The 144,179-nt window shown below is 37.4% G+C and overlaps 2 protein-coding genes across 2 annotated transcripts; one reads left to right on the plus strand and one right to left on the minus strand.

The window, feature by feature from the left end:
- Positions 1-1,647: 1,647 nt before the first annotated feature.
- Positions 1,648-118,090, minus strand: CEP85L (centrosomal protein 85L). Its single transcript, XM_083355503.1, has 13 exons — positions 117,801-118,090; positions 90,113-90,274; positions 66,808-67,577; positions 37,970-38,091; positions 25,931-26,048; positions 24,844-25,017; positions 22,456-22,608; positions 20,391-20,545; positions 17,197-17,314; positions 16,253-16,303; positions 9,985-10,092; positions 8,444-8,657; positions 1,648-6,784 (listed from the first exon to the last, which is right to left on the minus strand). Exons 1-13 carry the CDS (start codon positions 117,850-117,852, stop codon positions 6,624-6,626), a joined length of 2,358 nt encoding a protein of 785 aa, XP_083211629.1. The 5' UTR covers positions 117,853-118,090; the 3' UTR covers positions 1,648-6,623.
- PLN (phospholamban) lies at positions 52,341-57,328 on the plus strand. The gene is made up of 2 exons (XM_083355746.1): positions 52,341-52,427; positions 56,561-57,328. Exon 2 carries the CDS (start codon positions 56,664-56,666, stop codon positions 56,820-56,822), a length of 159 nt encoding a protein of 52 aa, XP_083211872.1. The 5' UTR covers positions 52,341-52,427; positions 56,561-56,663; the 3' UTR covers positions 56,823-57,328.
- Positions 118,091-144,179: the final 26,089 nt, after the last annotated feature.

The following is a 144,179-nucleotide window of genomic DNA, read 5'->3' on the forward strand; positions in this document are numbered from 1 at the left end:
TTTTTGTTTTGTTACCATTAGTCATTCAGAAGTATAATTTTTTGAGCAATTTTAATAAAGAAGCAAATGATATTTTTAAGATATGCAGAGGCTACAGCCAAAACTACTAAGCTGTTTAAATTATTTAAATTCGGCCAATGAGACAGAGGGAATGCATGCAAAAAAACCCTATCTTGGAAGTGTCAAAAGTAGAAGCATTTTAGAGTTCTGAGTAATAGATCTAATTTAACTATCAGTTTTTTTCTTTCACTGTTTCATTGTGGAGATTCTTGCTCTATTTGCCAATGATACCTTTGATTTATTTTTCATAGAAATTCAGCTCCATGAGAGATACTCTAAAAATCTAGTCCAAAGTAGCTAAAGGAAGTTACTAAAGTAAATCGGTATTGGACAGATATGCATACTATACTACTCTCTCCAGAAGCATTTTTCTCAGCCTCTAGAAACAGTGAAACTGAACTATGTATAAAACTCTTGTTGTAGGGCTATTTACACTTTTATATTTGTTTTTAAATGTAATCTTAATTGCTGTGAGCTGTCAAGAGTATATTTGAAATGAGCAGTGTAGCACTGATGACACATGAGCATAACAACATTATGCCGTTACTGCCTATGCTGCTGCATTTTGGAACAGTTGTAGCTTTCTGATGGTCTCCAAGGGCAGCCCCACCTAGAGTTCACTGAATAGTCTAGTCAGAAGTTGACTATGGCACAATTAACCATCTGAAGGGCCTCCTGGTTGAGGAATGGTGCAACTGATGGGCTTGTCGTAGAGAAGCAGCTGCAAGTCCAGGAGGGCCCACAGGTGCCAATTTAAAGGGGAAGTGCAATCCTATTCAAAACATTGAAAATGTCTCTAACTTGGGGGGAAGAAAGTAAAAGCCATAGCCAATGCGGATTGAGCCAAAGCCTGTTCCTTCTCATCCAGATCCAAGCAGCTTCTGGCCCAACACCAAGTGGAGACTACCACTGAGGAAGGGTACAAATGACTACAATAGCCCTCACTTCACAGTCCATGAAGATACTATGGTCAACAGCATGAACAGCTGCTGAGAGATCAAGGAGTACTAGGATAGGATGCAGCATCCCCATAGTGGTTCCATTAAAGATTGTAGTTAAGCGTGACCCCAGCACTGTCTCCATACTATGCTTCAAAGCTGAGTGAGTGCAAGGGAACTTATGTTCTTAGCTTGTTATATCACAGCATTCTCTAATGAGGCAACCGCAACATGAATTCACAGAGGACCCAGTATTTCTTGCTGGATAACTTCTAGTGAGCAGCTCTATTAAATAATAATAATAATAATAATTGCAAAAGACCTGCCTGGATCTGCACATATACTATGCTGATACATTATGACATCCTAGGTACTTGAGAAAAACTCAATGAATATGAAGGGCAACACAGGTTAAAGAACTGGCAACTGTGACTTCACAGTTGTGAACAGATAAAAATAATTAAAATTTGTATGCCACCTGACCGTATTTCATTTTAGATTTCATGTCCATTCATTGACAATATTCTTTTGTGCTATCAACAAGCAAAGATGATATATAACATTTATCCCAGTGATACCATGTTATTTAAAATTAGAAACAACAAAGAAAATGTCCAGCTTTTGTTAACAAAATTTATTTTTGTTCTGCAGATACAAATTCAAACATCCAACAAACATATTGAGTGGAAAAATACTAGTATAATCAACAATGAAAATTTTATCATTTAATAAATAGAACTTTGGCATTCAAAATTCTAGCTGTAAATGCTACTTTAAAAAAAGTTACAAAAAGAGGGTAGGCAACAATGACAGGCCTAACAAGATGAGCCAGCCAGTGGCTCTTTAAAAATTAAAATTAAAAACAGCAACAATACTGAATGCATTTCGATTTAAGTCATGACAACTCTATATGTACACATGAGGTATTCTGAGTGGCTCAAAAACTGAACCAACGTTGAAGAGCTACCAGCATTAGAAAACTGATCCAGTTTAAGTCTGCTGTGCTTTGAAGGAGAGCCCTCTTTTCCCTTGCCTAGCCACTGATTAACAATGCTATACCTAATATATACAAAAGGACACTCTGACTGAATTTCCTGCATATTCTCTACCATATGCAGAATAGCTGGTAAAAACAGACCAGATTAAGTTTCAAAGGTGACCTACAACTTTTAAAAAATATTTCTATTTACGAAAAGTTTCTCACACATTTACAAGCTAAAAAAACTCAAAACTCAGAGGAAACAAAGTGCAAATTTTGATAACTTTCATAGCTATTAAAATGTTACTTTTAAGCCATGAACAAAAATAAAAGGCACAGAGTTACAAAGAGATGGAAATAATACTCCAAAGACTATTGGTTTATTGACTGATTCACCAAAATTTTAATATCTTTGTCTTTCTACATTTCTACATTGTCTTTCTACAGAATAGTAATTTTGCCTTCAATTTTGTTTGAAATCCAAATCTAGAATATGTCAAATCTCTTTTACGTTTAGAGTTATTTTTAAATATACACAGATTTACAGAAGCATTACTAAACAATAAATTTGGGGGCTAGGTGAATTTAACCCCAGTTTAAGTTTTAGGCAGAGTAAAACTGATACACACCGCATCTTGCATTTATCTTTTAGCTTTTTATTCTCATTCTGGAATCTAACAAATAATTTTTCACAATTTTTCTAAAAGAGGGTAGGGTGGGAATAAATAACTAAAAAACTAATTCAAATAGTAAGAAAAAAGTTAAAAATAATTTTGGTTCATTTATATTACTTTTTTAAAAAAATATCTATATCCAGGATGACAGATTATGGCAAACCTACTAAAAATGATCTGTGCTCATAACTTACATTCCAAAGACCTAAATATTTATTTAACAACTAAGTCTACCCTTATATAATGAGGAAGTATTACTGATTTGGGCATTACTATCAGAGCTAAGTCAATTTTCCAAATAGGATCACTGCCATGCTTTACAAAAAATAATATCAAATTAAGTTTATACTACGGTACTAAATTTGAATACTGTACATACAAAGGGCATATAAATAACTGCATTAGCCATGTATGAAAGTAATTTTCTAAATTCCTTTTTGGGATACATTCTTAAATTATAGTAGTTACTATAGAATGCCATCTACACTTCTGTAAAATTGCAACCTCAACATACGAAATGTGTAATTTTTGCCTTCATCTTTGCTGACAAACCTATCTACATTTTATTTATTAGTAATATTTTTTCAGCTCTTTGGATGATCTCCTGTATCTGCGGGGAAAGGTTGTCATGACTAAATCAACTTAGTAATACCATTATGAACCATTTTTTAAAAAAAGCTATTGTTAGTTAACCACTTTTTACAACATGTGTTGAATGAGGCCACACACATATTCAATGAAAAAAACTCATGCATTTCTTATGCAAAATTTAAACTACTAAATAGTCATTGTAAACTGGTAGTTCTTCAGATTCCAAGACTGCTAAGTTATTATTAATAAAATAATACTGTGCATTTATGGCTCATTTAATTTTGTCCTTCTGCTTTTCTGTCTCTGGTTACCACCTTTGACTGTTTTCATTTCACTAAGACACATTAAACTAATTACCAGGACATAGAGCCTTCATTTGAGAAATAAATCTCTTTCTGCATTCTACCTAACCTACATACAAAGCAGTTGCAGATGCCTTCTCCCTGTTTATCTAGCATCTGAGGATAAATCTAGGTTCCTCCTTGTTTAACACAGGAACCACCACTTAGCAGTCTCTGTGAAATTGCTTGAATAGATTTGTGATCCACAGCATACTATTTTTTTACTGGCCAGTTTGATAGGCCAAAATGTCCAAAATCACAACCTCTTTTTAGTTGTTCAATGAATGTGTAAGAAGAAAAGAGGGGTCGTACTAATAGCCCTAATTCCCAACACTCTGTGTTTGCTGGTAGTATAAAGAAGGCCAGACAGATGTACAGTCTCAGGGCTTCTCTAAAAGACTGGATATCCTTATCCACACACACCCATTAGGAATCTCCTCTATTCAATCAATGAATTGCAGTCACTGAGGGATGTTGACAACAGAAATGCAGCTGGAATGCATGCTACACCTTCATATTTTCACTGAATATGAGTGGAAGGATGGGGTGAACACTAAAGCACGTCCCCCAAAGCGCTATGGAACACTGGCTTTATTTTCTAACAAATGGCCTAGTGAAGTTTTGTCTATGTATTCACAAGGATACATATATGCATGTTAAACTGAAATAATTATATTACTATTGTTAAACAAATTACCCATTTATTTTCATTGATGTCTTAATTACAAGTGTTTTTGAAACCTGGCAACTCGGTATGTGGACAGCATGCTGGCTGGACAATTCTAGGAGTTGAAGTCCTGATTAAAGTTGCCAGGTTTGAAAAATACTGCTCTACAGCATATTAGGAGGCATTTCTTGTGACACAATTCTTATTTCTAGAACAAAAATATCTTTTAAAAATAAGATTTGTAAAACAATTTGTCAAACCTTTTTTTTAAAAAAAAAGGTTCATAAACATGCATAGTGTGTGAATATGTTTGAAACAGTTAAACTACAGAAGCTAAATAACTGGGCAAGGATCAAAGTTATCAGGTATCTGGGATAATCTCTTGAAAATTAGCTCTTCCATGAGTGCTATATGATTGTCTATTCAAAGTAAAAGTGGTGATATGACTTCATGATGCCATAATGTAGACAAATATGTTGGTTGTTAAAGGTAAAAAGCTAAATAATCCAGCTAACTAGTTACGGTAATTAAAATCAGTTATTTGCAGCCCATGCAAAAATGAAATTTCTTGACAATTTGGTGTCAAAAATCTACTTCCACAAACTGCTTCAATCTTTACTGTGGAAGATTCTTAAAAATAACATAATGCTGCAGTTCCAAATTATTTGTAAGATACAGAGTCCAGTAGAATATAAAATGCAAACATTTAGAATAAAAAATGACATTTGTGCTTCTTAATAGCACAGTATAGTAAGAAAGTCAGGCTTGCACTCATTGTTCATTGGTGAGAAAGTGAATCAGCTAATTAGTTCTTATCATTCACTCCTTCATCTGCATAGATATGAATTTAAAGTTACAATTATAAGTACTGCCCAATTTTATTTCTAGTAACACTTTTGGGATTATGACCATAATATTTTAAATTCAGGCCTCAATCAGCAGGATTAAGCATCTTTTATTCCCTTACTAGCTGCTTCTATTTAATATTTACAAATGTGCATTTAAAATGACTAAGCGTCAGTTAAGTTCAATATTAAAATAAATTTCCACAGAGAATATAGCCATCACAGAGTAGAAATAAACTCCTATTAAAACAAGTAGAATTTTAAAAAGGCCAATTTTTTAAACTGCATCATATACAAATAAAATATAAATTTGGATCATACAAATGTGAAAATATCAATCTAAAATCAATGTCCAAAAATTGCTTAGGGAAAAATATTAATGTAAGAAATTGAAAATGGTAATCCATTTCTTGCTCTTTAAGTATCAACTTTTGACAAGACTGAAATTATTTAGCCTCATGGCATCTATGAGCATCATGCATTGTATTTAGCCTTCTTCTTTTTTCCCAAAGGTGCTTTTTGTAACTTGTAGAATAGATTGTCAGAATAAAGTGGTATCAGCCTTGTCATGACAAACACAGACTAACACAGCAAAATACATAAACCTGGATTATACCTGTAATTCAGGCATTTTAACACTGCATCTATGAAGGTTGGCACTGCTCGGTTCATTCTAGTCCTCTTTTGGCAAGAAGAGAAACTGAAGCATATTTGTATGAATAGTCAAAAACCCTTGTTTTCACATAAGGTTTTTATGCCAGTTGTGATATAATTTTGGAGCAAATATATTAATTATTCATCAAGATCTCCTGTTTCAGATTGCCAGAAGAAATTGGGTTTCTTCAAGGCTTTTTATTTTTCTGTGTGCTGGAATTACAACATTCAGACGACACTACTTTGCCAAATTTCAAACAAAGTGCAAATCCCTTCCTGAAATGTGAATGTTTTTCCATCTTTTTCTCCCCTTGCATTACACAAGAATTGCAGAATAAAACTGGGGATGCAACCCTTAAAGAGCATATAATTTTAACCTAATGCGGCCCAAACCATCAGTAGTCTCTTCATCCAAAAAAAAAATAATCTTTGTTAGGACTCTATATCTTCATCCACAGTTCTAATACCTGATGTTCAAATAACCAAGCACATCCAACTGCTTGTGGATCTTCTATCCTAAAAGCTTGCTGAACCACCGTTATAGCGCCCTCTTCTGGTAATTCCATCTTTACTCCAGAAAACATTGTATTCTCTTTTATCAGCAAAAGGAAAGAAATAAAAACCATTTTCAAAAGAACAACATTATTCACAGCTTTGACCTATATTCAGTAGTTTTAAAGAAATCAGGTTTTTCCCCGCAGCACAAAATCTCTTTGATAGAGGATCGTATTACTGCATGAGCTGTGCACAAACGTATGAAACCTTTTCAGCTGGCACAGCATTTGCTTTCAGTATTGTTTGTAACAGAAATGTGAGCAACTAAAACCAGAGCAGCATTTAATAACTTAGTTGCTAGTATGAGGCCAAGGTGTCATCACTGTGTAATGCAATTTTCTCCCATGTCCTGAGCATAGCAGTCTGAAATTATAGTCCTCAGTTCATCAATATCTTTTCGCAACTGACAAACCTCCGAGAGCTTCTTCGAGAGACTTTCTGTGCTATGGTGCTTCTCATCTTCAGAGGAACAGTTCATTGCTGTGAAAGAAGAACCAGGGCTAGAAGTTAAACAAGTCACTAGTTCAAAACATACAATTGTAAATGACCTAATGACCTAATTCTGCTGTGCTCTAGGGAAAAAAATGTGAACGTTTCACTTTCTTTTTCTTTTGCCTTTTTTTGTTTATTTGTGTAACAAGCAAACATTTAAGTCAATAGCGGTGAAGAGGAGATAAAATTGTCCCATTACATGTAAGAAAATAGCCACAAAGAAAGAAGAAATTCTTATATATAACAAGTAATAAAGTTCAATTAACAACTCTTTTTGACATCCAATTGTACCATTGACTCCAAGATAGATAATATTCTGTGTCCCCTCTTCCCCTTAACATCATAGTGAGCCAATCTGATTCCGCACTGTTCATTATTTTCTGAATTATTATTTGGTCGGGTGGGCTAACATCCCTCTTCCAATACTGGGCCCACACCAATCTTGCAGCAGTGGTTATACGTAACAACAGGTACCATGCAGTTCTATTTATATTTTGTGGTCTTATCCCCAATAAAAATACCTCAGGACACAATTGTATATGGTATCCCAACATCTCATTTAGCCATTTCTGAATTTTCTTCCAGAATTTCATAGCCTCTCGACAGGTCCACCATTGGTGGAAATATGTGCCTTCTTTGACCCCACATTTCCAACAAGTTGGGGGTGTTCCTGGAAACATTTTGGCGAGCCTGGCTGGCGGTAAATGCCAACGATATACCATTATATATATATATATTTTCTTTATATGCTATTGACCGTGTTAACTTAATATTTTTAGTCCAAATTGAATGTTTCACTTTCTTGACAAAATGCGTGTTGTTATGATCACTTTAAAATTACCCATGATACAGAGAAGAAAGTCAGCATCTTGGTCTTATATTTTATGCCAACTAAAAATAGAATGTGGATAGAAGAGAGGAGTTCTTAGGGAAGCAATTTTGGTCAAAGAATATTCTCTAGTAGAGGTTGTTTTTATTTTCTGCCAGAATTAGAAGTTAACTTGAGAAAAACTGACAATACCACCCAGTTCAGGCAGTCACCAGAACATATGAAATCCAAACCAGCATAAAGAAATGGGGTCCTAATGAAGTTTATTTTGGGGGAATTGGAGTGTTCTACTTATTCAACTGAAATTACTAGAACGTCTTGCTCCTCGGGCTTTTAAAGGAACTAAAATGACAGCATGATACTCTTGAGGTAAAAAATCTAGCAGCAGTGCCACGGGCTGCCTGTTTCAAAGAACCAATTTTCAGCATGACTTCATGCTGAAATGTATTTTTTTTTAAAAAACAACACAGATGCAGATGGAACTTACTACATGGCTGCTTGGAGACCACAAACATCATACAACTATGCTATAGAAAAGCTGCAGGGAGCCCAACATTGTAAGAAGACTAAATTTAATTCTCAAAATAACTGTACATTTCTGAATTACAGTTGTGAAAAATAAGGCTTTCACATATACTATATGCCTGTTTTTCCTATTGCAGGTTCATTAGTAGTTTATGTATTTATTGGTAGTTTACCTAAGTCAGAAATGTACATCAATCTGGAGCCTCCCATTCCTCTCTTAATAACATCCCTTAGATTTTCCTTTCCCAGCTTTCCCAGTGCCAAAAGGAGGCATTTCTGTCCACATTACTTACACTGGATTCCGAGCAGCAAGGACAGGTTAGGCTCTTTGCCCTGAGCTCTGTGAGTAAGAATACTGCAAAGTGCTTTCAAGTCGAACAGACAGTGAGACATCTCTATGAATAACTGATCTGCCACGGGTAACTTTTTGGCCACTGGTTGTCTGGACTGCTCCATCAGATGAATCTGTTCTCTTAAACTTTCGTTTTCTTCCATAAATCTTTGGTTCTTCATTAAAACAAGATGAAAAACGAGAGAACAGAAATTACTTTATTCGCTTGGTTTATTTTCAGAAAAATTCTAACGGAAGAGAAGGCATCTGAAAAAGAGTTTGCTTATATTTTATTTCAAAGAAACTCTGCATTCGGGGGCATGAACCAGATGTTTGGCATCTGATAAGAAAACTGTGGGGAAATGGAAGGCCAGAGTGGTGGACATCACATGTTAACATGTTATGATAGAACAAATACCCACATTGTTATACATTAGGCATAATGTCGGAAAGTAAACTGTAGTCGGTTGATGATCTAAGTAACATGTTTTTATTATCTCAGATAATCAATCAAACTACAGATAGTCCTTTTCTAATGACAACTTGCTCAGAGATTGTTCAAAGTGACGACATGTTGAACAAGGAGATTTTTTGACCGGTCCTTGCAGTTGTGGCCATTGAAGTATTCCCATGGTCATGTCATCATAATCCAAGCACCTGACAACAGGCTTGTAATTACAACAGCTGCACCATCCTGCAGACCCACGATCACCATTTGTAACCTTCACTGCTGGCTTCCAATGAGCAATCGGGAAACTGACAGGAGGTTGCAAATGCCAATCATGTGACCTCACATCTAACATTTCACAGTTTCCCCTTAAGAATGGTATCTGGAACTAATGCAACTGAGGCTGTATATCAGTGCAGTCATGTGGCATCATGCTTTACAACTGTTTGCTTAGTGATGAAGTTGGCAATCCCAATTACCATTGTTTATATGAACACTACCTGTACATCCTTCTATTTCTGCACCAACTGGAGAAGAGAGGCTAAAAAAAACCTGGGCTACATTTTAGGATCCTGAAAACAAAAGCCTCTTTGAGTATGTAAGCTTAGCAGGGTAGTACCTTTAGATCCTAGCCTATAAATGAAAAAAAAGTTCTGCTTGAAAAAGTAAGTTTCAATACTTGGCATTTATTATAAGCAAGAGGAGCTCCTACACTGTCAAATGATAATTGAACGATAACTGAAGCAAAGAATTATTAATAAAACTGTCCAAATCTCTCTTCTGACTGAAAATGTGAGGACTGAAACCATGCAGTTTTTTGTTTGTTTATTTGAGATAGCAAATCAATCTGTCACCACTAGCTACTGGTCCATCAGAGACTTTCCCAATTATAGTAAGAGGTTCATTAATGTAGTTGGTTCCTGTCTAGTTCTGAGGTTTTCAAAAAAAGCACTTGAACTTAATTGCAAGTTGGGAAATTATTTCACAGTCCACTCACAATACATGAAAAGGGTAGACGGGTAAATCTGATTCAGAGGATAATCTCCGAAACTTACTTCAAGAAGTACCTTCTTTAACTCTTGTACACTCTTTTCCTTTTCTTCAAGTTCATTTTTCTGTTTCTGAATTGTCAGATTTCCTTCTAAAAGCTTTTCTTGCATAGACTGGGGGAAAATGGAAAAATTACCGTTACTTATGTTGTTTAAATAAATCAACAATTCAAAATTTTCAGTATTGTATATTCCTTGTTGATTAGTATTTGATGATGAAAATACTCAAAACTCCAGTGAAAAAGCTGCTTATGACTCTCTTCCCTGCAACAACCCTACTGCAGGAATGGTGGCTACTTAGGTTCAGCCTCTGCTCAGCAATGAACTTTACCGTCAACAAGGAGGATAATCTCTCTCCTTAGATTCTCCTCCTTGAAGGAAAAATAAACAGAACTCAGCAACCACACCACCATGCATTCCAGAGTTTGTCTGCTAACTAAATATGTCATTTCTTTTGGGTCTACTGATGTTTTCTTTTGCCCATCAAAATCTAACAAAAACATTCAGAGAAAAAAACAGAGAAAGTAATATAAAAAGTCACTATTTGAATTTGCTATTGCCAAGTAATTATGAGTCAATCCAATGAAATGGTTGACCTGATGGGGAAGCCTTACAGTACTGGCCAAACTAGAAAATTGGCATCTCAGTGATGCCAATCTTTTGTCTAGCTTTCAATGCAAAAAAAAAAAGCAAAAATAAAAATATCCAATATTCCAATATGCGAGTGAACTGCAGGCTGTATGTTTTGCTAAAGTTCTTCTAAAGAGCAACTTTTTCAGAATCTTTTAAAGGCAAACTTGGGGCCGACTTCTCTTAATCTCAAGGCAGCCGATATTAAAACGATGGACTGAACTACGCCCATAGCATCTGACATGCTGACCAGGGGAAAATAAATACTTTTTTTTTTAGAATTTGAGGAAACAAGAATCAGTGTATCTGCAGCCATCTCAAGATTACCAGATCTCCTAATATGGGCATTTTAATCTATTACTTTCAGGTTATAAAGGACTGGAGGGAGAAGAGAGACATTCCTTGAACAACAGTTGGATGATTATACTATAAGAATAGATTCGGAAAGTATTTCTCCACTGGATCAGTGTATACTATCTGCTTGTCAGAGTTCCAGTGAATTAAAAAGCCCCTTCTTAGTCTGATCTTGACAGTAAGAGATTTAGAGGAATTTTGCATTAAGTTTGCCAAAGCATCCATCTCCCTTTATAGGGAAAGACAAAAAATGTTTAGAGAAGATATCTATCCTCTGGGGCTTCAAAGGCTGTTAGCTAACAAAACTGTCAATTCCAGTGAATTCATGTTCAGTCATCATTTGTCATTTGTCTGCTCTCTAGTTTTTGAGGGGGGAAACTACTGCTGCCTGACCACTGATTGCTTAGGATAGGAGAATATATCTGCAATAGAGCAAAAGGAGCACTTTCTTGTGCTGAACTGTTTCACATATCAAAAAAAAGTGCTGAATTCAAAGGAATGCAATGATATGTAACAGTTGATTTTCTTTAGATCACATCCTTATTTTGACGTGGAGGTAGACCTCATTCAAAGTACAGCTTTGTAATCCCCATCTGCACTTCAACTATATATAGGTTACACTTCAACATTCCAACATATAACCATCAACAAAGCTATAGGTAACAAGACATGGAGCCTACAAGAATAAGCATATAGCTTCTATAGCCCCTGTAATATGATGCCAAATAAAAGAAATTACAGAATTAAAGGTAACATATCTTCTATTCCTCCAGTCTTTATTTTGAATAAAGAACAATAAGTCAAAATATTATTTAAAAAATATTTTATTCAAAATAAATAAAGAGTAAAAAAAATAGCAGTGGATTTCCTTCGCTTTAATGTTGGAGTTAACAGAACTACAACTCCCTTTGGCCTCTGGCAAAATATCAAAATAATAAAAAAGAACACTGGAAGATTCATCAATTACCTCCTCTTAAAAGCTATGGGAACATGTTGGTGTTGCTGTCTCATAACTCTTTCTTGTGATGGGAATAGTTACCTTTGCAATGCTGGTGTTTCTTTGGTTAGCAGCTTGACTGTTCAACTTGCTAACTTTACCTTCATGCTCAACAGCAATATTTTGTGTGAACAATTACTACTTCTCTCAGCAGAACCCTCATTTTCGAGGTGGAGAAGGTAACGATGCAAGAAGGTGACCATATGAGGTCAGAACCCTGCAGGTCACTGGCAAATTAATTTGGGGGCAGGGGAGAGAGCTCAATGCTTACTTCTGCATTGTACAAAACAGCAAACGGATCAGAGCCATGCACCAACATTTATAGATATACAAAGTTGTTCACCACAAATAATAAATTCTGGAGTGAGTAACTGATTTTATTTATTTACCTATATAAGTTTGCCCAACTCAACACAGGTTCTGGGAAGTGTACAGATTAAAAATTATAGATAATGCTTGAAAACAGGTGCTGACTTTCAAGATTCTGTTACCCCTTAGAACAATAAAGTTGCATAGCTAGAATCTTTTGGAATCTGGTACCTGTTTCAAACCTGGCTTACCTGAATCTTGTAAGCTTTTCCAGCCTTTTATTTATCATACCTTATCCTAAAGAAGCTCAAGGCAAGGTTAAGTTTCTCCCTCACCCTTACTTCAATCTCCAGATTGTATAACTGCTTGTCCATGCCCATCTTTAGGAGCTCTTGAATAGCTTCATTTCTAAGTTCTCTTATAGAAACTGAAATATATTGCTCAAAAAAATAAAGGGAACACTTAAACAACACAATGTACTGTATTTAATAGTAGGATGTCTTATCTTGTGTTCCCTTTATTTTTTGAGCAGTATAGTTGAAACTGAAACAGACACTGCATCTCAGATGGCCAGACCTATTATCCCAGAGCTTCAGGACAAAAATCAGGTTTTCAGAGATTGTTTAAAGCAGTGGTCTTCAAACTTGGCCCTTTTGTGACTTGTGGACTTCAACTCCCAGAATTCCTCAGCCAGGCACGCTGGTTGAGGAATTTTGGGAGTTGAAGTCCACAAGTTACAAAAGGGCAAAGTTTGAAGACCCTTGGTTTAAAGGCTTGCAGGTTAAGGGCAGTCCAATCATCTGGTAGGGTGCTATTCTAGGCACCGTAACAGAGAAGGTATACTTCCTATGTCCAATCAAATGACATTGGTTAATATATGGGACTCAAAGTGTGCCAACTGGATAGAATAGATTGGGCAGTCGTTACAAGAGCCAGAATATCTCTCAGATAGATATCCCCTAAATCCATGAAGGCCTTTGTAAGTGATAACCAGCACCCTCAAGTTGCATATGAAAACTCACTAGAAGCCATTTCGGCGCATGTAACAGAGTTGTTACATAGTCATACTCATAACAGCTCCTGTCGTTATAGTCTGACCCAGTTTTAGCTTCTGAGTGGGTTTCAAAGGCAGTCCTGAATGAAGAGCATTGAATAATCAACATGAGTGACCTTGAGAAAGGACTCCCAGTCCTGGAAAGAGTGCAACTGGTGCAACAGATAGACCTATATAAAGGATGTTCTGAACACAGATGCCACCCACTTTTCCAGCAGGAATGCTGGGTAAAGGAGGATTCCCAAATTGTACTCCAGTTTTGTTAAGAGTAGCTTAACTTCATTCAAAGCCAAATATGAAGAATCATCAGCAGTGGAAGAATCTGTACCCATATCTAGTCAGTCTTGTCAGTTTAAGCCTGATCCTATGCATCCATACCTGAAACCCTTCCAATCATTGGGATAAGACTTTAACCGCATCACTTGATTGATCAAAGGTCAAAATGTACACTGTGTGTCATCAACATACTGATGATACCTGATGCCATGTTGACGGATGACCTCAGCTAGCAATTCCATGTAGATGTTAAAACTGGAGAGGCGAGAACATAAAGGAGCTTTGGACTCTCCCCCCACCTGTCAGCAGTTAGAACTGGCCATGGAGAAACAAGATTTATCCATTTCATTTATCAACTGCAGATACACAGAAATGTAGATAAGAAGGTCCAGCTGTACTGTGAATGAAAGAGGGCTAAATTCCTTTCCACCTAGTATGTTGCCTTAATACAACTCTGCAACAGTCTTGTCAGAACAGAGCCGACCCCTTTCCCTGTATATTTAGTGCGTTATTGATCATCTCTGAAAAATATGATTACTGGATTTGAGGGACAGATCCTCATCCGTTCAGACTGTACTTCTGACCAAAGGATAAAATTAGTTGCAAAATATAATGACTAAGAACTTACAACAGAATTCTACTGCCCTGCAACTAAAATTACTGATCAACAAACTCTGTTCCAAACATTCTATTTTTAATAATAACCAGTATGAATTTTATATAAATATAATCTAATCTAGTAGTCTAATAGCTACACCTATAGCTATTTCATGTCAAAGATTTTTTCTGGCTTTGAAATCATCAAATTTGGCATCCATCCTTGTATATGAATTGCTTATCATTCCCGCACAGCTGAACAACAAATAGCCTGGACTGCACAAGGATTGTCAAGTACAGCCAACATTTTCTCCCATCCCTGCATAGTGCCCAGCAACAAGGCAGAGTTTGAACTGGGGGAAATCTCAAGAGTCCAGCTTTCAACGCTCCTCAAAAAGAGAAAGGAAAATGAAATATCTGCCTCCTATAAAACATTACTTCCTTTCTTCTTCTTTTTTGATAGTTGTTTTTAACAAGGTCCATCCTTCTTTGCTCTTGGTATATCTGCAGTTGGATATAAAATCTACTTCCTAATTTCTTCTAGTTCCTAATTTCTTTATTTATCCAAGTTATATGGCCACCCATCTCAAAAGAAGTGATTCTGGGAGGAGTACAAAAAAATAATAACCAGTATGAAAAATGCTCTAAACTCATTTATATTCAGCTGACCCTATTCTTCATAAATATTTATCCTCCTGTGAAGGATAGGTACTAGATTCATATGATTTTGCTATGAGAGAATTTCAGCACTATGTTGTGGATTCTTTAACTGCAGTTTCCAGTTAACTAAAGCTTATATCCTTGTTATCAAATTGAAATCCAGTCACAATTCTGTTAAAACATAATGTGGAACAAAAATTGAAAGAAATGGCAATAGAAGTATACAAGAAGTTAGATAAACTAAGAGCTATTAGCTCACGTAAGGCTAATTTTCTGCTTAATATTATGACATAGAGAACTAGAAATCATATTCAAACTGTATAAAATCTTAGTAAAATAATTTAAAATCTCAAAGTCCAGATATCACTATTATCATCATGTCAATCAATATTCAAGTTTTAATGCAGGAAAGCAATAACCCATGTCTTCAATTTGCATAAGTGTCATCAATTTCAACCACTTCAATACCATATTCATAAAGTCATGATGCTCCTACATGACAATTCTATGCACGTAACAGTTGATCAAAAAATTTCACTGGTACTAGATAAGTTGTGGTGGTTTTTCATTTTATATAATATATGACCACTGTTAATAAGCTAAGTAATCCAATTTTTTGACAGCAAGTAAACAATTTCTCACATTCAAAAATGATAAATTCTCACAAACCCCTTTTGCCAGAAAAAAACAACACTTTATGATCAGAGTATTTTTCCTGCCTGTGAATATACCCAAAGTTTAAAGTAATTTTTTAAAAAAAAAACTACTTTAGTTTTCTTTTCTTGTTTCTTTTTAAAGAACAAACTAACACATATTTTTGTAGAGAGCAAGCTAAAGGCATGAAAATGCAGAGAAAATTGTAGGGAAACTAATATGGAAATACCAGCAAAAATATACTGTTAAGGCATCAGTTATAAGTGTATTTGTTTTACTGTTGTGTGGGAGGTTTTTATTACTGAAAATGAACAGAGTAAAACTGGCAACTATCATCCTGCTCTCTTCCAGCAAAAACTCTACCCCCAGTATCATAAAGCATTCTAGGCAAGTCAGCTAGTCATAAATCAGCAGTCAGGTACACACCGTTAGTCAATAAATTTCCGCCTCACTTCACTGACACAACAGAAGTCCTGCTGAAGGGGGGAATAACTGGTCTGTAAGGATAAGGTTACCCTTTTCTAATGAAGCTGGCCAAGTTATAGCATTTATTCCTTTGTATGATTTATTTTTAGACTTGCAGTTCAGAAAGTTAAATGACTGAAGCAAAATAAATGATTACTTAAATATCACTAACATAATGCTAGTTTATGAAGTGCATTCACAGCTTCCTTTTATGATGAGAATGCTTTCTTTTGATGCAGAAGGTAAACATGAAACCTGTGAAAATCACATTGCATTACCTGTATCTCTAAAGATATTTCAGCGATCCGATTTTGTTGATTGTCTATGACCTGTTGAGGAAAAGAAGGTAATAATATTCTTATTTGTGTTTCTGGTTTCCTGTATCTTTTTGAAGGACATATACTTCCAAAAGATATTGCAACATCACGTTTGGAATTAACAACGCAGAGAGATTGATGGAGCGCTTAGAAGTGTTAATGTTCTGAAGGGCATTTACAGGAGGCTGGAATGAAAGCAATACTAGTCTTTAAAAAGGGACACAGGGGAGTTCCAGTCAGTTTAATATATGCACCTGGAAAATTGGTAGAAATGATAACCAGAAAAGAACTAAAGAATGTTGCTGAATAAAATCGGCATGGATTTCACAAGGTATCCAACCGTCTGGAGCTTTTGAGAATACTAATAATCAGGTTGGTTACTTTGCTGACATTCCTGGCTTTGAAGATGTCTTTGACAAAATTCATCAACAGCTTTTCAGTAAACTTTTCCAGAGGTCATGAGAAAGAAGGACCCATCCATTATGAATTGCTAACCAGTTAAAGCCAGAAAGCAAAGAGTAGGAATCCCATGGACAACTGTAAGCATGGAGGGAAAGCTGGATGAAGATGGTGCCTGGCTCAATCCCAATGAGTTATTCTTAGGTTCTTAGGAAAATATATCTATAAATGTTAAGATAGCAATGGTTGGAATAAAATATCTTCCATTCAATATTATATAAATACATAAATGCTAACAGCAGCAAGTTGGTAGCAACAGGCTTGCGTTGATTTGCCTCCACTCTCAATCTCTGTCTCCCTATCTGAGCACACAGTAATCCTGAGTAAAAGCATTTGCTGGTACTTCTCTTCTTGTGAACGGTAACAGAGAGGAAAAACTAATATGGGAGCAATATAGATCGAAACTGAATCCGCTTGATACCATATGACCATTTTAATGTACTGACCTTGTAAGCCTTCTCATTTTTCTCTTTGAGGCTTTCATTTTCATTCTGAAGTTGTTTTGCGTCCAACATAGGAAGGCGGACACCATCTTCCAGACATTTTTCTACTTTCTGTTGCAAGCTGTCGTTTACATTTCGGTCAGCAAAACAAACAAGCGGACAAGTCAGGGCAAAAGTTTCCATTCAAAGACAAGAAAAATGACATGGATCATTCACACAGCTTCTTCCCATATTGGTTAAATATTATGCCCTCCCCAAAAACAGACCTGTCCACGTAATAGCCCTAAGGCATACAAATGTTCCAGAGCAGGTAAGCAACTTACTTTTACTTACCATCATTTTTCATGGATGAAAATATTATCACAATGAAAATCGTGGTTTAAAATAGAAACAAGACTCTGCTTCAAATATGTATAAACTTTCAGGAGAACACAAAACCACCACGGTGGATTATACTCTCACAAACACAAGAGGTACCAAATGTAAGATGGAAACAATGCACTCAGAGATTTGGCTAACTATCCTTAAATATTTAACCTTTCATCATCTGAACAAGCTGTTTGTTTGTTGTTGCTTCTACCTTTTAGGGTCATGAACTCAAGTGGCCCATACTTTAGGATATTCAAAATGACATACTAAGATAAATTTTTGTTACTATTCGTACTGGAGAATTACCAATTTTTCTTTTAATTACTGTAACAGTTTTTCTCTCTCAAAAAAACCTTATAAAACAAGGATTCCAATTGCCTTATTTTAAGTTCCATTTGCAATTGTTTCCAAATGACATCTAAATGATACCACATGAAACCTGGTAGTTTCAGCCTTTAAAGATGCCACATATTGTTAATTTTGTTGCCGGAAGTTAAAATAGCTAATCTTTTGGATTCTGATAGTTTCTTTCAGGAAACTAAACTAATAAACATACACCAAGAGCCTTGGTGGAGCAGTGGGCTAATGCCTCCTTAAGTAACACCAGCTGCCTGCAATTAGTGCAGGTTCGCATCCCACCAGGCTCAAGGTTGACTCAGCCTTCCATCCTTCCGAGGTAGGTAAAATGAGGACCCAGATTGTTGGGGGCAATTAAGCTGACTTTGTAATAATGCCGCTTGGGGTGTGTGTGAAAGCCCTAATAAGCAGGCATAAACATAGAATGAAGGCTACTGCTAAGCTTGTAAGCCGCCCTGAGTCTTCGGAGAAGGGCGGGATATAAATGGAATTAAAATAAAATAAAAACTTTCCAAACTGACTTTTATCATCTGTAGAGATTAGGTACAGAAGGGAAATTAGAAGAAATTCTTGATGGTTTCATGGCATTTTTCAGACTCTTTCTAATATTTTTTGCTAATTTTTAAGATGTTAGGCAGAGATAAATACTTTCATGCTGCCATGAGCCAAACTGTCCCTCCAATATCATCAGCACACTAGGTAAAAGAAGTGGGTGGAACGTCATAGAGGAGAAACATGTCCCATGACTTGCCCCAAACCGCTTCATTTTATAACAATTTTTTTCTAGGAAGCTTACCACTCTTAATTTCTCTGTAGAGAAAATGATCCCATTTCACTGCAGTGGGAGGAAACAATTTTTTTCTTGTCCAGAGGGAAGCATGTTTTGTTTTTTTTTTGCAGACAGTGAAGTTGAATTTTTATGTCTAAATAAAGAACTGCTTTGCTTTATTCAAAACAGGGAATAATCTTCCAGTCACGTGTACAGAGAAAAGCAGCCCTATTCCCTACAGAAGAAGCCTGGGAAGAGTTCTTCCTGGGTTTGATGCCTTTCATCTCTGGGTGAAAATTTACCAATTTCTACAGGATAGATCTTTTCGATTGTTACGCCACTGTGTGTGAACGCTAAAGTTTTGCAAACTATACTAAGCTGGAAAATTAGCATCAGATAGCCACATATCCTGTCATTGATGGAAGACATATTATAAAATATTAAAAGGACAACAGGTTGGAGAAGCAGTTTTAAACCGGAAGCCAATCATAAATAATCATTTAACTAATGAATTAAATAATTCATTTAATAGAGCTTTTCCACACCTTCCTCCCTAAAAGTGCAATACATAAGCAATCAGAATAGAGCTGGAACGGACCTTGGAGGTCTTCTAATCCGGCCCCCTGCTCAAGGAGACCCTATATCATTTCAGACAAGTAACTGTCCAATCTTTTCTTAGAAACCTCGAGTGATGAAGCACCCACAGCGTCTGAAGGCAAGCTGTTCCACTGGTTAATTGTCCTCACTGTTAGGAAGTTTCTCCTTAACTCCAGGTTGCTTCTCTCCTTTATTAGTTTCTATCCGTTGCTTCTTGTCTTGCCTTCTGGTGCTTTGGAAAATAAATTGACTCCCTCCTCATTGTGACAGCGTCTCATATACTAGAATAGTGCTATCATGTCACCCCTAGTCCTTCTTTTCTCTAGACTGGCCATATCCAATTCCTGCAGCCATTTTTCATAGGCTTTTGTCTCCAGGCCCTTAATCATCTTAGTTGCTCTTCTTTGCACTTTTTAACGAAGTCTTAACATCTTTTTTGTAATGTGGTGACCAAAACTGGATGCAGTATTCCAGATGTGGCCTTACTAAAGCTTTGTAAAGCAGTACTAATAATTCACGTGATTTTGATTCTCTGCCTGTGTTTATACAACCAAGGATTGTATTAGCTTTTTTGTCTGCTGCTGCACACTGCTGACATGTTTAAGTGATCGTCCACTAGGACTCCAAGGTCCCTCTCACAGTTATTGTTTTTGAGCCAGGTCTCGCCTAATCTGTGCTTATATTTTTTATTTTTCCTGCCCAGGTGTAAAACCTTGTTTTTCTCCACATTAAATATCATTTTGTTGGATAGGGACTATTGTTCAAGTCTGTCAAGAACGTTTTGGATTCTGAGCTTGTTTTCTGGGATGTTGGCTATTCCTGCCAGCTTAGTGTCATCTGCAAATTTGATGAGATCCCTTTCTATTCCCTCATCTAAGTCATTTATGAAGATACTGAATAGTACTGGGCCTAAGGCAGAACCTTGTGGTACCCCACTGCTTACTCAATGCATAAAGCACTAATATGTGGCTGCCCTGCCTTCTGTGTGATACAGAAAAGTTTATTTCTACCAACTCCACTAAAGAATTGAATCAGCAGACCACTAGATGCAAATACCTTTTATGCAGCAACACACCCAGAAGGTGACCAATTACGTTACCCGTACCTTTGCACTGCAATTATCAACTCTTTTTCTTTCTTCTTCTGGCACACAAGCTGCAATTCTTTTTCTTTACATTGTGTCTTAGATTCTTCCAATTCCTTTTCTAGGTTAACCATAGTAGCTTTCAGTTGCTTATTTTTTTCTTCAAGGCCCTGTAGCTGTAAAATAGGAAGTTTAAGGGCATCAGACAAAAATCAAAGAAGCTGTGAATTCTAGTCCGTCTTGGGTCATTTGGAGACCATAGCACTCTCTCAGGCCTAGAAAGAAGCCAAGAAGCCAAACCACTTCCCAAAAAAGATTGCCAAAAAATTCAGCAAGGACTTGGAAGGGGAGGGAGGGAGGGAGGGAGGGAGGGAGGGAGGGAGGGAGGGAGGAAGGAAGGAAGGAAGGAAGGAAGGAAGGAAGGAAGGAAGGAAGGAAGGAAGGAAGGTTGGTTTTCCCATAGACTTGCAAGAATGAAATCTGTTCTCTTGGCACAATTCAAAAAGACAAATGCAAAGTAAAAGAAAATAATTTGCAGAGGCTATCAAAGTAAAGGAGCATGGCCACTGACTTTTAATATTGTCTAGAAATCATCATTTTTACAAATAATAAAGATCTCAAAGGATAATACAGAACTGGTGAAGCTTCATGGGTGAGAAATGAAATGTCTTAAAAGAAAAATCAAAAAGTCCAGTTTCCTTTTTTAAAAAAGCACTTTTAGGACAAGGAATAAGGCACACAACTTCCAGTATTGCTGATTCTTTCTGAAGTTTCTAAAATGCAACATACCGTAATTCTTTTTAATTTCTTCTTTTCTGAGCCATTTATAAATCCAAAAGATGCAACTAAAATTTTGTCTGGCAAAAGTAAAATGTTTCAGGTCTGCTGTTTTTTCTAATATAATAATCCTTAAGGCATTTTATCATATCTAATTGAAAAATGTTTCATTTTAAGGATAGGGGGAAATCTCATTTTCAACAATGTTTATAATGTAAATTTGTAATGTAAAAAACTAATTATTTTGTATTATCCTGACAGATTATCTTGGGCTTTTCTTGAAAATTAATTCTGTAATTATGAAAACCCCACACCTATTAATTTTCTTAAATCCAGGAGTACAAGATGTTAAAGATAATATATGTACTGCAACAACTAGATTATTATAAAATTGAAGATTAATATTGTTTTTCATAATTAGTTTTTCCTTAAACACAATCATGTGCGTGCACACATACTCATTCCCCCCACACACACAAAGTGATGTATCTGTCAATTTAAAATCTTACAGGCTAAACAAAAATTTTAGACAAGCATTTTTTATTTGTGCATTACGATTTTCTCTTTCTTCCTTCTGGAGAAACTCTTACATAACTTCTGGAAAGCAGAACCGGGAGGCTGCAGGAGAGACTAGGAACTGATGCCCCAACAGTGGGCTATTGCACTGGTATAGGAATTGTCAGAATCCATTTATATCATATTCATAAATGGAATGTTTCAAACATTATTCCATGGATTCTGCCATCTCCCGAAGAGAAGAGAATAGATGTGTATTGAACCGGTATTAGGCATTTCAAAGGAAAGGAGAAGCCTTTTGAACTGGGGAAACAAAAGGGGGGGCTAGCATCTGGCTTTTGTCACGGAAGAGAGCAATAAACATGAAGGGTCCTAAATTCCTTTTTCCCACGAGATGGATGATACGAGAGAAAGGATGGGGGACTGACCAAATGGGGTTAAGCGGGGTTAAACCGGGAACTCTTTATAAGGGTTTACTTCGTGGGATAATATTAAGTCCTGTCTCGTTCCCTACAACCAAGCATGTCATAGTAAAGATTCTTTTTGGAATAGATTTGACTCCAAGAATTTTGTCTTCCTAAGACGTGGTTTGGGGTGGGTCCTGACAGGAACACTGTTGGATTTATGCCTGTATAGTCAATAATTCTGAACACAATTGATTGTTAAAGGGATATCTGTTAAAAGTGTGGAAACTGTATAGAGTACATTGTGGGCAGGTAGGAAGCACTAAAATGTATCATTCAGCAAAACCTTCGAAGGAGCTGCTTTTAAAGCAAAACAACACATCAATTACCTCTTTACTTTGCCTCTCAATATCATCCAGTGTTGGCAAATCAGCTAGGTATTTTTCAAGTGTTTCAATTCGTCTCTGTTTCTCTTTATTTTGTTCCAATTCTTTCTGGCATTTCTTTTTTAGGCTATTTATGTACCTGTCTCGGGTTTTGAGCTAGAAAAAAGTTAAGGTTAGATGTAAAAGGCAAAGTAAGAAACCAAGAAAAAAAGAATAGGTTGATTTATCCTTCAAGCTCAATCACCATTATTTTCAGTGTTATCTATTTATATATTACTAAAATGTAACCTTGAATTAGTAAGTGCATCATAGGACAATAATTTTTGAACCAAGATACTTCAAATGGGCTAACTTACAGAATGTGTCCAAAAACTGGGGGTTAGGACTCCCATGGAATTGAAATTTGGCAAATCTATATACTGTAAAGCATTTTATGATATAAAAATAATCATAAAACAGTTTTAAGATATGATACTTCAGGTCACAAAATATTTCATGGGCTCATGTTTGACTGTGCTATACAGTTCAACGTGGGCTATTTTCAAGGCAGATACATTTCTGAATCTATCCTAACTTTTCCTATTAAGGCAGTGTATTATAAGTTCTGTCATTGTAGAAGGCATTGAGGAATCTGATAAGGAAATATCACTGAAACGATAAACCCAATAGGGCAAGGGTTGCTTAGTATTTTAATAAAAATAATGTCTGTGAAAAGATAAACAGGATGTAATATAACGCTGATTTTTTTCCAAAGACTGCACACTTTTGCTTAGTGTAATATTTCCATAATTAAACATTTTTACAGGATTTACCTACATGTCTATACAAGCTATGTCTTGTTTTATTAATGCCAGCACTCTAGAGACCAATTAAATTCTGCTTCCTGAGATTAGCTGCCTCAACAGGAAAAAAAAACCTCTTCAAAGTAGCATAATTTTTATTACTGCTGGTACAGTATGCCTAAAATATTAAAAAAAAACTGCATAAATAGCTTTGCTTAGTGGTTTTCTGAATGATGTATTCACTTCAAATAAATACAAAACATTTTTACAAACACAAAAGCTACTTATATTTAGTATATATTACCACCTATTACATACCTTATTATTTAAGTTCACTAATCACATTAAAAATTACATACCACTTGTATTAGTTTTGATTATCATAAAACCTAGTAGAGATTACTAGTTAAAAATGCATTAAAAGAACAAAGATAAACTAGAAACAGAATAACTGAATGTCATGCTAACAGGAGTGATCAGCAAGCTAGTGGAAAAAATATTATGGGTTTTATCAAAAGCTATTTTAAAATTTTATTTATTTATTCAATTTGTGTAACTGCTGACATCACTAATATGACTGTGACTCACAACAGCATCAAAAGTGAAAGAAAACTTTTTACTTGATATCCTTTAGTTGATTTATTTTTATCTATATTGAAAAACATCATATATATTGAAGTTTTGTGTTTTAACATTTTTATTGATAGCTTTGTATGTTTCAATGTTTATACTGATTTGTTTCAGGATATATTGATACAAAGCTATCAATAAAACATTAAAATACAAAACCGTTCAATGCTAAAGGCCATAGCCTGCACAATTTGATTCGTAAGATTGGACAATACTATTTTGCATATTTTTATCCATTTTCATAACTAGCAGAAGCTTAGCAAATATTTTCTTCATTGTCACATTGTGCAGAGCTGTAGAGAGTTTTGCTGAAATATATGATTTTATGGTGAATTTTATAATTTCTCTTTAAGTCTTTCTTTCTCTGGTGGCTATAATCTGAAACAAAACAAAATCTGACGGTAACATTAATAAAGGACAGAAAAAACAATGGTGAAACTGATTTAACTATGCAAATTAGGGGAGGGGTCCCAAACCCCCAAGGCTGCAAACCAGCACCAGTCTGCGGCGTGCCGGATATCGGACAGAACAAATGAGCAAAGCCCTCTCCGGTCCAAAGAAAAGTGTCTCTCCATGGAACAGGTTCCTGGTGGCGAAAAGGTTGGGGGCCTCTGCACTAGGGTAATAACATGAAGTATATATACAGTTTATCCTACAAGGGAATGAGTTGGATGTAGAGTAGTCATTTCAACTTAACTCTCACTTAAATCAATGAGACTTGTTGTCACAAGCAATTTGCCCAGCTGATTTCAACAAAACTAATATTCCATTATCTTTATCTGGAAATATAGGGCACTATAAAGCAATCTAGAAGAAACATTTTTCTCCATTATACAAAATGGGAAAATTACCCTAACGAATGATCTAAAGATCTAGTAAATAAATCTGCCGGCTACAATGCAGCACACATGACTAAGCAATGTATGTATGCTTGTATTATAGAGATCAAATGATTCAATAACATCAGTATGAGACTCACCTTCTCTTCCATTTTCTTTTTATCTTCATTGGATCTGTTTACTATTTCCTTCAAAAACTCACTGAGCTGTAGCTCCTTATTTTGTACTGATACAAGCTTAACTTGCTCCCTTTCACACTGGGTCAAAGATCTCTCTGCAATTTGAGATGGCATTGATGCTTTCTCATACTGAGGCTGGTTTAGGAAAAGAAGAAGAAGAAAAAGATTAGAAAAAGGATTCCTTGAAGAAACTGTTACTAACCACCGCACGCACAGTTGAAGGAAAGCTCTTCAAAAAGGTTCTCCTACTGGAATTTTTGACTCAAGTTAACTGCTGGCAAGATAGGGATGGTTGTGAGGTGCCAGCAGTTGACAGATGAGCCTTCTTTCTTCCTGAATGAGACCTTGGGGATACGCTGGGGTGGGGAGCAGGGATACTGTTTTCCTTGCAGCCCACAGCTTCCATTGTGCTTCTTTACCCAGCAAAGTGGCACAGAGTTCCGCGGGTCAGCCAAGGAGGAATGAAGGAATGATTTCTAACCCTCCCTGCCAGTTTTCCACAAGCAAAATCAATGAGAAAGCCAGCAGGAATTTGGAAGTTATTCCCGATTTTTCCCTGTCTGTCGTCTGTTTCTTTGTTTAGGTAAGGAAATATCTATCAAAGGATGACTCCACAAGTCATAGGTTTTCTAGTATGCAAAAGCATATCAATGAGAAAAGTAAAGGAAAAGCACCTATATGATCAAAAGTCTGTATTCTAAAGTCATACTGTTACTCAAACCTCTAATGATACAATAATAGATAATATTAGTGATATGTATATAATGAAACTTTAGATGTTTAAATGTCAAAGCATTTAAATGTAATATGTGTCAATTTGAATCCCGTGTAAGGAAATAATAACGCATATACTGAACTGATTTCAAATGATATTCAAGTGCGTCAGTGCTCCTTTACACTACGCATCAAATTTCTTTCATACTTCAAACTGTGGAAAGTGGGATGTTTTATTATAATGTTAATATAAATTTGTCCTTAAGGATGTTGAATTATTCAGGATTTTCGCTAAACTAATAATAACAAATACAGATCAAAAACCTCATCTTACCTGGAAACTATTCATGTATGATTCTTCACAATTTACAATGTGCCCTAATCTTGCTTGTTGAGCTCGTAGTTCATTCTCTCTTATTTTCTGATACAGAAGGTTAATTTGCTGATTTTGCCTGGAAGTTATAAGAAAGGAAAAAGTCAAGTTACTGGCAGGATTTCCTGCTGGCTGTGGGCAAAAGCAGCTGAATGTCTTACTAGGGTTGACTTGTTACACTAAAAAAACCCAAGGATCAATGCTAATATTTTCATTAATTTTTAAGCAATTAGCTAGAACAACTTTAATTTTCATAATCTGAACCTTAAAAAGAGAATGTAAAAGATGGTGGCTATTCAAAAAGCATATCAAAACAAACTCTACAGGAATATCTTCAGTTCTGCACATAATCCTCTAAGTCTCTGGAGTTATCTGACAATAAAAGTCTCATGACTTGTGCATTTCATTGTTGATAATGTGGCTATAATCCTTTGGTACCTCGACAGCTGTTACTAGTAATCTACTATGTAACTCCATGTTGATAAGGCTTTACTAAAAAAAAAATGCAGCATGCACTTCACACTATGATCCCAGAAATCTACCCAACATGTGACAACTGAAATAATATGACAACAGTGGTAGTCTAGAAATAATACTAGCATCTTTCAGATTCTTAAATTTAACTTGTTAAAGGTCCTCAAGTTTCTGCTATAAAGAAATTCAAATTCACATACCAAAATGAAATGATTTGCTCTCAAAGTCAATCATGGTGTGTTTTTTTTTTAAAAAAAACACGTATACTTCAGTTAAGGTGTTTAAAATCCTTAAAAAAAATAACTTGGATCCATTATTTCTTTCCAAGGTGCTTTTAATTTCTCCCTTGCTGAAAGCCCCTATTCATTTGAGCACATTTTGCAAAGTAAGTTGCAGTTATCACACAGTAAAATATCGATCATTTTGATATTTGATAAGTTGCACTTATCAGAGTAAAATATCAATCACAATCATTTGTTCTCAATGATAAAATAAGCTGCACCTACATGACAGACTCCTGTACATATTGAGTGCTGCTTAATTGTGATTCATTAATTAATTAGGCAGCTTACCTGTCTTCTTTCTTTAGTGGATAGAAACAGAAGCAATAACTCTCTGTAACTACCAAAGAGAAGCAGAGTGATCCAAACAATTAATATCTTTTCCACTAAACCTAATTAAGAAGAAATTAGCCTGGACAGCCGCAGAGGTGGTGATTGCACGATGTTCCAGGAGGATATGTCTGGGGAAATGGTATCCTAGAAACTGAAGATCCTTCCTTACAAGATATCCAGAATCATATAATCATAAGAGTTGGAATCAGGCATTTAAGCCATTGAGCCCACCTCCCATCTTGGGGCAAGAATTCAAATTAAAGCATCCATGACAGATGGTTATCCAGCTTCTGCTTTAACATATTTAGTGACCAAAGAGCCCGTAGTTAGACTGCCAAATAGCTCTGAGTATCAGGAAGCCTTTTCTAAGAATCAATAAGAACCTACTTTCCTGCAACTTCAATCTATTATTTCATGTCCTTGCTATGGAGCAATGGAGAACATGTCTTGCTCTTCAGTCTGACATATTTCAAATATTTAAAGAATTCTATTGTATTCCCAGTCTCTTCTCATGATTAAGCATTCTCCATTCCTTTAAACTCTCTTCTTTTTAGTCCTTGGTTATTCTAACTCCTCTTTCTCTGAATGTTCCAGGTTATTTGAATCCTCTTAATATGAAATACCAGTGCTGGACACAATACTGGAGATGAGGTCTACCAATCCACAGTTACAGTGAACCTATTACTTTCTGTGACTTCCTATCAAAATGATGTATACGATCCACCTTCTTTTAACCTCTCAGAGAAGAGATAGACAGATAATATGTCATACCCCCATGGACAGGTTTTACATGACTTCAATGTGGATTTTATTTATTTAAGAAAATTTATATGGCTGCCCAATTTACTCTCAGCTTACAAAGATAAAAAACCAATATAAAAAATAATAAAAAAGCAATAACGCTCCCCACCCCTCTGGCGACAACTATCAAATAAGCCACTTCATGGTATATAAATGGCGGTATATAAATCTAAATAAATAAATAAATTAAATAAACTTCATGTGTTCCATTCCACTGTGGGGTCCCCAGGCCTGTTGGCAAAGGCAGATTTTCAGGGTCTTGCAAAAAAGTGTCAAGGTGGGAGCCAATCTTAACTCCACAAATATGATTTTCAGGGAAGGAGCCACCAGGAAGAAGGTTCTTCTTCTAGGTCCCACTAGATGGGCCTCCTTAGGAGGGGATCTGTAGAATTCCATGCCTCCACACTCTGGTGGGTTGGGTAGAGTGACATGATCTGGATAGTTCCAAAAGCCATTGCACTATATATAGTCATCTAAAACGTGAAAATCTGTTAGTTCAACGGTAGAGGGTTTGAACCATATAAAAGAACATCTAGGTATCCATTTTCTTAAAAGTCCCATTAAGGATGAAACTAGTCATGGGGTACCTCGTTAGTCAATATTCCTATGATATGAAAAGTATTCCTCAGTTTATGAATTCTAAAACTACCTTGGCAACCCCGTCATATTACTGATTCATATTCAATTTGCAATGAAATAATATTGACAGGTTTTTTTCCCCTCATCCTAGAATGCCCCATCCAGAGTAATCCACTGTATTCTCCAACCAACGCATCTCATAACAGCTCTACTACCTTCCTAAAGGAGAGAAGATTGTTTCTTAATTCATGGATTTTATTATTATGCAAATCTATTTATCGCATTTCTATCCTGCCAATCAGGATACAAATTCTGGGCAATTTTGTTATGCAAAGAATAGAGTTTATCCATTAAAGATGTAGTTTTGTATGTTACAGATATATGTCTCCTAATATATATGCCATATGCCAACACACTGTTTTATTATCAAGGCAGCCGCAACTGAAAGGAAATTTATTAGGCCTGTATAAACAACTGTCAATTTGTCAGTGTTGATCTCTTACAAAATACTGAGCATATTTCTCGACTGAACTTTTCTGAGCTGGTCACTCTTTTCACATCTTTTGTTCAAATTTCCCTTTCTGAATAAAGCCAAACATCAATTTTTTAAGATTAGTGAACACCTTCTAATATTGATAGCAACCTTAAATAAAAATCAGTAACATGCTGTTTCCACGTTACACAATTGAACTGATATAACACTGATGATATGCAAAGTTCTGTTTACAGCAACAGGCATTCCATAACAGGATTGTGCTTCATGAGGATGATTAGCCGTCCAAGTGCACACATATAGACAATATACTGACGGCTCTACAGCTGATATTGCATTCTATGATTCATTATAGGTTATTCTTCTTTATCACTTCCATTTTTTCCCTTTCACACAAAACTGTATCTTTTGTTTTGAAAATATTTTATTAATTTCAAGTTTTACAATCATAAGTAGTTAATAAACAACTTGGTGTCTGGGTTCCTTTATCATTCAGTGGTATATATTAACTTTCATTCAAAAAAATCCAATTCTACACCATCCAATATTTCCCTGGTCCTCTCTTCTTCTAATAATAATCATTTTTCCACACTATGCAAGTATAATTCTTAGTGCTACTAATACCTATACAATTAAACATGCAATATAAACATCTTCATCATGTTTCTAATACTATACAGTGTCAATAATATCAGTTTATAATGTCTTCTCTAGCCAAAACATATCTCAAATGTATTTACAATCAGAGTTCCCTTATTCAATCCGTATCCTGTTTTTTCTTTTTTTTTCAATTTTAATTTCCCATCAATATTCAAAATAACTTTATCAATTATCATTTTTCTCATAATTACATTTGGGTAACTAAAAGCTTTCCTTATACCGACCTTCTTAGTATTTTTATATTTCCCATCTTATAAAAAATTGTTATCCTAGCTACAAATCACATCCTTCTAATTTATAATGGTCCTTTTATTTCTAACTATTGTCTATTCTTTTAATCATATTCAAACTCCATTAGATGGTATAATATCTCATCTAATTAGTCAGAATCTCTTATTTCTTCAGTCTTACTCTAGCTTTCTTCCTTTGCCAAATAACTTTACAAGTCAATGCATTTAGGTCCCCAAGCATTTCTTCCTCTGTTTCTGTATATATTATTTGGAATATAAAGACAATTTAATTAAAGTGTTTTTGTAAAAATGCTTAATCCATTTATAGTCGTTAAACAGCCTCCATTTTCTTTCTCCTTCAGTTTCTCGTTTAGTTTCTTGTTCCCCAGTTTTCAATTATGCTTCCTAGTCCTCAAATATGTTGTTCTCAAATATGTTCTGATGTCTTAAAAAGCGAAATGTCTTTCCCATTTCCGGTGTTATATCTGGTCTTCCAAATTTTTATTTATCTGTGCCTGTCTGTTGGTTTTTTCTTTTGAATCCTCTATCTTTATGTCAGTTTCCTCTATTTTTTCTTCTGGTTTCTGAGTTGCTAGTTCATTCTTTGGTCATTTTCTGAATGTTTTTTGCTTGTAAGTTTAAGTTGGAGAGTTGCTCACTTATGTTATTTAAATTATTTTTAGTCTCCTCATAATTTAAAACAATTGTCTCTTGAATTGATTTCAACATGGAAACAATTTCTTTCCGAAGCCCATTTACATTTTCTTGTTGATTATCCATGTTTCTTCCAAAGAGAAATAGTCCAGAAGCAACTTTCCCACTGTTTCTTAATATTTCTTGATAATTCTTGAAACTAAGTCAGTCAATATTTGTAATCCAGGCTGGCCAATTTAGAATGGTTTCTTGTCTCCTTCATACAGATAAAACAGCCCAAAGATTTTTTTCCCCTTTTCCCAGCTGCAATCTGCAAAAGTGAAAGTTTCCACAAATAACAAAGAGCCTTATCTAAGTCCAGGCTTCGAGCCAAATTTTCTTTAAGTATAATAAATTGTAATGCCAAGGTTTACCACTAGATGTCGTAAACAACCATCTTCCAGCTTTTAAGTCCAAAGCTATTTCACTAACTTTCCAAATATCTTCAAAAAGAAATTCTTAAAAATACTTTTAGCTCCCAAATTTGTCAAAGCTATGTCTCTATATTAAATCCAAATTAATCTTGTAGTTTTCTCTAATTTCCCCCCAAAGAAAAGTTATTCAACGCTTCTCTTTTCCTGAGAGAATGGGGCAGAAATTCCCCTTCTCTCTATCATCTGGTGGATTCTTTGATTTGGGAATTCTTTTTTCCAGGAAGAGGTTTTAAAATGATAAAGAGAGGGTTGTTCTCACCCAGTTCCATCCGTGTTGTTCAGAGGTTGCTAGTTAGTGCTTATTTTGGGGTTGTCACTGGCTTCTGGCTGGCCTCATAAATGTGGCCAGTCTTTCTTCTCCCAGTTTGAAGGGCTTCCTCAGATCAAACGGAAGGGCCACTGCCCCTCCGCAATCGACAAGGTCCCCTTCTTCTTTGTTGCCTCTCCGGGATGACTTTAGACCGTTTTCAGGGTCCCCAGCAGAGCGAAATCGGACGTGAAAAATATCCCACACAAAACTGTGTCTTATTGGAGAGGTATAAATCTTCCCTTGAGAAGACTGGAAAATATGCTGATGTTTATTTTCTTTGTACAAGTCCTCCACTGTTTTATTGGAACACTGAGGCCACTTTGTTCTCCGCCCTTTCTTCCTGTTAATATAAATGCTGATTAAATTTTTACCTAATTTCTTCCTATTGAGTTTAATAAAACCTGAAATTGGCTATTTCAAAATCCAGTTCTAAGATTCTTCTTTCTTTTCTCCTCTACATATATTTTAAACATACTGCATATAATTGGCAGGCGGTGGCACATAAACAGGTGCTAAGAGGCAATAGGTATTCAGTTATACACTTAATCTTCACATGTATAATATTTATTTATAAATGCTGACTGAAACTGTGTGGCTTCTATCACTCGTCCAATGAATATAACTTAAATATGGACAAACCTGAAATATTGGAGGGGGGTGTTTCTTCTTGTTTTATGTACAGCTTTCAAATTCAGAATAATATGTGTTCAATAAGATAAAACATGGTATTTTATATATGTATGGGTTTATTTTAAAATTTACAATAAGTCTGAAAATAACTTTTTAGACTAACAGAGAAACCATTCCAATTCCACCGCCTTTGCTTTTTGAGGGAGGAGGGAATCTGATTTTGATATAAACTAAGGACTAAACAGTTAATTCAGGTGAAATAATATCTTCAGCTACTATATTTGATTCCAGGCCTGCATTATCTTTTTCTTTAAAAGTTCAGTAACCAAGTCAATTATTCTGAAGTCAATTTTATATACAGTTTATTCAGAAATATTTTATACAATTTTGTTTGAAAAACTCTTGGCATAACACAGGTACATAAATACCAGCTATATGTTTAAGTGAGAAAAGTTTCTTGGCAAGATTTCAGAAGTGATTTGCCATTGTCTGCTTCCTAGAGATGAGACAGAATGACTGGACCAATATCACCCAGTTGGCTTTGTGCCTCACAATCTCCTGGTTTCTATCCTGGTGCCTTAATTACTACATCAAACTGGACCTCTTATTGCCTTTGCTTTAGTGAAATTCTTGTCATATTCTTGTCCAAGCATAAGATAAGAATAGGAAAAAATTATTTTAATTTATTCTGGATATTAATTCTTGTTTTTTTCAAATGAAAAACAGCATGTATATATTTCATTGATATAAATCTATGGTGAAGCCAGATTTAGAGCAGTGGAAGAAGTCCAACTATGTGTGAGTGGATATCTACTCATGCAATGGAACTTTCCTTTGCTCTCTTTCAATCCGATGCCAATTCTCTGGTACATAACTGAGAAGTCATGGGCTTTTCAAGAAGGTGAGAGGATCTGTTATGCTATCAGATGCTCTTCCATTATTGCACGCCTTTGCTACCAATGATGCCTAGTTTTATTACTCTGCTCTGAAAAGCATATTCCAAAACTCAAAACAAGAAAACAGCCATCCCACAAATTTCTTCAGAATTATTTTTATTCTGTTCAAAAAGGATTACTTTTAAGTAAGCGTGCCTACGTTTTCAGCTATAAAAGAACAAAAGGGTTGAAGCATTGTTTCTACAAACCAGGCTTATAAAATGAATAGCTCTATAGCACTCATAGAGAGCATTCCCTCTCCATTATAGCATTAGAACTTGGCATTAGAACTGAAGCTGATTAACAGTAACATTCCTTCCAAAAGGGCATAGCTTAGTGGAATCCTAAGAAATTACATTAGCTACTTGTTAGATGGTTTTTAGAAAGAACAAGTGGGACCCTGTAACCCATGTTGGAATGCATTCCCAATATATATTAGGCAGTGTAAAAAAAAAGAGCAATCACAGAAAAAGAGCAAGAACAGCTCAACTGTGCAAAATTGAGCTTGTTTCTGAATATTTAAAAGTACATCCAAACAGCACGCAATTCAATAGAGTATGAGGCAACTGAATTCACATGAACAGTGGACTTGCTAGGAGGAATTCTAAGGTAGAATTTAATCATATTAAATTTAAGACCAATTCTTTGATATAACTCAATTATGCATCAAGAAATATCAATATGGCTTTGTTCTGCCACTGATAAAGTCAAAGCAAATACAACAGTACATGGAACAAAAAACATGTATTTAATCAACAGACTCACAATGTTAACCATATTTCTATTAATGATAATCAGTGATCATCACATTTCTATTATGATGATCAGCTTCAGAATTTCAAGTATTATTGTATTACTCCTCCAAATCTTAACCTTTGAGTTTATCTTTCCCAAAAAAAAGCCTTTTAAACACCACAGTGCTTGTTTAACAGAGAACACACCTATTATTTCCAGGGACTTATGTCATGTGCCTAGCATCTAGAATTTATTCACACTACCATTCTAGGTAATCCTTGCCAATAAACAGTGCCAGTATTAGCACGAACACTTCAGTAATAGTCTGCCATGGGCCAATCAAGGTCAAAACAATTTAAAATATTGTAAAGCAGTAGTTGCATAGTGTAGGTTATTTTCAAGAGAGCCACGTCAAGGCACAAATGTAATACTATGCAAAATCATAAGAAAATACTACTCCCTCTAGTGTTAAAATGTAGTGTTTAATAATTGCAAAATAATGAACATAATGAGGCAATATAAAAAATAAAGCAAAACTAAATCATATGGCAGTCAGGAAGAAGGGAATAGGAAAATTCTCATGCCTTCACACCTTTATTATATTCATCTAATGTGATGCACTATAAACTACAATTTCAATTAAACTGTTACTGGAATGAAACTCTCAAAATTTCTTAATGAATTATCTTCAAAGAGTCATGAACTCTTTTTATCTTTCAGTCAATCCATGTGATCAGAAGTAATGCTGAGAATGAGAACATGTATTTCCTTATGGACCAAGTGGTTATCTTTTTGTATCAAGGAAATGTCAATCATAGCCCAAAACATATATAAGAGTATACCTTTACCATAACGATTTCAGTATGGATGTCACTTTTTTAATAAAATCATATCCTTTTGTTTTTATTATATGCTTTTCTTCATACAAGTATGATGGGCTGAAAAGCAAAGAACCCTAGGCACACCGAAAGGAAGACTACTGGTCCCATAAAAATGTAAAAAGAGAAGACTAGACAGGGCCCCATAACTGATGAAATATGGATGTAGGCAACCATATGCATCAAATGCTGTACATCAGGGCTTTTCAACCAGTGGTACGGGTACCACCTGTGGTACATTGGCACCTGGCAGGTGGTACGCGACCATCCTAGAAAAGTGGTAGCAGGGGAGGGGAATGAGCTGAACTAGTGGCAGCACCGCACAAGCCTGAGCGAGAGATGGCTGGAGCTGCAGGGCTGTCTGGGCTCAGCGGAAGTGCCAGGATCAGCGCCAGGCTCCAGCTGGAGCTCAGTGCTGAGCCCAGAAGAAGCGCCGATCAGCTGGAATGTTGCAGCATCCCCAGGGTCTTGTGATTTACAAATGCTTCGCAACTGATTCATATTTATGATGGTCACAGTGTCCTAGGGTCATGTGAAGTGACCAAAACCTGCTGCAACCACCCAGCAGATGGGGGAAATAAAAACCAACCCCCCACTGCCAATCCTCAACAGAAATGCTCACAACAATGAAAACCTCAGACAGGAGGAAGAGCACCGCCGGGCGGGCAGGCAGGCAGGTGTCTTGCTCGGCTCTGGCTTGGGGGGGGCACTTTTTTCAGTGCCATTGTAACTTCAAACAGTCACTAAGTGAACTGTTGTAAGTTGATGACTACCTGTACTTCATCACTTTTTTCCTTTTTTTGTCATCAAGTTTTTGGCACCTTGCTAGGCGACTGGTGGTACTTGGATGTTGCCATATCCTAAAAGTGGTACAACAGGTGAAAAGGTTGAAAAGCCCTGCTGTACATAAATCTTCAGGAACAACACTTTGCAAAATGTTTACTGGTTTAAAGTGAAATGGAGCAATTCCATAGTATTGTTCAACTTTAATTGCATCTTGTTTAATGACATTACATTTTATATATCAGTGTAGTTTAATACAGAACCTTGTCACCAGAGATCAAATATTCAGCATTATCCTATAATAGTATATTTTATTTATTTATTTTATTAAATTTTTATGCTGTCCATCTCTCCTATAAGGCAATTCTGGGGGCTTACAAGTATAAAGACAAATAGAAAAATTATTAAGAAAAATTATTAAAATACATTAAAGCATTACAACTATACAAATTAAAATTTTTAAAGTATACAAAATTGTGCATACATTATATTCACAAGATAATATGCAAGAACCACTATATTTAGATTTAGATTTTATTAGATATATATACCGCCCTTTTCCCGTAGGACTCAGAGTGGTTTACAAGGTGTTTAAAACATCAATACAAAAATTAAAAAACAATTAAAAATGATTAAATTCAGTCCCTGAAGTAGAAATATAAAAACCCCAATTAAAACTCTCCGCCTGGGATGGAAAGCTCAAAGAGCCAGGTCTTCAGGTCCCGGCGAAATGAGCGAAGGTTGGGGGCAGTCCTAAGCTCCACGGGCAGCTGGTTCCAAAGGGCAGGCGCACCCACAGAGAAGGCCCTCCCCCTGGGTGTTATTCGCCAGCAGTCTTTTACCGGTGGCACCCTGAGAAGGCCATCCCTGTGGGAGCACACAGGACGAAGGGAACTTGATGCTGGCAGCAGGTGTTCCATCAAATATCCCGGACCCAAGCCATTTAGGGCTTTATAGGTAGGTCATCACCAGCACCTTGAATCTCACCCAGAGGGCAACCGGAAGCCAATGCAGCTCACGGAGTAGAGGTGTTACATGGGAGTATCGGGAAACCCCCATCACAACTCGCACAGCTGCATTCTGCACCAGCTGAAGCCTCCGAATGGTCCTCAAGGGCAGCCCCATGTAGAGAGCGTTGCAGTAGTCTAACCGGGAGGTCACGAGCGCATGAGTGACTGTGCATAGGGCATCTCGGTCCAGGTAGGGTCGCAACTGGCGCACCAGGCGAACCTGGGCAAAAGCCCCCCTGGTCACGGCTATGTGATTTTCAAAACTGAGCCGCGAATCCAGGAGGACGCCCAAGTTGTGAGCCCTATCAACGGGGGGGGAACACCCCCCCATTTTTAATGATGGAATAGATTAGTTAACCCGAGATGCCGGTATGCACAGCCACTCAGTCTTGGCAGGATTGAGACAAAGACTGTTTCTCCCCATCCAGACCCGGGCCGCCTCCAGGCAATGGGACATCACGGCAAGGGCATCACTGGTTTGGTTCGGGGTGGAGAAAAAAAGTTGGGTATCATCAGCATACTGATGGTACCCCATCTCGAAACCACGAATGATCTTGCCCAGCGGCTTCATATAGATGTTGAACAGGAGAGGAGAGAGAACCGACCCCTGAGGAACTCCACAAACAAGAGGCCTCGGGGCGGATCTCTGTCCTCCCGTCAACACTGACTGCGAGTGGCCCAGGAGATAGGAGAACCACTGTAAAACAGTGCCTCCCACTCCCAACCCCCTGAGCCGCCGCAGTAGGATACCATGGTCGATGGTATCAAAAGCCCCTGAGAGATCTAATAGGACTAGGACAGAGGAACAACCCCTGTCCCGAGCCTGCCAGAGATCATTCTCCAGTGCGACCAATGCCGTCTCCATGCTGTACCCGGGCCTGAAACCCGACTGGTACGGGTCAAGATAATCAGTTTCCTCCAGGAACAAAGGAAGCTGATGTGCCACCACACTCTCAACAACCTTCGCCAAAAAGCGAAGGTTGGAGACCGGACGATAGTTGTTCAAAATCGCTGGGTCCAGGGCAGGCTTCTTGAGAAGGGGCCTCACCACCGCCTCCTTCAAGGCGGCGGGGAAAACACCCTCCCTCAAGGAGGCAGTTATTATTGCCTGGAACCGGCTTCGTGTCTCCTCCCGAGCCGCATAAATCAGCCAGGAGGGACACAGGTCCAATAAACAGGTGGTGGAGCTCAGCCTCCCCATAATCCTGTCCACATCATCAGGGGAAACAGGATCGAACTCCGTCCAGATAACATGCTCAAGACCGTCTGATTCCTCCACGTCAGACTCTGCCCAGTCAGAGTCCAAACCAGCCCGGATTTGAGCGATTTTGTCCGTCAGATGGTGACTAAACTCCTCGGCCCAACCCTGTAAGGGGTCCTCCCTCACCTCCTGGTTAAGAAGGGAGTGCGTCATCCCAAACAGGGCGGCCGGGCCATTATCTGCGGACGCGATGAGGGCAGCGAAGTAATTAGCCTTCGCCGTCCTCATCACCGCGAGATAAGACCTTATAAAGGTTCTTAACTGCAATCGGTCAGATTCGGATCGGCTGGACCTCCAACCGCTCTCTAGACCCCGTCTCCGTCTACATAGAGGTACACAGTTACACACCATAAACTCTAAATATGTTTCTATTACCTAAAACAACCCCAGTGCTCACTACTCAAAGAGGACAAAATAAGAGACTGCCTTGCTTTGCAAGGCAAGTGAGAAGCAAATTGAGGCCACAATAGATTTACTTACCGATCAATCACAATTTCTTTTTGCCTTAACAGCCCTTCTTTAATTTTCATCAGGGACTCCCAATTATTATAGTCCTGAAAGTTTGTAGCTGGATAACTCTGATGATATGATCCACCCAGAACCTGCACAAAAATATGCATAAAAACACCATTAATAAATCAGAAAATGAGAAAACTCTATCTTCCCCTTATATTTACACATTTATAACATGTATCAAGGTGCTTAGCCATTGATAAACAGCCAATAGCCAATATACTTCATGAATGTATTTTGGAAACTATAAATATCCATGTTTCTTCTTTCTTTAAGGTATCAGTTTCACATTTTATAGAAGCTTTAATCTGCAGTATTTCTATCTATGTTTTCTTTTAAGGAAGTGAAATCTATCTGAAGAATTAAGACAGATTTTATTTTCTGCATTGACATCATCCTGGGATCCATTGGTTATATTTTGGAGGCAATAAATATCTCATATTGAGAAGCTGGGCCACTGACAGTTTCTGCAACATTTCAATGAAGATTGTAGATAATAAAACTATATAAACAAAAAATGTATTCTTTATTTTTTCTTTACAATGACTTATGAAATTCAGCTGTATGTAGGGCTCAGGAGTGGTTTCATAAATTAGCCAGATATTTAAAAAAAAAGCTAAGCACAGTTGGATTGTTTATGCATACAAGACAGACTGCCAATAAATCCCAGAATTGTAGGCTGCACTGGAAGTTGAAAAATTTCCGAAGGAAGGCAATGGTTAAACCAACTTTGTGCTGTTGCCAAAAACTTACACAAATATGTCTGTGTAACCACTAGTTAAGCTTGACCAGAGGACATTTTTTCCTATCGAGCAGGGGGACTGGATCTGATGATTAAATGCCACTTCCTACTCTACAATTGTCTTCTGAATATCAGTATGATATTTTAAAAGAAACATATTCAGCTCAGTAGGCATGTATGAGAGCCTGTCTGGTGTAGTGGTTAAAGCCATTAGGCTAGAAACCAGGAGACAGTGTGTCTACTCCTAGCTGAATGACTTTGCGCCACTCATTTTCTTCCTCAGCCCTAGAAGACGACAATGGCAAACCAATTCCAAAAACATTGCTTAAAAAGCTGCAAGGAAAAAAACAACAACAACATACATGCCTAAGAAAATATAGGTAGTCCTCGACATACAAAGTGTCACTTAGTGACCATTCAAAATTACAATAGACCCTGATAAAGGGAGCTATGACCCAGTTTTGAAGTTCTGACCAGCACACACACACATACAAGGTCACATGACAATATTCTGGGCCCTTGGCAAAGTTGCATATGACTGCAACTTATGACAGTTTTGCCGGGGCTCAATAATGGTTGTAATCCAAGGACTAGCTGTACTGTTCTACAACCAGAAGAATGTTTTCTAGATCATCTGTACTACTGTAGTACTGGTTCCTTTCTCAAAGCTCCCTATGAGTTTGTTTTATTGCAGCATGTAAGGGCATATGCCAGATACACACTGTGTATCCTTTTTCTTAAAATGTATAGATACCAGACTTGAAAAATTTAAGACACTGTATTTGCATTAACTTATCAGTATAAGCTAATTTATTTAATTGTCATTTATCTCAACTATTTTTCCTACTTAAATCAACTTTTAAATAATTTCGTAAAAGAAATGCTGATTCAATCAGATCAATCTGGGTAGTTTACAGTACACTATTTTACCAGTACCAGTAACATAACTTATTTGACTAACAGGTATTCAGAACAGATGAACTTTTGATTCTATAGAGTACATAGTACTGAATTCTCACAGCAAGTTCTGAATCAGAAAAAAAAATCCTGCATGACTAAAAGACCGATTATGTGACATTTCTAAATATTAAAAGGTAGTGTCCTAAAAGAGTCAGTAAGTCAATTTAATTAATCAGTAATTAACTAACTTGGAAGAATCAAAAAGATTAAGAATAAACTATTTTATAACTATAGCTGAATTGCTTCTGAAGCCCAATACAACAGTTTTGTAATAAGACATGTTTTACTTTCAGTATATACCAGAAATACTCTATAGACCAATGAAGGTTACATAAAAGTAAGCTTGGATTTGGCTTCTATATTTTAGTATTGTAAACATTAGGATGAATAAATTGTAAAGAAAAAAATACAATATTTAGAACATGCAATGTGAATATACTGGTTAAAATAAAGAACTTTGCGTGCTTAGAATTTCCTAAAATCTTAGCCTTTGGACTTTGTATTTGGGAAAGATTCTTTTATTACAAAACATAAAAAAAATTTATGTATGTTTATAGCTTTTTCCTCCAAAAATTATACTAATGGACTCTGCATATATGTATATTCTTACTACTGTATAATGTGACAGAAGATTTGATCAACACAAGCAACCACCTAAGAAATGCAGAAACCTTATATTCTGAATTCAGTGGGTCAAATCACATATGATCACCTATACTATTCTCAGCTTCTGAGTAACAATTTAGTGCAGATTCATTTAGCAATTTTACATCTAGGCAGGAAATATTTCATGGAGCTTAAATGAGCTATTTTACCTACTCTTTTTCTCTGGTTACTATATTAATATTTGATGTGAGGAAAAATATTTCTCTGTCTAATATGTAATGTTCTAATTCATCTCTATCTTTTGTAACACTTTTACAATCAACACATTTCATTGAGAGAAATACTTGCAAAGAGTTTACATACTCATGGATCAGTTACAAAAATTTAATACAGAAAATATCTAATACATTAACAAATTCTGCGAAAATCTACACTAAAGTTAGTCACACATTTTCAGAAATTTTCAACTTATATTCTGGCCAATGTTATGGAGAACACTTTTAGGTGCACTTCAGATGACATTCAGAGCAAGCGTGTCTGGAATTTTCCAGAGATAACAGTAGGTCTCTCCTAAGTATAGAAACACTTGTTTTAATAAGTGTTTATATTATCTTCTCATTACAGTGAAATTTACTAAAGATCATTACACTCCTTCACCTTCTTTGAAGCTCTTAGAGCCCTATTAATTTTTAAAGGCCTATCAATTTTTAAATTATGGAATAAAAAGTATAACATTATTCCAATTTATTACTATATGATTGAATGAAACCATACATTTAAGAAGTAAAAAAAATGCCAAATATTTGGGCTAAATAACTGATTGATATAACTGTGGCTAATATTCATTGGCACCTTAATCGCTCACCAAACTGGCTCTATGAAACTAACTATGAAATGAAGTACTCTAAGCTACCAAAAAATTAAATATTTTTTCCAAAGTTTGTATGAAAAGATTCAGCAGATGGGTTTCCTAAGATGAAGACTGCTTCCACTGCATGAAAGAAGACTCTTCCAATTTCAATTAACAATCAATCTGGAATAGCCAGGAAAACTTAGCTGAATACTAAAACCAAGTGAAATATGAAGACCCATTTGTTTGAATTGGCCGGTCTGGCCTGATGGGGGAGTTGGGTTTTAAATTGTCTTTTTAGATTGTATTATTGTTTTTAATTGGGCACTGATTTAATCTTTGTTTTAACTTTTGTATAGTATTGTATTTTTATTTATATGCCCTGTGAACCGCCCTGAGTCCCCAGGGAGAAGGGCGGTATATAAATTAAATAAAACATAAACATAAAACAAACATTCTATCTTATGAAGAGGTATAGTCCAGTGACAGGTAGAAAAACAAGCCTTTCACAAGGGAAAAAAGCTATGTTGTCATATTTATCCTCTAGAAAAGTAGCTAACTTCTGACAGGATTTATACTTGCTGAAAGTGCAATTAGTCCATTAAGAAAAATGAAAATATATAGTGAGAAAAAGGTAAAAAGCTTAACCTTTTGTTTCATTCCAGAAAGTTGACCTCTGCCACTCGACACTATAAGGATCTTTCAAAAATTAGCAGCTTGATGAAAAGCATCTGAGGAAAACATGTATCTATTGTCTTTATAAAAATTCTAAATGATAATCGCTGGAATTTGACTTCATGGATAACATGGAAAGATCATTGTGAATATAAGAAAATACAGTATATGTTTACTGCCAAGAACCCTTAAAAGCAGATAAGGACATGCTATCCATACATCTTGTAAAGCTAATTGACTGTATTGCTATTCTCCCATGTGCTTTTATTTCTAAACATGAATATGTTTAGTTAATGTGTGAATGTTTTCCTATAAAGAGGCAATGTATATTTTAGAGCAAAAAAAGAGAAGAATGTTAGTGAACAAAGGTAAAGTGAATAAAAGTATAGAATAAAATAATACAGGATATTAATTAACATTCATTCCTCAATATGCTGTCATGTTGCCAAAATGTACATTCATAATAAAAAGAGAAAAATACAATATTGATTTTACAGAGTATTTTCAATACAAGTCATTCTCATGGGATTGTTGTGATGGGGGAAAAAATGGAGCACAGAGCGCTACTATAGCTCCTTGAATTGTTTGAGCAAAGACAGGAAATACATTGAACAAATTTTCAAAAATGTATTCCTACGCGTTACTAAATTAATGCACAAAATCACTTGTGAATAAACCAGAATTCAGCTGCGCAAAATGCCATGTATTAAGTAAATCATTTTTTCAAGGGAAAAGACTTAAGATCTCCCACAAAAATCACTGAAACCAACTGAATGCCTTGAGCATACAATAAGTTCATCTCCACGGGACTGCTATTAATTAATGAAAAAAATGTGTATCACTGTGCTGCAGTTAGGAGGGATGATGATGATGATGGTGATGATTTAAATTTATTATGGTCATCCATTCCCAAACTCTTAATTCTGGGTGGCTTACAACATATGTAACTGAAACAATAACAAACATAATAACAAAACATTGTAGCCCAAACAAATTAACAGCCATTACAGTCAAAAACATGTCAGGGTCTCCTCAAACAGATTAACCCCAAGTCTGGGAACTGAGCCAGGTCTTAAAGGACTTTCCAGAACCCTAAGAGACCGCCACCATCCATACATCTACGGGAATGCTATTTCAGAGGAAAGAGATGCAACACAATTCCTTGGTCACATGAGAAGACATCTGAATGAAGGGACCTTGAGTGTGTCCAATCTGCTCAACCATAGCAAGTGGGTAGAAAGTATTGCAGACAGGCAGTCCCAAAAATAACCAGGGTGTATGTCATGAAGGTTTTATAGGTGATCATCATTTATAGGTGGTAAAGTCCTTAGAGATGCTGTATCCTATCCTTCGACACAAGCCACATTATTAAATGTTCCTTGCCATCAGTCGGTACAGTATAACAACATTTCTCTACGTTAGCTCTTCTCCCTCTCAGCATTTCTTTGGCATATGCAGTACCCCTAATTCTGCCAGGACTTATGTTTTAAATTTTCTATGGATACAAGTTAAGAAAAGCTAATGGTAAACTCTAGACGGCGTATACTAATAATTAATCAGAAAGTATGATGCTGAGAATTTATTTTATTATTTATTTTATTTATTTTATTAAATTTATATACCGCCTTTTCCCGAAGGACTCAGGGCGGTTTACAGGGTATTTAAAACAACCAGTACAAAAGTTAAAAACAAATTAAAAAAAGATTAAATCATCCCTAAAATTAAAAACCCCAGTTAAAAATTCTCAGCCTGGGCCGGAGAGCTCAAAGAGCCAGGTCTTCAGGTCCCGGCGAAATGTGCGAAGGTCGGGGGCAGTCCTAAGCTCCATGGGCAGCTGGTTCCAGAGGGCAGGCACACCCACAGAGAAGGCCCTTCCCCTGGGTGTTATCCGTCGACAGTCTTTTATAGGCGGCACCCTGAGAAGACCCTCCCTGTGGGAGCGCACTGGACGAAGGGAGCTTGATGCCGGCAGCAGGTGTTCCCTCAGATATCCCGGACCCAAGCCATTCAGGGTTTTATAGGTTATCACCAGCACCTTAAATCTCACCCGGAGGGCATGAATGAATGAATGAACATCTAAAATTTGAAAGTGATTGTTCTTAATTCTTTCAGTAATTTCTAATACGTTATTCAAAGCTGGAATGTTCCTTTGTATAAAACACAGTTGAAAAACCACAACAAATACAATCTCTGGCCTCTAGTTAATAATTGCTGCTAAAATGGAAATAATCCAGCTCCAAAATTATTTGTAACTGAACAGTACCTCAATTGGCATTACAGCCTTTTATCTCTCCTTCATTTGTCTTTGCCTCTGTGTTCATCCAGCACTCAAAACATGTCAAAGAACACAACTAATCACGCTGTTTCCTGGAACAGTTTATCAGGAAAACACTCAACACAGTTCCAAAGGTACAAGTCTCTTAGCACATTTTTTTTTGCCAGACATGTAACATTTTCTGATGCAAAATGGTATGCAAGATGAAGGAGGAATTCACACTGTAAAAATCTTATTTGCTTACTTGAGCTTTCATTCAAGAAGCCTTCCAAACGGACTACAGGGCAAAGTAGTAGTTTTACTGCTAAAATGCTATGAATTCTTGTGCAAGCTGGATCTACATTTATAATTATCAAATACATGATGAATTTAGTCTGGTTAATGTTAGGGTTTTATAACTCTGAGAACAAACACAAGTTAATTTATGTTTTCTGCATATGGGTGTCCTGCATCGTCGGTAATCTAAACTATGAACTGCACACTGAGATGCTGACTGCTAGAAACAAGTATAGCAAGTTTAATAAGAGAAAAATGGAAGGAGAGCCAGTTTGTTCTAATGGGTTTAAGCTAGAAACCAGAACCCTCTGAGCTGTAGTCCCAATTAGGCTTGTAAACTAGCTGGATGATTTTAGGCCAGTCATTCTCTCTCAGACCATTGGTCGATTCTTGTTACAACTAATGGATCAACACTTGGTTGGTCTGAAAAAAGCAGACCCCGCACTTGTGGGAGAGCACTAGGAAGAAGGGGAAAAAAAGAAATACATTGTGATAAATCATGACTGCAGAGCAGGAAAAGAAAGCATACCAAGTTCTCATGATGTTCTTCAGTAACACATACTTTCAAAAACTCTCAAAATAATTTGGGAACTTATAAACAAAGAACATTAATGAAAAGTTAATGTAAAAAACCTACACGAAAGAATATAAAGTAATAGAAATAATTGTACATACTGTAATAACAACAGATAGCCATATAAACTAAATACAATCTTTAAGCTTATCATGAAATTTAGTTTTTATAGAAACTTATTTGCATCATATTTTCATTTTTACAATGTAGAGGCTTCTCAAAATAGTTTTCACACACATATATATATGCTGGAACTATTCCTTAACACAGAGAATAAGTCACTTTACAATCATTTTGGGAAATTGCTTATTAACTACTCTTAAGCTATTAAAGAACCTTGAATAAAGAAGTTTGAAAACACTGGGGGAGTTTACCTTCAATCATAAGCTTAAAAATTTAAAGAATTTGAAATAAACAGCAAAAAGCTAAATAAGATTTTGATCTTGGAAAGTTATGAATGGATTTGTTGTTGTTAGTTGCGTTGTGTCCGACCCATCGCGACCCTATGGACAACGTTCCTCCAGGTCTTCCTGTCCTCTACCATCTTCTGGAGTCCATTTAGGCTCACGCCTACTGCTTCAGTGACTCCATCCAGCTACCTCATTCTCTGTCATCCCTTTCTTCTTTTGCCCTCAACCTTTCCCAGAATTAGGCTCTTCTCCAGTGAGTCCTTCCTTCTCATTAGGTGGCCAAAGTATTTCAGTTTCAACTTCAGGATCTGGCCTTCTATAGAGCAGTCATGGTTGATCTCTAGGACTGACCGGTTTGATCGCCTTGCAGTCCAAGGGACTCACAGGAGTCTTTCTCCAGCACCACAGTTCAAAGGCTTCAGTTCTTTGGCGCTCAGCCTTTCTTATGGTCCAACTCTCACAGCCATATGAATGGATTAAGGGTATTCATTTGAAAGATATAAACTTTTACAATAGTATTTTGGAATTAATTATAAAGAACAAGCAACTTCCTGTAGGAAATAGATGTGTTTTGGCTTTTTTAAAATAAAACAAACATAAGTAATTCTATGATTTTAAAACTGGACATTAGAAGGGAGTAAAGATTTTAGTCAGAGGAGAAAAAACACAAGCTCATATTTTGGGTTAATTAACTGGAACCTAAAATGAAAATATTACAACACTAAAAATATTAAGAATGGAGCCAGAAATCATTAGCCAAAATATCAAGTGTCAGGCATGATGCTTGCCTCTATAGATTATGTCCAAAAGAAGTTATGGTGGAAATAATAAATGTGGAACAATTTTTTATCTGACAAGATAGAGATGGTACTGAAAGTGCATTTTTGAAAAACAGGCCAACATTAACTTGGAAAAAGATGTGTCGCCAGATATACCAAAAACAAAAAAACCCCGCCAATGGATAATATTTTAAAAATCAAAAATCAAAAGAAATGGTAAATTTAAAAAATAATATGGATATCTTTTTCTTATTGGATTCACAAAATAGACTTATTAAAGACCCAAAGAACTTTGTGTGGTAGGATAAAGAAAAAATGAAGAGAAATCAAATCCTACAAAATATTTGAGCTATAAATTAAAACTGTTAGAAGTAAAAAGACAGAATATACTGTTGGCTTATATAAATAATAATAATAATAATAAAAACAACAATAGAGGTCTTCTAGTCCAACCGCCTGCTCAGGCAGGAAACCCTATACCATTTCATACAAATGGTTATCCAGTCTCTTCTTAAAAACTTCCAGTTTTGGAGCATTCACAACTTCTGGAGGCAAGGTCAAAACAGATACAATACCGGTATGTTGTTACTTGGATGAACTTTCTGCTGATACCAGGACTGAAAAGACAATGTTTTATGGATTAAGCATCTTTTGACAGGCCCAATAAATACAAAACAATATTATCTGATGAATTAACTTCATTTTTTAATTCATAAGAAATATATTTTTCAATTCATAGCCTACTGATCCTCCAAAATTAGACGCCCCAATTCTTCATTCCATTCCATAGTTCAAATACTCCAATACTACCTTTCATTCTACTTTTCTTTATAAAATTTAATTATTGGTTTCCATTGAAGCAATGCATCACTTAAGGATCCTAGAACTGCAGATAACTGGGAGTCTGCTAGCATAACTGGTTCGTACTATTTAAGCAATATATGATTTCTCATATTCACATATCTTAATGTTTTTAAAACTGCCTTTATAATTAATTGGTTTAAAGCGATGACCCCTTATTTAATCTAAACATCCTAGTAAAATACCTTCTCCACTATTTTCAAATTAAGGTTGTTCCACTATATAAGTTTCTAATGTGAGTTGGGATCAAAATAAAATCATTTATTATTATGAAAGCATATGAAATATGCTTAGCAGCTTTCAAAGACTTCTATTTATTACAGGTGGAATCTAAAACTTTCCAAGATTTCAAAGGTTTACACATTTATTTTCTAAAGAAGATTGAAATATCATTAAAAAAAACCTGACCCCACCCTCTTAAAATATACATTACTCTCATGGTAACATTAATGTTAACATTAAATTTGCCCCAAAGACTTAAATAAATTTTTCCACCATCGTTATATCTACCAAAACTGAATTTATACATTGTTAAATTGAATTCAGCAGATTGTGATATATTTCAAGATATAAAATCCAATATTTAATTGAGTCTTTACAGACTATAAATCCCAATCACTTAAAATAATCTATAGACAAAATATATTCCAAAGGCAACAAATTAAATTTGTTCCACTATCCTCAAAGGATAAACAATTTAATAAGACTGTGTCAAACCGGTCAGTCCTAGAGGAGATCAACCATGACTGCTCTTTAGAAGGCCAGATCCTGAAGCTAAAACTCAAATACTTTGGCCACCTAGTGAGAAGGAAGGACTCACTGGAGAAGAGCCTAATGCTGGGAAAGATTGAGGGCAATAGAAGAAGGGGACGACAGAGAATGAGGTGGCTGGATGGAGTCACTGAAGCAGTAGGCGTGAGCTTAAATGGACCCCAGAAGATGGTAGAGGACAGGAAGGCCTGGAGGAACGTTGTCCATAGGGTCGCGATGGGTCGGACACGACTTCGCAACTAACAACAACAAGACTGTGTGATGACAATGCATAATTACCAAAGATAGCTATTATATCATCAGCATGTGAATAATTGATATTCAGTGTTGGTTGCTACTGTACCTTAAATATATTGCAATTAACTAATGGAAGAACCAATAGTTCTTCCTACTAAACTGCATACCAAGGAAAAGTCTTTCCTTTCAGGTGCCACAATATAATTTGATAGGTTGAGGCACAATCCTATCTGTAATGCTTTTAGTCACTTGATGAAGATATCAAATTGTAACCTAATAAATAAAAGAATGTGCACATTCAAATAAGACATTCATACACAGTATTTTGTATTCTTTCAAACCTGGTCAAGAGCACAGAAGAAGAGAAGGAACATTTTAAGGAGAATTAATAGCATTTTCATGTTCTGTGTTAACATTCTAAATTTGGTCTTCTTTGCTATTATTCAGACAAGCTTTTTGGTTATGTTCCCAGTGAATACTTTCCTTTTTTATAAAAAAAATGGTTTTTTTTAAAAAAAGAAAAACCAATTTTAACACATGGGTGTCATCAAGAGGTCAAAGAAAAAAAATGGCATAGCATTAAAAAAACCCATCTACCTAAAAGTCCAGTTGGAAGTAAAGCTTTAAAATTACCACTGTCATTGAAAAATGATTATACCCAGAAATTCAACTTTAGGACAATTTTCAGTGTCCATATATTAGCTCTTTCTGCATCATTAATGTCAAAAACATCTTTCCTACCATATTGTATGTGACTATCATCATAGCAAATCAAAACATACAAAACTGCATTATACTGTTTCATCATATTAGTGTTCACTTGTCTTACCAATGGGCTGTGATAATATTTCTGTTGTCTCAGAAATAATGCTAGTTCTCAACTTATGACCATTCATCTAATAATGGTTTAAAGTTATTACAGCCTCAGAAAATATTTTTAAGACCCATCCTCACACTTATGACCATTGGACCACCTCTGCAATCATGTGATTGCAATTTACAACTGATTACTGCATCCTGCAGTCACGTTATTGTGTTTTGCGACCTTCCCAAGCTGGTATCTGACAAGCAGTGTCAATTGAGGAACATGGTAAAAATTGTTGTAAAATCAGCTTCAGTCACCTGGAGACTCGCTTAATGACTGCATCCCATAGTGACCTAAAGTCTAGTCCCAATTTTGGTCATAAGTTGAGGACTACCTGTATTAGTAATCTTGTAAAATTAAGATGCCAATGATTAAATCTGCAGGAAGATTTAATTATGTCTTTTACAAACATAATTTGGTATTAACAGTAATACTTGAAGTATAATTTAGCATTTTTGCTGTTCTACTATGTATGGCAGTTTCTAGATGTATAACTATGTACAAGAAACAACATTTTGAATCAATAAATAATACCAGTGTGCACTATCAAGATCATGAGGCTTTAAGTTTCTACCTTCTAAGCATATATTTGGAGATGTTTGAAATATGTATCAACCTGCACAGTGTACTTCAACATACAGTGAATATAAAATGCCAATATGTGTATCAAATGCATAGATAACGATGCTGTTTGTAAAATTCTACTAGAAAATAATATAGAAGTCTTCCTCCCTAAATGTAATTCCAGGATCTAGAGAATCTAATCAAAAGAGAGAGAAGGAAGGAAAGAAGAGAAGAGAAGAGAAGGGAAGGGAAGGGAAGGGAAGGGAAGGGAAGGGAAGGGAAGAGAAGAGAAGAGAAGAGAAGAGAAGAGAAGAGAAGAGAAGAGAAGAGAAGAGAAGAGAAGAGAAGAGAAGAGAAGAGAAGAGAAGAGAAGAGAAGAGGAAAAAAGAAGCTCTACTGGTAGATTCTTAATCCCTCTGAAGAAAGCCCAGATTATTTCCATTTAAGGTCATGTAAGCAGCAGCTGCATATTTTTGTCCCTTGAAGCAAATTAGAAAACAAAACACCAAGCATGCTGTTTTTAAGTGTGCTAATATTCCAAATCATTCAACATTCTCATATTTTCTAATATTTCTCAGGAATTTTCTGTATTTGACTGGTTTAATTTCAAAGAGCATTTCAAAGTATTTTCTCTTCCTCTACAAATATCCTGCACACCCAAGTACAAGGTTGCCTAAACTTTGCAAATATTAAATTCAAGAAAGAATGGGTCAGATTTACTTTACCCTGTTTAAAAAATTCTGTTTGGAGAAAGTATAACACTAAGTATGATTTTTTGATACACGTCCTAGAGAATGACTGACCAAGTGGTTTTACAGATTATTACAAAAATTCCAAATCTGTGAGGAACAAAGCAACATGTTTTATAAGGTCTACTGTAAAGAGGAACAGAAACTTGTACAAGGATGAGATTAAAATGTTCCATAAAACCCAATAACTGGTGAAATGGAATTGGTCTAAATGGGATTTAAGACATATGAAAAGATACATTACAAGTCATCCGTGTGTAGGGGTCCTAAGCAAAGGGACCTCAAGATCATAGAAGAATGATTTGCTTTACTACTACAGGCAGGAATAGAGTTAGAAACACAGATTTTGGGATGTTAAAGGTTTTGAAAAGAGAGATCTAAATCTATAGTATTGTTTCCTATTGGAATTAAAAGAATTCAAGGATCTCTGCTCAGAAGATTAACCAACAATGACATGCACAGTAAATTACATTAGGTCTAACTCAAGATTTCTAATGTACTGATGCCAAGGGGTGAGAAGGTGAAATGTGCAGCATAACAGCATATATCCAACTCATTTGTATAACAGAAGCCAACATACCCAATGCAACTAGATTCCAACCTTCCCATAGCTGAGGTCCTCCAGATGAGTTGGGATTGTAACTTTCAAAATTCTTAAGCAGCATCTTCAGAATTAGGAAGATTGACTTAATCTAGAGTAGACTGTCAAATATCCATAAATACATAGTTGATTTCCAAAGGAGCTGCCAGGTTAAGTTGTATTTTGCAGTAAACACAACTAAAAACTCATGGGAACTTAAGACTAACAAATGTCTTATCACTTAAATGTTTTGTGGATCACAGTATGCTTAATATATTATTCCTTTCCTAATATATTGCCCCAATTAACATTTACTGGTAGCTGTCAACTTTAAATAAACAATGCAAACAAAACTAAATTAGGGAGCTATTTATGTAAGTCCACACCATTTTTTTCACTTAAATATATGCATATAGAATACTAGCCATGCACATTTTAAACCAATATGTATAAACCAAATATACTAGATGAAACACAATACATCTTTTCCAATAGTTTGGCTAACGTTGGTGAAATATGTTTGTTAAACAAAAGAAAACGCTATCTTAAGAAGATTCTTTTTGAAAGGGCAAATACCATTCTCTTAAAAGTCTATGTAGTTTCAACAATGACAAGGAACAATAACTGTTACTTAAAAGGCTGCCGCTTATATCACCCTCAAAAGCTTATCTTAGCTAAAAGACAGGCCAAAATCACCTGTCACCTAAAGCTATATATCTTATATTGCTGCCAATGTTGCAAATTCATCTGACAATATGACTCTCTTGAACTGCTTAAGTAAGAAGTATACATAGTAACAAGACTGCATGTTGATTCAATGTCCAAATTATCTGGACTATAAATCCAAATGCTAATTTAAGCACACAATAACAGACTGCCATGTCCTTCCCCCACCAATGAATAACAAATGTCCTTTCAGTAGACTTGAGGGTCTCCTGATTACAAAGCAGCACTGAAATATTTTAAAGAATTTAAAAATGAACATTATAAAACTCTTCTTCAACCCCAAAATTTAAGAACATGTGGAAGTTTCAAGTATCTGTGGTATACAGATTTGTTAACTGAACAATGGTTTGAATATTATGGTGTTGGGCTATCGCAATTCAGTTCAAAAAATCTGGATGACCACTAAAAGTTGGAGTCTGGAGTATATCTTTGCTGCTATCTAGAGATCATCCACATTTTTGCAGTCCACGTATATGTAAATTGTATATCCAATATCATGGGTTGTGTTTTTTTAACATCTAGTAGTTTTATGTGTGTATAAAGGTAAGTGCTATCATTCAAGCTGAATGGAAGGAAATGAACAAGCACTATCTAAATATTAACAGAACTATCATTTGTTTGTTTGGATTTCTTGAATTATGGACATGCTATCTCATTTTCTATCTCTTCTTTTTTCCCTGTGAAAAGAAATACTAGACATCCTAAACAAGGCTAGCTCTTCCATCTCCCTGTTCTTGCAATCTGTTGTGTAACCAATCACCGGAGTTAAATTCCAGAATGACATCATGAACCCAGCCTATGAAACTTTTGTTATTTTTTTTCCCTTCAGTGAACTTCAGTTGCTCCCATAAATCTGATGACAGAGAACGTCTTTTAGTTTCCCACAGCACATCTTCATATAATTCAGTAACCATCAGTAATTAAGGTAAGGGACTCTACTTTTATTATAATAGTACTTTTTATTTTCCAATTAACCACCCTAATTCCCGTAACAAAAAACAGTCTATACTTTTGTTGAACATTAGAAGGATATAGAAATCAAGCGTAAGCTACCTTCTGTGTTTATTTTTTGTTTTATAACAGGAGCAAACAGGTCAAGGATTCTGTATGCAGGTTAGAGCCAAAGAGAGGGAGAGAGAAGTGAGAGAAAGAAAAAGAGAAAATAAGTGGGGAAGTGAAGTAGAAAGGAACATCAAATCTAGTATGTCAGCTCTTTCTGCAAAAAAAAGGATCTAGAATTGATATATTGATACTACAAATGATTGTTTTAAAGGAAAATTGTTCATGCGTCTAACAAAAGTTAAACTAGAGAGGAGAGGAATGCTAATTTTCCTTTAAAACAATCATTTGTAGTATCAATATATCAATTCTGGTGTCAACAATGTGTATTTTGTGTATGTGTATATTTACTGCTGCCCAGCAAATGAATCATATATATTTAAGAAAATATTGGATCCAAAAAGCAAAATCAGAGAAGTCTCAAAAGAGTAATATATATATAGGCAAGACCTTAATGTTTAGCAGAAGTCCCTTTTTGGACAAACTGGCTTTAAATGCCTTCAATTTTAATACTATTATTTTTGGACTAGAATGAGAGATCTGATGGTCAAGAAATACATGCACAAAAAATTGTTGGGCAAGCAGATCCAGTATTTCTCTGGATCCTAGTCAACAGTTCTGATCCAACTATTCCTGCCTAAACTACTTAAATTCTCTTATAGATATTTTGAATTTAGAAATCAAATAGAGATTGACAAATTTACAAGTTTGCTATAATCAACATTTTTGGATTTTAGGATGTAACATGCCTAGTCCAAATCGCGTTTAAAAAAAAAATCTTTTGAGGCTAATTCCATTATTTCTTCTGAGAAAACATTTACCAATGTGATTCTTGGATTACAATGGAGGCAGAGTGTCATATTAAGTTATCCACTTTTCAATAATCTTTAATTTTTTCTTAATATTCAATATTAATATTTCTTTTCACTTATTGCCTCTTTTCAACTTTCTTAACCCGCTTATGTTTAATCTCCATTCCCTCAGTTTTCTGGGCATTTTCCTATTATTTATCTCTTAATAAATTATTCCTTATTATATTAAATTGTTAATTTCTATCTTTAATTAACAATATATTGCAGTATTTTCTGAAATATATTTTACTTTATATCCATCACTGACCACATAATTTAGATTCCCAACTAATACAACTGAGATCATGAAGAAAACCCAGCTACCTGTATGTAAATTAATAACTGACACCTGCCAAAATTTCAATTAGATGCACTGTGGAAGAAGTATCTTACAGTTTAAATTGGGGAACCAACAAAGCAGTTTTTTTAATATAGGGCTGAGAAATATAATTACTGGGTTCCACCATCAGCTCCAATCTATTTTCTCTTGCGTATCTTTTCAGCAGGAGAAATCAGCAGGAGACTCGTGACCTCCAATGGAAAAACAATCTCACTATTTAGTTGTTTGTAAGAGACAAGACATAAATTTTAACAAAATGTAACATCTAAACAATACTGAAACCGTAACATTAAAAATCTACATTTAAATCAGGAAGAGTAAAAATTGAAGCAATTAAAAGACTATCATTGGGGTCCTCAAAAACCAATAAAGCACTTAGTAAGTTTTCAGTCTTCCAGAAACATAGCCAGCCAGCCTTTCACTGCACAATACAGAAAACAAATCCTATTCATTATCATTTTATTTTTTATTAATTGCTACTTACATGTATACTAGGCTTCAGCTTATAACATGTTTTTTTTTAAAAAAAAATCTACACAGTATAATTATGGATGGATTCACATTAGTAACTTTTTGTTCCACAAGTTAACATCTGCTGTATTATATCACACTGTAAACACCCACACGCAATCCAATATTGATTTGGGACATTTTAATCCTATGTTTAACATGTGGACTAACCTACTTTTGGGAAGTCTAACTGCCCCACACAGCCAGTATGTGTTTTTAACAACTGCTGAATAAAATTGTTGCGAAAACTATGCAGTCCCACATTTAGGCCACATTGAAAATAACTGCTTCTGGGGAGAATCAGTCAGGATGGAAAACCTCAGTCAAAGCAACTCCTGCTAAGTGATGATGAAAACAGACATTTTAATATGTTGACCCTAAAACAACCTTTCACTAAGAAAAATCACTGTAAAATATAAATATCCCTATCCCATATTTCATAGGGATAATCCGTCTGTGTATGTCTGTGTGTGTGTGTGTGTATCACATTTTACTTAACGTAACTTACAAAGTCTGCAGCCAATAGAGAATAAAAATCATTTTAAAAAAGATTCATTTTTTAAAAAAAATGAAAAGGATTGTTTGCTGTCCTATAGTTATAACAATTGGATATTTAAAACAGTTCTGTACAACATAAACAGAATAGAAAGCTATTAACAGAATTTCTATTGAGTTTTGTCAACTGGAACTTGCATTGGATGGGACATGAGAAAATTAAGTATAACGTGAATGAATTTTGTTTATTTATTAAAATAAAAAAGTACTTGCTCATCTTTCAAGATAGCTTTTCTACACAGGGACACCCTAATATACTGATTTATAATTTCAGTTAAACTGATTTGAGGAATTCAAGTGTCGATAAAACTCCAAATAAGATGGAAAAATATTCAAATGTAAATATCAGTAAAACACAGAAAACACTATTACAGCATAATTACAAGAATTCAGTTTTTAGGCACAAGGAAAAAAGTTCTATACTGTCAGTATTATTAATATTAATTTCAAATAGTAACCTTTTCAGAACAAAAACTGAATTGCAGTCCCAAATGATCTAAAAAAGTTGCAGATTTCCATTTTCTTCAAAGTACTTCTGATATTATCACCAGATATAAAGAACTCTAAATGCTTCGTCAAATACTTGTAAGCAAAGTGATAGTATTAAATCAAGTTAATGTCAGCTGACTTTGTTGCATATTGACATAAAATGAACACTAGTATATGAGGATTAATCATTAATTCTTTCAATTTTCATTTTCCAATTTTTAAATATTGAAATAGCAACTGCTAACCTTGTCAGAAACAGAACTATATCACCAAGTAAACGGCTGATCCTTCCAAATAGCATGAAAAATTCCACAAAATAAATGTCATGACAATGTGAAATTCAACAGAGTGATATCTATGCTTTTACACAACATGTCAATAAAATAAATATTTCTATCATCAATTTATGAGGTATATCTGTCAAGTGTTAAGTTAACAAATGTGTTTAATCTGTAAGTATTTGATTCATGATAGTCTGCTTGGAGCAGGATAAACATTTTAGAATAAATGTGTCCATATTTGGCCAGAAGAGTGATACCATTTTCCTTGAGAATACAGTTTTGTTATTACAGTATCAACCCTTGACAAATGTAAGCCAAAAAAAGAAACTGGACATAGCGTCAGGCAAATATTTTTGATGGCGAATAGACTATTGCCCTTAATTTCTCCAGAATCAAACAGGGCTGAAAATAATGTTGGGGAAAACAAGGACTGTGAAGCATATTTATTATGCTTCCAGCAAAAATCACGGTTCAGACTGAATGCAGCCCACCAACTCCGGTGTTTTTTTTGGATTGTCAGGTGCTTGACAGCTTTTTTTGTTTTGGTGGGCATCAGAGAGGAAGCTTAATGAGCCCTCTGAGTCACCACCATACATGGTCGGTAGACTGCACTCAGTGCAGTGAGTCACAAATCACAACCACTGTGTCAAACATCTACTGTCTCTCAAGACTGCTTTCCTATGCAGGTTATTTTACACAACAGAACATGGTTTCAGCCAGCAGGGCTAAAATTATTCACAAATTCTGTGTACAGTCGTAGTTATCCAATTTATATACACCATTAAGGCACAAAAATATACTTAATGCAATCTGTATTTAGAATACTGGCATAGAGTTGCTACATATTTTGTTTCTCATTAAGACTTTGTTTCACTATACAATGTGTTACATTCTGTCACCTTGAAATAATCTACCCTTGCTGATTAAACCACTGTTTGCTGCAATTCTAACTTCACTTTCCTACTTTCCCTAGCTCCACAAAGATTCTTAAAACTTCTCAAACCGAAGATATTAAGCACATTGTACTCTGCTTCTTAGAAATCCATTCTTTCTTAAATTTCTGCTTTCCTGTTGCCATGGAGAAGGTCCAGTACATAACTCGCTCTGCTCTGAGGAGAGCCTCAACTATTGAGGTGCATCCACAAACACGGCAAAGGCTTCAGGAGCTTTTTGTAAACTTCTGTCTTATCTTAATATGTCTGTTGCTTATATGCATCATTGTGATGCTTCTTTGAAGTCCAGCTTTTTTTTTATTGATCTTCACTATGGGAAATGTACCAGAAGGAGAAAAGAACCAAACAAGAAACATCCAGCACAAGGAAATCTATGCAAGTCCAGCACTCAGTCTAAAAAATTTCTCACCATCTCCACTCTTACTCACTGTAACCATTAAAAGCACCTGTACTGAACAGTGATGTGAAAACTACTATCACAAGGCGATGCATGAGCTAATCTGCCTGCTTTATTTTGAAAGGAAGACTTCTGTGGATGTTGATGATTAGTGTTTATAATTACTTGCGTTATGTGTAAAATGTCCAACTATAAAGTTTTAAACAGCAGCCTCGAAATTTTGGTTCCAGATTATATGTTTGTTATTACTAATCAGCTATAAGTGTTTACTTTCATGAATAAAGAATGGGCTGAATGCACTATTATTAAATGCACAATTAAATCATTATATATTGTAGGAAATATGCATATCTTGAGTACTTGGATTTTTAACTGAAGCAATTATTAACTTCTTTTCCCCTACCTATTCATCATATGTTTGAAAAAGACAATGAAGCATTGCATATTTATTGCCTCGTTCTACTAAAATGCAAATATAAATATACAGTCTGTTTGTAACCTTCAATTGGGTGAAATGATATATCATATAGGGCAACAATTTTTGAATCAAAGTACCTGAAATGGGATAACTTAAAGAAGGCATCCAAAATCTGGGACCCATTTACTTTTGTGGAATTGAAATTTTGCAAGATGACGATGATCCTTTCCAATGCTCCCTATGAGCCTTCTTCCTGTGGCCAGCAGGAAGCCAGGAGCGGCTTCTGCTCCCACTGCTTGTTTGCCTGCCCATAGTCATTCTGTTTTTCTGATTAGTTAAGGAAATATCCTGAAAATGATCTCACGGATTGTCTTGTTTGATATATTTATAAATATTGAATATATTCTCTTCCGTAACACAAGTGATATCTTCCAGGTAACACTTTCATTATGCAGTTGCTTTTCAGTCATTTAATTTAGCAAGAGGTCTGGATGGTGAATTCTTGCAAGTTTGATCTTTTCCTGTTTTTGTTCCACAAAGAATCATCTATCACAGCCAAAATAAATAAATCTGTACAACAGCCTCTTTATTGGTTGCAGTAGAAGTTCACCTGTTGTCAGACTGCATATAGCAAATAGCATTTGTTCTTTTAGCACATCTAAAAAAAGTGAAGAATTAAATCTGATTTCAAATTTTTCCCCAAATATGACATTAAGTGAACTATGGATAAAAATTATTTTGGTAATGTGAAACCTCTTTTATAGAATGGTCCTTCTTATCACTTCTATGAAGTTTATAGGCTGTCACTTTAACTACATATGTATGTGTATATGATATCACTATATCTGAAGTGGTAAGAAACAAATGTTGAATGATTTATTACAATATTAGAATAATTCCACTCACTGAGAATGAGAATGTATTCTTCATATCATAATTATGTAACATATGAATTTATTTTCCCTACTGAGAAACAACCAGTTCTTCTAAACTTTCCTAAAATAAAATGAAGGCTAACTGTTTAACAAGGTATTAATTTTAATTTTCACTGTTTAATACATTAAAATTAGTTCAATCATTATTGTTAACACTAAGGATTATCTGACCATAAATAAAGCATGTCAAAATCGGATCACGTCAAATTCAGATCATTATTGCCTTCTCTCACCTCTTCAATTTTGGATTCTGCAATGTTGGCTCCGTTTATATAAAATAACAAATAACTATATAATGAACAATTTCAACTACGAGATATCAATACTGGTTTCAAGGCACAAGTGGTTTCCGGAAGTTGGGAAGTATCTACATAGGAAATCTTCTGAAGGCAGCATTCCCAAGGGAGGCAAGGAAATGTGAGACTGATGTCAACAGTGCTGTGGTATTGCCTACATGCCTCAAAAAGACAGAGCTTGTGTACAATTTCACTCTAATCATTATACTAAAAGCTGCATGTGCCCATATGTTTACCTGAATTCTAAGATAAAAACAGATTACTAATTGTAGAAAATAGATTATTAATGTAGAAAACAAATTCATTTTATTCCCAACTGTTTCAACATTAAGACTTAATTTCAAAATTCTGCTCCCCTCCCCCTATATCCAGTTATAGTATTTTGTTCTTGTATCTGGGTAGCAGAAATTTGAAAATGTATAGCTAGATAATTAACTAGTAACCCCTCCTTACTTTCTGATGAATATTTTTTTATTAAAATAAATTTTTATGAAGATTTAAAAAACTACAGAAGGACAGAAAAAGAAATAGAGATTATAAAAGAAAAAAGAAAAATATATCTAAACAAATAACTTCTCATTTCTTTTCAGCAGTAATAAACCTAGCACGGCCATCCTCACATACTGCATACCAGAGTTCCATTCTTCCCTTAAAACATTTTAATCAATAAATCCCAAAATCACCAGCTCATTTTTATCCATTTTCAGCAGTCTCTATAAAACATTTGCATTTATTTATAAGGGTAGCTGTAGTTCCCTTTTTTAAGCAAACAAGTCAATTTAGCCATTTCTGCAAGCTCAACCAACAATCCTTTCTTCCATTATTGCTGTTGCTGTATTTTTCATTTTTTTACATAGCCTCACTGCAACCTTCTTTACTTTTGAAGGTTCCATAAACACTGCTCAGTTGTACCACCTCACACTCACAAATAGGTGAAAGAGTTGCTTACCAAATGCCATTCTTTTTCTATAAATGATTTTGCCCATGGTATATTATTTGCTGATCTCAAATTTAATAACATAATTATCCCAAATGATGTTCAAAGGCTGTCCCTGGAATATTTAAAAAGCATGCAAGCTTAAAACAAATGCTACTATACAAAAAGCAATACTAATTGTAATAAAGTCTCCTGTTTTCATACCCAAAGTCTATGTAAATCTGTCATAGCATATCATGGAAATCCAGGACATTACAAATCTTCCCATTTTTTTAAAAAAAAGACACAATTATGTAATTTCTGAAGAACCACAGTGAGAATGACTAAGTCTAATCAGAAAGATTATATTTTATAGAATTTGAACTTTTTTGATTAAAAAGAAAAACATCCTGTGCCAGAGGTTAAAATACACGCTTATAACATTCTAACTGAAACCAAACAAAAATGAAAATAATGGTAGGATGATGCCTAGGAAAGAGATCAGTTTATAAGAAACCCATTTCTTGTAGACCAAATTACAATCCTTCATATAGTAACTCTATTAGCCTTAATAATTAAGCAAAAAATTATGGATTTTACAGCTCTAGTGCCTCCATCGAAGTATATTCACTGAATTAACTCAAAAGTAAATTCCATTCTATCCAACAGTTAATTCAAAATAAATCCAACAGAACTACTGGTCTGTAACAAAATCCTTATTTTTTTATTTTCAGTTTGCCTTTGCAGGAGTTCAATTGTATTAAGCTCCATTTATTTATTTATTTATTTATTTATTTATTTATTTATTTATTTATTTATTTATTTATTTATTTATTTATTTCTGTAAAGAGGTGAGCATGTCTGCGGATGGGGTATATCTTACATATACTTCACACTGCAGTTAAATATAACTAGAATGACTGTTTCCTGTTTCCAAAAGAGAAACATATGCCTCTTCCTAATGATTCAAAGAGCTTATGCCTCAGGTATCTAATTGTCCATCTCACTCTTCAGCCTGGAACTTGAGGGAAAATTGGATTTGACTCGCTGAGACTTTATTCAAGTTCAGTTTAAATATGAAGGTAGTAAAAAGGTAAAAGAGTCCCTGCTCCGCCAGGTTAACCCTAGAGATCAAAAATAAGAACGAAACGGAGTATTATGAAATTTGGCAAAATTTGTACAATTGGTTACAATTAAGGAGGATTGCTGAGATGAACATTGTTTGACCGGTTGATAATGTAAGGACCTTTTATTAGTATCTATATTTATTTATTTATTTATTTTAATTCCATTTATATCCCGCCCTTCTCCGAAGACTCAGGGCGGCTTACAAACTTAGCAGTAGCCTTCATTCTCTGTATATGCCTGCTTATTAGGGCTTTCACACACACCCCCAAGCGGCATTATTACAAAGTCAGCTTAATTGCCCCCAACAATCTGGGTCCTCATTTTACCTACCTCGGAAGGATGGAAGGCTGAGTCATATAATGGACATAACTGAAAGATACGTAAATATAACGCTGAGGACTGAATGACAGTTTACTAAAAAAAACGACAGATCTCATATGTACTTTTTATATATTTTGTCCTGTTATAGATTGTATTTTAGGTTTTTGTTATTTGTTTTCTGTAACATAAGATAATACTAATAGTAGCGTTATAGCTAGGGAAGTTGAATCATGTCCACTTTTGTTTTTAAATGCATATTTAATAAAATTTTCTTTAAAAAAAAAGGGAGGAGAGTCCCTGCTCCGCTAGTGATTGCTGACTCTAGTTAATAGTAATACCAGCCCTTTAACTGGCCTCCAGATCAGAGAAGAGAGGTGAGGCAGGATGGAAACGAACATGTGGATAGCTGATTATAATCGAAAATGTGCTTCGAAGAGTAAACTTTAATCATATAAACTAGTTTTTTATATTAAATTCTTTTATAAACAATGTTAACAACATTTAGAACAAGAGCAGAGAATTAACAATGCTGCTGCATCTTGAAGCATTTAATATTAAATACAATTCATCAAACTATGACATATGTTGAATGGGAGAAGGTTTTATCCTACTTGGCTTGAAAAAATAATGCCAATATAGAATTTCCGGCAATTTGTAGCTTGTTAGATCACTGATCTAGATTTAACATGAGCTTGGGGAGGACGCGTAAGTACGGTACTCACATTAGCTGTGACTCACTATCATTTTTTTTCAGGTTATTGGACAAAAAAAAGCTCTTATGAGTCAAGAAATGGTCACAACAAGAGTACTGCAACCCACACATGTCAACTGTAACTCACTGTCACTGAACTGAACCTGCTTATAACAACAATCAATTATTTCTACCGCAAGCAAAATAAATGCAGTTTGCCACAATGGATTTTGCTGTAAATAGAGGTCTCAACCTGTTACTCAATTTTCTACTTATTTTTTTGGTTCTTGTTCTTATGTACATCCTTGTAAAGCTCATGTGAGGGTTGTTTTTTAACTCTTCATTTATGTCATCATGGTAACTTGAACCTTCAAAACTGTATGAATATGAAAAACGAAATGAACAAGACAAAACAAATCCCTAGACGTAACACCCTGCATATCAGGGAAGCTTTCACTGTATTAGAGAAATGGAAAAAAAATACTATTTTTACAACAGAACAGATCAGATCTACAACACAATCTGAAATCTGAAGTAGAAAAAAGGAAAAAAACAAACATGAAATTTTCTACAGGAAGAAAATAACGGTGCGAACATGGAATCATCTGTGATTTTTATATTGAAGATGAGAGCAAATAGCCATTTAGAGGAACTACAGAAACCACATGAAGACAAATGCTTATTCAGAGAAAATTTCTGCATATTTGATGGTGATACATATACATACACATAGGAATAAAAATAAGCATAATGAGACTTTGTTATGAACTACCTTGCATAAGATTATGCTGTTTATTATTGGTAATATTAAAACAGGACATTTATATTCTATTATAAAGTGCTATAATAGAGTATTATATAGAATAGAGTATTATTGTAATAACACCTTTAGCAAACCATAGAATACTCTTTCCACTGAAAGCATATTAACCTTCCCATAGTTTATCTAAGTTACTTCCAAGCCTGTTTGTCTCTATTGTGAGGGGTTTTTGTTGTTGTTGTTGTTTTGGGGAGGGGGGGGTCTGCCTCTCAAACTCACTACTGTTAGTTAGAAGGTTTCAGACTAAGTCCAATTCAATTACTCACTCCATATGCCTTTCATGCCAGATGAGAGGAATCTAAAAGACAATTAGAACATATTACTTTAAGAATTTTTTAATGTATTGATTTTTGTTGTGATGAGATTGCAAATTATCACTTCAAGCAGATTTAAGGAACTAAGAATGCACAATTTCTTTGTAAGCAAAATATTGCCATTTGCCACTTTTTCTCTTCTTACCTATATTTCACAAAGAAATGAAACACCCAGTGAAGTTATACTCTAGGTGTGATTGAAACTGCCCTCTGCCAGTTTCCCACAATCAAAGTCAATGAAAAACCCACAGGAATGTGGAAGTCACAGTTTCTTGAGGTCCTCGTTTAACAATTCATGCAGTCCTTAATGACAGCATCTGGGACTGGTGGAACTGTCATCACTAAGTGACATGGTCATGTGACATCACGCTTTACGAATGCATTGCTTAGGGATGGCAATTCTGATCCAAATTGTTATCGTAACCCAAGGACTACCTGTATTGGTGGGAAATTATGTGCCTATGTGCCCATCTTAGGACAAGAGTCACTTTCAAAAACTTGAGAATTCTGGCAATGTAATAAGTGTTACAAGATGAACTAAGTTTTATACCATATGTTCAGAAAACAGCTACAAAATTTTGTAATCTTTTTAAAAATACAAATAATTATAACAAAAAACTACTGATAATCTAGAAACACGGTAGAATGTCTGAGTATACACTTTTATGGACATCTTTATGCACATTTGAGTAACTCATCTATACTTTAGTTATTTTAAAATTTCAGATTTACTTTAGCAGATTATACCTCTCCATTCTCAACATTACTTAGGCCACTAGCCTTGGTTTCTGGAGCCTGGAGTGTTGCCATTGAAAACACAAATATATTGTTCTATTTGGGGGGGAGGGGGCTCTTATTTAAATATGACATGGAATACAGTAAAATTTGACATTTTGAGGAATTTCAAGAACAACCAACAAGCAATTGCTACACCTTGTTGAGATTTATAGGAAGGCTACAATTAGTAAAAAAAAAAATCCTACACACATACAGACTTACAACTATTTGTTTAGTGACTATTTGAAGTTACAGTGGCACTGGAAATAGTGACTTACGAATAGTTGTCACACTTACAACCATTGTAATATCCCAAAGGTCACATGATCAAAATTTTGGTGTTTGGCAATAGCATGTATTTATGACAGTTGCACTGTCCTGGAATCATGTGATCAACATTTACAATGTTCCCAGATGACTTCTGACAAGCAGAGTCAATGGGGGTAGCCAGATTTGCATAACGACATGATTCATTTAACAACTGCAGTGATTCACTTAACAACCACAGCAAAAAGGTCCTAAAATGGGGTGTGACTCACTTAACAACTGCCTTGCTTAGCAATAGAAATGTTGAGCTCAATTGTAGTCAAAAGTCGAACTCTATCTGCATGCAAAAGTCAGTACCAATACTTTAATAAATACATTGCATTACTGATTCATTATGTCATTTATTTTATTGTATCAACATTGTCATTTTTACTGAGTAATGAAAAAGAAGATAACATGTTCCATCTCTAAAAATATATGACAATATTAATTATTTTAATTTCCTCACTAACTCAGCAGCAGCAATATCACAAGGGTGGAAAAAAACCCCAAAGGAGAGGGAAAACTCAAATTATATGACTTGATTGGATTACCACTTCCTCTATTTCGCAGTATAAAATTATTTTCACAACACACAATAAAATTTAGGCATATAAATGAATCTTCACCATTATCGAATTTGTAAAGTTATTAAAGAAAAAAAACCTTATTAAAGCGTTCTAAATGACAGAAAACCAAACATTTTCCTCTTTTATTATTTTAAATATATTATATTATTAACAGCTAGCAAAGGATCCTGGTCATATTAGAATTATGACACAGAAGTAGAAAATGTGCGTGTATCTGTATCCAAATAGTGTTACAATTATTATTTTCATATCATTTATTACTGTTCTGTGTCACATTGGGAAATGTTAAATGAAACTGTTACATAATTATTCTTCCTAATTATGACATACCTGACAAACCAACTATTATAGACAAGAGGCTAAGAAACAACGAAGACTTTACTTTTAATCTTGCTTCTACTCTAAACCCACTAAAGGACTATACCTAAAACACTACTCCTTCCTTCAGTCTTAGCCCTCTACCATACGGCAAAAGAAAACAGCCTACCTAACAGGGTTCTACTAACTATTAAATACTGTTAAGTAAATGAATTGAAGTCTATAAATGCTAGTTATATCTAATAAATTTTTAGACCACGTACATGCCAAATAAATCTAAGTACTCCTTTCTTACTGGCAGGGCAAAAAACACTGCCAAGGCTCCATACTGGTGCCTCTTCTCTCTCTACTTTATAGTTCTGCAACAATATAGAAGGAGCAGCTTCTAATTCTTTTTGAATTACCCAGAGTTCTACATCAAATTATGTGGATGTCATCTTATCCACCAGCACCTTGATTTATTAGGTGTAATACAGAATCACGAGGTGACTGAGGTGCGCTTGCTGAATAAGTGATGTCTAGCCACAAAATGTCAGTGTTCGCAATTAACAAGTTAAGCTAAATATATAGGTAAATGGGAGAAGATGGATGTGTTTCTCTGTCACCTGAACCATTCATGCTATGCAAAAACAGTGAAAACCCTCAGAGCCTTTTTAGAATTGAGAAGCATTTAAATTGCAGCAATAAACGAACTAAAAAAGAAACACTCAGTATGCTAGTTTGGTGTACTGGTTAAGGTACCAGGCTAGAATGCAGGAGATCACTGAAATAAAATTTCATCCTCATCCTTCTCCTCGCCATCACCACCACCATCATCATCGAGTTCCTAGTCCCACTGAGGCAAAAATCCAACTGAATGTCCTTGGGCCAGTCATTCCCTCTTAAGCAGCAGGCACACCACTTCTGAAAAACCTTCCCTATAAAGCTACAGGAACTAGACCAGATTCCAGAAATCAATGCTGACTTGAAGGTATAAAAAAAAGAAAAGCTTCAAATATGTTTCCTGATCTTGCACATGCCCCTTTGATATTTCTAGAAGCAGCCCACCATTTTCCAGACATCTGTGTAAGCCTGGAAAAAAAATGCTGCTGTCTTAAAGAGTGTTTACAATACTTTGGGCATTGTCCCTCTTTCTTTGTATGGCCACATGTGGCCATCAGATGAAAAGTGATCTGTAACGGTAATGTAAGAACTCTCTGCTTTAATATGTGCGTTCTAAAGGAAAAGAAGTGGGTCAGTGGGTTAGGACGCTGAGCCTGTCGATCAGAAGGTTGGCAGTTTGGCGGGTCGAATCCCGAGTGCTGCATAGCAGAGTGAGCGCCTGTTAGTCGTCCCAGCTTCTGCCAACCTAGCAGTTCGAAAGCACGTAAAAATGCAAGCAGAAAAATAGGGACCACTACGGTGGGAAGGTAACAGCGTTCCGTGCGCTTTGGCATCTACTCATGCTGGCTACATGACCACGGAGACGTCCTTGGACAAGCGCTGGCTCTTCGGCTTTGAAACGGAGATGAGCACCGGCCCCTAGAGCCGGAAACGACTAGCACTCATGTGCAGGGGAACCTTTACCTTTTATAGGAAAAGCAGTCCAGTTGCTCAAGTTTCTGCAACTTTATTCCATTTCTTTTCAAATAAATTTTGTTACAAGGAAATGCTTTGGGTTGAATTAGGCTGCAAAGAGCTTAATATGACTATATTTGTGTGATAACTGACACAAGTATGTAAGTTGCAGCATTGATGTGATAATAGTATAATGCATGTGTTACCACTGCCTCTCTGTGGATGCCTGCTCAAGCTACATATTCATACTTAATGCACCTTCCAATATTTACATTTGGAGAAAGAAAGAAAAATCTGAGACAAATTAAGTGAAATATGTTAGCACCATTTTATAACAACTGCTATCTCATTTGGTTTCAATGAAAGCATTTATAATAAAAACAGAAGAGTAGATACAAGCTTATTCATTGAAGAGAAAGACGTCTGATATTATTTTTCTCATTATCCACTTGGTGGCAGCAAACACTGAAGTTTGATTCTTACCTGCAGATGTTCACTTCCTGTTCTAAGTCCTTCAAGTTGCTGTAACTGCCAAGGAGATAAGCTGTATGACTCCTCAGAAGGCCTGGATTCTGGAGGATTTGTACGAAATTGTTCCGTAAGCCACCTCTGAGTCCTCTCAGAAGATTGAATGGAAACTGCAGGCTGTGGTTCCAAAGTTATATATTCTTGATGAAAAGCTTCAGAGTTTAATGAAGCAGGCTTGCTTTCAGGTAAGGCACTGTAGGTCATATCTAAGGCATGTCTCCTGTTTGAGGCATCAGGAAGCCCCCAACTGTCTTTGCTGCAACTTTCAAATTTGTATTTGCAGTTCAAAGTAGAATCCTTTTTCTTCCCATTTTCTCTGTCCTCAGACTTTAATAGTTCCATACTATTGTACAAGCAATTTGACCCACTTTTTCTTAATTGTGGTGAAACAGTCTTGTCTCTTCCATTTGTATCCAAGCTGCATTCTGCTGAATAAACATCCCCATCCTGGTTACAACTAAGAGGTGTGCTGAGTTTAGACAACGATGACCACTTCCTTACAGGCCTCAAATCTTTCATATCAAGAGAGCTGTCCAACATGCCCTGATGCCTGCTTTGAGCAGATCTCAAAAGGCTTGTGCTCCACTTTGTAGAGTTGGACTTGAGAGGATCCCTATGTTTTGAAAGCGAAGTGTTGATATGAGATGGCATTACATGGGCAGTGGGAATTGAGACCAACGAGCGGCTGGGCTTAAACGTGGAAGTACCACTTGATGTGGAATGATCTGGGAAGAAAGATTTTCATCACGTGAGTTCTTGTGAAATAGCCAGTGTTAATGGGAATAACACAAATAAATTAGTTTAATTTATTTAAAATATACATTTAATATATACGTGAACATCGACAGATGTAGTAGCAAGAGACGTTGCATGGTATCATGGCACAAATGACTCAAATGATCTATTAAAGTTCTTTTGCATCATAATATAAAATTAGGCAAGCATTTTATTCAAATCATTTGCATCATGGAACATAATTCTGATATCACCATGACTTTTAAGACTATATGTTTAAGACTTTTTTCTACAAAGATATATATGGACATTTGGCAATAACTGCTATGAATTCTACCCTATCACTAGTAAGCAACCATGCTGAAATACATTGTTGTATATGAACTCTGAACGGGTTCCTCCTACAGAGTTATAGTAATCAAATGTTTACCAAGAAAGCTTTTCTCCTCTAACAAGCCATTCTCAGACTAGAATTTTGTAATTAACAAATAATTTGACTTGCTAAGAAAATAATTGCATGCAGATACACACACACACACACACACACACACACACACAGAGAGAGAGAGAGAGAGAGAGAGAGCTAAGTTTTTAATACTAATACCTGGATGCAGTTATGTGATTCTCTTTGCAAAAAGAGCTGAACTAAAGCAAATAGATTCTGTATATTGTTCGTTTTGTATGAACATGGCCTATGAGAACTGTTATTTTTTTATTGAATTAATCCTTTTACTTCTTGTTATTCAATTTTTGGAGAATGGTTTTGGGGTTTTTTTTCTTTAAAAGCAAGTACAAATGCAGAAAGTTTAAGACTTACTGCGTACAATTTACACAATTATAAAGTGTATTCATAATTCCTTATAAGAAATCCATTTATTTAGCAGGTCTTACAGCTGACAGATAAATACAAGATTAAGGCCTAACAGAATTTGCAGCAGAGATGTGGAAAAGAAAAGCAATTATATACACCAAACTATGGAGGTCAATAACACGCCAGGAAATAAAAACTACATCAATTATTTTGTTGATTGGTTGGTTTATGAAATTTGATAATGAGAAACTGGAAAACTTTTAAAAAACCACTGTTGCTTTTTAGTAATAACTTCTAAAAATAATTTTAAGTACCTAAAACAGAAGTTGCACTTGGTAAGTAGAACCTAAACATTAGGTGACATGTAAATGCTATTGTTCCTCTGTTTACGTATGATATTCAAAAATTAAAGGCTAATATCATTATAAGAAACGTTCAGACAGACAATACAGATGCGCAATAAACTGGAGCCAAAAAGGTAAGGAAGCTTCCAAGGTTTGGCATGTCCCCTTTTTTTGCAACAATCCCTACAATATGATACGAATTTTCCCAACTCTCAGAAAGAGGCCTCTATTATGAATGAACCTTTATTGTCAAAGTACAACCATGTATACATTGAGATTGGCTGAGCCTCCCTTCGTGCCCCCACCCTCAACTTACAGTGACACAAACCCTCCATCTTATTACACCATGTGAGCTAATTGCACAACACACCGGCCTCGCAAGTCAATCATGCATAAAGTTTATAAAATTATATCCCATTCAAAAGCCTAACAGCCCAGGGATAAAAGCTGTTCTTCAGCCTGTTGGTGCGGCTGGCTATACTCCTATATCTGCTACCCAATGGAGATGTAAAGAGGAGGCTGAAGAAGAAAGGAGAATGTGAAAAGATTCTACTGCATTCATAAAACAGGAGGCCAAATCAAAGGCCATACCTGGAAAAACACAGAATGTTGCAATGGTATGACACCTGTCTCGGTTTCCTCATTCTGGCTCCATTCTCAATCTGAAATATCAGAAGGTTTACAGAAAATCCCAATGTGCCAATGTTCCTAGACAAATAAGCAAGTTAAAATTAACATAGGTGAGGCAGAGGCAGCTCTCCCATGACAAACAACTGCTGCTTTGCATCAAAGTCTGCAGAGATGCAAAAATAAACAGCTAATCCTGGTATTAGAACCTCCTACGTTACACAGCTCAACCTCCCCCCCCTCCACACTGCTGCTTCTCCTCACGTTGCTGTTACACAGCAGGCTTGTTAAAAGTCGTATCATTTATTCTTATCGTCACATTTCTGGTTTTCTGAAATAGAGAAACAACTGAAACTTTCTTTCATGTTAACTGCAATTTCTCTACAACTTTAACTGTTTGCAGAATTCAAGAAATAAGTACTGTACATAAATCTATTTAATGATATTCAACTCTTTAGGTAAAGAATCAGCCACAGAAATCCCTGGAAGACACAGAGATGTGTGATAGGTAGGGATCCCCCAAAGATCAGGCTTGAATTCCATTATATATGATACTTCTCATATTGCATTTCATGGATATATATCTATTAATCAATGTAGCCAAAGACATCGTTAACTATCAAATATTTGGATCTAATTCAATTAGTGTATATAAACTTAAATGTTACACTAAATGTTAACCATTCTGAAGCACCTGGATATAAACAACGGGTGAGGCTGGCAACAATGAAAATTTACTCATATTTGGATATGCAATCTTTCCCATATGGGCCTGACACCTCTGATTTTAATTGATGGTGGTGTTTCTTTTTAGGGTAGGAAAGTAAATTTTCTCTGAACTAGCACACAGAGAGTTTGAAGACCAATCATTCCAAAAGACTGACTCTTGGGCTCATCTTCTTTCAAGCCTGGTAGTTAAGGTAAAGGTAAAGGTTCCACCACACATGCATGCTAGTCATTTCCAACTCTAGGGGCCGGTAGTTATTTAAGCCAAATAACACTAATGGAATTCAGAAGAGGCCCTAACCCTGGCAAGATGTATTGGGTCATTAAGCAAGGGCCTCATGTGGCTGTGACTTACCGCCAGCTTCTCCATTTACTTTGTATGTTGGCATCTGGAAAGGAAGCCACAGATTTGTGATCAGAGAGGCCTTGTGAAGGGTCAGCAACTGGGTGTGCTTCTTCAGCAATGGGAGAAAGATGGTGGCCATGGTTGGCTGGGGGCAATGGGGAACAGCAACGATAGGGAGCAGCAGAGTGTTGGATGGCCAAAAGGGCAGAGATGGGGGAGGGATAGGTGAGAAGTGGAATTTGAAGTTTACCTGGCATTTGTAAATGTAGGCAGGTTCTAAGCACCCAGATTTTTATCAGGTAACTGTGGGGACACCGCAATGCCTGCAACTTTGGGGATCCACCATAAGTACCATTTGGTCAGCGTCGTCATAACTTTGAAAGTCGCTGAACAAATGGTTATTAAGTGAGGATTAATTTAAAATACCACTTACTGGAAGAAGAGGCACTTTAATATTCCTGCTCATCTAATCTGAGCATTTTAAATTTGAATAATATATTAGAAACATCTTTCCCATCCCAGTTGCATTACATAGAACAGAAGATTAACTGACCAATATATGTATATTTAATCAGCTATAAACTCACTGGGGAATATACTTAGGTAACTGTGTAATAGGATTAAGAGGAAATAAACAGATGGGTAGAATTAGGCATGAGTTTGTCTGGACTCAGAAAGACAAGGGCAGGAGATCATCAAGGAATACAAGAGTTGTACACTACATATGGAAGACAACAAAAATAACTTAGAACATGGCAGTGGCAGACTACTGTATTTCTGTATTACCATGAAGAAAACTACATAGACTTGTGAAGCTACTAGGAATCAAGCTCAAGGTTTTTACCAATGCTTAACAGCAACTGTATTCAGTTTCCTGTGGATATTGTTAGAGCAGCGGTGCCAAACTGCCAATCCGCAGGCCAGACACGTCACCAGGAAACTGCACCCACCCCATTGCCGGCAATGGAGAAAAAGCTCTGATACGTCACGTGACATCACATGACATCACGAGTTTGACATGTCTGTGTTAGAGGAATAGTCACGGTAGGTTTACTCTGAATACCAAGTAACTCCCCCCCCCCCGCCTTAAATTTTTCTTGAGACTCAATGAAAAGGCAGCTTGCATTCTGATGGGTTCTGCACAGCATTCAGCTCTTCCAAAGTCTCATATTTTGAAGTCTGTATTGATTGCTGGTTCCAAGTAGAGTGGAAGTAGAGTGAAAAAAACAGTTAATCTAATTAAACAGAGACAATAATTTCCAACCAGGAGTCATATGATAATCACTGGAACACATATAATTTTGTCAAGTCATTTGCACAGTTCAGGTGTTCAGTTACCATTTTTAATCCACAGTTAAATGAATGTGCACAATGGGTGTTTTCACCATCAATAACAAAAAAGGTGCTAAAAGTGTTTCTATTCAAGGAGTTGTGTATCAACAACATGACTTAATGATACCTCTGTGGGTTTTTTTATCTAAAATAAATGTTAGTTACAGAATTTTACTTCACTGTAGAGTAATTTCTTGGGAACAAAGTAAGCAAAAGAAATGCCACTATAAAGTGTTACATTTTTTTTCTTTTTCATGAGGTTACAAGGCAGCATAGTGGGGGGTGGCTTACAAAACAAGTTATTCAGGCCAATCCTTTCTTCTTCTTTCATAGCATTACAGTCTGCACCCAAAAGCATAATATTGCATTTTTCTAACCACCAACCACACTCAATATCTTAATGTTCTACTGTAGAGCTATACTGAAAAATGTAAGTAGGTCTCTTTTTTCACTGAACAAGCCAACAATAGCTTCAATTGATGCAACTGCTTTGCTGTGTTCCTGGCTAAAAAAGAGAGACTAACACAACAGAAGTTGCCATAGTACTGCAAATACAAAGCCAAGCTAAATGTAGTTTGCTAGCAACCTACTTAATCGGTTAAACTGGCTATTTGCATAAAAGCTGCCTTACCAAATCAGGTCACAGCCCCATCAAATTCACCATTCAGTTTTCAACAGAGAAGAAGCCAGATGTCATCAAGAAGCCCAACAATGAACACTACAGCCCTCTAGGACTAGAAATACATTGTTTCCATTACATGAAAATGGAGAACCATTAGAAGCTTATATGGTCAATGGATTTCTCCACTGACCTTTAAAATCAATAGCTATCATCACTGGATATCAATTATAAACCAATTCAAGACTTACCCCAGAGAACTAAATAAATGATAAATGGTATTTAAAAAATATACACCAAGAACACCACACATATTATCATAACTATTGTTACAGCTGTAAATTTAATAAAAGTCATTGCAAGAACAATCCTAGAAATATAGTGTTACCATCTGTATTATTTGAGGTACCCCATTTACAGATAGTTCCTTCTATATTAGAAGGCAGATCTTCTAATGCTTTATTTCTGCCTGTAGAATGTACATTGATGCAATGCCTATGACTGCAAATTAATCAGGTTAAATAGAAAACACAAGCTTGGACTTCCAGTTTTGCACAGTAGCGACCGGTTGCGGGCTTGCGGATTCTCCACACACACACCCGGCTGATTTCGCCCTGCCTGGGGACCCTAAATGGGTCTAAGTTGCCCTGGAGAGGCAATGAAGAAAGAAGGGGGCTCCAGCGATTCTGGAACGGCGGCGGCTGTTCTATTCGACTTTGGGAAAGTCTTCTAACCTGACAGGAGAAAGGTTGGCTGTATTGCATCAACCAGCTCAAGCTACTAGCAACCAAAGTCCAAAAGCACTAACCAGCACAATTGTGAACAGCGTGCTTGAAACTGGGTAAGAAATTTGATCTTCTCTTTTCTATTCTACATCTAATTTCCCGGAAAAGATCCCCAAGAAGGCAAAATACCTCCGAAAGGGAAGGAGGGGGATTTCTGCCCCACCCTTATACTAACGGAAGTGGCAAATTAATCTTTTTATGGAGGATCAAAATATATGGAAGTGAAATAAATATAAAACCTGAAATTTAAAACTTAAATCTGGATAAATCTAAGTTTGTTTGAATGGTTAAGACTCTCATTTTAAAGATAATTCTTCAATTTGGAAATTGAAAAGCAAATAGTTGCTGACACCTAGTGTGGATGAAAACTATGACAGCTATGACTTTAATATAAGACTTGGCAAAACCTGGGAAAAACTAATCTGTGTTTGTGATTTTCACAGTTTTAACAACAAAGAACAGTTGTGACAAAAAAAGAAAATCTGGACTGTAGACAAAGAGGAAAAAAACCCATAAATCACAGTGATGCGACTATGGGACACTGCAAATGGCTGTAAATGCAGTTGCCAAGCATCAAAAATGCAGTCATGTGACTGTGGGAAGGGAACACACTGTAACTTGAAAAATGAATCATATGTAGCTGGGGGGGGGAATCTGTTGTAACATCGAAGGGTTGCTAAATGATCAGTCATAAGTTAAGGGCTTTCTGTATTCCTATAAGCCTAAAAGTACAACATAAGACTTATCAGAAACTTATTGGGGTAGAAACCAATGTATTTTGGGACCAGCAAAGATTCTAAAGGTCACTGAATAATAGAATCAAAGGACTGAAAGGGATTTGGGAGGTCTTCTAGTCCAACCACCTGCCCAATACAGGAGACTTTATTCAATCCAGGACAAATGGCTGTCTTTTCTTGAAGACCTCCATGGATGGAGCATCCAAGCAAGAGGCAAGCTGTTCCACTGAGTAATTTTTCTCACTGTCAGGAAATGTTTCCTCAGATCTGGTTTAGATCTCTCTTTAATGAGCTTCTACCTATTACTTCTTGTCCTGCCCTTAGGTGGTTTGGAGAAGAGGTCAATCCCCTCTTCTCCAATGACAGCACTTCAAGTTCTGAAGACTGTTATCATATCACCCCTAATCCTTTTGCCATACCTCATACGGTTTAGCCTCCAGACCCCTTATCATCTTTGTTGCTCTTCTCTGCACTCTGTATTTTGGCGACCAGAACTGGATGCAGTATTCCAAGTGTGTTCTCACGAGTGTAGTATAGAGCAATACTTTCACTTCTCATGATCTTGACACTATCCCTCTAATGAGGCAGCCTAGGACTGCATTGGCTTCTTTGACTGCTGAAGCACACTGCTGACTCATACTTAAAGTGGTGGTCCACTACACCACCAGGATCCTTCTCACGGTCACTATTATTGAGTCTGATATTGGCTATTCTATGCATTTAGTTTTTCCTGCCTAAGTGCAGGATCTGACTTTTCTCACCGCTGAACTGCATCTTGTTAGATAGTCCAACCATATATTTCATAACCAGCAGTACCAAATGTTTATTATATATAAACACATATTCTTTTACTCTGCTATATAGCTATAAACCTTTTTATAGCACAGCCTATATCAATGGATGGAGATACAGTTTCAGCTACAACCAAATCCTAACAACCCCCACAATACTGGATTTTGGTAACAATTATTTTAAATGCAAAATGTAATAATGTTTTACTCTGTGAGATATCTACCGTAACTATTTAAGCAAGCATAGCTTAGGCAAAAGAGAACTGATTATAATTACCATGACCAATACAGGAAGGGTTTTTTCCTCCAGCTTTGATTTCCAAACTAAAAGAAAAACTACCTTGGAATACTACTTTTTCAATCAAGGTAAGATGCTTTCAATACAAATCTGAGACTACCTTACTGTTAAGTTTCCTGGCACATTTTCATTCTGTCTTCATTGACCTTCTCTCTTGCTATAAATCAAAATTAATCCAAGACCTTGGGTCCTGTGACTGGCTCATCAGCAATGTGGAATTCAGGTTGGCAAGCACAGAGGTTCATTCAGTTTTATCCTTGATTTTTTTCCACTTACTACATCGTCTAATTTAAGTAAATGTAAAAAGGCCATATATAAAAAAAATGTCTGGTCACCTGAAATGAAGGTCAAAGCTAAGCAAAAGGATTTTATTTTTAATCATACTCGATGATATCTGCTCATCCCTCTGCCAATATTCCTCCACAAGATTTAAAATGAATTTGCCCTTGTTTTGTTATCATAGTGTACTATATTTTATTTTAAAACAGTTATTTTGACTCTGCTACTTGTACTGCTCTTACAGAAAAAAATACAATTACAAATTTATTAATGGCATGAATTATTGCAGATTTCCCCCATTTATCTGAAAGAAAACTGCAGTTAATTAGTCCCGACTGATTAAAGAGAAACTCAGAAAAGCTACTGTTATAATTTGTATCGGACATTTTCACTTACCTATTCATACCAAGCCAGCCTATTAAAAGAATTTGTTTGTAATAGCTTTCAACAAGCTGCAGAGCAAATAGGGTTCTAATGGAGATGCTCCTTGCTGGAGATGATTGATAGGATAAAAAGATCTCATCCCCATGCCTTCTGTCCCCTTGGTCTTGGTTCCTATGTAACACTTTTTATTTTAATTGTTTTTATATTTATCCTTTTTGTCATTTGTAAGCTGCCCAGAGTCGCCTTCTGGATGGGATGGGCAGCATAAAATGTAATAAATAAATAAAATGGAGAAAAAACAAGCAAGATTATTCCTGCTGCCTCCACTTAAAAACAAACAGGTCCTTTGTTCATCCATAATAGTCAGCTAGTGGAAATCTATTACTTATCAAATCTGAAGGGGTTCTCCCCGCTGTTTTTTTAAAACAGGAAGAATTACCTGATGCCTCTTCAATCCCATTTTCTTGTACATCATATCTTTTAAAATGTAATTTTGGAGGGTAAGACTGTCATCCTACTGAATTTTATAAAATATTACAGTAAATTACTTTTGGATATGTGGCTGAAAAAAAGTATTACAGTGGATATAAAAAGTCTACAAACCCTTTATTTTTCCCCTTAAAGAATTTCAGTTTGTTCTTCAATTGAATTGTACAGTGTACATGTTCTATTAAAGGTGAAAATAATTCTGAAGTGATTTATCTCTGGCATTTTAACAGGAGTGTTCAATGTATCTACTTTGAATAAATAAAACAAAAAAATTAAAAATCTATTTTAACTATATAAAGAATTCATACCAAGGATAATGGATATTTTTTCAATATAAAATGCAGAGTCAAATCTAATAACAAAATATGGTTATGTACACAAAATACAATAAATGATCACATGGAAATTTTCTGTAGAAATCATGCTTAATTCACAAACCTAGATATCACATCTATTTTGACTTGTTCCAACTGCAGTTTCCATCAGATAATATTTGGACATAGCTACAGATAAATTGGAAGCAACTGTTCTAAGTTCTAATTTCATTAGATGGCAAAAGGGCATTTAAAATTATTTAGACCGAATAAGATCTATTTTAAGAACATATGTGCTTCCGTTATCTTCTGTTCACTGGAACATAACTTGATGTTTTCACCATGCAGCATTACTTTGAGGCATTCAAGAAGGATATACCTTTCTTTTAATTTTCAATTGGATTTTCAAACCATGGCTTATTCGATTAGATAGGATTCAAATATTAAAGGTGGGATGGAGATTGATAATGAATATTGTATTTTTCTATATGCTGATGATATTACAAGCTTAGTATGACAGCTATGTCATTACTAAAGCTTGTTGAAGTAATACAGCAATATGGTTTATATTCTGGCTATAATTAGCTAATTTAAAGGAACTGAAATCCCCAGGACCAATGCATTACACTTTAGAATTCTGAAAGAATTAGAGGAAGTGGCTCTATGGGGCAGGCCATACCCAGTGCGGTTGCTCCAGACTTCCATCCCCCCCGAGAACTGGCTCTGTGGCCGTAGTGAGAGGACGGTGGCAGGCCTGCCCGGGGGGTTTATCCAGCTGAGTGGCAGCGGCTGGACGGAGGCCTGGGACTCCCTCTCTGAATAGATCCTCCTTATGGACTATTATCTATGGACTGCCTGCGATCCGGACTGCTATTTATGCCTTCCTTTAAATATTCTTCCACGGACTTGTGCGCCCTCAGGGGTGCTCCCCCCTCCTGGGTGCGACCCGCCTTGCCAGCCGATTATAACCTCGAGGAAGGGCCCATTTATTGGGACCCTGAGAGTTGGCTGGGCACGGGTAGGGGCCTTCGACGTAGACCTAATAAGAGGCCCCTGATTATTTTTCTTTCAAAATTTTTTAGGGGGTTAGGGAGGCGGGAGGGTTCTTTTGGTTGTTTGGATAAGGGGGGCTATCCAACTACCGCTGTTCTGGCTAGGGCCGATGGAGATCGCAGGGGGGAGGAGCGGGGGTCGGTCACCTCCGGGGCTCCAGGGCTGGTCGTGGGGCTACCTATTCCCACGACATCAGGGAATGGCAGCAGATGTAGGAGCAGAGGGCCGTATCGATTTCAGGGAAGGCCTCTCCGCTGCTTACAAGCGGTGAGGCACTCCGACCCTCTGGCTCTACCCCAAGGTCCCGGGAGTGAGGGTGTGCAGCCCCCTGAGCTCCGGCTGGTGTATTTGAATGCCAGGTCCGTCTCTAATAAGGCTCCTCTCGTTCGTGATCTGGTCGAGGGTGAGCAGGCGGACCTGGCTTGCATCACGGAGACTTGGTTGGGCCCAGAGGGCGGGATTCCTCTGGTTGACCTTTGCCCACCAGGTTTCCGGGTGCTGCACCGGCCTCGGGCTCAGGGTAGGGGTGGGGGTGTGGCTGTTGTTATGAGGGAGACCTTGTGTCCGCGGGAGGCCACTGTTCCTCAGATAGTCGGGTGTGAGTCTCTCTTTTTGAGATGCGGCCCTGGTGCGCAGTTGGGCTTGCTGCTGGTGTACCTTTCGCCTAGTCACGCAGCAGCAGCCCTGCCTGAGCTGCTCGATGTCCTCTCTGGGCTGGTGGTTGAGTTCCCGAAACTTATAGTTTTGGGGGACTTCAATCTACCATCGCTGGGAGGGTCATCTGAGTTGGCTCGGGAGTTCATGGCTTCCATGACGGCCATGGACCTGACGCAAGTAATTTCGCGACCGACCCATGAGGGAGGCCACACCCTTGACCTAGTTTTTTTATCTGGACGGTGGTTAGATGATCTTGGTGGGGGCTCTCCAATTATTATGCCCCTGTCATGGACCGATCATCATCTCCTGCGGCTGGTCTTCCGTTTTGCCACCCCCCGCCGTGGGTGTTTGGAACCAATTAAATGGTACCGCCCCAGACGCTTAATGGATCCCCAGAGGTTCCAGGCAGCGCTGGGGTCCCCACCTGCCTCCCTTGCTCACAGCTCGGCAGATGCCTTAGTGGAAGCCTGGGAAAGGACGGCCACTGAGGCTCTTGATCGAGTTGTACCCCTGCGGCCCCTGACCCGGTGCAGATCCCGTCGAGCTCCATGGTTCTCTGCGGAGCTTCGGGAGATGAAGCGTCGGAGACGGGGCCTAGAGAGCGGTTGGAGGTCCAGCCGATCCGAATCCGACCGATTGCGACTAAGAGCCTATATTAGGTCTTATCTCGCTGCGATAAGGGAGGCGAGGTCTAACCACTTCGCCACCCTTATCGCGTCCGCAGATAATCGCCCGGCCGCCCTGTTTAGGGTGACTCGCTCCCTCCTAAATCAGGAGGTGAGGGAGGATCCCTTGCAGGGTCGTGCCGAGGAGTTTAATCAACATCTGTCGGACAAAATCGCTCGGATTCGGACCGGTCTGGACTCTGACTGGGCAGAGTCTGACGATCAGGACACTGGCGGTCTTGTCGATATCATCTGGGAGGAGTTTGATTCTGTGACTCCGGAGGAAGTGGACAGGATCATGGGGAGGCTGAGCACCACCACATGTTTATTGGACCCGTGCCCTTCCTGGCTGGTCTATGCAGCCCGGGAGAGGACACGCAGCTGGTTCCAGGCAGTTATATCGGCTTCTCTGAGTGAGGGTTGCTTTCCTGCTGTCTTGAAAGAGGCGGTGGTGAGGCCTCTCCTCAAGAAGCCTGCCTTGGACCCAGCTGTATTAAACAACTTTCGTCCTGTCTCCAACCTTCGCTTTCTTGCGAAGGTTGTTGAGAGTGTGGTGGCGCATCAGCTCCCTCTGGTCCTGGATGAAGCGGATTATCTAGACCCGTACCAATCGGGTTTCAGGCCCGGGCACAGCACGGAGACGGCATTGGTCGCGCTGGTGAATGATCTCTGGAGGGCTCGGGACAGGGGATATTCCTCTGTTCTAGTCCTATTAGACCTCTCGGCGGCTTTCGATACCATCGACCATGGTATCTTGCTGCGGCGTCTCAGGGGATTGGGAGTGGGAGGCACAGTTTTACAGTGGTTCTCCTCCTATCTTCGGGGACGCTCGCAGTCGGTGTTGGCAGGAGGACAGAGGTCGACCGCGAGGTCTCTCATTTGTGGAGTTCCTCAGGGGTCGGTCCTCTTGCCTCTCCTGTTCAACATCTACATGAAACCGCTGGGTGAGATCATTCGTGGCTTTGGAGTTGGGTATCATCAGTACGCTGATGATACCCAACTTTTCCTTTCGACCCCAAACCACCCCAGTGATGCCCTCAACGTGATGTCCCGGTGCCTGGAGGCGGTTCGGGTCTGGATGGGGAGGAACAGACTCCAGCTCAACCCCGACAAGACTGAGTGGCTTTGCATACCTTCATCCCGGGTTTATTCGGATGTTCCACCTTTGGCTATGGGGGGTGAACTATTACCCCCCGTAGATAGGGCTCGCAACTTGGGTGTCCTCCTAGATTCACGGCTCACCCTGGAAGACCATATAGGAGCTGTGACTAGGGGGGCCTTCGCCCAGGTTCGCCTGGTGCGCCAGTTGCGGCCCTATCTTAGCCGGGATGATTTGTGCACGGTCACTCATGCGCTCGTGTCCTCTCGTCTAGACTACTGCAACGCTCTCTACATGGGGCTGCCCTTGAGGACCACCCGGAAGCTCCAACTGGTACAGAATGCAGCCGCGAGAGTTGTGTTGGGAGTCTCCCGATACTCCCACGTTACACCGCTGCTCCGTGAGCTGCATTGGTTGCCAGTTGTCTTCCGGGTGAGATTCAAGGTACTGGTAACAGTGTTTAAAGCCCTTCATGGCATGGGGCCGGAGTACCTTAGGGAACATCTGCTGCCGGCATCAAGCTCCCTGCGCCCTGTGCGTTCCCACAGAGAGGGCCTCCTCAGGGTGCCACCGATCAGAGAATGTCGATTGGTGGTCCCCAGGGGGAGATCCTTCTCTGTGGGCGCTCCGGAGCTGTGGAATCAGCTACCGGTAGAGCTCCGGATGGCGCCCGATCTTCGCTCCTTTCGTCGCGATCTCAAGACGTTTCTGTTTGTTCAAGCCGGCCTAGCCTGAGGGGGATTGGTGGGGTTTTTATTCTTGTGTTTTAATTTTAACTTGGTGCTTTAGAATTTGATTCCAACTGTTTTAATATGGGCAATTATTTAATCTTGTTTTAACGTTTGTATTTAGTATTTTATTCTGCCCTGTGAACCGCCCTGAGTCCTCAGGGAGAAGGGCGGTATATAAATATTATTAAATTAAATTAAATTAAATTAAATACACAGCCACTAACTGGAATCCTGGAGAACAGATGAATGTCATAGAAGACTAAAAGGTAAAGGTAAATAAAGTTCCCCCGCACATGTGTACTAGTCGTTTCCGACTCTAGGGGCCGGTGCTCATCTCTGTTTCAAAGCCGAAGAGCCAGCGCTTGTCCCAGGACGTCTCCGTGGTCATGTGGCACTTGGGATTCGACCCGCCAAACTGCCGACCATCTGATCGACAAGCTCAGCGTCCTAACCCACTGAGCCACCGCGTCCCCATAGAAGACTAGAAGACAGCAAATTTAGGGAATATGGAGGGCTCTAGAAATTACAGACCTACTAATCTGTTGCCTAGAGTGGCAAGGTCCTTGTTGTTTAAATCATTAAACATTTTTGTGAGCATAAAGGGGTTGAAGAAATGATTATACAATCTGCAGAGTACTCAACATTATTCAACTTCCTAATCTCTAAACTTTACTGATGATTTCCCATCTAAGTGCTCTGCCTTCTATTCTCTACCACTCAGAACTGAAGAAGCTTCAGTGAAGTGAAACATCTTCAAAGAAAAATAAAGTCCACCTGCCTTTTGAAAAAGCACCTTTGGGATATTTGTGATGATATGTGCACCTAGAGAAGCAGGGTAGAGGAGAGTTTTGGCAACACAGAATTTTCCCAGAGAGAGACCAGATTAATAGACTGCACAATTCTGAACTGAAGGGAGGAGGAAAGAAGATCAGGGTAGCCACACCCTATAATGCCTCATATATCTAGCAGGTTAGAAGGTTATAGCTTACGTTTGGTAAGATTCTGTCCTTAAGCAAATAAAGGATTAGACTCGATTGGATTTCGCTGGGTCATCTCTGGGCTTGGGCCTGACACTGTATCAGGCACAAGCAAACATAGCCACTTGTAAATAGTTAAAGTAAGCAACTTTATTGTCTACTATCTATGTTACAAGAATCTCTCCAGACTGCTTGCCTGTCCCTGGGAATGACCAAATAAGGTTTTCATGGATCTTGGGGGGGAGGTTAAGCTTATGCCACTTGGGGATATGCAACGATGGCATTCAACAAAAGCTGGCTCCTCCATCCTTCCAATCTAGCTGGCAGTTTCCCAACAGATTATTTTAGCATGCAAATTTTATGCTACTGAAAAAATAAGCAACTTTCATTTATGTTAATTAAACATTATCATATTTGAATACAGTAATAAACTTTGTGCTCCATTCTTTAAAATCTCCATATCCAATTCAGTAAACTAGAATGATTTAGTGTTGTTAAATTATTGAAACTCATTCTCCTCCCCCTCATCCTTAAAAAGAAGCTATTTTGTGCAGTGGAGTTTCTAATGTCTTTTGTATCATCCCACTCTAATACAAATCCAGCCCCAACAAAGCCACTAGGCTGAACTGTGACACTTAGCAATTGTACCTGAATACATACTCTTGCACAACAGAATGGTAAATGTTCAAAAGCTTGGGAAAACAGTATTTTTATCATCATTCAAGTATATGACCTTTTTGCACCACAACAACAAAATAAATCTCCTGGATAAGCTAAAACCAACTAAAATATTTAAGACTGGGTGCATACACTCATTAAAAGGTAAACTAGATTAGTAGAAGAACCCATAAGCTGTTAAGATTCTTTTCTCACTAAATATTTCAGATGATATAGAAGAACAGCAGAACATAGCAAAATATCTATGCCATTAGAATGCGTCATAACATTTTCTTAATCCTTAGGGTCACTGAAGAAAACATGCTTAGAATTGCTTAATTTTGGCAAGTAACTGCAACACATACAGAGACTATAAATTAAAAACTTGATTTTTAACACATGTATTGGAAGAACATGAACTGTTACTGAGTCTCTTTTTTCAAAATAAAAGTAATATTCTCATGTGCTCTTTAAACAACAAAGGAAATATACCATGTGAAAATATCCAGATTTAGTCTAGGACGTCTTTTATAGGTAGGTAGACCTAGAGTTACAATCATTCATTTAGTGACTATTCAATGGTCCAATGCCACTGAAAAAGTGACTTGGGACTGGTCATCGCACTTATGACAATTAAAGCATTCCCACAGTGTGATCAAAATTCAGGTGCTTAGTAACCAGTGTGCATTTACAAAATTGCAGCATCCTGGGGTCGTGTGATCATCACTGGTGACCTTCTGACAAGCCAACTCAGTGGGAGAAGTGGGATTTGCTTAACAACCATGGCAAAAAAGGTCTTAAAAGTCAGGCATGACTCACTTAACAACCATCTTGCTTTTAGCCTTGGCCTTGTGGTTCAGAGTTGAGGTCTACCTATAGTTCCAAGTTGGACCAATGAAAATGAGGAGCAACAATTTATACTGTAGTGCAGCGGTCCTCAACCTTGGCAACTTTAAGACTTGTGGACTTCAACTTCCAGAATTCCTCAGCCAGCAAAGCTTGAAGTCCACAAGTCTTAAAGTTGCCAAGGTTGAAGACCTCTGCTGTAGTGATTTTCAACTACATGCTGGTGAGGAGTTTAGCAAAGGAACAAACCGCCAGCATTTTTACAAAATACTGTAACCATCATGTTTATTTTCATTTTACAAACAGATATAATACATAACCACTGGAGGTTTGAACATTTATATATACTAACGCAGAAGAGGAAAAAACCAATAGCAGTTTTGCCAATCCTTTATATAAATGTATTATAGTAATCCAGGTTCCATTTAAGCTATATTAGATTACTACAAAGATGATGTTAAAACATTAAAAATCTGTTTTTATATATAGTTCAGTGAGAGAGTGGATTTAATCCAGAGACAATCAGTGATAATTTGCCATGCTTTCAATTCCATAATGAACTTGTTCTATGTTTTTTCCCCCTCAAAGGATTAAACTCTATAAAGTATGTAACTTACATATAAAATCATTAATATTCTACCTACTTGTTAAAGGGTGATTGCTTTAATCAAGCCCCTTTGAAGCACTAAGACTACTGGTAGTCCTCGACTTATGACCACAACTGAGCCCAAAAATTCTGTTGCTAAGCAAGGCAGTTGTTATTGCATCATGCCCCATTTTATGACCTTTTCCCATGGTTGTTAAGCAAATCAATGCAGCTGTTAAGTGAATCATGGGGTTGTTAAAGCAAATCTGGCTTCCCCCAATTGACTCTGCTTGTCAGAAGCTCCCTAGAAAGGTGGCAAAGGCTGATTCCAGGACTCCGGAATGCTGCAACCCTTACAAATACATGCCCAGTTGCAAAGGGCCCAAAGTTTGATCATGTGACTATGGGGATGCTGCAACATTCAGAAGTTTGAGAACTGGTCATAAGTGACTCTGAACAGTCATTAAATGAAAGGCTGTAAGTCGAGGACTACTTGTAACAAAAATATCAAAACTTATAAAAGGATAACTACATCTTATTAAAAATACACAGCTTTGGATTCAATTGAAATCTTTCAATCTACAGGCCCCTGTGTTAGGGGGGAAGCTTGGTATCAGTGCAAAGGGGAGGCCTTGGGTAGTTAGAAACACTAGCCCACCCCCATGGTGTTCCCCACCCTGAGCTGCCTCATGTGCATTTAACCACCTGTGCATTCGATTAACAAATTCATTGGGTAAAGCAAGGAGGGATCAAGTTCATTTAACATGATACAATTAATGAATTCTCGTGTTATGAAAGTAATTGGCAGGACTGCTTGCATGTGATATTGATTGGTTGCTTAGGTGTACTTGGACATTTTAATATCATTTTAGGTGTTTTGTTTTAGACCTTACCATGAATTTTGTTGTTGTTTGTTTTATCATATCTAACTGTACTTTGAATGTAGGGATTTTTTGTAAGCTGCCTGGCAACAAATAAATTCAATAAACAAACATTCAAGCATTCCATCTGCTAACTTGATACAGGTGTTTAAAATTCCACATTGTACCTCTGAGCTCCGACAATGATTTCAGATTTTTGGTGGAATTTCTGAAACATACAGATTGTTTCACTTAAGACTTAAATATGTCCAGTTGTAAATCATATTAATCACTATCCATATGGACAGCACAGCTCTTTTTCTCTAAGTATAAGGGTTGGGGAGAACAAAATTGCACAATTGAAACACTGAAAGAATTAAAAGCAGACTGTGAAAAATATAAGAATACAATAGGGTGACAGGTATTAACTCGGGAACCAACTTGAAACATTAAGCCTAGTGACAGTTGAAGAGTTTTGTGACCACTCACAGTAATGTATATCCTGGGAGAAAGCCAAAAGGGAAAATCCCTTTCCCATGAACCATAATCCTTGGAGTCACAGCTTTAATTTTTACAAGATTTCTCCTACAGAATGAACAATACAGAGCAAATATGCAGGCATTATTCTGTCTATATGCTTCTCAACAAACAATCAGCATTCACACTGCTTTTTAAACAATGAATGATACCGTAAGAATTACTTTGCTTCCTATAATTTGATTAGTGTAGCATGGTATGCCTTCTATCTTGTGTTGGTTGATTATTATTGTTTCAGAGGCAACCTCTACTCTTTCTGTGACCTTGCAATTTTTTTCCCAGGTTTTAATGTAATTCTACTCCCTCTCCCCATGTGGCATTGAGCCTCCTAAAGTACAATGAGTGAGATTCATAGCCAAACATTTTACTAAAGAAACTTCAAGCTTTTATTTTAAGAGTTTGATATTGTTTATTGCTTCTTTTTTGTCTTTTATAGTAAAGTAATTTACAGAACACTTATTAAAATTTTGTATTATCAATTTTATGTGCAAAAATATAAATCCAATTTATTAGGCATTTTGAGTTACATGAATTTCAGTGACAGAATTAAACCAACAATCTTTCCACTTAAGTGGCTCATGAAACTTAATGATGCCTGAATTTGACCTGGATCCCAGAGCTATTTTTATGAGGAGAGGAAGAGGAAACGTGCTTGACACACGTTTTACAAATATGGAGAACAAATAAGTTTATATCCATATTTTAAATTTAGATAAAAAAATAAAAGACTTCCAGTAGACACAAATAGTTGTTAGATAACATTTCTGATATCTATGCTTCTCAAAATCGCAATATTTCAATATCTCATTAGTCAACTATTAAAGCTATGTAATAGCACTTTTTATATTGAAAAATATGTTAATATTCATATAATTCCTTTTAATGGTGATTGCTTAGCAATAGTTAAAAAACCAATAGAAAAATGAGAGGCATATTTAACTCCAGTTCAATACAAAATGAGCAGGTTGGTCTACAAAACCATTTTTGATTTACAGCCAATTTGACTTTTCAAGTAATTATAGTCTACTGTTACAGATTCTTAGAGACTTTCAGTCTCCAACTTAAAAATCAATACAACATGCTGCCAAGACAGTTGCTTCCTCCAGTAAGTACATTTCTTAGAAAGGGGAAAAAATCTGGATGTAAGCTTTTTGCTTCTCTCCATGGAATTCCACCATGTTGAAAGATATCTACATTTTCAACTCTTTTCTTTCCTCTTCCTTCCTAACATTAAATATTACCTTACTATCACTTGAATATTTCCTTTTAGTTGGAGCACATGTCACAAAATGCATATTATTAATATTACTAATTATTTATATTAAATGAACCTTTAAAGATAACTTAGCTTTTAATAGAGAGTCTGTTCCTATGTTCTTGCAACAATTACTTTGGGAAGCCCTGAAACTAACAGCTACCTTGAGAAACTAATGTTTTCCACAATTACTTTTCCTGGTTTACAAAGTGATCACCTTACTATATTTATTTTCAATTAATCTCCAACTAATTTCCTTCATTTTTATAGACACAAAATGTCTAAGAAGCAATGGTTTCGAACAAGACTGGACCTCTAAGAAGGACTCCCCCTTTTCACAGAAGCAATGGGGATCCAAGCAAAGATTTTCTGATGGAAAAAGGGGGGTTAGCTTTCTAGTTGTTGTTTCTGCTGCTGCTTTTAAGCCTATGGCAGACATGTCAAACACAAGGCCCGGGGGCCGGATGCAGCCCGCGAAGTGGTTTCATGTGGCCTGCGAAGCCATCCTGGAAACAGTGAGGTAATGGCCCCCACTGCCTTGGCCCTGGCCCAGAGACCCTCCTCCTGCCAGAGACACTCAGATCTGTCCCAGTCCTGCCCAGGCCCCCATAGGCACCCTTGATGCGAACGATGTAAAGCTGGCCATGCCCACCCAGTAGGCCATACGCACTCTAGCCACGCCCACCCAGTAGGCCACGCCCACCCTGGCCATACCCACCAGGCCCCCTGAGGGCAACCGCAATGCTGATGCGGCCCTCAATGAAATTGAGTTTGACACCCCTGGCCTATGGCATTCCTTCCTTCCCTTCTTCAGAGGGTCCCCCAACTTTATAGACCATATTTCTGTATTCACAGGGATCTGAGGTGGATGAAGAATGAAGGGCGAAGGCTGCCTACATTCAAAGGGAGATTAAGTTCAAAACTTCTGTTCTTCCTAATTCTGAATCTAAACCAATTACAGCAAGGGTGTCAAGCTGCCAGCTCACGGGCCGGTTTCATCATACCAAAACCACGCCCACCCCATTGCCGACAATGCAAAAAGTCACGATACATCACGTCACGTGACATGGCAAGTTTGACACCTGTGAATTACAGTATCTTCAAAAAAAACTGCAGGATTCCTCCCATTTCTTTTGCATGCAATGTAACATGGTAGAACAACAAGAACTCTATCTTTGCATCTAAAATGATAAGGAGAAAGCAAGTAGATAGGTGCAATATATTACAATTAATTCTTAGATGCCCACTTACAGATCATTGTTAATTATTTCAAAGCTATACTCTGCACACAGTCCTCAACTTAATTTCTAAATACAGAAGCTACAGAATTAAACCTATATGAAACTCAAACTCTCTCCCTTGGGACTTTAAAATCAAGCTCCGACAGTAAAGTCTGCATTCCATAAGGTTAAGGAACATCACAATTATAGTTAATGACAAGCAAGAAGGTTCTGCCACTAGAGGTTGCTAGGCCCTCTTTCTAAGCAGCACTTGCAACAGATCCATGGAGGATGAGTGGATTTTCAGATTGGTCACATAATGGATAATAACTTCCCATAGGTAGCTAGGACCCAAGCTTTAAAGGATTTATATGTTTAAACAAGCAATCTGAGTCTGACTTAGAAATCAATATTAAGCTAGTAAAATTGAAACTAGATAGGTAACACAAGCTCTTCAGAGCTGATACCAGACAAAAGCCTAGACCCAGCATTATGAACCTGTTATCATTTCCAGGTTTACTTCAAAGGCATATCAGATTAAAGTACATTATAATAGAGGTAAAGTCCTCGACTCACTGCCATTCATTTAGTAACCAAAGTTTACAACGGCACTGGAAAAAGTGACATGACAATTTTTCAAAGTTACTATCACTGCAGCATTCTAGAGCAGGGCTTTTCAACCAGTGGGACGGGTACCACCTGTGGTACATTGGCACCTGGCAGGTGGTACGTGACCATCCTAGAAAAGTGGTAGCGGGGGAGGGGAATGAGCTGAACCGGTGGCAGCACCGCACAAGCCCGGCTGGAGCTGCAGGGCTGTTAGGCCTCAGCGGAAGCGCCAGGATCAGCGCTTCTTCGGGTCTGTCAGGGCTCAGTGGAAGCGCCAGGATCAGCTTGTATTTCCTGATAACTTCATTGACACCTTCATACAAATATTGAAAAATGTAGTAGAATAAATCATGAGGCAATATGTACTCCAAAAATTTTGGGGAGAAGTATCAGTAACCTGCCATACAGATAAAACCATGTTTGCAAAGCATACTCCTTATATGCTGCTTTGCACACAAAAAAAGAGACTGTCATGGGCAATATATTTAGCTGACACAGAAAAGACAGAACGTTCATCTAATAAAATATATGTGATAATTCTCTATTTTTCAACCAAAATAATCCTTACTAAACTCTGAAGCATTACTCATAGAATGTCACACCATTCAAAGAAATGGAGCATATAACAATATTAGTTCATAGTCTTTTCATAAAAATCAGTGAGTCTGAATAAACATTATGACTTCTTTCTCTCATATAAAATAATCAGGCTTTTTTAAAAAAAATCCTTGTCTTCCATCTACTATTATTTCTTTAAAAAAACTGAAATACATTCAGCTGAACGTTTGTTTCCTCTGCAGTTCAGATATAAAGAAGAAGTAAAGTGAAGCAGCCACTGAGTATAAGATTCTCATTCACTTGTTAACCATTGTTCACTGCAATGCTATCCGCTCTATAGCTGGCTTTTTTTAATCTCCTTCACCTCTTTTCATCGCATTGGACCTCTGAATTTTAAGGCCTAAGATATTTTCAACATATTGTATTTAAGAGAATTAAAAACTTTTGTACTTCAGTTTATTTTCAAGCAGCACAATATTTTTGAAAGAAAAAACAAATCTGAAACAATATGTTTAGCTGAGGCTTTTACCATAGTGCCCACAATTGATTATCTTTTTGGCAGTCATTGTGATATTCCTTAGCATTTCTTCTAGGAACAAGAAATGCAGGCATTTAGAAAAAGGAAAAAAGGAGACTCGACAAGTACAGGAAAAAAAAGATATTAAAATCAATATTCTTTGTCTGGCAAAAACAATCAGGAAAAAGAAAGAACAGAGCAGAGGTCCCCAACCTTTGGGCACCAGGGACCAGTTCCATGGAGAGAGGTTTTTCCACAGACCGGAGGATGCATGGTTTTGTGTGCTGCCTGCATCCTGAGGATGGGGCTTTGCTTGCTTGTGAGGATCGGTTGCTGGCATGTTGCGGCCTAGTACTTGGTCCATGGACCAGGGGGTTGGGGACCCCTGCCTTACGAGTATTTTAAAGGTAACACTAGGGGAAAAACTAATTTATCCCACCATCTTCAATTAGGAAAACATGTAAACAAGGATAAAGTATATGCATTCTTCTCTCTCTCTCTCTCTCTCTCTCTCTCTGTGTGTGTGTGTGTGTGTGTGTATGTATGTGTGTGTGTGTGTGTGTAATATATTATTACTTTTTTTAAATAGAAGGAAAACAAAAATATGAATGCAATCCTATACTTTATTTAAATCTAAACTTAAATTTAAAAAACATAATGGGTTTTAATTCCAAAGTAAATCATCCTTAAGATCATATTGCATCTTTTAGTCTTTAAAAAGGTCACCTTAAGTCTCTGTATCTTTCTCTGCTTTTTCAACAACAATTATTCCTGATTTTCTACTAGATGTCCTCAGGTTTAAGCATATCTACTGACCTTCCACACTATCTGAGCAGGAAGTTCCAACACCTGTATCACCACTGTCAGAAGCTATGCTGTGTCTTCTGATATGGATACTTTGACGGCTGGGTGGATCTGCTGTGGCTTGCCACAGAGAATCAGTGCCCGAAAACCATCCTGATGAAGAACATTCTGGACCTGCATAGGAAAAAAAGCGTTTAAATACAAAATTAACTTAAGATGGGTTAAATAAAATTAAGACAAGAACTTCATAGCAAGCAGTTTTGTAGTTTACTTCTTAATGCATGAATTTTTAATATGAACAAAAAACCTCTAGTATCTTGGAACAAGGCTATCAGCATTAACCATTTTTTTGTTCTGTTCAATGTGAATTTGCTTGGGATTTAGACTAGACTTCAAATTCAGTTTACAAAATTTAAATTTCCTTTAATAGCATTTGAGAAGTAAGCAGGAAATTTTAGGTTTTGGACACATGAAGAATTATACTCAGTGTTATAAAAGTTTGATTCTGCCAAATTATATTTGCTGAAATAATGGATAAGTACAATCCATTTATATGGTATTCATGTATTAAATGCCAATGCATTTCTTTACCACAGATTTCCATTTATATTAAACACAGAAAACCTCTGATCACAAAGCTAATTTCATCAACCATTATATTTAATGGAAGAATTTACAATATACAATCATAAGCAATCTAACTTGGCAGTAAGTATACAGCACAAAACTCTGAAGGTTAGGAAAAAAATAAAGATTCTATGACCTATGGCATTATTTATTACAAACAAGATGTATTTCACTATTCCAGTAAGTCAAAAATATATCAGATTTAAAAGAGCTTTAAAAAGAATAACTATGAAACAATTACCTAATGAGGAGAACTGCATTGTTCATAGTTATACAAAGATCACTTTATAACTAATAAAAACCAAACAGAAACCATTCTTTTATACAGTCATTCAACCTCATTTAATTATGCAGTTGCCAAGAATTTTAAAAAGCTGCCTTTTTTTGTAATTGTTCCACATTTTTTGAGATTTTTTATTCTTTTCTACACAGAAAGAGGAACATTCAAGCAACTTACACTTTGTGTTCTAACTACTCAGCCAGAATCTACTTTCTGTAATTCATACTACCAGCAGCTATTTAATTCTTTCTCTTTCTTCTTTATTTTTGGCACAACAGAAAGCAGAACATTGTAATTTTTGCCCCAAATTGTTCTATCTTCCATCATATTGCTACAAAACTCACTGATCAACTTGCCTTGTCTTTGGCTAGAATTATGTATCCTCCTACAAAGTCTGCATGGTTATAGGACAATGACATTCAGAGAAGAAACTTAGGAAGGAACTGGGAGGTTAAAAATGGAAGCAGGAGATCTGTACCTTTAAAGTTGCACGGTTGATATTATAAGCCCTTCCAGTAAACCAGACAGGAAACACTACTAGAAAACTTCATTATACCTTATTGTAAGACTATATTAATATAATATTGCATGTCTAAAGGTACAAACCTACTGCCACCACTTTTAGCCTCCTGATCAATTAGAGCAGTTTTTTCCTAAATTTCTTCAGTAGTCAGAGAGGGTCCCTCCCTCTCTTGTCTGATTGTTTCCTAAGCAGCATCACTTCCCCTTCTTCCCCAAGGTCATCCAAACATTCCAATAGATCTGCTTTCATCGTTTTCATGATAGTGACAGATCTTGCGGATACTTTTAATACTGACAATTGGTTGAGTATTAATAAACTATGATTTAAAGGCAAATATACAGTGGTGGTATGTGTGTGAGAGATCTTCTCATTTAAAATATGAGGGCAATTTGGAAATAAACCTCCATTTGGTTATCAATGACAGACACTCCCAGATACAGAACTTTTATTATACACATTAGAAAAATACATTGCATTATTGTTTGACATAATTGCCACTCAAATTGAGGCACTTGTCATAACGTCTTACAAGGTTTGAAATTCCTTAGTAGTTGTCAGAATCCATGTATATCACATTCATAAATGTATGTTTAAAACATTATCCCCGCCCCTGGATTCTGCCATCTCCGGAGGAAGGAGGAGCGCATGTGGATTCAGCCTGCCTTAGGTTATTTCAAAGACCAAGGGAAACCTTTTGAACTGGGGGAACAAAGGGGAGGGTTAGGGAAGAAGGCATCTGGCCTGTGTCTCCATTTGAATCTGTAAAGGAAGAAGGCAATAACCGTAAAGATCCGAAGTTCCCTTTTTCCCACAAAAGGGATGATACAAAGTAAATGATGGGGGGCTGACCAAATGGGGTTGAGGGAAGGGGGGTTGAACCAGGAACTAAAGTTTCAATCTGTAAAACAATACCAGGTCCTGTCTTGTATTTCCACAACCAAACATGTCCTAGTAAAAATTCCTTTTGGACTAGAACTGACTCCAAGAGTTTTTGTTTTCCTAAGACGTGGATTGGGGTGGGTCCTGACAGTAGTAGTCACTCGGTGCCAAATCTGGGCTATTGGGGGGGGGGTGATCAAAAACATCCCAAAGGAACTGCTTCAAAAGGTGTGTGGGCGAGCATCATTGTGAACCAACACCACACCGGAAGTGGTGTCATAGAAAATCCCGCCAAATGTGAAGATACCAAAGGAGTACTGCTAGTGAAGTTCATGGAGTGTGGTTCAACCATCAATACAGAAGTCTACTGTGAAACGTTATGAAAATTCAGATGAGCCATCCATAACAAGCATCAGGGCATGCTGACTTCTGGTGTGGTGTGGGTTCACGATGATGCTCGCCCACACACTGCTAGACGGACCCAAGAACTTTTGAAGCCGTTCATAGCCCAGATTTGGCGTCAAGCAACTACTACTAAGGAATTTCAAAGTTTGTAAGACATTATGACAAATGCCTCAATTTGAATGGCGATTATGTCAAAAAGTAATGTAATCAATGTTGTAGTTTTCTAATGTGTATAATAAAAGTTTTGTATCTCTGTCTGTCATTCATAACCAAACGGAGGTTTACTTCTGAATTGCCTTCGTATATTGACTATAGGAAGCTGCACTGAATATTAGATAAAATATATAATATAGGTAGTCCTCAAGTTATGACCACAACTGAACCCAAAATTTATGTTGCAAAGTGAAACATTTGTTAAGTGAGTTTTGCCCTATTTTACAACTTTTCTTGCTAGTTGTTAAGTGAATCACTGCATTTAAGTTGATAACATGGTAAGTGAATCTGGTCTCTCCATTGACTCTGCTTGTCAGAAGGTCTCAAAAGCTGATCACATGACCCAGGACATGGAACCGTCATAAATATGAACCAGTTGATAAGTATCTGCATTTTGATCATGTCACCATGGGAATGTTACAATGGTCTTAAGTGTGAAAAACAATCATAAGTCACCTTTTTTAGTGCCACTGTAACTTTAAACGGTCACTAAAAGAAATGTTGTAAGACAAGGACTACCTTTATATTAATCTAACTGATTAATATACACTCGGATCTATGATTGCCACTAGAAATACAAGGGGATCAGATTACTAAATCTGCTACAACCATACCTGCACAGAGTTATCTTTGCAACAGTTTTTTCATGATCCAGTAATTATCCAGTTGAATTACTGTATAACGATATACTGCACACGGGGTTTCCTTTGAAAATTATTCAGAAACTTCAATGAGTTCAAACCAGAGCCGACTTGTATGATATATATAAGTGCTTTGCTATATGCACTGGTGGTCAGGACATTTTTCAAGGTGTAATTTGAAATAGTATTACTCTACAAAGCCTAAATAGCTTTCAGTCATGTAACCTGAAGAAGTGTTCCTTCTCATTTTCCTATTAGGACACTAAGATCTCCAATGGAGACCATTATCAAATTTCTCTCACATACTGAAAGGGCTTTTTCAATAATGATGACCTGAAGGAAGTAATTTAGGGCATCATTTTTACAGACAGATTAGGGAGTATTTGCAGACAGTTTAGGGAGCAATGACTTTAGTAGAGCTTTCTCTGCAATTCTGCCTTTTACTACTGAAGGGGCTTTCACATCTCAATGACACTATATAACTGAAAGTAGATTCTCAGTAAGCTTAAGCATAAAAGGCAGATCGTAGGTAAGGAATCAGAGCAAATAGGATTCACTGAAAAAGAAAACAACAAGCCAACTCTAGGTTTCTGATAAGAAATACCCCCCCCCAAAAAAAACCCAACAACACATAAATTACAGGAGGTTGAAATGCTTAACTTGAAAATAAAATATTATATGTCAAATAACAGAAAGGTTGCACCTTGGAAAGCAGGAAACAAATTAATAAAAGTTTTGGCAAGAAAATTCAAACTTTATGGCAAATACTTTTTCAACAATCTAAATGAAACTACATGTAGACATCATCAGATTGACATCAAAATCAAACTGATTAGATACTCTCCATACAAATAAGGCAGTCCTCAACTTATAACCATTCATTTAGCAAACATTTGAAATTACAATGGCACTGAATGGCTGTTATGACTGGTCTTTGGAATTTCCTTCCGGACCAAAACCTCTCAGGGACAGAAATTCTGGTCTCAATTCCCTGTAAGCATGTTGGATGTGTATTCTTTTCAATTAGCAAAATTAAGACCTAGTGCTGATTAAAGCTCAGTTTACAAACTCCTTTTTGCAAAATTGCAACTTACGCTAATAAAAAAAAAATCATCAGACCAACAAGGTACAACTTCAGCAGTACTCTATATAATTATGAAATTACTATGAAGAATAGATTTAATGGATTAGGTTGGATAACTAGAATAAATTGGATTTAAGTTCATGACATCATTAAGATGAGGCAAACAAAAATATGCCAAAATGCAAACAGCAGCAGAAGGTGAATTGGTGTTTGCTGATACAGCAGGAAACAAAAGGCATCAGAGACAGAGGAATTTTAAGTTCTGGAGAAAATTAAGAGACAAGCAGTTACATCTAAATAAGTAATGCAAAGAAACTGAATTTAACAACAATTGGAAAGAAAAGAGATTTATTTAGGATACTTACAGAATAAGTCAAACTTTTATGCAAAGATAGACATGATTAAAGACAAAGAAGGCAAAGAACTGCTAGGCAAAAACGTTAAAAGGTCTGATCATTGTAAAGTTAATTGGACTCTAGAACTTAGAGCTGACAATAAAGCTGAAGAAGCTCTTTTAAACCAACCAAACCTAAAACCTTTCAGGATGTCAGAGTTACAGCACTACTTATAACTTGTAGGCTGATATGGAAAGCAGTGGCTAGAGGCCTGGAAAAGAGCAATTCTTATTTTAATACCATAAAAAAAGGCAGAAAGAATGCTCAGCTTACTGAACAACTGCACTTATCCCTCAGGTTGGTTAAGATAATGTTCAAGGTTTGCAATTCAGAGTTTAACAATATCTGAAACTAAGAACTGCCAGATGTACAAATCAGCCTCTAAAGAGGTAGAAGCTCCAATCACCTTGTATACTGTTACCTTATTTACCTTCTATGCAAAGAGAGCCAGTTTGTTGTGGTGGTGAAGGCACCCAGCTAGAAACTAAAAGAATGACCTTGGGGCAGTCATTCTCTCTCAGCCCTAGGAAGAAGGCATCAGCAAACCATTTCCACAATTTTGCCAAGAAAACTGCAGAGACTTGTCTAGGCAGTTGCCGGGAGTCAACACCAACTCCAAGGCACCAAGAAACGAAAACATAGTATCATGAGATATGGCAGACTGAAAGAAATAGAAATTGGAATTAAAATAGCTTGGAGAAAAATGAGTCACCTGAGGTATAATGATGATACTAGTCTTATGGCTGGAACTGAGGAAAACTTAAGGAATTCCTTGTTGAAGGGTAAAGATGAGAGTGCAAAGCCAGTCTGATGCTCACTTTTTTTTTTAAAGTAAACTGACTATGTCAATGGGCAATACCAATCCAATTTTTAAAGTAGTAACAAACTTTATTTTCCCAAGTTCAAAAATTCACATGGATGACTGTAGAGATTTTATACAGAAAAACAGAAGAATGCAAAAATACCCACAATGGAGGAATAATTTGTGAAAACAGAGCTTACAAAAATACTTAAATTGATTTGTTTTATGAGGGAGGGTACAACATCATTTATAAAATACTGGAAATTCTTTATGGAATTTTTGCTGAAAATGGCTAAGAATGAACTAGAGATTTCTGGATTAGTGCTGAAAGAGCTGTACATGAGAGAAAGGAGCTATGTTATGAAATTTTGAAGAGAGATATAAATAGAACAACTATAAAGAAGATCAGAAGTTGCTTCTTTAAGTAACTTTGTTCCTGTTTTTCTCTCTATTGTTTTCAACACTTTTTTCTTTCTTTCTTTATTTATTTATTTGTTTTTATAAACCGCCCTTCTCCCGAGGGACTCGGGGCGGTGTACAGAGTAAGGTAGGTAAACATAATGAAACAATACTGAAATACAATAGTCAAAACAAACTGGGACCCCAATTAGAGCTATCAGGCCAGGCCGGACTGCTGGAACAGGTAAGTCTTTAAGTCGCGCCGGAAGGTGCGGAGGTCGGGGGCCGTCCGGATTTCAGTTGGTAAGCAGTTCCAGAGGGCTGGCGCACCCACTGAGAATGCCCTCCCCCTGGGGGCCACCAGCCGACATTCCTTGAGCGGTGGCACCCTGAGGAGGCCCTCTCTGTGGGAGCGCACAGGGCGGTGGGGTGTTGACATTGGCAGAAGGTGCTCCCGTAGGTAGTCCGGACCCATGCCATGTAGGGCTTTGTATGTCATTGTTAGCACCTTGAACTTCACTCGGAAGGCAACCGGAAGCCAGTGCAGCGCACGGAGGAGAGGTGTGATATGGGAGTATCGGGAGGCTCCCAAAAGTGTCCGTGCCGCTGCACTTTGCACCAGTTGAAGCTTCCGAGTGGATCTCAAGGGCAGCCCCATGTAGAGAGCGTTACAGTAGTCTAGGCGAGAGGTCACAAGGGCATGGGTGACTGTACGTAAGGCATCCAGGTCCAGATAAGGCCGTAGTTGGCGCACCAGTCGAACCCGGGAGAAGGCCCCCTTGGTCACAGCTCCTATGTGATCTTCCAGGGAAAGCTGCGAGTCTAGGAGGACACCCAGGTTGCGGGCCCTATCAACAGGGGGTAGTAACTCATCCCCGATGTTAAGGGGTGGGATGCTCTGAGTATCCTGGCTTGCCGGTACGTACAGCCATTCAGTCTTGTCCGGGTTCAGTTGAAGCCTGTTCCTCCCCATCCATTCCCGGACCGTTTTCAGGCAGCGGGACATCACGTCGAGGGCATCACTGATGCTGTTTGGAGTTGAGATGAAAAGCTGGGTGTCATCAGCATACTGATGGTACCCTACTCCAAAGCTACGAATGATCTCACCCAGCGGTTTCATGTAGATGTTGAACAGGAGAGGCGAGAGGACCGACCCCTGAGGGACTCCGCAAACGAGAGGCCTCGGGGTCGACCTCTGTCCCCCTGCCAGCACCGACTGCGAGCGACCTTGGAGAAAGGAGGAGAACCAACGCAGAACCGTGCCTCCCACTCCCAGTCCCCTGAGGCACCGCAGCAAGATACCATGGTCGATGGTATTGAAAGCCGCCGAAAGGTCTAATAAGACTAGGACAGAGGAATGGCCCCTGTCCCGGGCTCTCCAGAGATCATTCATCAGAGCGACCAATGCCGTCTCCGTGCTGTAGCCCGGCCTGAAGCCCGATTGGCACGGGTCTAGATAAACCGCTTCATCCAGGACCTGAGGAAGTTGGTGCGCCACCACGCTCTCAACAACCTTCGCAAGGAAGCGAAGATTGGAGACTGGACGAAAGTTATTCAATGAGGATGGGTCCAAGGTGGGCTTCTTGAGGAGAGGTCTCACCACCGCCTCCTTCAAAGCAGTGGGGAAGTGACCCTCACTTAGAGAAGCAGAGATGACCGCCAGGAACCAGCCTCGTGTCCCCTCTCGAGCCGCATAAGCCAGCCAGGAAGGGCACGGGTCCAGTAAGCATGTGGAGGAGCTCAACCTCCTCATAATCCTGTCCACTTCCTTAGGGGTCACAGGATCAAATTTCTCCCAGATGACGTCGACAAGACTGTCCATGTCTTGTTCTTCCAACTCAGCCCAGTTGGAGTCCAGGCCGGTTCGAATCCGAGCAATTTTATCCAACAGATATTGACCGAATTCCTCGGCTCGACCCTGCAAGGGTTCCTCCCTCACCTCTTGGTTCAGTAGGGAGCGAGTCACCCTGAACAAGGCAGCCGGGCGATTATCTGCGGACGCGATGAGGGTGGAAAAGTAGTTGGATTTTGCCACCCTTATCGCAGCGAGATAAGACCTGGTGAGGATTCTTAATCGCAATCGGTCGGATTCGGATTGACTGGATCTCCAACGGCTCTCTAGGCCCCGTCTCCGACGCTTCATCTCCCGGAGCTCCACGGTGAACCATGGGGCTCGCTGGGATCTGCGCTGGGTCAGAGGCCGCAGGGGTACAACTCGGTCCAGAGCCTCCGAGGCTGCCTTTTCCCAGGCTTCCACTAAGGCATCCGCCGAGCTGTGAGCAGGGAGTGCATGTGCGTCCCCAAGCGCTACCTGGAACCTATCAGGGTCCATTAGGCGCCTAGGGCGGTACCATCTGGGTGGCACCGTGCACCCACGGCGGGGGGTGGCAAAGGGGAAGTCTAGCCGTAGGAGGTGATGATCAGTCCATGACAGGGGCGTAACAGTCGTGGCACCCCCACCGATATCATCACGCCACCGTCCAGACAAGAACACCAAGTCTGGGGTGTGGCCTCCCTCATGAGTCGGTCCAGAAATTATTTGCGACAGGTCCATGGCCACCATGGAAGCCATGAACTCCCGAGCCAGTTCGGACGATCCTCCCAGGGACGGTAGGTTAAAGTCGCCCAAGACCATGAGTTTTGGGAATTCAACCACCAACCCTGAGAGGACATCGAGTAGCTTGGGCAGGGCTGCCGCTGCACGATTAGGTGGTAGGTACGCCAGCAGCAGGCCCAACTGCGCCCCCGGGCCGTATCTCAGAAGGAGAGACTCACACCCGACTATCTGAGGGATGGTGGTCTCTCGCGGGCTAAGGGATTCCCTGATGATAACTGCCACTCCCCCGCCCCTCCCATGGGCCCGAGGCTGGTGCAGCACCTGGAAACCTGGCGGGCAGAGGTCAACCAGAGGGACACCACCCTCTGGGCCCAGCCAGGTTTCCGTGATGCATTTACATTTACATTTCTTACTTACTTTTTAAAAATATTTTTATGTTTACATTTTAACTTTGTAAAAAATATTTAATAAAAATTTAATTTAAAAAAGAATGTAGTAATTAATATGTGCTACTATAAGCCCTTACAAATATTAAAGCACAGGTGTATATTAACAGTGTGTGTGTGTGTGTGTGTGTATTCAATACTATGGTTCTTCTACTACAATATATGACCATGAAAAGTGCATTGTCTAAATGAATAACAAACAAATCGCTTTGATTCATAGAGTTGGAGAAATTATTTATTTATATAAATTTGTTATATTGTTAAAAATACCTTCAACCACAAAACAACAAATTATTCACAAATATATGAAATAAAGCCAGACTATTCCCTGGAAGATCTGACAGTAATACTAAAGCTTAAATATTTTGCACACGTACCCTAAAGGCAAAAGTCACTGGAGAAGTTCCAGATGCTTGAAATAATCAAAGGCAATTTAAAAAGAGACTAACAAAAGACAAGTGTACTATCCCAGATGACATAAGCATGAGTTGAAAAGTACATAAAGAATGCTGATAAAACTATGCTCAATGGATAATGAAAAGTAGGAGGTGACTAAATGATTGAATAATATTTTGAATACTGTATCTTAGAGCTGCAGTATTAAAATACATAATACTGGGAACAATTGAGCAAATTATGCCATAGATTGAGTTGGCCAAACAATAATTTAACTTAAAATTCATGTAATATTTTGAAGGTAGAATGATGAATGTGAGATTTCTACTAATTCAATTTCTTACCATGATGAATTTTAAAAAGATTGCCTTGTTTGCATATTTATTTGTTTAAAGTAATATTTTCTAAAATTCTAAAAACAAAATAAAACTATAATATTGATGTATATAAAATGAATTTAATTTACGCCTGACCTATCTGGTAACACGTGCATTTTCCCCAACTTGCACAAACGAAATAGAAAAATATACTATATTACCCAATATTTACTGAAGCAAATATTACACACATTTCCATTTCTACCTCAAAATAATCATTAATGCTTCAGACAGAGGAAGCCAGGCTACAGCTACATATGATATTTGAAATGATGACATTAAAAAATAATTCAATTAACGTAACAGAGAACTTTTAACTTTCTAACTTATATTTTTATTAATATTAAAAGCTTTTAACTACAATAATAAAAAACACAAACTGAAAAAAGGAAAAATAAAGATAATAAAAGGTGCAAGAATGTAAAAAAGAAATTAAAAAAAGAAAAACCTAAGAAAGCTACTTTCCACCTTCATTACAACTATAAACAGTTTCACTATCTCTTCACCTCCTCTTATTAAAAGGTATAAAACTTCTCAACCCATAACTCAACATATAACTATGGGTAGTCCTCAACTTATAATCATAAATGAGGGAGGAAGTAGGTAGGTAGACAGGTAGACAATTTATGCTAAACATTTATCATAAACATTTATGATAAAACAAATTTTCCTTGTAATATTCAGCGTAGCCATTTAATATAACATTACAGATTCCAGGAGGAAAATGCCTTCACAAACACAATACAGAAAATAATGAATTAAACGAACTGTTCAGTTTATGTAAATCAAATCTTATTTGCCTAAGATTCTTTCCAGAATCACTTTTCTTATTAAAATAGTGTGCAGTTTTAGAGCAAAATTTCTTCTTATTTTTCTCTTACTTTATTCTCATCAATCCATTAATTTATTACAGAAACAGAAACCTGAGCTACAGATGTTTCTTATTTCTACTTTAGCTCATAAAAATAATTCATTAGTTCATTCTTGCTATGACGGCTCACCACTTCATCTTCCTGCACTCTTCACCCCAGTTTTTTATTATTTGATTATCAGTCACTCAAAATTTTATTATTGCATGAGGAAATTCGTTTCTATTTTACCTGGACTTAGACATTGCCTGCCACCATCTTCTAATACCTTTTAACTTAGATATTTTTTCTGGGATGACATCAGCTATTGTTAAAGCCTAAATGGTTTCTTTATGATAAGCCAAGAGGTGCAACAAGAGTGACCATATGAAGCCCTTTTCCAATTTGGATCCAAATAGCTGCACATCCCCAGGTTGTCTGTTACATTTTACACACATACACACTGAGGGAGGGAGGGAGGGAGAGGGGGAGGGAGGGAGAGAACACCACTGCTTCTTCATTATTATTTCTGCATCACATAATTGCCAATTCACACTAAAATAGCAAGACCAGGACAAATGTATGTGACCTAATCTTTTATGTATTATTAAAGAGCTAAAACAGGAAGAAGCCATTTTCCAGCACCAATTACACTATGTAATAATTACACGTAAAACAGTAGGTTATTAAGCTGACATTAGAGGTAAATGTATACATCATCTTCATGTAGCCCATTACTTTAATAATGAAAGAAACTTAAGTGAGGGAGAATGGGTTTATACACCACTCTATAAGAGTAAGACCTTGCTGTTATAGACATAAAAACAGTGATGGGAGGTAGTTGAAGTGTTCCCCCCCCCTTTAAGGTCTTCTTCTGATGAATAAATTCTGTTTATGAAAATGCAATTCAAATTCAGACAACTATTATATCTAACATGTCATTTATAGCAAAAATCAGATTTGTAGTAGTAGTGCAAAGAGGATCCCATTACAAAGGACACTTCAAAGAATAAAGTTATATTGTTGGAATAGAAGCAAGCTATAAGTTATGTACTCCCTAGGTTGCTAGTTGTTCTTGTCTTATCATTATGTTATCTAATTATGATAAACACCGAGACAGTTTTTCCTTTATTAAAGATGACCTTGCATACTCCCCATTATTTACTTGCATATCAAATTACATCAACCTTCTATCTCGTAGAAATCTAGTTTGGGAGAAAAATAAAGGTAAACATTATTAGCTTGGGCAATCTCTCTTTTAGCAAATGTATAATTCTGTCAGATTTATTTGGCCAGTATCAACCGCTAGTAATTATCAGAAAACTTTGGTAATCTTTGTTTAAGGACCACTTAAACATGTGATCCTGCTGACACTGCTGAATGAGATGTATCATTGGACCTTGAGATCACGGCTGTCTCAGCATCCGCATGGCATTGTAACCACAATTCTGGCACTTGGCAACTGACTCTCAAGTGGGATGGTTGCAGTATCAGTGCAATCACATGACATGGCACTTTACAATTAACGTACATCACTTAGCAATAAAGTTACTGGTCCCAAATACCATCATTAAATGAGGACTACCCGTATCTTTCTAGTCACTAGACCACAAGACCTGATTTCATTCTTCAGATGAAAATGCAGGACCAAGATGAATTTCCTTTTAGGAAGGTAACCTCCTTTTTCAGCCATGTTTGTGGGTGAACAATATATTCTTTACTGAATAAAATATTACAAATTTCATATCATCACAAAGTTCAAGGCATATGCCTGTTTTCTTCCTTAACTTACTTAATAAAGAACTATCTCCCCTTCTGTTAAATGGACCAGACTAGAAGCCTTCATCATACTAATTCACTTTATTCTCAGGCATAAATTCAAAAAAAGTAAACATATTTTAGCAGTTTTATCGATTTAACCTCTTCTGACAGGTTTAGGAATTTGATACAGCACTCTCTGCAGCACAGTGATTGAATGCAGGTGTTCATGTAAGTGGAAGGACTGGATCACGTAGTGCAGTGTTAACGTTTATAGATGGAATTACCCTTTCTAGACTATTCTATAGCAGTTTCCCATATTGTGTAGGGGGATTTATTTAGAGATTTGTACCAATGCAACAGATTCCTTTACCCAGTAACTAGTAGTAAAGTGTTGCTTGTCCTCTTCTAGGGTATAAATAGTCTGGTTGGTTATCATATTTCTAGTATATCTAATTTTAGGAAAACAAGGTATGACCAGCTTGTTCCAAACAACACTCCCAAGTTTAAGACAGTTTTAGATAGAAATTAGGCAGCATGTTTTCTTGTGACCTCTGGAAATTCAAAGAATGCATCCATTCATAAAACCATCTTATCTATACAAAACACAAATAGACTAGCACTTACTGATAATACCAACAACTATTTCCAGGTGTAGAGTTGGATGCATTCCAGGCCCAGCTATCTTATGATATGTATAGGTACCTCAACATGTGCAAAAGAAACCCCTGGCACGTTGCTTTCAAACTGGAGAACTAAGGTCTCCACGGATATTATAATGCTATTAGCATGGCTCTCATTTATTTTATTTTGCAAGCTACCATCAATAACATTGGGATAGGTGGAAACATGTACAGCACATGAAAGGGGGAGGGAGATAGGGCAGAACTACAGTGAACCATTTGTTTCTCTGCCTTTTACTATTAAAACCAGAAGAATTGTGGCATTTGTTGTTCATACTAATGGCTACATGTCAACCTAGAATACCTCCTGTTACTGTGATCTATTGGAAAATTTCTTCCAAAATATATGTGTGTTTCTATGTTTCTACATTAAACAAGAAACAGAGCATTACACACACTTCTTTTACTTCAGGCTCAATGCTAACCATTTGTTAAACTTTCCCTTCCCATTCATGCCTTATTTTCATCACATACCACTCTTACCAAATGCAAAACAGCCACCTTCTGTATATTTATCCAAAACATTACAGGTAGTCCTCTACTTACAACCACAGTTGAGCTGAAAAGTTATGTTTCTAAGCGAAACATTTGTTGAGTTTTGCCCCAATTTACAACCTTTCTTGTCACAGTTGTTAAGTGAATAAGTGCAGTGGTTAAGTGAATCTGGCTTCCCCATTGACTTTGCCTGTCAGAAGGTCATAAATGTGATCGTGTAATCCAGGGACACTCACAGCCATCATAAATGAGTTACTTGCCAAGTGTCTGAATTTTGATCACATGACTATGGGGATGCTGCAGTGGTCGTAAGTGTGAAAAATGGTGATAAGTCACTTTTTTTTCAGTGCCATTGTAGCTTTGAATGGTCACTAAATGAACTGTTTTAAGTCAAGGACTACCTGTACATAATTCAAGCCTATTCATTTTATACCTTTTCTCTAAATCAACAAATACACTTTTTTACTCACATTCATAGATTTCTCAGCAATTTGCTAAAGAAAAATCTGACCAATGCATATTCTGCATGGGATAAAATCATACTGAGCTTCCCAAATGTTGTTGCTTCGGGTAACTGTTTGATAAGAATTGTGGCAAACATCTTCCTAAGCACAACTAACAAATTAATCCAATATAGTTTTTGCATTCATTACTTGTATTTTTTTTCTTTGTAATAGGGGTATAATTAATGGATTTTTTTTGATCAGGTACAGTTGCAGACTTCACATGTATTAACTAAATCACACATAAATGAGTCCATAAGCCACATCCATACTTTAACATGTCACCAATTACGCTACCTATACTTTCTTTTCATAGACGTTAACATTCATTGTATTCATTTCAATCTGACTCTTCAACATATCACTATCATTCCCACACAAAACTCTAAATACACCTTCCTGTATTCTCTTAATGAAGTTTCCCCCAAAATTATTCTATCAATTTCATTTGTAATTCCACTTACTCTACTGGAGGCTCTTTGCTAAACTCTCTTCACCTATTTCCAAAACAAATATTTGTGCTATTACAATTGCTCTGCATATTGTTTTCTTTAATCTTAAACTATTTTATCCTTTGACTACGTTCTTCGAATCTATCCTCCCCTCTATGAATATCTATGTGTATGCATGTATGTGCATGTGTTTGTGTATAAAATACAATAACTTTTTGTCATCCTTGACTTTTGAGCAACAATTATCTTTAACGTGTATTTTTTTATACCCAAAGCTTCTTCAACTTCATTCTAGAAAGCAACTTTTTCTGTCCTGCTCATTACTTTTTCATAGTTCTTATTAGCATAACGCACACACATCTGCAGCACTTTGTAATCTAAATATTTTATTTCAAGCAGCTTCCACATCACTTTTCTTTCTCATACTTTCCATCATTCTTTTGGGAAATGAATGTATCTTGCTAACATTTTTTATTTTCAGCTACAATCAGGTCTCAGAAAAATGCTTGTTTAATTTAAAGAGTTGCTGACAAGCACTATTTTGCCCTCAAATTCAAAGCACTGTAAAGCTCCATCTGATATGCACATCCAATTTTCTCTTATGCATGTATTGTGAGATCAGAATACAGCTGGAAGAGACCTTGGAGTTCTAGTCGTGGCCTTGGGAACAAAGAAACATGTTGTGCAATCTTTCTAATCTAACAATTTCCTCAACATTTAATGTCAGGTTCACAATACAACATGAGAACTGTTTTAGTTACGATGGCTCTTCCAAACTTTTCCAATAAACTAGCCTTAAACAAAGACTTGTTCTTAGAGAAACAACTGTAATGTAGTCTTTCTTGCATCTGTATTCTGTCATGTATTTTATAAGCATGTATCAATGGATACCTCCTGTAGTACCTGTTAGGTTCCTTTCCCTTCTTATTTTAACTTTAAAAAAAAGATTGGGATATGATGGAAAGCAAAGACTGAACTCAAGCATGCTCCTTTGCTTCCCAGATTGTTTCTGGTTCCTATCCCATAAGAGCCCTAGAAATGTTAAAATGACAAGTGGCTTTTGAAATGTTCACAGCTATCAAGTAATAAAAAAATGATTACTTTTTAAAATAATGTCTTACTTTACTGATATTTTGTGCCAAAATCATCCACACAATCTGCTTTAAATTTATATAGCTATACTTTAAAATGTAAATAGTGTAAATGTATAAGAAGCCAACTTATGCTTGGTAATCCAGAATTTCTTAAATTGTATCCCAAAGAATATCAGTATTCCCCAAACAATTTGGTATTGTTCCATGGGCACCTTTCAAAGATACTAAAGCTATTACTATTTGTTCTTTCAAATTCATTTTCATGAAAGTGGATTTTTTTGTACTCAGAACAATGAAATTAAAATATTGACTGAATGAACAATTCTATCTTATACTGTCACTTGACAGATGAAATTGTAAGTTCATGTATCCTATGAAGATATATAATCTTTCCAAAATAAATATTGAAGAGGGCTAAAAAAATTTAAACTAGGATGAAGAAGAGTGTTATTATCACTGGCATGTGACGTATATACTTTTATTATACTACATATAATCTACCTTACCTTAAAACAGAAAACAAATTCAAATACCTTCAGTATTACAGTCTTCTGATACCTTTTGAAGAACAGTCACTATTACTCCCATTTTACAATTAGGAACCTGAAGCTGCAAGATAGTGATTCTCTTAGGGCCACCATGCTCAGCCATAGACTTAACAGGGAATTGAACCCTATGCTCCAGGGTTCTGAAACAAAAATAACATTGAAAATGTGATATTCTCTTTTTTGCTGCATACTTTTTATTGGCATAAAACATTACCATTTAAAAAAGAAATTTTGCAATGAGATTTAAAGGAATAACATACCTATTATTCACAAAAACTAATTGTGTCTTAGCTTGACTTTTAAATCAAAAAGTCAAATCGTATCTGGCAGTGCCAGTTAGCAAAAAAATTACTGAGTCCTCAAATTAGGCAAAAAAATTAGTGAGAGAAAAATTCAAAACAAAGTGCATATCCTTCATAAACTACAGTATGTGAGGGCATGGTAAATATATATATATGTTAATCAGGTATGTCCATTTCATTTATATTTTTTCTTATTTACTAAGCTTCAGCCATTTCTACTCAATTGACAGAGTCATCTAAAATGAAAATGTGTATCTATTGTTGTAAATTTTTTTCTCCAAATGTACTCTTTGTATGTTTTTTTCCAGTTGAGCCACACTTTTGGAATATATTTTCCACTGATATTTTTGTCTGCATACTTTCTGCTAATAAATAAATTCCCTCATAAACAGGTACTATTTTTGAGTTGCAAAATACACTGAAAACTTCTTAAAAAGCTTGGCTTGCACACTATTTTCGTTATCATTAAACGAACCAGGAGAATAAATCAATCAGCATATGACCATCACTTAAAAAAAAAACTTGTGTCAGATCTTTTTCTGAATTTCTTTCAGTACCCATCTTATGTGGGACCAAAAATTGTTGTACACTTAGTATAGTCAATAAGAGCATTTGGTAGCTAGCTCTAATTCTGTGCTACTTGAACCATGGGATTATACTGGGCTCCAAGTCAATGATAGTTCACTTCCAAAAACCAATAAATTGTAGTTATTGTTGTTAGCTGCGAAGTCGGGTCCGACCCATCGCGACCCTATGGACAACGTTCCTCCAGGCCTTCCTGTCCTCTACCATCTTCTGGAGTCCATTTAGGCTCACGCCTACTGCTTCAGTGACTCCATCCAGCCACCTCATTCTCTGTCGTCCCCTTCTTCTATTGCCCTCAACCTTTCCCAGCATTAGGCTCTTCTCCAGTGAGTCCTTCCTTCTCATTAGGCGGCCAAAGTATTTGAGTTTTAGCTTCAGGATCTGGCCTTCTAAAGAGCAGTCAGGGTTGATCTCCTCCAGGACTGACCGGTTTGATCGCCTTGCAGTCCAAGCAACTCGCAGGAGTCTTCTCCAGCACCACAGCTCAAAGGCCTCAATTCTTTGACACTCGGCCTTTCTTATGGTCCAACTTTCACTGCCATACATTGCAACTGGGAAGACCATAGGCTTGACTATACGCACTTTTGTTGACAGGGTGATGTCTCTGCTTTTTAGTGTGCTGTCTAGATTTGTCATGGCTTTCCTCCCAAGGAACAAGCATCTTTTAATTTCTTGGCTACAGTCCCCATCTGCAGTGATCTTGGAGCCCAGGAAAATAAAATCTCTCACTACCTCCATTTCTTCCCCATCTATTTGCCAGGAATTGAGAGGGCCGGATGCCATGATCTTGGTTTTCTTAATGTTAAGTTTCAACCCAGGTTTTGCACTCTCCTTCTTCAGGTGCAACAAGAGGCTCTTTAGTTCTTCTTCACTTTCTGCCATTAGAGTGGTATCATCTGCATATCTTAGGTTGTTGATATTTTTTCCGGCAATCTTAATTCCAACTTTTGATTCATCTAGCCCTGCTTTTCTCATGATGTGCTCTGCATATATGTTAAATACGCAGGGCGACAGTATACAGCCTTGACGGACTCCTTTCCCAATTTTGAACCAATCAGTGGTTCCGTGTCCAGTTCTCACTGTTGCTTCTTGGCCCACGTATAGGTTTCTCAAGAGACAAATAAGATGGTCTGGTACGCCCATCTCTTTAAGAACATGCCAGTTTGTTATGATCCACACAATCAAAGGCTTTAGCATAGTCAATGAAGCAGAAGTAGATGTTTTTCTGGAACTCTCTAGCTTTCTCCATGATCCAGCGTATGTTGGCAATTTGATCTCTAGTTCCTCTGCCTCTTCGAAATCCTGCCTGTACTTCTGGATCCACATACTGCTGGAGTCTAGCTTGTAGGATTTTAAGCATAACTTTACTAGCATGAGAAATGAGTGCAATGGTGCGATAGTTTGAACATTCTTTGGCACTACCTTTCTTTGGAATTGGAATGTAAACTGATCTTTTCCAATCCTGTGGAAAAGTTTTCCAAATTTGCTGGCAAATTGAGTGTAGCAGTTTTACTGCATCGTCTTTTAAGATTTTGAATAGCTCAGCTGGAATACTGTCACCTCCACTCAGCTTTTGCTCAGCTTTTCTAAAGCCAACTTCACTTCACATTCTAGGATGTCTGGCTCGAGGTCAGTGACCACCGCATTGTGATTATCAGGGACGTTAAGCTCATTCTTGTACAGTTATTCTGTGTAATTTTGCCACCTCTTCTTAATCTCTTCTGCCTCTGTTAGGTCCCTGCCATTTTAGTCCTTAATGATGCCCATTTTTTTAAATTAAACTTTATTTTCATCTCTCCAATTTTCTTTAAAAAAGATCTCTAGTCCTCCCTATTCTATTGTTTTCTTCTATTTCTTTGCGTTGTTCATTTAAGAAGGTATTCTTATCTCTTCTAGCTATTCTCTGGAATTCTGCATTCAACTGGGCGTATCTTTGTCTCCCTTGCCTTTCGCTTCCCTCCTTTCCTCAGCTATTTGCAAGGCTTCCTGAGACAGCCATTTTGCTTTCTTGCATTTCTTTTTCTTTGGAATGGTTTTGGTTGCTACCTGTTGTACAATGTTGTGAACCTCTGTCCACAGTTCTTCAGGCACTGTATCAGATCTAATTCCTTAAATCTATTTGTCACCTCTACTGTATATTCAACAGGGATATGATTTAATTCATACCTGAGTGGCCTAGTGCTTTTCCCTACTTTCTTCAGTTTAAGCCTAAACTTTGCAGCAAGAAGCTCATGGTCTGAGCCACAGTCAGCTCCTGACTGTATAGAGCTTCTCCATCTTTGGCAGTAGAGCACATAGTCAATTTGATTTCTGTGTTGACTGTCTGGTGATGCCCATGTGTAGAGCCGTCTCTTGGGTTGTTGGAAGAGTGTTTGCTATGACCATTGTATTCTCTTGACAAAATTCTATCAGCCTGTGCCCTGCTTCATTTTGTATTCGAAGGCCAAAATTGCCTGTTATTCCGGTTATCTTTTGGCTTCCTACTTTAGCATTCCAATCCCCCATGATGATAAGGACATCATTTTTGGGTGTTAGTTCTATAAGGTGCTGTAGGGCTTCATAGAACTGGTTAATTTCATCCTCTTCAGCACTGGTAGTTGGGGCATAGACTTGGACTACTGTGATATTGAATGGTTTGCCTTGGATTCGAACTGAGATCGAATTTTGAGGATTGTATCCCAGTATTGCTTTTCCTACTTTTATTGACTATGAAGGCTACTCCATTTCTTCTGAGGGATTCTTGCCCACAGTAGTATACCTGATGGTCATCTGAATTAAATTCACCCATTCCTGTCCATTTTAGTTCACTGATACCTAAGATGTCGATGTTCAGTCTTGTCATCTCTTGTTTGACCACGTCCAGCTTTCCTTGATTCATGGATCTTACATTCCAGGTTTCTATGGAGAAAAAATCTTTACAACATCGGACTTTCCTTTCACCACCAGACACATCCACAGCTGAGCGTCCTTTCGGCTTTGGCCCAGTCGCTTCATTCTTTCTGGTGCTACTAGTACTAGCCCTCTGCTCTTCCCCAGTAGCATATTGGACGCCTTCTGACCTGAGGGGCTCATCTTCCAGCATCGTATCGTTTTGCCTTTTGGTACTATCCATAGGGTTTTCATGGCAAAGATACTGGAGTGGTTTGCCATTTCCTTCTCCAGTGGATCACGTTTTGTCAGAACTCTCTCCTATGACCTGTCCGTCTTGGGTGGCCCTGCACAGCATAGCTCATAGCTTCATTGAATTACACAAGCCCCTTCGCCACGACAAGGCAGTAATCCATGAAGGGGGCAGTAATCCATGAAGGGGTTGTAGTGTGTTATTTCTTACCAAATCAATGCAATTTGAAATATAGTTTTCACTGTTATTACAGTTGATTTTAAATCTACAAATCAATCTTCCATAAAAGTAGACAACAAAAACTGACAAGAGAGTTTGTGAAAATACAAATGTATTAAAAGTCTACATATAATTATGTGAAGGGAAATCACTAAATTTAACTTACTCTGCTCAAGAAGAAAAGGTTAACAGAAAAAATTAGGAAGCGGTTGAATGCAGAATAGCATTAGAAGTTGATAAAAGTGACAAAAGTGCTATTGAAATTTCTATAAGCATGGTTTGTAGTAAAGGACACCATTGGAATGAAAATATAAGCTTGTATGCTTATATGTTTGACTCCTGAACCTCAGGTTACAAACCAAAGATAGGATTTTAAAGTTATGCGGAAAACAGAACAGTTGACACTGGAGACAAGTGCAGAAGCAGCCTTCCTCCTATTATAGACTATTAGTAACAAATGGGTTTTTCTTCAACAATAGATATGAGACATCTGCTCCCATATACAATAAATAAATGGATTCCCAAACAATTAGAAATATTTCTCATCATGTTAAACTGGATTGCTAACGTACACAGAAGTGATACAAAGGAGAAGCATTTCAAATTTTATAGATTGTATTTAATAAATAAGCTACTTAAAAGATGTCCGATCTGATACGATTTGGAGCCAGTATTACCTTCCAGGACCAAACCATGACAGTGACATGTAATGAAGAAAAGTGTCTTTGTTACTCTATATTGCATAATAAATGGAGCTTTTATTCATTACTGATTCATAACAATACTGATTTTATTTTATAATATTTTTATAAGATTTATTATTTATAATCTCTATTTTACATAATTCTTGCATCTAAATGGCGGAATATTTTTTGACCTTGGATATGCTGCTTGGGGGTGGGGGGCAAAAGCCCTAATAAGCAGGCATATACATAGAATGAAGGCTATTGCTAAGCACATTGATTTGTGCTTAGAGTGTAAGCCGCCCTGAGTCTTCGGAGAAGGGCGGGATATAAATGGGATTAAAATAAAAATAAATAAATATTCAACTTCTTACTGAAAGTAAATAAAAAAGTAATGAAAGTCATAACTGAACATTAAGAATTGTTAAATATGAGCTGATTTCTTACTCCTTTCTTTTTGGTTAGTTCTTAAAACATCATGTTCTACATTAAGTTTGTCTGTTTTGAGGTTTATTTTCTTCTTTGCTTCTACATTATGCAATTTTACACCTACATTCCAGATTTTGTTTCTGCTAAACTATGGCAAATGTGAAAGTGTAACATATTAGGTTCAAAACTAGATCTATTTTGTGTGCACTTCTGCTGCACTGTAATCTAAATCTAATGCTGAACTCTCTAGCAATAACAATGCTACTATAAAGAATTAAAAACTCACTATCCGTTTCTGTTCTTGCAAGGACACATCAGCATTCTTACAAGCCAGCATCACCACTGCATTCTTATCTGCATCATATCCTCCTCTCCCGCATCCATTCCACCCCCATAAAACAAAGAGGGCTCTGGTTATACTATCCAGGTATCTTCATCTATAAAGTACATATTCAGCAGTTTTATGTTTTAAATACAGTCATCCAATCCACAAAACCCCACAGAGCTCATAACAGATTGTGAACTCACCATGCTATTGAAATTTACATTATGACATTGTCAGTGAGGTTGTCACTTTCATTACAAATTACCTGTTGCTAAGAAATGTTATTGTTCAAGAAGCAGCAATTATTACATGTTACCAAGGAACAGATTCAATTTATAATTTCAGTAGGAAACAGTAATTGATAAAAATGATAATATTTCTGGGAAACTTTGAGTCAAGAAGATCTATGTGGGGCTAGCAGCTGTACTTAAAACTCATAGCACTCTTCGTTTGAAAAAAAGAGGCATGTTCCTCATCCCAATCATTTAATGTATTATGGCAGATTGGCTCAGAGGAAGACTACTAAACTGTTTCAATATCTAATTTTTCCCTCAAATAAAAGCCTTTTAAAATCAATCACATATATTGTGCCTTCTATAAATAGTCATTAATTCAAATATCTCATTATTTGGATGATAAAAATGTGCACTGGCTTTCACTACGGAACGAATAGTAAATTTATAATCTCAGCAAAAAAAAAATCTGTATTATGAAAACTTAAGAAAGATGACAAAAAATAATTCCCTATGGCATTTCTCACTTGAGGCACAATGACCAGGCTCAAATTGTATTTTGGACCTAAAACTGGCACTGGTGCTCAAAATGTTGGAAGGAAAAAGAGGACAACTAATGGCAAGGCATATGTGGACTCAGTTAAATGGCGAGTGATTCATTCGTAGACCTGAAGGATCAAGTTAGGGATAGTGCGTGGAGAAAACCTATATGCTCATTAACAATTAACAACGATCAAGAACAATCGATATAATTCATCAAAAATCAATGCTACTATATTATTGTAAGTAATTTTCCTACAAAGGCCAGCTAAAATATTTTAAGCAAAGAAATTATACATATACATTTCCCTCCCACAAACATATGTATTCATTATTTTGTATTCTTTCCCATGCTTAAATGATGCAGCAAGCTTTTACATAGATTGCCATGTTTTTCTCATTCAAGTTGAAGGCTTTGTAAAAAAAAATATTGCTTCGGATTAAAAACACTTTATTATTCAAATTTTCAAAAATGTCATTAAGCCACATTATATGGAATAATACATATGCAAATAAACATATACTCCTCCACCAAATGAAGTCAGCCCATTCTGAAAAAAGCCTCATTATATTCAAGCACTCCTGAAAACTATTTTCAGTCTCTATTGGGACTATAATATTAATCAAGGTAATTAAATTAGTATAAGGCCCATCAAAAGCTGAATTAGCATCCTCATTAAAAACAATTATGTTATTTACAAACAACATCTTATCTGCGGTATTGCTTCTCTGCATTTAAACAGAGTAAGAGTCTTTGGCTTCTAGAGAAAAGAAATAATTAAGGATTTTTAAAATAGCACAAACAGAGAGCAGTTGTGTCATTCATGCATACTGATGTCATACGTAACTTGATAGTCACGCACCTCACACTACTGTATCAGCCCTGCATGTTTAGTTGGGTAAAAGGAATATATTCTGAAATTTTCAAAGGCTAGAAAAGCAACAGAAGCAATTTCATCTTGAAAAGAGAACTGGGAATATTGTTCAATACTATATTTTTCATGTGAAAAAAAAATCATCTGAATCTGGAATAAATTATGTAATGCTTCACATAGTCAATTCATATTGCTTCACGGAGGATGGTCACATCTCTGAACAGTGAGATCTAAAATATAATGAAATAAAAACTGAGTACATCTATTTAGGCTCACACCTAGCAAATTATCAGTCTTATCTTCGCAACTACTATCTCCTTCAAAAGAGTTCAGAAATTTTCTTCAAAAACAATGAGGTGATTGATCCCTGTTAAAAACTCAGCCAAAGGAGAAATTCAAAAAAGCATATGCTACTATAATTCATGAGTTTTTAAAATATTTGGATATATACCTCTGCCTAGATTATTAAAGCAAGTTTAGATCCTTAACAACTACAATGATCAGTGGATTCATACACTGTGCTCAGGGAAAAGATTGCACACCATAAATATTGTTATTTTAACTAACAGCCTACAAATAGAATCTGTGTTTGGACAGATCATCATTTTTAGAATCAAGGCTACCCATTAAGCAATCTACAAATAGAATAAACTGGAAACAATTAGGCTTGATATTTCTGTTTGGCATTGGTCAACACAGATATTTGGAGTGGGCAGCCATAATAAAATTAAGTAATAATAATACATAACATTTTTCTTTACATGCTTTTTACTGCCTCTGGTACTCACATATTTCTGAATCACAGAAAAATGTAAAGAAGTCCAACTGATAAGAATCTTTATACCATCATAGTTAAACTAATCTGATTGGTTGAAGCACTGTAACAAACAGTAATTTGCACCAATCAAAGAGTTAGTAACAATATACTCAGCAAGTAGCTCTTTTATATCTCAGCAATTAAAATTATTGCCTACCCGATTGTACATATATTTTAACAAATAAATCACACTGAATTTCTAGCTTTTACAATTAAAAGCATCACTTCCTGTTAATTTCCCACCATCATTAATCTCAATCAATCCATTTTATTTCTCATTTCAGTATTTTCTAAACAAAATATGAACAGGCAAAAATACTGAAATCATATAATATTGAGAGGATGTGCATTTTTGCAACACTGCATTTTTCATAAACCTATGTATCTCTTCTTCAACAGTATGTTTATAGAAAGATCTGCTAATTGCACTTACAAACTTTTATTGTCACCATTTAGACATTTGGTTGATGAATAAAAACTATGATATTTGATTTAATCTTTCATTTCCTGTATCTCATGAAAACTTCATAACACTGAATATCACCAAAATATTAAAATATGACATAGTACGGTATAATTCTCAACTAGCCTGTACACCTGATTGCCAATTGTCAAACATAACTGTTTTGAAGTATAGAAAGTTGAGTCTCCAGATCACAGATGCTATAGTCCCATGTTTTTGCGCTATATGCTTTGGCTTTGGTTTTCTATTTTAAATTAATTTATTTGGATCCAAATAAATTTGGATTTGGATTCTAAAATGCAAAACAGGCTTTCCTTTAATGTCTAATTTCCCCTATAGTATAAATACAGTATTAAGTAACATAAACTGCAAGAAATCAGTAATGTAGAACTAAATATACCTGACAAATTATTTATTTACTTCTGATTTTTAAAAAAAAAATCATAAGCCAGATTTCTAAGTAAACTTTTTCAAACTTGTAAGAATATTAAAATCAAAGTAATAGATTTAAACAATTTTAAGAAATCAAATAAAAATATATCAGATGTATTATATGCAAAAATAATTCCTAACTCAAGTAAAAGACAAGGTGAATAGATAAATTTTCAGAGCCCATCTAATAATAAAGGGGCCTGGTAAAGGTCAACTAAATAAAATTCTGCAAGTACATGGGTCAGTTTGCCTTTGGGAGGCTTGCATAGTGCAGAGAAATTATAATGAATGAACATAATAAAAACATATTTTTCACTTTAGAATGAGATAATATCCAGAATGACATAAGGAAGCATTTGTACCGAACCATTTCATGATACAGAAAATCACCATGACATTGTTCCAAAAGATAAAAATAGATAAAATATATTCTAGTGCAGTGGTTTTCAACTTTTTTATAAGTACAAGTCTCTCTGTCAAAGATATTGAGTTCTCCCATGACAGAAGCAAAAGTCCACTTTTTCCAATACTTACCAATATATGTTTATAGGCATTCTGTGATTATTTTTATCATTGACAGTAAATTTAAAGATTTGATTAACCTTTTCAGAATTTACTATGGTTTTCATCTGGACTACTTTTGCCCCAACTATGACACATGAATGATCACTGAAGTACTGTACCACTATTTTAATAAATTGACAAGGAAAACATTATTTCAATATATTATAGCAAATAAATTTACAGTGAACCAGTCAAATTCTACAACTTATTTTTAAGAGTGATTCTTCTGTAAGCCAAATGTAACTTAATACATTTAACTGTAAAACAAATTCAAATGTTTCAGCATAAGGGGCTCTGATTATTAATGAAAATATGAGAAAATGGGAGTAGTTAACAATTGCATCTTTATGAGGTATAATAATTCTTCTCCTCTAGAACCGCTGACAGTTTCAAGCAACACATTCTGTTCCTAAAAAATACAGAACAGTACAGTAATTCATACCAAATAATTGTTATTTATCTTAAAAGCTATGCAAAAAAGTACAGCTTGTTCTCAACCAGTGCAAACTCACTGTTCCACTATCAGTATAAACGTAGGGCTTCACAGTGAAAAAACAAAGCTTTTATCACCAGTGTAATATTCCACACAATGTTATCTTGGGATGGTTTAATAAGACAAATTGCTTGCCTGTTTTACTAACTGAGATACTGATGTGTGAACTGGGCAGGACATACTGGGTATCAGTCCAAATGCTACAACTATACTACCTCCTGAGGAGTATCACTCAGTCCCATAAAAAGGGATGCAGCTTTAGGTCTAACTCGGTGAAGTCCTTCACCCAAGTTGGCCCTACTTTCTGGAACAAGGCTGCTTGCATCTCTGCCTGGCAGCTTAAGCACCAAGAGTGTGGAGCATATTTCATTTATTCCTTTTTTTTTTTTAAAAAAAAGGCAAATTCTCTCCTGTCTTCAAACTCATCTCCGGAGATTCCGGAAAAAAACACACAAAAAAGCAGAGAATTTTAGAAGGAAGCCTGCTGACTGGGGCTGGCTGTCATTTCTCAAATCAAGCCCAGATTTAAAGAGGATTGCGGAGAAAAGCTCTAAATATAGCCCCGAGCGGCTTCTATTGCTTTACACCAGCGTTTCCCAACCTTAGGAACTTGAAGATGCGTGGACTTCAACTCCCAGAATTCCCCAGCCAGCTATGCTGGCTGGGGAATTCTGGGAGTTGAAGTCCACGCATCTTCAAGTTCCTAAGGTTGGGAAACGCTGCTTTACACAGCCTCAACGGCTCCTCTCCCTCCCTCCCTCTCTTCCTTCCTTCCTTCCTTCCTCCCACCCGGGCTGCTTGCAATCCGCCCCGCCGCGCAGATTGCCGTCGCCTCCAACCCCGCGTGTCTCTCCCCTCCGCAACTCTCACTTCGCCCGGCTCCAGATTCCCCCGAGCCCGATGGCGGCGTGCGTTAACGAACTCCTTTCGGAGACGAGAACCAACCGGGCACGCTCGGGAGGGAGTCCGGTCGGAAACGGGGCAAGCGAGAGAGCGCAGCCCAGAAACTGAAGCGTCGAGTCCTCTTCCCCTCCCCCCCAAACCCAGTTCGGGGTCGCTCGCTCGCTCGCTCGCTCTCGCGTTTGCCCCACCAACCTCGGCCCGACGCCGCCGGCCAGGAGAGGCACCGAGCGGGACGAGTTGCCTTTCCCCACCGCCACCCCCCAACAGCGACGCCGTGCCAGGCGCAAGTTGGCCCGCTCCCCTCGCCTTACCTATTCGGTAGTCCCCGTTGTGCCCGACGTCGGAGAGAAGCCTCCCCCACATGGTGGTGCTGCTCCCGCCTCGGCTGCCGAGGGGAAAGCGAGGGGCGACGGCCAGGCGGAGCGGCGCCCCCTCGGCGCGACGGCGGAGGACGCGGCCTGGACGAGGGAGAGAGAAGGAGGCTGGTCACTGCTGGGCGTTTGCTCCTCCTGCCGCCGCCGCCGCTGCCTTTCGCGCTTCGCAGCCCGCCTTCGGCCCGAGGCAAGCAGCGGCCATGGTTGGTGGCTTGCTCAGAGGCCGGGCGCGCCACCGCCACCAGCAGCAGCAGCGAGGACAAAACTCCCTTTCTTTCGCTGCGGCTACCCTCGCCGCAGCGCCGCTTCTCTGCTCTTCTCTTTCCTCCGCCTCCCCTCGGCTTGGTGCCGGGCGGAGACAGAGGCGGGAACTCAGCAGATGCTGCCGCTCCTCCGAAGAGGAAGGAGAGGGAGCTGAGACCGCGGGATGCGCAGTGATGGGGCGGGGGGGGGGGTTGGAGGGAGGCGGTTGGCGTGGCAGGCGAGTCACGCCGCCTCTGTCCTCGGGCGGCGTTGGAAGTCGTGGGGGTGGTGGGGGGGGGGAAGCTGGAGAATCGGGGAAAGAAAAGGAGAGGCGCCGTTGCAAAGTATTAGGGCCGATTGGCAATCCTGTATTGATGATATGAGGATAACTTTATTGTCACTTTACTTTGAATGTACACCGATCGGCATACATCAAAATGAAATTTCGTTGCATACAGCTCTCGAAGGGTCACCACCTCCGATATATACTCCTTGTTCGGGGCCCGCTCAAATTTCACATTGTCCATTTTAGTCTCTAGGGCAGGGGGTCTTCAAACTTGGCCCTTTTATGACTTGTGGACTTCAACTCCCAGAATTCCTCAGCCAGGCACGCTGGCTGAGGAATTCTGGGAGTTGAAGTCCACAAGTCATAAAAGGGCCAAGTTTGAAGACCCCTGCTCTAGGGAGTGAACGATGGCAAACAGGACAGATGGAAATGGGGCTCCATGTGGATTAGCCCTCAAATTCGCTTGTATTCTGACAACCTTGGCTTCTTTCCTTTTTCTGATCCTGACTCTTCCACCTTTTCCTTAAAGAGGCCTTGCTTCTTTTCGCCCCTGGAGCACGCTGCCGCCACCAACTCCTCCAAAAGCCTCTCTCTCTCTTCCTCTTGGCCTTGGAGAGGAATAGGGACCGAAAGGCGCCCTTGACCGCTTGCAGAGTGGCCAAAGCCATTTAAACAGTTCCAGCATTGGAAGAGAGGAAATACTGAAATAGATGCTTTAGGTCCGTCTTCCTCTAGTCTTTAAACAGTGCCTGAGAGAGATTTTCGGCAATAGCTTTCCACCGCATGAACAGTGTATCAATAATGGATTGCTATTGAAAGAAGAAACCTGTGGATGCTTTCTGCTTGATAAGGGAGCTTTGTGAAAAGCTAATCATTTTTTTTTTAGTTAGGCAGGTTTAATCACATTAAAATAATCGCCCCAAAAAGTTGATGGAGAATATGCTACAGCAGGGGTGTCAAATTCAATTTCATTGAGGGCTGCATCAGCATTGAGGTTGCCTTCAAGTGGCCAGATGGGTGTGGCCTACTGGGTGGGCATGGCTAGACTGTATATGGCCTACTGGGTGGGCGTGGCCATCTCTACATCGTTTGCATCAAGAGTGCCTATGGGGGCCTGGGCAGGAGTGGGACAGATCTGAGGGTCTCTGGCAGAAGGAGGGTCTCTGGGCCAGGGCCAAGGCAGTGGGGGCCGTTCCCTCACTGTTTCCAAGATGGCTTCGCGGGCCACATGAAACCACTTTGCGGGCTGGATCTGGCCCCCGGGCCTTGTGTTTGACATGTCTGTGCTACAGTATTTCATTTAGGAGGACCGTTGAATTTCTCCAAGCATCATAACTCTCCATTCTATACCATTAAAGGATGTGGCTCCAGATAGAATCAATGATGTTGAAATTAGAGTGGAAAAATGATAAAAACTGGGCCACCAATGGCTTCCCACTTAGAAAAGTTTCTATACAAGGTTTATGTAGTAACATCTGCCAGAATGACAAGAAAAAAAGCAGAACTAACGGGCGCAGTTTCCTCTTGTATTTATTTTTATCTTACAACTATACACCTCAGCAAGCCTATGTTCATACCATAATATATATCAGTCTCAAAAAGCATGATGTGTATATGTCCTAATTTTAGTGGAACCTGCCCGAAAACAAGTGTGATCTGTTATTTGTCCATAAAATGCATACAGACAGATAAGTGTCCTCCTCAAAAAGTTTGGCAAACTTCTTAATCATTTGCATTTGTCATATACAGTATTAAGTAAACCCTTCGTCCCTCAAACAAAATCTTGATTAAAAACATATTTACAATATTCAGCTTTGCACTTTAACCCCTCTACCAATCTGTTGGATATGTTTTCCTGCGAAAACCTATTTGTTGTAGATCAGTGTTTCTAAACTTTTTGTTCTTGGAAAACCTTCCCATTTTTAAAAATTATAGAGCTATTTGTTTTTGTTTCAGTTATACTTTATATGAATCATGTAAAAATAACATTAAACCCATTAACTATTAATATAAGTAAAATATTTTTCATGAAAACTATTTTTTAACAAGTACTCATAATGAGAAGATTGACAAATTCTACCGGGAAACCACTTCAGTTTCTTGCGAGAAACTGAAAGAAATGAAAAGATGATTTGAGGATTAATATTGTGCAGAGTTATCAAGATGTTGTAGAGTTATGGTAACCTTAGAAAGTCAGAAGTCATTTATTTTCTACTTTACTTACTTTTTTCTTCTTTTTTCCTTTTTTTCCTTTTATTGTTTTCGGAGGCTTTTTCTTTTTTTCTAATTTTCTATTTCTATTTATCTTTTAATTTTGTATTTTTTGCATATATTTTGTGTTGTGCGTTGTTTATGAGTTTTTGCAAATTTCTTCAATATCTGGTAAATGTGATTTTTTTCAGGCCCTGAGATGGTCTCGAGGGTCCCCACGGTCCTCAAACCACATTTTAATAAAAACTGTTGTACACTGCTCTCTTAACATAAATATTAAGTGTAAAAAAAATAGGCAGTACTCCCTGGAGACCAACGTTAGATGTAAACGCCGTGCTTCCCAAGCTTGACGAGATCTGCTTACACTGCCTTCAGTGCCCATCACTCTTACTATTCAAATACTTGGAAAATATTTTCAGAAAATAAACTGTTTGGAAAACTGTTATTCTTCTATTCTGAAAATATCTTAACAGAAAATGTAGTTTCAATTAATGAGGAAGGGTTTGGTTTTTCTGAATCTGCAGCTCTGTCATCAAGCTTACCTACAGTCAAATATTAAATACCGAAAGTGAATAGTTGGTGCCAATTTTCCAGTTTCGGTTTGAAATACACATATAGAAATAACCATTTGTTTACTGAATGTTCAGAGTTGCAATGGCACTGAAAAAAGTGACTTACAACCAGTCTTTGCACTTACAGCATCCCCACAGTCACATGATCAAAATTCAGATGCTTGGCAACCGGCATACTGTTTGCAGTGTCCCGGGGTTACGTGATCACTATTTGCAAGTTGCCTAGCCAGCTTCCAACAAGTAAGCAAAGTCAAGGGAACAGCCCAGATTTACTTAAAAACCTAACGTAGTGGTGGTGATTCACTTAATGACCATAGCAAAATTGTAAAATTGGGCATGACTCACTTAACAACCAAACTGTTTAGCGATGTAAGTTACGGTCCCAATTGTGATTGTAAGTTAAGGACTAACTGTATAGCATCTTTGGCTGGATGGACAGAATTTGGATCTAAATACAATTGAACTCTTGTATCTCTGGAAATAATTATATCAGATAGAAAAAGGCAACTCTAACAGGGTCAGGTAGAGCTAAATAGTTGGATCAGAAACTTGACACTATAAGATAGTGTACCAGAAGATAATTTTTAACTAATATGTAAGTTTAAATGTTGATCTAGACTCTAGAGTGACTTAGCAGGAATCTTGCCGTTCTCATTTTAAATAAACATGTCAGATAACGCTCCAATTATTTCAGGGATGTGGAGATGGATAGGTTTCATAATTCACCAGGTCAGGGGTAGGCAACCTCGGCTCTTTTATGACTCATGGACTTCAACTCCCAGAATTCCTGAGTCAGCTGACAGCTGACTCAGGAATTCTGGGAGTTGAAGTCCATGAGTCATAAAAGAGCCGAGGTTGCCTACCCCTGCACTAGGTGAAAATGTCTAACTTCTCATTTGTTAATAGCATGAAAGAAATTCTGCAAAGTCTTTAGCTTAGCAATGTTCAAATTGTGAAATAACATTTGGAGGAGTAATCATATGGCTGACATCTCAATCTTTCTCATTTGCTTTTTCATATCTACTAAATCATACTTTATATACTCCATATATTACATTTGAAGGATATATTACTTTTTACTTTTTTTTAGTTTCATATGTTAGGTCTGTAGGAAACTGTCTTAAGAATGTTGAATTTGGTTGATAGGGCCAAAGGCTTATCTAGGCTAGGATTCTGTTCCATTAGTAGCCAAAAAGATGCTTAAACTAAGAAAGTATGGTGGCAGGATGTGCAAAAGTGCCTCAGAGCCGTCAGTTCTAATTATTACTAAGTTACATACTTCGGCAGAGTTCATACAATGCAGTAATATGGTTTTTCAGGTTTTGGATCAATGTGATGTGTAACTCTAGCTATTTCAACCAGTCTGTTATTCAACAAACTGTTAAAAACAAGATTATTGCTTCATATGATTTTTGAATCAGCTGCCATGTAGTCAGTCTGTCTAATCTAGCAGCCACAATACCATAAGTGAGATTGGAAGGTCTCCATATACATCATTAGTCACATAGAAGAGAAAAACAGCAGAAATTCCCTTTTTGTCCTCTCAGATACAATTTTATTAAATTATAACATATTCAGTCCCCTGATTCATTAACTGCTTGTCTAACTAGAACATTTTCAGATGAAAATGATCACTTTTCTGGGCATTTTCCACTATTTGATGTGAATAACACAATCAAAGGGCTTTCTATAAGTGAAGCATATTAACTTCTTTGGGGTACAGATATTCTTTAGCTTTCTGAATTATCCTGAGCAATAGTTTCTGTTCTATCATCTAGAAATCTATGCACCAAAAACATTTTATGCATTTATTAACAGTGTCAGAAAAATTTCCTTTAGCATCTATATAAAAATTGAGCTTGAATGCTGTAAAATATGATATGCATCCTTATAACTCACCTCAAAGAGTTATTGTTGTGGAGAAAATAGGAAGAGGAAGGAATATTAGATCTGTTTGCCGCCTTGAGTTGTTTATAAAAATAATAAAGGCAGAATATAAATAAATAACAAAAGGTAGCTAGAGGAAAAATTTCTGAATCTTGTATACTAACAACTGCATATTCATTTTCTGATAAACAGATAATAAGATTTATTTTTTTACTGCAGTATGTGATAGTCATAGTTTGGGAAGGTACTCCTAGTATAAGATACTTCTGCTAAATACTTAATGTAAGATAAATTATGTATAGAATATTCAGTAAGCATTAAAATTCATAATCAAAGTGACTCTTAAGGTATTTATGAAACAGAAATACATGTGGAGAACCTCTAGATATTAGTTAATATTTCAGTACACAATATTTGCTGAAATATTACCCAGAACTGCAGCTGCAGTACAAACACATGTTGTTGTTGTTAGTTGCGAAGTCGTGTCCGACCCATCGCGACCCTATGGACAATGTTCCTCCAGGCTTTCCTGTCCTCTACCATCTTCTGGAGTCCATTTAAGCTCACGCCTACTGCTTCAGTGACTCCATCCAGCCACCTCATTCTCTGTCGTCCCCTTCTTCTCTTGCCCTCAATCTTTCCCAGCATGAGGCTCTTCTCCAGTGAGTCCTTCCTCCTCATTAGGTGGCCAAAGTATTTGAGTTTTAGCTTCAGGATCTGGCCTTCTAAAGAGCAGTCAGGGTTGATCTCCTCTAGGACTGACCGGTTTGATCGCCTTGCAGTCCAAGGGACTCGCAGGAGTCTTCTCCAGCACCAGAGTTCAAAGGACTCAATTCTTTTGCGCTCAGCCTTTCTTATGGTCCAACTTTCACTGCCATACATTGCAACTGGGAAGACCATAGCCTTGACTATACGCACTTTTGTTGACAGGGTGATGTCTCTGCTTTTTAGTGTGCTGTCTAGATTTGCCATGGCTTTCCTCCCCAGGAGCAAGCGTCTTTTAATTTCTTGGCTGCAGTCCCCATCTGCAGTGATCTTGGAGCCCAAACACATATATGTTCATAAGGTTGCAATTTTGAAAACAAAAATATATTATTGATAATATAACAAATGAAATGGGATACTAAAACCCATGACATTGCTTGATGTATTTCTGACTAATAATTGTTGAATTGGACCAATTCAAACTGTTTCAATTACAATTCAATTTAAGGTTGATTTAGTTAGATGGAAAGTTTCAATGAGGCCTTACTTCTAAGCAGGTGTAGGTAGTCCTCGACTTAGGACCACAACTGAGCCCAAAATTTCCATCGCTTAGCAGACAGTTGTTAAAGTGAATCACTGCAGTTGTTAAGTCAGTAATACGGCTATTAAGTGAATCTGGTTTTCCCATTGGCTTTGCTTGTCAGAAGGCTGCAAAAGGCAATGACATGATCCCAGGGGATTGCAACTATCATAAATACATACCAGTTGCCAAGCCTCCAAATTTTGATTATGTGACCATGGGAATGTTACAACAGTCGTTAAGTGTGAAAAATGGTCATGTGTCACTTTTTCCAGTGCCGTTGAAACTTTAAATGAATGATTGTAAGTCAAAGACTACAATCTATATTAGGACCACATGACTCCCATGAGAATTGCACTTTCTGCTTGCTAGAAAACAGAAGGCCTTGCTCTCCTTCAAAGAAGAAAAGAGCACATGATCTATCAGATTTATCATCCCATTAGTTAGTTTAGGGTGCAATGTTGCCATGTAATCTGAAGAGAATATAATCCTGTGGTGGCGAACCTATGGCACGCGTGCCACAGGTGGCACGCAGAGCCCTCTGTGGGCACGCGCGCCATCACCCCGGCCCTGGGCATTCAGCTGGGTTTTATAAAACGTTTTTGCTTTAGGCCTCTGCCACCGTGTGCAAAAAAAAAAAAAGTTCAATCAATCAATTTCAACTCACGGGGGGAAAAAAGATCTCGCAAAGTTGGAATTGATTGATTGAACTTTTTACTCCCATCCAGTCTGCCATTACCACCGCAGCCACGCCCACCCAATGGGCCACGCCCACCCAATGGGCCACACCCACTTGGCACCCGACAATGCATAAGTGGGTTTTGGGTTGCAGTTTGCGCACTCGGTCTCTAAAAGGTTCGCCATCACTGATATGATCATTAAGACAGAGTTCATGCCTCTAAAACTGTACATTGACAAAAATGTCACTGAAGAGTAACACTTGGTCGGGAAATAAAATTGCAAGACAATTTTATGTTTTTAGGGCAACCTTCTGGGAACATCTTTAAAATTTGATTTGAATTGTAGGCTATACAGCAGAGGTCCCCAACTTTTTGGGCACCAGGGACCGGTTCCATGGAGAGAGGTTTTTCCGTGGACCAGAGGGTGCATGGTTTTGTGTGCTGCCTGCATCCTGCAGATGGGGCTTTGCTTGTTTGTGCGGCCCGGTTTGCTGGCATGCTGCAGCCCGGTACTGGTCCATGAACCGGGGGTGGGAGACCCCTGCTATACAGTATATTCCACTGGATTTTTTCATTAGAAGTTTTTCCATAAATTATCCTCTTTTTTAAACTTCATGATTAGAGCATACCTGCAGCCTAAATGTCCTTGCTTTTAATGCCAGATCATTTGCCATTTGCCAATAAAACATCCATTATCCCTGGTGTAATGCTGAAAGTGCTGACCTGGCATATATTACAGATACCTGGCTAAGAGAGAAGTCAATCATTTCTAGTTCTGTCTGCTACTCTGTGATACAGCAGCCAAGGGCTAGGTGTGCATGTGAAATTTTGTATGTGTGTCTGTGCAGTTTATCAAAACTTCATCTCAGTAATCAGAATGGCAGTGTGTCAATGTTGAATGTTTGCTGCTGCATTTGAAGAGCTGAAAGAGTGCAAGAATACTTTACAATATAAACCTCTGCACAATAGGCTCTCTTTCTTATCTTACTGGAATGATCTCTGATTGGCATTGGACTATCCTTTCCTTGGCGAATTTCAATGTTCATTCTAGGGCTAAAACTTTGCGATTCTTCCAATTCTTCTGTGAATATTTTGTATTCTAAATCAACAATGATGTGCTAGTCTCTGTTCTGTTATGTATGATTCTGGATTTTGCTGTTTCCAGAATTGGTACATTTGTTTCAAATATCCTCTTCTTGTTGGACTTGATGTGTACAAAGATCATTATTTCTTTGCCATGGTAAATATCTTTTCTTCCAGTAGTTCTTTAGCTGCTGGCCCTTGTTACTCAGCTAGCAATCCTGAGTCCTGTAGCCCATTTTTCACCAGATGTCCAGGAACTCGAAAACGTAGCATGGTTCCTGTAACCTGGGTGACGACTGAGTCCTTATGGGTTTCTGTAATTTATGTCTCACCATATTTTTTATGGAAAAGACACTCTTTGTCTGATCTCTCTGATAAGACCTGTTGGTATGTACACAAGCCCCACAAGAACATCAAAATAGTTATTACGTATTATGATTCATTGCACAGTCAGCCAGACATTCAGACTGGATTTGGCACAAATTTTGCCACACTTTTTCTATTTCTGTTGGCCGGTCTTTCTGTTTTGTTACCTTCTCCAGTCTTTCTCTTCTCTTCTACTGTCTCCAGGTATTGCCACATCCACTATCCAGACTTTTTTGTCTTTATCAACAATTGGCTTGTTATGTGGCAGGTGCCTGTCTGTTTGAATTCTAAAGTCCCAGAACACTTTAGCTTCTTCATTTTTATGCCTTTATTTTATGGTCCCATCAGTTCTTCCTTGCAGGCAAATGGTATTTCTTGCAGACTTTGCAATGCACATGTGTTGCCACTTTGTCATGCCAATGTTTGTAATCAGTTTGTGAAATCTTCTTGCAGCAGCTAACCAGGTGTTCCACTGTTTCTTCAGCTTCTTTACAACTTGCTGTCTGTTCTTTTCTTGTCAATTTTGGCTTCGTATGCATTTGTTCTTGTGTCTTGGTTTTGTGTAGCTAGAATCAGCCCCTCGGTCTTTTCCTTCAACTTTCCTGGTGTTGGCCATTGCCAGGTCTTTTTATTATCTGCTTTGCTATTTTTTTAAAATGTGCTGATCATGTAATACTTTGTCTTTCCATATATCATTTCTGTTCTTCATTTGGTCATTCTTATAGGGCAGTTTGGTCTCCCCAGCACTCAATAAGCCTTCCTGGTACACTAGCTTCAGTGCATCTTCTTCACTCCCTTTCAGATAGTCATACAATGCCCTTTTTCTTCTTCTACCATCTGATGTACTTACAACATTCCATGCCCATCTATTTTCCTTGATCAATGTCACTATGATGATGAAGGGCATGATTCATTGTCATTATTTTTCTGATCTTCCTATTCATGGCCTTTAGTTCTGCTTGAGTCCAGTCTGCTATTCCATTTGTGTATCTAATGACCGGAATTGCCCAAATGTTAATTTCCTTGGTGGTATTTCCTCCAGTGACTTTGGACTTTAAGGTCTTCTTCACTCTCTTGATATATTCATTTCTTACCCTTTTCTTGACTTCAGTATGCTTGATGTTGTTAGTCTGAAGGGTGCCCAATAGTGATCATCTTCATCCAGACTCTTGATAATATTTCCATAGGGTTTCTTGATTCATTCAGTGTCACTATTTTTCCTCAGTTGATGGTGAGGGTGGCACATGTGTCCAGTCCAAATTCCACTGCAATATCTTGACTATATGTACAGACAGTGTTGACCAGCAATTCTATTTCAGATGGTGTCTTTCCATACAGCTTCAGCTCGTCCATTTAAAGGAAGTGGAATAGTCTGGCAGATGTTTTTGAACTTTGATAGCCATGGCCTAAATTATTCAGCATTGTTGACAGAGGGATTAGTGCAACGACAAACAATAGAAGCAATAGTGAATTAGCGTGGAAGATTCCTCTCCTGATATTCTCCCAATCTTTCACCATTGACCAGAAACTGTGTTTTCCATTGTGCCACTTAAGTATTCCAGATTGGTAAAGAAAGTAATATTCAGTCTATTTTGAATGGAATAACTCTTTGTTAAAGAACAGGCTGCAGTCTAGAAATGCCTTTCACATCTGGATGACTACATGATATCTGTGCTAAAATATATGTTTAATTAGCTAAGGCTGATAAATCCGTTCCATTCCCCTTAGGATATGAAATTTGTAAAAAGGTTTAGTTATACCCAGACTTGTAACAAATCTTTAGATATTATTTTGATCTAAACGTTAGATGAAATAATATTTTAAATACTTACCTAGGGGATCATTATATCAAATACTGTAGGTTATTATCTGTTCCAAGCCCAATTTGGTTTGCAAGTAATCTAAACTGGAATATGATTTTCCAGTCAGTATTTTTTCCTCTCATTTTTTTTATTGAAGAATAATAGAAAACAATGGAAGTAATTTACAGATAAGAATTATAGCTTTCAGTACATTTTAAATATTATAAAACAAAATGTATTACAAAATTATAATAAAAACATATCCTGCCTATTATGCAAGATCAAAAGGACTAGCCCTCTTTGCCACACACACACCCCGAGTGGGAACAAGGTTTGGTGAAAGAATCGAGTGGGTCTTCTGCATGGTTGCCTCCAAATATTGCTATGGAATAATATTCCCCCTCAGAGGTACACTTTGTTGTCATTCTGATAATGTTCTAGTAGACTTCAAAAATCCCACAAGCCTTGGTATGTAGTATTTTAATGTGCATTTGTCCAGATGTTTAGATATTTTGTTTTTTCTCTTTTAAACATAGCTGCCTAAAATCATTCTTAGTTGGGCAGATTCTAAACTTAATAAATAAAAAATAAACAAGTAGCTATGATATTTTGTTTAGTAAAAGCAATTGACCTCCTTTATGGTTCTGCTATCATGTGTGGCAGATTATGTTTGTATTTTAATAACTTGACTTTTTATTCTACATTCTTGCTTTTATGATATTACAATATTTAAATTGATTTACCTAATTTAGATCCCACCCAGCTCCAGGTGGCTGGCACATACACACACACTATCATCTACCTATCTGTCTGTCTGTCCACCCAGTGGTGGGATTCAAATAATTTAACAACTGGTTCTCTGCAGGGGGAGAGGCAGGGGGCAGGTGGGGGGGGTGCGCTGCTGCCACGAGGCAGGTGGGGGAGAGGGGAGCTGCCCCATGCACTCCGTAACAGCTTACCATGCCGAAGGGCCCCCACTGCCAGGTCTAGCAAGCTCTGACACCTGTTGCACCTCACCTGTTCAGTAGTGACTTCTCCCACTTTCTCCTTCTCATTTGAACAGCCCTTCACTCCCGTTGCTGCTTTTTCAGTCCCAGAGTTTTGTCTGGAGCCTGTGCAGAGGGTTTTTGGAAACGAAGCCCTGCAGTGATCGGGTGAGGTGGAAATGATTCCTTTTGCTTTTGGACCAGCTCCGAAATGGGCTGGAAGGAGCGGCCCGAGGACTCCAATCTGGCTTTGCAGCAAGCAAGGGGATTGGAGGCACATGAATGCACGCTAGTATGGTGTCTCCAAAAACTGGGGTTTCCCCCCCCCCCGTGCTGGATTTTCGCTGCAATAATGTTTAACTTTCTTTAAAGTTTACTTGATGCAGAATGCGGATCCATCCCATTCTGCATCAAGTAAACTTTAAAGAAAGTTAAAACAGTCTGGCAGCGAAAATCCAGGAGCGGGGGGGAAAAACCCGTTTTTTTGAGATGCCAGACTAGTGTGCATTCATGTGCCTCCAACCCCCTTGCTTGTTGCAAAGCCAGATTGCAGCAAGCAAGGGATTGGAGGCATGTGAATGCATACTAGTCTGGCCATTTTGGAGCCGGTTCCCTGAATTCAAGAAAAAAATAGGTATCCGTTCTGTTGAACCGGTGCAAACCAGCTGAATCCCACCAGTGTCTGTCTGTCTGTCTGTCTGTCTGTCTGTCTGTCTATCTATCTATCTATCTATCTATCTATCTATCTATCTATCTATCTATCTATCATCATCCCTGGGTGATTTTAACAAGATAGAAAGGCAATATTTCTATGTTTTTATAAATAAATAGAAGCAGATTGAATCTAGACTTTGCTTTAATTAGAATAGGTTCATTGAAATCAAGTTGATTTGATAGTTTAAAGTTAATTTGATCTTGATTAACTTGTGCCTTTATTTAATAGAGCTACTTTAAAATATAATTAAGACTTGGTGTAATATAATCTGTACCTGTTCCTGGACAAGAGGTTAGTCAAAACATAATACAGTTCTCATTTTTTGTTAAGAATTGTTGTAGATTGAAGCCTGAATTGAGAGACATAAGTAAACTATAGCAATTTTTCTGTTTAAGCACCATACACACACTGGAAATTGGAAAAATGTTTTTAACAGCTAGTATGCAGAATTTTTCATATGGTTTACTGAAAATTCAGCTGTCCATTGCATTCAAACATGTTTCTTGGTTTGTCAAAGCTCTGTAGTTTTTCTCTTGGTTTATCCCTTAGAGAAAAACACTTAATTTTTAGACACAATAAAGAGGTTCAAATCTGCAGAAAGGACAACAGCTGACACTCATCATTGGCTGCAACATGTGTGTCTCAGAAACTGGAGGAACAATGAAGGACTCTGACTCACAAGTCCCGCCCTGTCCCCTGCTTTTGCCTTCATCTGATAGATATTATTAATTACAGGTTGTGAAATATGGAACAATAGAAAGCAACTGTGACATATACTAGAGATTTTCTTTGAGGTATTGCTATTCTAATAGCATCTACTTTTGTTACTCCAGTCCAAGATACGATTGGCACCAAGTGCATTATAAGCTCATTTCCGGACATTTACTGCTCTCTAGACCATAATGTCTGAAACATCAAATCTTAGCTAATATGTATATCATTTATTTATTAGAAACGAGAGAGGGTCATCATCTATTATGTGTTGAAGAGTTAGAAAGGGAAACCTACAGTATAGTGAGCATAGCTGTTATCCTCATCTGAAAGCATGCCCTCTATATGTGTATAATTAATTTATTACGGTCAAGTCTCTGATGTAGTGGTTCAGATACAGGAGTAATTGGAAGTAAGTAGGGTGATCTTCCTATGGAAAAAATGGATGGGTCAGTTTTCATCTTTCTGGATCTATTCAAATGCTATCCATTGGCTCCAAATCTATTTCTGTATTTGAAGGTGGTAGATATGCAAAATGCTGATTGTCCATGCAGAGGGTTCAAATGTAAACGGAGACTGGGAGTTGGATTTTTAATTCAGGCAACATTGTTCTCCATCTTTTTTTAAAGCTATATTAACTTTTGTACCCCCAAAAAATGTTTCCCACCCAAAATGTATTGCCAGAGCATGCACAGTCTTATTGTGCTGAGATAACCCAAGAATAAACACAGTAAACAGTGGTTTGTATTAAATGGTGGTTTATCTTACACTATCTACAATATCATACACCAGGAACAATATACATACATGTGCTAATACAGCAGGATCCAACAAACCACAATTACAGCAGGAAATAGAAGACAGAGAACACATCAGCAGAGCCTTCCCTTTATACAAATGCTCTTAAAGAGATACAGACCCTGCTGAGTCATTCCCATCATTACATTACACCTTACCTCTTACATTACATAAGCTGGTTAGCTGTTAAATCAATACCTTGACATGTATCCCAAATTTTTAGACTAGTTTTGTATCATTTTGATCCATCAAGGTTAGATGTTGTTCCATTGTACGTAAAGGAGTTCAGACATTTTGAACTGGGCATCAGAATTCACATCTAAGAAAACTGCAATTCATTCAAAATTTGTTATTATTTGATGCTGTAAGTTTGGATATTTTACCACACCTAACTCATAGTTATTTGACACAGTCTAGCGAGTTGTTCTTCAGCCCTTTCTTACTGTGCCCCAATAAACATCATTTTAGCATGAGTGCCTGTCAGTAATGCCTTCTCTAATATAGGGGTCCCCAACCTTGGCAACTTTAAGACTGTGGACTGCAACTCCCAGAATTCCCCAGCCCATGAAGTCCATAGGTTTTAAAGTTGCCAAGGTTGGGGGCCCCAGATCTAATATCTTGTACCCTCCTGCTTTTGGTCTCAGTGGTAGAATCTAGCTATTTTAACTTGTGTCAGCAATGTTCTTGGTTGTTTTTAATTTTTATGCAAGCATCTTGTTTTTCTCCAGTAACTCTTTTGTTTACTTTGTATATGTAAGATAGATATATACACATGTTCACACACATATGCACATATAAACTTCTCTCAGTACTTCTAAAGATAGATGTCTGGATAGAGAAGTGAGTCAGAAAGAAAAAAAAGTTTTGTAATATCATCCCAGAAACAGCAAAGTCCATTTATTACAAACTAATACCAATGCTTCCGATCAATGTTGCACCACTTTCTTCAACCTAGTTTAGGTTGCATTAATCAATACTGCACCATATAGTAACTAAGGGGAGTGGGGTTGAATGTGATTGAAAATGTCTATTCCCCCTTATACATAAGTTATAAAACTGAAGCTTGATAACAAGAAGAGCTATTAGTTAGGATTGGAAACCACATTTTCTGAGTCAACGGTTGACACAAGTATTTGTTTCGTTTTGTATGGTTGTCACAAGTATTTGTTTTGTTTTCGTAAGCAAAGCAGGAAACAGATCTTTGACAAAATGACTGAACATCCTTTTCAGTGCAACAATCAAGCTGTATCCGGCTGTATTCTGGGACCTTAGGTAGAAGCTGCTTTTTACTATCTGATTTTTATTCTTTCTTAAAGGTAAATTTGTCAAAAGTTAAATATATGACTTCATGAATGGGACACCTAGTCTTCTACAATTGAATTCAGGCTTCTGTTTCCCACCGATTGCTTGAGCTGTCATTTTTACCGAAGAAGGATGAATCATTGCTAAAGTCCACATATATATTCCTGGAAAGGCAGCAGTGTTAATCTTGTGGCTTCCTTTAAAAAAATTGTTGTTGTTGTTGTTAGTTGCGAAGTCATGTCCGACCCATCGCGACCCTATGGACAATGTTCCTCCAGGCCTTCCTGTCCTCTACCATCTTCTGGAGTCCATTTAAGCTCACGCCTACTGCTTCAGTGACTCCATCCAGCCACCTCATTCTCTGTCGTCCCCTTCTTCTCTTGCCCTCAACCTTTCCCAGCATTAGGCTCTTCTCCAGTGAGTCCTTCCTTCTCATTAGGTGGCCAAAGTATTTGAGTTTTAGCTTCAGGATCTGGCCTTCTAAAGAGCAGTTAGGGTTGATCTCCTCTAGGACTGACTGGTTTGATCACCTTGCAGTCCAAGGGACTCGCAGGAGTCTTCTCCAGCACCAGAGTTCAAAGGCTTCAATTCTTTGGCGCTCAGCCTTTCTTATGGTCCAGCTTTCACTGCCATACATTGCAACTGGGAAGAAAAATTACAATGCCAGATTAACTTTGCAAACTGAATCATGTACAAATCACTGTTATTTTATTTATTTATTATTTTATTTTTATTCCATTTATATCCCGCCCTTCTCCGAAGACTCGGCGGCTTACAAGCTTAGCAGTAGCCTTCATTCTATGTATATGCCTGCTTATTAGAGCTTTCAAACACACCCCAAGCGGCATTATTACAAAGTCAGCTTAATTGCCCCCAACAATCTGGGTCCTCATTTTACCTACCTCAGAAGGATGGAAGGCTGAGTCAACCTTGAGCCTGGTGGGATGCGAACCTGCACTAATTGCAGGCAGCTGGAGTTACTTAAGGAGGCATTAGCCCACTGCTCCACCAGTTATTCAGTGGAAAAGTATTACAGGTATTCTAATGTTGATTAATATTTTATTTTTTTAAAAAAACATGAATTTTGTTGATTTTCTAAAAATGAAATTATTTGTGAAATAGTGTAGTAGGTGTCAGGTTTCTGACGTATGGGCTTTTCAAGTGACTGAGGCATTGTTTACCTTAAAAGTCCTTTATTTAGCCTAATACACTGGCAAATGCTTGCTTGAAGGAAGCTGGAATCTGAAATCTTCACCCCCTTGCACAATATATTAAAACACAATTCTCCACCTTTCCAATTTTGTCATTAATCATATTCTCCCATTAATTTAAAGAATCAGTTTCCCTTCCGTTAGAAAACTCACCAATTTTCTTATCTTCTTTAATTTCATGGCCTTGAAGTACAATCCTCCTTCTCCCTTCTCCCAGCCTTAACCCTATCTCTTAAAGCAATACACATGTTCAATATATGAAATGGCTGCTTCTTCATCACTTGTCAAGCAAGAACATTCAATGTTAGCAGCGTTGACATCAGGCTAGCCTGCTACAGGTGTTCTGGTGTTGATATGTTGAAAATGCTGAAAGCAATATTTTAAAACATCACAAGAACTATTTGCTTACAGAAACCTACTGTATAAGGTTTTTTTTAAAAAAATGCAAGAACTAAAATAGTTAATGCTTTATTTAAATATATATTTCTATACAGTAGTGTCCAACAATTATTCCATTTAAGAAAAAAGTTATAACCTGTAGTAACGTAAGTGTTTAAGTGTGTGTACCATTTTGAAATTTATACTTATTAAGTCAATTTTTATGTTAATACTTATTATTTTAACACTCTAGTGTTTTATCTTGAGGCTTTTACCTGGTTATAAGTTGACAAGAGTTGCCTCTAAGTAAGATGGGCTGCACATTAATTAATTAAATCTGGCACACCTCATGGTCTCATAAGGGGCAGGGTTGTTTTAATAATAACTAATTAGTTAATAGCAATCAATAGGAACCACAATTAATTCAATTATTGGCAGAATTGAATAATATGAATCAAGAAGCTTCTCAATTAGTTTGACAGTTGTTCAGGATTTTCACTCCTTGAATGGGAGACTGAATGGACCATATTGCATGATATTTGCATATTCATTTGAGTAACTATAAATTTAAGTATGTATTAATTGGGCATCCTAGATATCTATATATGCTTATTGCTGAATAGATCACATCTCTGTGTAGACCTGTATGGAATCAGCTGTCAGTATGAAAATGAAATGGACTATTAAGTAAAAGATGAGAGAGAGAAAGAAAACCCATAGCACTTGAATTAAAGGAAATGTATGTATCCCCACGTTCCTGTCTCTCATTTCTCTCATTATCTCTCCTTAAGTAACCAATAAGAGGCTATTAGCTGAATGAAAAGGAATCAGAAGAGGGATTGTAGCATTAAGCCCTTGACCCTGATATTTGTCCCTTTCCTGACCTAAAAGCGAGAGTTTTAATCACATACAGAGAAGTTACACATATACAACATGTCAGGTATCTGTTCTGTGAACTCTTGTACAGGTCAGTGCAGACCTGCCTGCCACAAATCTCCTTTCATCTCTTGTATATTCTATTAACGTTATTGGGTTGCTTATACCCAAGATAATGTACAGAAGCTCTTTCTATCACTGTTTTTCTTTCATTGTCTCTTTCCAGTCACCCTTAATTACATTATTGGATGGTCCATCTGCTTCCCTGACTTGAATTCCACAGAGGTTTCCCCACTGCTTTACATGGCATGGCTAGATAATAATATGGATTATATTCTTATACAGTGGCACCACTTTAATCAATTGATTGCCCTCTGTCAACAGAAGAGTGTTATTCCTGCTTACCGTTAGGAATGAAGCTGGTGAGGCAGGAGACCACTGGCACCAGCCAGCAAGCTTTCATAAATATTGGCTAAGAGGAGTGTCACAAAAAAACTAGTAGAGGCACATCCTTCTCTTATCATTTTATGGACTATGTATGCACTTTTCAGGAATGATTGGGCCTGGCTTGTTAATTACAGATTATTTTTTTTACCTTGTACTGAATTTGTTATATGATTTCATGTTATTGTGCCAGGAGTTACAATAGCCAAACACAGCAGTAGTAGAAGGGAGAGATTGAGGGTTTATTAAATTATCTGGACATAGATTACATCATTTCAGGGCAGCTTTAGAAGCACATGTTCCACGAGGTTCAAAGTCTTTTCTGATACGGGATATTGTGGGGATCATTTTATTAACATTCCAAGATGCAATGGGTGGTCACTTGAAAATGAGACAAGGCAGGGAAAGGATCTCTGTGCTTCCATTCCTCCTGCCCCCTCTCTTTATTTTTCTCATGAAAAGGAGCTCACATTACATCCTGTTCAGGATTGCATCTACGCACGGCATGTTCTGTAACATGTGCTTTCAAATGTTGTTCCACATGACTTCTACTGAAAATCAACACCCAAGAATATATAAATAGGAGCAAAAGATAGTAAACAACTTTCTAATTATACTGAGTTTATAGGAAGACATGCTCAAGGTGGAATTTTCCCCCCCCCCTTCCACCTCCTTGTACTATTTGTAATGTGGTGCACAGGAAGATAAAAGTAAAAGAGCCGAGAAAGGCCCCTCCCGGTCTTCCCGACAGATTGCAAAGTATTCCAGCCTACCAGACCTCAGGCAGTTAGAAAAAATACTCTGTTTATTTATTTAAAACATCTGACTTCCATCAGATGCAGTATATATGTGACAGAGGGCAACACTAGGAGCTAACTCTGGACTAGTAGAGGTAACAGAAAGAAAAAAAACCAGTTCACTACAGAGAAGAAAATAGGAATTACAGCTATGACTACAGTTAGGGAAGGAGTTGGGAAGAAGTCTGAAAGCCGTCCTCGTGTGTTCTTCTTGTGTGTACAATCATGAAGCTCTACCTTACGTATCGTGGTTTTCAAACTGCACTTCAATCATAGAAGTAAGGTGTGCGTTGTATTTTTATTTTGCAGTGAACAGGACTAATAATATTACCACAATCCCCAAAAATGAAAAGACATTACCTACACCAAATAATGATGCAATTTTGATAATCAAGAGGTGAAATCATTTTCAACTTAATACACAAAGCAGCAGCATGAGAAAGTTTTCTTCTACTTTTCTTAAACTATTTATTTATTTATTTATTTATTTATTTATTTATTTATTTATTTATTTACAGTGTATCTCAAATTTCTGAACCACCCATTATAGTTTTCATTCATGGCCTAATTTTTGTTTGCATCTCCTTTGCTACATTATATGGAGTTCACAAGACAATTTTATAAAGTTTACTCTTGAATACAATAGCCTCTTCTACTGTATAATTTCACATACTGAAATATATTGTTAAAACTGTTACCCATTAAGATACAGAAGATAATGTCTTTAAAATCAGCTATTGCCTTTTTTCCCCCAGAGATTAACCTGTCAGTGTTGAAATGTGGTGAAAATTAAGGAAGATTAGATCTCTCATTCTAAAATATAATGGACGTAAATATAATTTAAATGGTATTATTTGCAAAAATAGATGGGAGTACAGATTAGAGGTAAGGACATTCTCACCATGACTGGTTTGGGTTTTATAAATTATGAAGAATAAATAAGGGTTTGGGGGTTTTTAAAGAAAAAAATCACTTTAATACTGCAAAAGTGCACTCCTGCAAACTAAAGCTCTCTGATAAATCCACAAATTGCATGTATAATATGCTTATTTACGTATTATTGTAATAGTTTTTTAAAAAGAGTTTTAGAGAAGGATAATACCATGCTGTTCAGCATTATACTTGTTTCCACTGATTTTTATTTTATTCTAGTCATAATCTTTTGTTTCAAAATAAACAACTTTGGTTAATAATCCAAATTGCATCCAAAGTTTTCCTTTCATCAACAAACAGGCACCACTGTTGGATCAATTCTCTTGCCGCTGAAAACTCCTGCATTCTGCAAAATCCTTTGGATTAGGGGACCTTCCAAAGCAGAGATGGGGTGCAGAGGAGATGTAACAGAGGAAAGAGGAAGAGGAATTTTTGTGTCAGCTGAAGACAGTCCATGTTATAATGGAAATAGCCTTCTACCATTTCATCCCCTTCCAGTTTGTTTCATCACTACTTTTAACCAATTGGCTTCTTACAAGGAAAAAAGAAATCCTGAAATGAAGCTTTCCCATCTTGGTGCTCTCAGAGCTTGGCTGTTTGCCTGCAGATATTTCATAACCGGACTAGGTAACATTGTCAGGCACTAAACACCAGGCAGTCAGAGAGCGCCAAGTTATATAGGTAATGAAACATCTGCAAGGAAACAACCAAGCTCAGAGAGCATCAGGGACTCCACAGTTCACCTCTGAGCTACGTATGTACATTATTTTCTGTTGGAGACTACCTGTTCAGTTACAGCTGTTCATGGAAGAAAATGTATGATAAATGCTAAATTGGAAGCTTCTGATTAGTAACTATAAAATGAATATAGAGGACAAAAGCCATATATAGAGTAGATTTTTTTTTAAATCTTGTGCATGTTTAGTTTTTCTCACATCGGGGCACTTTGAAAATCATTCCTGAAATAGTTTTCATGACCCTAAAACTAATTCTTTCACCAGTTTCTTCCCAATAATGGTTTAAAAAGACAACAGGCAACATAGAAGCATATTTGTTGGCCCCTTTGGAATGGATTCTCCATTTAGTTGAGGGAAACCTTTGAATATTCATAATCACAATGTGAAGTGAATTTCAGTAAGCACAGCTTTTCATAGAAAACTGAGACAAAATCCTCAACTAAATGGAGAATCCGTTAAATGTAGAAGACTAAGCCTAATTTGCATTTTATTTCTTCTAAATATCTGTTATTTTTGTAATCAAATCAAATTAGCAGTGATGAGAATGATAAATACACTGGCCTTAAGGCTGTGAATATATTGTGTTGTAGTTTCCTGTCTTTGGATCAATGTTTTAAAAGTGCAGTTGAGCATACATAGCGTCAGAATTCTTCGCCTTGGTGGCAAAATTCCAAATTCCATATTCCATATTAGATCTTGGTGTTCTTTACAATGTTAGAATGATTAAAACACAATGGAAGCAGCAGGCCAGTTCATGCCAACCATATTGCTAGTAGCCAGGTGGTCTGCCATTGATTTCCAATGCTATCCCCTCAAACCTTTCTCTAGGTTTGTGGAGTTCAGGGGTCTGGGACAAGCCAATCATTGATGACAGGGTAACAGCTGTGTGAGGAAAAGGAGTGGAGGATATTTGTTTCTTTAAACAGGTTGCTCTCATTTTTTATTATTTTTTCTACACTGCCACTGTTTCTGTCCCCAAACTCTCTAAAGCAGTCTGAAGTTTATCTCCAGTGATCTTCAGTTTTGCTGAGAATGAGTAAAACAAAAAAATCACTCTACCACAATGAGCTGACATGGGTTTTGCAACAAGATAAAACTTCATTTTATCCCACACTATTCAAAAGGGGAAATCTCTTTCCCCCACACATACACAGTGTATGTCCTTAATGCAAATGACATCTACGGTATTTCTTTAGCTCACTGGTTATTCCTGTAGAGAAAAAGTGAAAAAGCCATCAAGATATCTTTCTCCTGAAAGATGTGTTGATGGAGCTGCAGCCAAAGAGCTGGCAAAGAGCTGATCCTGGAACAGCATGAATGCTGCATGTCTACACGTTTAGACTATGAAAGACTGTCATAGAAAGATAACGATCTTATGTTATATGTTCAACAAGAAACTCAACGAAATCAGTGTTGATAGTTTACAATGCAGCCAGCATGAATCAGCCTAGTGCTCCCCAGTAGCCATGCCTGTTGAATAATATTATGAATGAATGATTATTATTATTAAATTTTAGTAAATATTAATAGGATGTGAACAGAGACTTAGATTACAATATAACATGTTCTTACATCAAAATGACAATACTCCTTACAGGGCTGATAATGAAATGAGTCAATCCTTCCTGTGTCTATAGAATAAATGGGCTTATGGCTTACAGCATTTCTTTTTTATATTTTATAAGCTCAGTTGTCATAATGCAGCAAAAATAAAATCCCATCACTTAGAGCTTTTTCAAAAGGAAATATGAGAAGTGTGAGTTAGTAATATTATATGAAGATTGCCTTTTATAAACTCTACTACACGCAATGGGTTTCCCAGTATTACCACCACCAGACAGTTTTAATTTGAAAAGAATTGTGCTCTTCTAATAGCTTTTTCTTTAAGAAGATGTAATTGTGTGTTGGATTATAATCAAAATTGCTGGGAATTCAATTTAAGTGTGGGTTGAGCTGTATCTTGGGAATAATCTAGCCACCTTTTAAAATTTATGTAATGCAACTCCAGTTTTTGCAGTAATTGTTTATTTTCTTTTTTTCCAAACAGCTTCACCCAAAATCTAGTTGTTTCTCAGAAAGTCTACATATAGAAGACTACCTTCTATATGTAGTGCTTTCAAGCAGCATGGAAATCAAAACGTGCATTTCCTATATATGTGTAATTTGACTGTAAAACCAAACTTCTTATTAAGTAAAATATCTTTCCCCCACTTTTTATCCTCAATTAGCAGCTTGCTAAAATTATGGAGGAGACATCAGCTGCTGGAGAATTTAGGAAGGTCTTACACACAAGCATTTGAACATCACTTTTGAACTTCAAATTGCATCCTGTGCCTCATATCTGATTACTACTGTTACATTTTAAGGAAACTATTACCGGTATTTGCAAGGCTCCCTGAAATTATACAGTCTAGATGGATAACTTTGAACACTAATTCACATTATAATTATCAAACTGATGAATGAATAATCCATAGAAAATTGGAATTTGGGGGCTATATATACTACCTGTAGATGTATAGTAAAGGTAAAGGTTCCCCCGCACATGTGTGCTAGTTGTTTCTGACTCTAGGGGCCGGTGCTCATCTCCGTTTCAAAGCCGAAGAGCCAGCGCTTGTCCGAGGACGTCTCCGTGGTCATGTGGCCAGCATGACTAGACGCCAAAGGCACACAGAACGCTGTTACCTTCCCACCGTAGTGGTCCCTATTTTTCTACTTGCATTTTTACGTGCTTTCGAACTGCTAGGTTGGCAGAAGCTGGGATGAGTAACAGGCGCTCACTCTGTTACGCGGCACTCGGGATTCGACCCGCCAAACTGCTGATCTTCTGATCGACAAGCTCAGCATCTTAACCCACTGAGCCACCGCATCCCTTGTAGATGTGTGTGTATATATATATATATATATGACCAAAAAAAGCCTGGTTGAAATAACAACAGAAAGTTGGTCACTGGTTTGTCTTTTTTGCCCTCTTTCTCATTCATAACTCTATAACTCTAATGAGAATTTCTTCCAATCATCCTTGCCAAGATTGCTTCCCAGTTTCCATCTCATAACACCCTGGTAGATTAAGAATAGCCAGCCAATCCTTACAGCCTGAAAGTGTATCCAGTGCCGGACCAGCTTTGAAAGTCACACCTGCCAGTAAGCATTAAGCAACACAGATACATGAACCTCACACTTCCATTACCTCCTCCTTTGAGAGAATTGTGTGACTGTGTGATTTGGTGTCCAATTGCGTATGAATGCAAGTGTGGTGGTCATATATGTATGCATATTTTGTTTGCTGTTTATGTGATGCATGTTCAGTGGCAGCCATTCTTGGAAAGGCCAAAGCTGCACTGAAGGTACATTCATCCCCCCCCAAAGATGTCTCCTCTTTAGAGCAGGGGTCCTCGACCTTGGCAATTTTAAGACTTGTGGACTTCAACTCCCAGAATTCCTCAGCCTTTACAGGTTCAGCAGAACATCAGGACCAGCTAGAGAGACACACAGGAGGCTTCCGTGGAAGGAAATGCTCACATGGCCAAGAAGGATTACATTTAGATACTCCAATCCAGCCCCATGTTTCTAAAAGTAGTTGCTGATTGGAAAGGTTTTTTTTCTTCAAATACCCATCCATTATAAAAAGCCACTTTCAAGATTCCGTTAATGTTCTTAAACTTGTGATCAAGGTTAATTTCCCAGTTCAGTGACAAAGAATATTTTGCTTTACAGCTTACTGAACTGCAGCAGCGTTTTACCACTGACTGTATTTTTAATTTCAGCATTTAACTCAGAAATGGAAGGCACTTTCGACTGAAGTGCTTTTGCCATTACATTATGGAATAATACAGACTACCAGGGCTTTTTTTTGTCATAGAATGCACCGGAACAGAGTTCCGGCACCGTTTTTCAACACATTTGTGAATGGTAACATTAATAGTATTAACTTACCTTGAACAAAATCCTATCCTTTTAGATACACTAAAAACTGAAGGTTGTTTTTTTTTCAGCTACAAAGGTAAACCTTGTAGGGTAGGCAAGGTGGGTTGTATGACGTGTGTGAGTTCCGGACCCTTTTTCTTTACAAAAAAAGCACTGCAGACTACCCATAATTTGAGTTTCAAAAACTATGTGAGACTGTTCTCTTAAAAAGCATATTGACAGTAGTGTTGATCTTTTGGAATGTCATGGTAGTTTCCATGTGGCATTCCTGTAATGCCATTTTAAGAGGACCAAACCACATCATAGGGTTTTTCTACATTTCATTTAACCACAGTCAAAACATGCCCAGGCTACATTTGTTTGTTTGTTTGTTTTGCCATGCCCCCTTAGTAATACATTTATGCCCAGCGCATGGATGAAATAGACTTATATCATCCTTTGCTGTAACAATGTTCCATTTAAGTTGTTTTTATTAATTAAATACAAAAGAAAAAGCGCACAAAATTAAAAAAGAAGCATCTGAGGCAGAGCTGCAAAATCTTGTAAGAAGTATTTTTTACAGACATAAGCGTATCAATAAATTGAGCCCATGATTTGTTTTACTCATCCAAGGTTGATCTTTATTAATCAGTTTTGTAAAACACTGAATGGTTGGAGTCATAGGTTTATATTTTTGATGTTGCACAATAAATTTTGATTGTATGCCAATTTTCTTTGTCTGAAGTCAACTCCCATTTGCTAGAGAATATGAACATCTGAAAATATAATATCTGATTTGAGTTAATACACAGAATTGGTTCTTACTAAAATAGAACAATATACAGTGTTTAAATAAAATCTCAATTTCAACATTAATTACATGTCCAACAATATATACCATATTAATTGAATAATATCTAAAACATAATTTCTTGTTGAAAAGGAAGTAATCTAAAAATGTATTGAAGTTTTAGGAACTTTTTTACTTCTTTTTTTTATTGATGAAGTAAAACATGCAAGCAAATACATATATAAAGGTAATTCCTTGATGTATCACTAGAACTGAGCTCAAGATTTCTGTTGCTAAGTGAATTTTGCCCCATTTTATAACCTTCCTTGCTACAGTTATTAAGTGAATCATTGTGTTGCTAAGTTAGTAACATGGTTGTTAAATGCATCTGGCTTCCCCATTGACTTTGCTTGTCAGAAGGTTGCAAAAGGGGATCACATGACCCCATTACTGCAACTGTCATAAATATGAACCAGTTGCCAAGCATCTGAATTTTGATCATGTGACCATGGAGATGCTGCAACAGTCGTAAGTGTGAAGAACAGTCCCTTTTTCAGTACTATTGTAACTTCAAATGGTCACTAAGTGCATGGTTTAAGTCAAGGACTACCTATAATTCCATCTATCTATCATGCCACAGGTATAGCCCAAGTACTACTATTATTATTACCATTACTATTAGTATTAATTTCCCCATTTTCTTTCAAAACCACATTCTAGGTGTCTTAGCTTGCCTTGCTGGCACAACACCGTGCAGTGTGAAAGTAGTATTCTCCCCCTTAAGCTCACAGCATCCAATGACAGCCTCAAGGGGTGTAAAATTTGATATACTGGTAGTTTATAACCCATTACGTCAGAGGTGAAATCAGAGTGGATAGAATCAGAGGACTGTGGGGCTTGGGGTCTGTTTGAGGTATGTTCCTGCCATCTCTACAGTGCTTAGCCAGCCTCATCTCAGATTCTGTAGCTGTTTGTCTAAAGAGCTGGACACCACCGTGTGAAATGAAAACTACTTGCCAGAGCTTGAAATAGGCCTAAGAGTATCAGTGAAAGTGTATAACAGTCTGAAATAGCACGATAGTAAAGTCAGAGGATCATTCTCCCTACTGCCTCCTGAACAGAGCAGACTGAAGTTGGCATTTATTTCTTGCATGACGAGAAGTATTATAAGGGCTGGCTATGATTCAGCTCCCTTCAATATTCTGCTCTCTCTCTCTCTCTCTCTCTCTCTCTCTCTCTTTTTTTTCCCCCTCCCCTCCCCAACTCAGCTTGGGTTATGCAGAAATGTGTGTAGGAGGAAGTCCATAGGAAAGAATC

Source organism: Vipera ursinii (assembly GCF_947247035.1).
Source record: "Vipera ursinii genome assembly, chromosome: 1".
In the NCBI taxonomy this organism is placed as follows: domain Eukaryota; kingdom Metazoa; phylum Chordata; class Lepidosauria; order Squamata; family Viperidae; genus Vipera; species Vipera ursinii.

Coding starts and splice junctions, on each gene's coding strand:
- PLN (XM_083355746.1), top strand. CDS start 56,664: ATGGAGAAGGTCCAGTACATAACTCGCTCTGCTCTGAGGAGAGCCTCA.
- CEP85L (XM_083355503.1), bottom strand. CDS start 117,852: ATGTGGGGGAGGCTTCTCTCCGACGTCGGGCACAACGGGGACTACCGA. Junction 38,092..66,807: donor CAGGAAGTGAACATCTGCAG/GTAAGAATCAAA, acceptor ATTTTTGTGCAG/GTTCTGGGTGGATCATATCA. Junction 8,658..9,984: donor TAAAGAAGGTACTTCTTGAA/GTAAGTTTCGGA, acceptor GTTTTAATGAAG/AACCAAAGATTTATGGAAGA.